Raw genomic sequence first — 139738 nt, 5'->3', positions numbered from 1 at the left:
CGCGTTTGGGGCAGCTGTCACCCTGCTCGTGAGACCTCCCACAATGACGGCAGCTGGATGGCGAGTCGCAGGAGGCAGCCACGTGCCCAAAGCGGCCACACTGCTGGCACTGCAGTGGACGCGGTCTGGACGGCCGCACCCTGAACCGGAGCTTGTAGAGGCTCACATGCTCAGGGGGGACCGGCCCCGCGAACCGGATGGTGATGGTGTCGGCCTCCCTGGTAGCAGCCAGCACTGGGACTCCCGACTCGATGGCCCCCAGCAGGTCCGCGTCTGCGGGGATGCCGTCGGCGCCGTGGACAAAACCAGTGCTCCTGCCTCGCTCGGCAGGCTGCCGGGCAGTCACCGGTATTCCCCGGAGCTCCGTGGTGGCCAGCAGCTCCTCCAAGCACCTCTGGGTGGTGGCGTCGGCGGCCACGATGTTGCGCCTGTGATTGACTCTCACAGCGGCAACACCTGGCCGCGCTGAGAGCACCGCCGCAAGAGAGAGGCGTGGTGCTCCTCTGAAGGTGCCACCCACCACAGATGGGCGGAAGAGGGCCGTGCCAATGACGGCGGGGTCCACCGGGATGGCAGCACTCACTGGTGCCCTTGCGCGGCGGCGATCGGCCTTGGACAGCACCAGCTGGAAGCCCTCAGCTGGTGGTGCATGGGTGGATGGGGCCTCCTGTGCAGCAGCCTTGGCTGTGGGTGTGCCGGAGCCCGCCAGAGTGGGCCTCGGGGCCGGAGGGGCAGCAGGGGGGGAAGCCTGTTTGGGTGCAGAGCTTTTCCCCGCCTTCTTCTGCTTCTTCTTCTTGTTTTTCCCCTCCTGCCTCGGTAGAGTGGGGTGGGGGGGATCCTTTAGGAACCTCGCCGCTGGGTGGGCGAGGCCGTGCTGCGTCGGACCGGCTGGGGCTGTGTCTGCTCGGGGATCGTGCGCGAGCCCCAACGGCACAGACTCGGGCGCGTCACGAGCGTCCGCCGTAGCAGACGACGCAGCAGGGCTCGCGCCAGCCTCGCCGGCAGCCGGAGGAGCGACCGTGTTGATGCGCGCGCCCTCCCTCGGGGAGAGCGCGAAGGAGGCAGCGGACGACTCGCCGGGCGTCCGAGGGGCGGCGCTGGTGCTCGAGGGGATTGGGTGTCGGTGTATTGGGGGAACTACAGAATGGGTTCAGGCCAGGCAGACGCTTAGAAGACAATATGTTTGTACTAACTCAGTGCATAGAGATTTCAGTGGCTCAGAAAAGACCTTTATGGATAGCATTTCTAGATATTAAAGGAGCTTATGACAACGTAGACAGGGAATTGTTGTGGGATATTCTTCAATACGAAGGCATAGATGACGATTTCGTGGAGTTGCTGAGGGAGATATATCGAGACAACCAAGTACAAGTGGCATGGGAAGGCCGAAAAGGAAATGAAATGGTGGGAATTCACCAAGGATTGAAGCAAGGATGCCCTCTGTCACCATTGTTGTTCACGCTTTACGTCAAGGGCATAGAAAGACGACTGGAAAACAGCGAATTAGGTTTTGATTTATCCTACATGCGTAATGGACAAATGGTGCAACAGAAGATCCCTGGACTGATGTACGCAGACGACATTGTGCTACTAGCGGACAATAAAAAAGATTTACAGATACTTGCGAATATCTGTGGGAACGCAGCGACAATCTAGGCCTTAAGTTTAGCACAGAGAAATCAGGGATTATGATCTTTAATGAACACACGAGTAACTTCGTGGTGTCAATTCAACAGCAAGTAATACCCATAGTGAAGCAATATAAGTACCTCGGCGTACACATAAACGAAGGAAAGAATTACTCAAGCAACCACCAAGATAATCTGAAAATAAAGGGGAAGCGGAATGCAGCATTAATGAAACACAGAGCACTGTGGGGCCACAATAAGTATGAGGTGGTGCGTGGAATCTGGAAAGGAGTAATGGTGCCAGCGCTAACATTCGCAAATGCCATTATATGCTTAAAATCGGATATATTGGCGGGTTTGGAAGTTAACCAAAGATCAGTAGGCCGGTTGGCTTTGGGAGCACACGGTAATACGACAAATGAGGCAGTGCATGGAGACATGGGTTGGGCCTCTTTTGAAGTCAGAGAAGCACAAAGCAAAATTAGTTTTGAAGAAAGGCTCAGGAACATGGATGAAAATAAATGGGCGGCTAAAGTGCACAAGTATCTCTACATGAAAAGCGTGGACACAGAATGGAGGAAGAGGTCAAGGAAGTTGGCAACCAAGTACAGGATAATCGAAACTGTAAATAGACAACCTGGGGTCATCAGAAAGAAAGTGAGAGAAATAGAGACCGTGAATTGGATGCAAAGAATGGAAACGAAAAGGACAATGGAGATTTACAAGAATGAGAAGAAAGAAATTAGAAGGGAAAATCTGTACGATAACACAAAGGGCAGTGCCTTGCTATTTGAGGCTCGAGCCGGTTGCCTAAGGACGAAAACATATCGGAACAAATATTCGGAATTAGATGAGACATGTGTATGCTGCAGTAAAGATCCAGAGACCACTCAGCACATCCTAATGGAATGCGACGGGATCCACCCAGCGAGAACCGTAGGTAACGTGCAACTCCCAGAAGCGCTTGGGTTTAAAGTGGAAGGAAACATAAACAGATCAGCCGTAGAGATCAGCAAGAGACGATTAGAGTACTGGTGGAAAAAAAGTAGGGAAAAGATGGATGCGACCTGATCTCTTAAAATCATAGGCAGCGGTACAAGGTAAATTTTTGAAAAAGAAAAATAATCATAGGTATACAAAAATGCAAGATAAAGAACATGTATGGTATACCTGATTAAATCAAGCAGGCTAGGTGACTATTTGTCGCCGCCCCGTTTCAAAGGGGATGCCAATAGATCATCATCATCATCATCATCAGCAGGAGAGCCGGCGCAGGCGGCGGATCGGCGGGGGCACCATCTCTTGCCGCGGGCGGTGACGAGGAGGCGGCTGAGTCCCCCGGGCGCCGGGAGATGGCGTCGCCGTCGTCCCTGCTCTCCGGGCAAGGTGGGGCGGTCGGCGGCGGCAGCTTGCGGCGACCGGTTTGCTCCTCCTCCTCGCTCTCTGCTTCGCGCGTGCGTTTGCGCGAGGAGGAGGAGTCCATGGCCTCCTCGTTGTCCGAAGGGGGCAGCGGGGCGGCGCTGGCCAAGTCTGCAATGGCGGCGACTTGCTCCGCGGGGAGAAGGCTCGCCTGGGGGGAAGGCGCCGCCGGCGCCACGTGTGTCTCGGTGACGGCGGGCGCGGCCGCGGCGGCAGCTGCTTGGGTGGTGGTGGCCTGTTTCTTTATCCACGCGTCCACGATCTCGGCGGCGCGCACCTCTAGTTCGCCTCGCTCACGCGACGCTTGTAGCGCTTGTAGCGTCACGGGCACAAGGGTCGCGAGAGACGCGCTCGCACTTCGACGATGGCCCGCGCGCGGCGGGCGCTCTCCTGGCCGGTGGAAGCCCTCCATGCCGCTCGGCTCTGCAGTCAACACGCGAACCGCGCGGCACAGGGGGCAAACACACTACACGCACGTCGCGCGCACAGCACCGACCACGCGATGCGCGCACGAGGCGGCACAGCCGGGGACGCGGCACAGATGTCGGGTTGGGCACGCCACTCGCGGAGCACAACACTGAAGCAAATCCACTCGTCGCACGATGCAATCCCGCAGGGAACACACGAGGTTGCGCGTTGGGACGCGCAAATCGTGCGCGGCTGCAGGTGACGTCGCCGACGATGGTGAGCCACGCGGCTCGTGCAGCACACGCCGGGGCGAAGTGCAGGCACGACCGCACGGGAGAAGAGCTAGGCGCGACTGGCGAGGCGAGGTCGTCGGAGCGAGACGCAACACAACCTCTCTCTTCGACAGTCAGGGCGAACCGCTCCCACGGCGGAGAACAAACGCGCGTTCTGCGCCGTGCTCCCTTAAGGGCTGCAGAAGTAGGCGTCTCTTTCCTCCTTTACAATCATCATATATGTAGAACAAACGCGCCTTCTTCCGACGAGCGAAAGGCCTTGGGGGGGGGGGGGGGGGGGGGAAGGGAGGCGACGTTTAGCTGCGGCACCAAGTGCCTATTTATATGAGAGGCTCCGGTAACAGTCACCAACGCTGCACGCATTTTGTGCGAACGCGGGCAAAACGGCGACGGCGTCGACAACAGTTCTGCGTGTTGTCGGTGCTGCTGCATGTCCAAGTTTATACAGCTGATAAAGCTACTATCATTACTCCGTATAGCTCTCTACAAATTTGCTGTCGCAATTGATGCTTCGCCTTTCAGGTGAAACTGCAACAACATTTTTCTAACAAAAAACTTCCGGCGCGAAAACCAAAACGCTTGTCTGGAATCAGCTATATATGAGAAATTGTCTCGCAACTGTTGCACCGCTGATTTTTATTACAATTATATGGACACTCAAAAGCAGATTTCTGCCGTCGCCGTCGCCGTCGCCGTGAGGTTCCGTATGACGTCAATGGAGATGAAATCGTCGCCGCGCGCCGAACGCTGTATGTGCGAGTGAAAGAGCGCGAGGGACGCGCGCTTTCACGGGGAGTGAACGCACGGCGGAGAACAAACGCGCGTTCTGCGCTGTGCTCCCTTAAGGGCTGCAGAAGTAGGCGTCTCTTTCCTCCTCTACAATCACCATATATGTAGAGTAAACGTACCTTCTTCCGACGCGCGAAAGGCCGTGGGGGAGGGGGGGAAGGGAAGGGAGGCGACGTTTAGCTGCGGCACCAAGTGCCTATTTATATCAGAGGCTCCTGGGACAGTCACCAACGCCGCACGCATTTTGAGCGAACGCGGGCAAAACGCCGACGGCGTCGACAACAGTTCTGCGTGTTGCCGGTGCTGCTGCATGTCCAAGTTTATACAGCTGATAAAGCTGCTATCATTACTCCGTATCGCTCTCTCTTCAAATTTGCTATCGCAATTGATGCTTCGCCTTTCAGGTGAAACTGCGATAACTTTTTTAGTCAAGGCAATCCAAAGACGCTGTGCTCGTTTTTTTGTTTTCGCGTTTGCGCTTCGGAGTGCGTCTGTTCGAACGCATTTCGTTCCTAGCTGCGTTCCTTGCGACATTTGATGCGGTTTTTTCGTTCATTAGAACTCTGAAGTCTGGCCGCAGCCCAGTAAAATGGCTGAAAGAAGTTGACCATGGCCGCGATGTTGTAGCGATGCCTTATGACTTATTCTTATCATCCACCGCTCACGACCGGTGATCCCGTTGATAACGCGAGCGGACCGTCACTCTGACCACTGATAAAGTGCGCTAAGCGCGAAAAGGCGTTATTACCGGAAAGGCATCGCTACAAAATACCGGCCCATGATTGACAACACAATGCGGAGAGAGCTGCACCATAGCTCACAAAAGAGGCAAGGCAAGCAAGACGACAGGCTGAAAAGCGAAAAATGACTTCGACAATGATTACAAATCTGGTGGCTACTATAGATATGACTTGAACGGTGTTGGTGGCAAAAAATGTGTTTTTCAGGTGTTTTAATTACTTACTTTAAACTCAATTATCTCAAAACCATGGGTTTTATTACATAGGTACCATTATTTTATGTGTCTTCCAGGATAACCAGTTGATTTTATTTCCCTGTCATCTGTATAAGTGTAGGCAACTACTGTGCCAGAAGTGAAAATATGCACCTTACGGTATTTGGGCTACAAATTTTGAAATATGCAAATAAAGTCAGAATTTAGGTACTATATAGTGCGAACAATTTCAACAAAATAGCACTTTCAGTCGGATTGTAATAAGTCTGGTACAGTTAAAGGATCGCGAAATTTAAAAGAAAATCACATATGCATTATGCTGATACCTATTTTAGTTACTGAGAAAACGGTTCCTCAACATGGTCAAAAATGCATGGAAAGTATAGGGCTTACCCTGTGCCCTTAAGGCACGTTTATAGTCCGACGTTATCGGCACGCGGGCGAGCGTCATCACACGCCGGGCGCGTCGGAGCGCATGGGCTGCGCGTCCGGTTACGTTGGCGCGCGCCAGTACTTCGAACCATCGGTCGAACTATAGCCGCTGTTGTTCTCGCCATTGTGACGTAACGTGTGCGCGCGTTCACGCTACGTCGGACTATATTTAGGCCTTTACGGAGCCCTGAAAGGACACATTGCCCCCGTTGCCCGACTAGAGTTGGGCGAAACCACACCTCGGCCGCCGGGGTGGCTCAGTCAGCTAAGGCGTTGCGCTGCTGAGCACGAGCTCGCGGGATCGAATATATATTGGTCGGGCAACGAATATATCGAATATATTGAATATATCGAACAATATATCGAATATATTGCCGCGACAACTTGGCCACATTCAAGTTGCGCGCCCTTCGTATTGGACACTGTGCACGCAGTCCCGTCGTGTTGTTCAGCAACAACAGGCAGCGATCTTCGTGGCACGAGCACCCGGTTGGACCGGGCTCGCATGCGCCGTGCGCACGAGGCAGCACTCGAGAATAAAGAAGACGGTTGGACGCCAGTTTTAGAACGCGACTGCCGGGCATTCTTCACGACCACAGTGACTTTCAGTCGTGGCCCGTGGGCACAGGTTCGCCCTTAATAAATATCGTTGTTTTGTTAACATCGTGCTCGTGTATCGTGTTCCTCAACATCGTTGCATTTCTGGTGGAGGTGCGGGGTATGAGTCGAAGCCGCACGAACGAAAGTCAGCGTAGCCCCGACCACCAGCGAGTCCATCCCGTGGAACTGACACCTGTGCACCAGCGGACCAGCCACCGTCTTCGAGGTGACTCGCCTGAATTCGGCCCTCTTCTCTTCACGCCACGGGAAACTCGGACAACGGACGCGCCACAATGACTGGCCAGGTAACACCGGCACAGCTGGTCGTAAGCCAACCTCGCAAGCCGCCAACATTCCATGGCGACTCGTTCGAAGACGTGGAATACTGGTTGGAACTGTTCGAGAGAGTGGCAAGCTTTAATGAATGGAATGAGAGACAGAAGCTCCGTAACGTATATTTCGCTTTGGAGGACTTCGCAAAAAGATGGTATGAGAACCACGAACCCTCCTTGTCCTCTTGGGAGGAATTTCGACGACAACTGCTGGCAACATACGCCAGCACGGATCGTAAAGAAAAGGCGGAAATTGCACTTCAAGCTAGGAACCAGCTCACAAACGAGAACGTGGCGATGTACATCAAGGACATGTACCGCCTATTCAAGCGTGCTGATCCCACCATGAGTGAAGATGAGAAGCTGCGCCATCTCATGCGGGGGGTAAAGCAAGAACTCTTCGCAGTTCTCGTCCGCAACTCACCGCGCACTGTCGCAGATTTCAGAACCGAAGCAACGACCATCGAATAGACGCTGGAACAGCGGGATCAGCAATACAACCGGGAGGCAAGCTGTGCACCTGCCCATATCTTCTCTGGAGGCATGCCGAACGACCTTGAAGCCCCGCGGGAGCTCATCCGGTCAGTGATCAGGGAAGAGTTCAACAAGATGCAGACACCTCATACTCCAACTGCACTATCTATCGTCGACGTTGTCCGGGACGAATTGAGGCAGGTCATAAGGGATCCAGAGCGTGAGCCACAGCCGATGCGGCGCACCCCGACGAACGCCGACGTACTGAGGCAACCCGCGGTACACAGTAGTGGAGCAGTTGCCACGACCGTTCCCTACCCGCCGACAGTACGCAGTGCACCTCGTCTGCTGGAACCACCGGCTGCCTATCCGCCTCCAGCACGTAGTGCACCTCGTTTTGTGGAACAAAGGCCCCGGAAAAGGGACGTCTGGCGTGACCACGAGCGCAGACCTCTGTGTTTTCACTGGAGAAGCAGGTCACCTGTATAGGTTCTGCCCGTACCGTCAAGCTGGATTAAGAGGTTTTCCCTTAAGTGCACCATGCCCTAGAAACGGTGAACGGCCAGTGGAGATCGAAGAATACTTGTCCACGCGCCAAAGCCCCGTTACTCCTCGCCAACATCAATCACAGTCACCGTCGCCCATGCGCTACCGATCGCCTAGCCCACGCGCGTCTCCAAGATTGTCTAGGCGTCGTTCACCAAGCCCACACCAGGAAAACTGAAGCAAGCCACCTGTGGAGGTGAGGCCGCTGATAACCAGAGTTTTGAAGATCCTCCAACACGGTTCCAGTGCAATGACGCGACAATTCCAGTAAACAGATGCAGGAACGAAACGATTACATCAGATTTGTGGTTGATAATAGACGGATGCCAGCTGAATGCCTTAGTCGACACCGGCGCTGAAAATTCGGTAATAAGCTTCAAGACGGCGAAGAACCTGAAAAAAGTTGTGACGCAGTGGACTGGTCCGCAGATACGTACGGCAGGCGGTCATCTTATTACGCCCCTTGGCCGATGCACCGCAAGACTTACGATAAAAGGCTTTACTTATGTTTCTGACTTTATTGTACTGCCAGAATGTTCACGGGAACTTATATTGGGAATGAATTTTCTACAAGCTAACGGCGCCTTAATTAACCTACGTCGGTCCAGTGTGTCTTTCTCGGCAAAACAAGCTATACCTGTGGAATGATCGGAGGAGCGACGTTTTGCTGCACTGCGCGTCGTTGATGATGATGTAACTGTGCCGCCACGCTGCAGTATAATGGTTATTGTGGAGAATGAAACATTTTGCGACCGCGAAGGCATAGCGGATGGAAACATAGAGCTCTTTTTGAACAAAGATATTTGCGTGGCTCGGGGTCTTGTGCACTTAAGCAATGGCCGTGCAAATGTCGCACTTACGAATTTCGGAAATGAATTCCAACACATCGCACGAGGAACAGCTATTGCCTTTTTCCACGAGTTCTGTGTAGCGACCGAATTATGCAGCCTAACGACAACGTCAACTGCTCTGCCAGGAACCTGCAGTGTCGACAGATCAGTTACTGTCAACCCAAGACTCCCAGAAGCCCAAAAGAAACAGATACATGCCCTGATAAAGGATTTTTCTGACTGCTTTTCTACGTCATCGAAGGTACGGCGCACGTCTGTTGCAAGGCACAGAATCATAACAGAGGACGCCACAAGACCGATATGTCAGCACCCGTATCGAGTTTCACCAAAATAAAGGGAGATCATCAAGAAGCAAGTAGAGGAGATGCTTTCAGATGACGTTATTCAGCCTTCCAGCAGTCCATTGGCGTCTCCCGTAGTGCTCGTTAAGAAAAAAGATAATACACTTCGATTCTGCGTCGAGTACCGTAAATTGAACGGCGTAACTAAGCAGGATGTATACCCCCTTCCGCGTATCGACGATACGTTATATCGGCTCAGATGTGCAAAGTTTTTCTCCTCCCTGGATCTCAAGAGTGGTTATTGGCAAATAGAGGTGGATGAGCGGGACCGTGAAGAGACAGCATTCGTAACCCCTGACGGCCTCTACGAACTTAAAGCGCTCCCATTCGGCCTCTGTTCCGCGCCTGCAACGTTCCAGCGAATGATGGACACTGTGCTCGCAGGATTGAAATGGCAGTCGTGCTTAGTGTATTTGGACGATGTGGTTGTATTTTCCGCAACATTTGACCAACATCTAAAGCGACTGCGACTAGTATTAGAAACTATTCGCGCCGCAGACTTGACAATTGAGCCGGAAAAATGTAAGTTCGGCTTCGATGAACTTCGGTTTCTTGGACACGTCATCAGTGCTGAAGGCGTTCGGCCAGATCCGGAAAAGACAGCAGCCGTTGCTAGGTTCCTGACACCCACAGACAAAAAGTCAATACGGCGTTTTTGGCGTTTATGCGCATACTACAGAAGATTTATGGAAAACTTCTCAAAGATTGCCAAGCCCCTTACAATACTAACAAGAGAAGATGTACCTTTCATGTGGAAAAGCGAACAACAAGACGCCTTTGACGAGTTAAGGAAACGCCTGCAAGCTTCTCCAATCCTTGCCCATTTTGATGAGACAGCCGACACTGAAGTTCATACCGATGCTAGTAACGTCGGCATCGGTGCCATACTACAGGTTTTCCCGCTGAATTTAATCCGAACGCCAGCTATTTTAATCCAAGCGCCAGTCAATTTAATCCACGCGCCACACATTTAATCTACGCGCCAACTAATTTAATCTATGCGCCAAGTATTTTAATCCTCACGCCAGTGAATTTAATCCAAAGTTTAGGTCCACTTGCGGGGTGCATTATAAGTTCAAAATAACGACGAAATGTTATAATTTTGCGCATACCAAACGTAACTGAAGTTGACTTCTTCATACGCTACGAAGCATACTTCAAACCACATGAAAAAGAGTCACGTGACATAACGTAACTTTCTTGAGGCCCTCATGGGTCATTCCCAACCATATTGACATGGATATCAAACGAACGGGCTTCGAAGAAGCTTTGCGATGGTACACACGTAACGAATGTCAAACCAGGTGGGAAAATGGTGTCACGTGACCTCACCTATAATTCGCTGGTCCATGCATGATTTCCAACCATGTTGACATGGATATCAAACGAACGGGCTTCGAAGAAGCTTTGCGATGGTACACACGTAACGAACGTCAAACCAGGTGGGAAAAAGGTGTCACGTGACCTCACGTATAATTCGCTGGTCCATGCGTGATTCCCAACCATGTTGACACGGATATCAAACGAACGGTCTTCGAAGAAGATTTGCGATGGTACACACGTAACGAATGTCAAACCAGGTGGGAAAATGGTGTCACGTGACCTCACCTATAATTCGCTGGTCCATGCATGATTTCCAACCATGTTGACATGGATATCAAACGAACGGGCTTCGAAGAAGCTTTGCGATGGTACACACGTAACGAACGTCAAACCAGGTGGGAAAAAGGTGTCACGTGACCTCACGTATAATTCGCTGGTCCATGCGTGATTCCCAACCATGTTGACATGGATATCAAACGAACGGTCTTCGAAGAAGATTTGCGATGGTACACACGTAACGAATGTCAAACCAGGTGGGAAAAAGGTGTCACGTGACCTCACGTATAATTCGCTGGTCCATGCGTGATTTCCAAATATATTGACATGGATATCAAAAGAACGGGTTTCGAAGAAGCTTCGCGATGGTACACACGTAATGAACGTCAAAACAGGTGGGAAAAAGGTGTCACGTGACCTCACTTAGAATTTTCTGGTCCATGCATGATTTCCAAGTATGTTGACATGGATATCAAACGATCGGTCTTCGAAGAAGCTTTGCGATGGTACACACGTAATGAACGTCAAACCAGGTGGGAAAAAGGTGTCACGTGACCTCACGTATAATTCGCTGGTCCATGCGTGATTCCCAACCATGTTGACATGGATATCAAACGAACGGTCTTCGAAGAAGATTTGCGATGGTACACACGTAACGAATGTCAAACCAGGTGGGAAAAAGGTGTCACGTGACCTCACGTATAATTCGCTGGTCCATGCTTGATTCCCAAGTATGTTGACATGGATATCAAACGAACGGGCTTCGAAGCAGCTTTGCGATGGTACACACGTAACGAACGTCAAACCAGGTGGAAAAATGGTGTCACGTGACCTCACGTATAATTCGCTGGTCCATGCGTGATTCCCAACCATATTGACATGGATATCAAACGAACGGGCTTCGAAGAAGCTTTGCGATGGTACACACGTAACGAACGTCAAACCAGGTGGGGAAAAGGTGTCACGTGACCTCACGTATCTTTCGCTGGTCCATGCGTGATTCCCAACCATATTGACATGGATATCAAACGAACGGGCTTCGAAGAAGCTTTGCGATGGTACACACGTAATGAACGTCAAACCAGGTGGGAAAAAGGTGTCACGTGACCTCACGTATAATTCGCTGGTCCATGCGTGATTCCCAACCATATTGACATGGATATCAAACGAACGGGCTTCGAAGAAGCTTTGCGATGGTACACACGTAACGAACGTCAAACCAGGTGGGAAAATGGTGTCACGTGACCTCACGTATAATTCGCTGGTCCATGCGTGATTCCCAACCATATTGACATGGATATCAAACGAACGGGCTTCGAAGAAGCTTTGCGATGGTACACACGTAACGAACGTCAAACCAGGTGGGAAAAGGTGTCACGTGACCTCACGTATAATTCGCTGGTCCATGCGTGACTTCCAAATATATTGACATGGATATCAAACGAACGAGCTTCGAAGAAGCTTTGCGATGGTACAGACGTAATGAACGTCAAACCAGGTCGGAAAAAGGTGTGACGTGACCTCAGGCATAATTCGCTGGTCCATGCGTGATTCCCAACCATATTGACATGGATATCAAATGAACGGACTTCGAAGAAACTTTGCGATGGTACACACGAAACGAAAGTCAAACCAGGTGGGAAAAAGGTGTCACGTGACCTCACGTATAATTCACTAGTCCATGCGTGATTCCCAACAATATTGACATGGATATCAAACGAACAGGCTTCGAAGAAGCTGTGCGATGGTGCACACGAAATGAACGTCAGACCAGGTGGGAAAAGGTGTCACGTGACCTCGCGTATCTTTCGCTGGTCAATTCGTGATTCCCAACAATATTGACATGGATATCAATCGAACGGGCTTCGAAGAAGCTTTGCGATGGTACACACGAACGAACGTCAAACCAGGTGGCGAAAAGGTGTCACGTGACCTCACGTATCTTTCGCTGGCCCATGCGCGATTCCCAAGCATATTGACATGGATATCAAATGAACGGGCTTCGAAGAAGCTTTGCGATGGTACACACGAAACGAACGTCAAACCAGGTGGGAAAAAGGTGTCACGTAACCTCACGTATCTTTCGCTAGCCCATGCGTGATTCCCAACCATATTGACATGGATATCAAACTAACGGGCTTCGAAGAAGCTCTGCGATGGTATGAACGTCGCATACTTCAAACAGCGTGAGAAAAGTCACTTGACATCACGTAACTTTTGCCAGGCTCTCATGGGTCATTCCCAACCATACTGATATAGACATCAAACGAATGCGCTTCAATAAAGCTCTGCGTTTCTTCCCACGAAAAGTGCGTCAGACTACGTATGAAGCAGTGTCAAATGACCTCAAAATTTTCAACAGACATTGGGTGATTCACGAGCATACTAACAATGCATAATAAACGAACGGGAATGTTTCCCCGTAAAACGATGGAAACCAAAAAGAAAAGCGCGTCACATGACTTCATGTAACTCTGCATCGAGCGTTACGTTTGATGCAGAGTGCTGAACCGATTTATATGGATATCACGGTGCCAGGAATTTACCTTGAAAGGTGATGCGCATTGAACTGAATCGGTAAACCATACCATAACTTTTTTTATTCCTCGCACACACACAGGGAGACTGAAAGACGTGCGAATTCTAGTTTTAGTAGTTGCTATTCACACATTAACTATACTATCAAATTGCTGTGAAGTTCGCGTTAATCGGAATGTTGTGCTGATTGTGTGTAATTACTGCACACTGACTGAACTGGAAAAAGATAGTTTATTTTCTTGCGTATTTTCTTATTTTCTTTGTTTTTGGTCAAATTGTTCCTTATCTGTTATGAAGAAACAAATGTTCAAAATTTATGCTATTATAATGATTGAATGTTTTAACTTCGCTAATTACGAATTTTCGTGGAGATACAAGCCACGTCACACTTTTCGTCTGACGTGGCTAAGGAACTCGCCAATAGAACACTTACGCTATAAAAAATAGTACTTCAAAACTGTGCCCGTTAGCAACTTCAAAAGGGTACTCCCGCCTTGTGAAATGCGTACTTACGGCAATATGTCGTTAAACCCTGCTGCAGTTAAGCAGTTTTATTACTGACCAAAAGACCGCTATAACGCTACAATCGCGTAAATACGCATGTTATAAGAAAACGATGTTAAAACACATTTCCTTGAGATATTTTTATTTATCTATTCATTCAATTCTTTTAGCTATTCATCAAGCTTACGTTTGTGCATTGTATTGAAGCTCGGTAGATGGCAGAGACAACAGCACCTCAGATTTTTGTTCATGACATAGTTCCTTTTAATGTAGGACGATCCTAAAAAGTGTAAAGTGTCATTGCGTTTTTCCTAAATACATCAGCAATAAAGTGTTCTGAAACGCGCTGGATGTGAAACAACGTTTAAGCAGTCAACATTTTGTCTGCGGTAATTGCGCACATTGCTCGGCGGATTGTGAGCGTAGGTGAGTTGGGACTTCTTTAGCGTTTAGCATTCAAAAATAATTTCTTTTTAACGCCAGCCATACAGTATTGGTGTCCTCGCTGAGCTACTTCTATGTGGCCAATGCGAAAGGGCGCGGAAGGTGGTGGCTGCAGCGTGGATTTCAGTTGACAGCGCAAATCCAATAGAACGGATGACAATATGCTCGAATCATGTTGTTGCTGTATTTGTTAGTCAATGGTAAAAAAAAGAAACGTCGTGCGTACAGGCGACAGCAAAATGTCGGTATATATACTCTGTAACTGAACGTTACCCGCAAGCAGTTCAATGAGATGAAAGCAGACGACTGCTTACACGTCAGTTAGTTGCAGACGATAGCTACTGTTTCCACAGTCGCTGCTGCAGAGTACACACGTTTTCACGGTCGTCGGTACGTACGATGTCTCTCGAATTTTTTTTTTCAATGACGAGTGTGTTCGGTGAAAATGTTTTTTTTATTATTTCTTAGTAAGAAAAAAGTTAGTGCCAGCGCGGAAGGTTTAGGAAACTATTGTATAGGAAAATGGTTCAGCAGACGGCCGTTGCGGCTTATGAAAAACAATATTCTCGGCCGCAGTGACGGTTTCTCAGCAAAGTGCTGCAGTAGCTTTTCATCGGCACGTGCTGTCAATGCTCTTGCCGTGAATACCGGCTCATGAACAACGTCCAGAACCTCTGCTCGGTAGCGATGGATGGGGCAAACTCTCGACGGCGTGGCCGACCCCGGAAAGAACAAGGCGAAGAGAAAGTGAAGTACAGGTCAGTCTCTAGAGTAGACAGAGAGAGAATTGTTGACACGTTTAGAAAGGGAGGAAACTTGAAGCAGTTGGGCGCTGACGGACTGTAAATTGCGGACTGTACTTCATATGACGAGCACACCTTTTCCTTTTTGGATGCCGCACTGAACTGTTGCGACATGTGAAGGCCATCTTTAATCGATGAGAAAGATTGCCTCAGTGGGTGCTGCTCTGGTTATAAACAAATTTCCATAATTCAATTAACGTATTTCTTTAAACCGTTTTACAATAAACAGCAATACATTTTCCTGTTTTATTTCAGTTACAGCCGTCCCAGTATAACTGAATTAGTAGAGTCGTGAGCAAGCGCTAACTGGGCACAAGGCTTCCAGGCAGATTAAAAGAGAATAAAGAGTTAGGTTAAATATGGGGTTTTTCGTGCATCACCATGATATAGTTATTAGACATGCCGTAGTGGGATTGCCCATTGCAGCTCCATTGCAGCTACAGATAGGCTATTGTGCGCTCCATTGCAGCTACTGTGCGCTCCATTGCAGCTACAGATAGGGATCACACAAGAAAGCGCGGAGGATCTGCAAGAAGGTTTGGGCCAGACATCGCTAGCACTGTTTGTGATATAGTGGATGAAAATCCGGCATTTACGCTCAATCAAATACTGACAACACTATCTGAAATGTACCAAGGACTTCAAGTGAGCACGTCTACTATTAACCGACTGCTCGATGATCACTGCTACACCCTGAAGCTTGCCACTCCCAGACCAGCTGATCGTAACCGGAGCGACGTGAAGCGTGTGACCGCAGAGACTATGCGCAATGGCTCCAAAATCAAACTTCAAATCTCACCCAAATTTATGTCGATGAGACAAATTTCAATGTCTGGTGTGCCAGAAGCTTCGCCAGGGCAAACCGCGGAACACCAGCTGTTCGAATGGTGCCTAGCACGAAGGGTGCAAACATAAACATTATAGCGTGTATGTCTGCAGATGGATTAATTCTCTGGAAGGCAGTAGATAAAGTTCATTGGCTAGTATTCAATGAATTTCTTGCTGAAGCCTCGAAGCAAGTTCAACAAAATGACCCCACCAGCCACGCCGTATTCATTTTTGACAACTCACCGGCCCACCATCGCGCTGAAAATGCCACCCTCGCAAGCATGACACACTCTGTGAAGAATCTGCCACCCTACAGCCCCTTCTTTAATCCTATTGAAGAGATGTTTTCAAAGTTCAAGTGGCATGTTAAAGCTTTTCTGAGCGAGCGCCACCAAGAATTGCTCACTACTCCATCGGACATGACAAAGAAAGACCACCGACGGGCCATGCTCATCGAGGCAGCCGTACACTCCATGCAGCGAGTACAAAGTGCGGACTGTGCTTCATACGACGAGCACACCTTTTCCTTTTTGGATGCCGCACTGAACTCTTGCGACATGTGAAGGCCATCTTTAATCGATGACAAAGATTGCCTCAGTGAGTGCTGCTCTGGTTATAAACAAATTTCTGTATTCAATTACCGTATTTCTTTAAACCCTTTTACAATAAACAGCAATACATTTTGCTATGTTTCATTTCAGTTACAGCCGTCCCAGTATAACTGAAATAGTAGAGTAGTGAGCGAGCGCTAACTGGGCACATGGCTTCCAGGCAGATTAAAAGAGAATAAAGAGTTAGCTTAAATATGGGGTTTTTCGTGCAGCACCATGATATATTTATTAGACATGCCGTAGTGGGCGATAATGAAATGATTTTGACTACCTGGCGTTTTTCACAGTGGACTTCAATCTAAGTATACGAGCGTTGTCAAATTTCGCCCCTTCGAAATACGGTCGCCGAGAGCGCGGTCAAACCCGCGACTTCGAGCTCAGCAGCGCAAACCCATATTTATTGTGTGCACCGCTGCGAGTCAAAAATCACAAGCAAAGGTGTCTTCTTCTTTCTCAGGCTTTACGTGCCAAAACCAGTTCTGATTATGAGGCACGCCGTAGTGGAGGGCTCCGGATTAATTTTGACCACCTGGGGTTCTTTAACGTGTGCTACAATGCAAGCACACGGGCGTTTTTGCATTTCGCCTCCATTGAAATGCGGCCGCCGCGGCCAGGATTCGATCCCGCTACCTCGTGCTCAGCAGCGCAACGCCTTAGCTGACTGAGCTATCCCGGCGGGTAAGCAAAGGTGTCCTTGCACGCAGAGGTAACGATGAAGGTACAGTGCTCGCCGATTGAAAGGTAATTAACGCTCCGAGGGCATCGCTGCGAACTATTTTTGCACCATCTATGAGCCCTCGGTCCACCGAGCAGAAACATTGTTGTTAGCGATCATAGCCAGAGCCTTTGTGACGAATTTGATACCCCGTGATCACACATTGTTGACTGATGGCGCAAAAAGCGCCAACCGCAATGCGGCGCGATTATGGCGTTTAAGTTGCTGAGCACCGTACAGTCCGTTCTGCCGGAAAGGAAGTATACGATACAGGGTGTCCCAACTACCACGCCCCAAGATTTAAAACTATGCAAATGATACGTAGGTGGAGAGAGCCAAGGTAATCTGGCTTGCCGTCGCTTGGAGATACTCATATTATTTTTGCATTCTGCCTAATTACATAATTAGTATTAATTATTCAACTTGTGAAACATAAAAATTAGTTGAAAAGTTTCAATGAGAAAATTACAGAGCAACATGAAAAACTGCAAATACTGCTTTTTGTTGCTCCATACGTGCTACATAAAAATGTTTTTCACAGCGTGTAAGAAGCTCGCGAATACACTCAAAGTGCCTCGAGCGGCCAGTCACGCCGAAATTTTGCGTGTATTCGGGGGCTTCTTTGATGCTAGGAAGAACACATTTATGCAGCATGTACTGAGCAATAGAAAGATCCTGACTCGGCTACAGAAAAAGCTGAGGCAAGTTTCCACTCGGTCGCGCAAAGCTTAGGCACAGCGAAGCTTACTGGCTGCTACTGATAGGTAAGAACTTTCGTGCTGCTAGGTCTCAACTTGGTTTAACTTAACTACGCATGTAGGAAGGTATTCTCGAGCGATCATTTTCGGAGGTACCTTCCCTTTCGCGACATTTCGCGTGACTAGCATAGGACGCGTAGGCGCCGACGAGCGACAGCGCTCCTGGCATACCCTAAATGCAGGCAGGCTAACCAAGCTTTGTACAGTGCGAACAGCACTGTCGCTTGCCGACGCCGAACGCGTTGGCGACATTTCGCGTGACTAGCGCTGGACGCGTCGACGCCTACGAGCGACAGCGTTCCTGGTATGCCACAAACACAGGCAGGCTAACGAAGATTGGCACAGTGCCACGAACGCTGCTGCTTGCAGCCGCCGAACGCCTTGGAGGCTAGCCGTTCGATATCAATCGACCAGCTTCGCTGTGTCTTGAGCTTTGCGCGGCCTAGTGCAAGCTTTCGCCTTTTTTAGATGCGAAGCATCTTATGCTCGGGGCTATGTCACTCCCTCCCTCCATACCTCCCTCCATCCATTCAACCGCCGTGCGTCCACACTCCTACTCCGCATGCGCATCCTCCTCCCCCTCCTCTCCTTCTCATCTCCTCTCCTCTCGGCATTCCTCCTCTCCTCCCCGATGCTCCTCTCCTCTCCGGATTGCGCAACGAATGGCGAGAAAAAAATTGCAGCAGCACCAACGAGGCAACGCGCAGAGCTGCTGCCGACGCCGCCCGCGTTTCTCCGTGTCCCCGAGTTCGCGCCGAACGCTCACGGTGTCCGTGAATGCAGCAGGCACCTCTGGCGTCGGCTCGGCAGGTTTCGACCAGCCACAGCTTGGCGTCACCGTCACAGCCACAGCTTGACGTCACCGGGGAGATAAAATTTAGAGCCGCCACGACCGCGGCAGAACTCTCGTTGACTCTGTGGCGAGTACATATACCTTGACATGGGACGGGAAACCATCTCCCGCTCAAGCTAACCATCTCCCCACAGCTTCGCATCCACACATGGTTTCCTTTAGCGGGAGCTGGAGTAATTTTTTTTCCTGGTTCAGCGCGCCGCAGAGAGAAGAGAGGCGGGGGTCGGAAAAGCAGAGAGCTGGCGAGGAGGAGACCGTCTCCTCCTTCTTTGGTTTGTCATGGCTACCACGGCTACGCACGACAAATTACGGCTGGCTTAAAAAGCTTCGCTGTTAAAAAATAAATATAACCATCTCTTCCAGTTCAGTCAGTGCGCCCTAATTACGCGCAAATCAGCACAGCATTCCGAGTAACGAGAACTTTACAACAATTCGAATAGCAGCGTTAATGTGTTAAGAGCAACTAACGAAACCAGAATTGGCACATATTTCAGTCTTTCTGTGCGTGGGCGACGAAACAAAAAAAAATAATTATGCCAAGCTTTACCAATTAAGTTCTATGACTACCACCTGCTCTCAAGGTAAATTCCTTTTGCCGTGATATCCATGTAAATCGGTTCAGCAGTCAGTCAAATTCGATGCCGAGTTACGTGAAGTCGCGTCACGCGCTTTTCTTCTCGGTTTCCGTCATTTAACGTGGCAACAGTAAGAGTGTCTGTTCGATTCCCGTTTGTTTATATGTTGTATGTTCCTGAATCTCCCAATGGCTGTTGAAAGTTTTGAGGTCTGGTGGTACTGCTTTATTTGTGGTCTGACGTGCTTTGTGTGGGTGCAAACGCAGAGCTTCCTCGAAGCCTGTTCGTTTGATATCCATGTCAGTATGGTTGGGAATGACCCATGAGAGCGTAACGAATAATACGTGATGTCACGTAACTCTCTTTCACGTTGTTTGAAGTATGGGACGTGTGTACCATCGCAAAGCTTCTTCGAAGCCAGTTCGTTGGATATCCATGTCAATATGGTTTGGAATCACGCATGGACCAGCGAATTATACGTGAGGTCACGTGACACCTTTTACCCACCTGGTTTGACAGTCGTTACGTGTGTACCATCGCAAAGCTTCTTCGAAGCCCGTTCGTTTAGTATCCATGACAATATGGTTGGAAATCACGCATGGACCAGCGAATTATACCTGAGGTCATGTGACACCTTTTTCCCACCTGGTTTGACATTCGTTACGTGTGTACCATCGCAAAGCTTCTTCGAAGCCTGTTCGTTGGATATCCATGTCAATATGGTTGGGAATCACGCATGGGCCAGCCAAAGATACGTGAGGTCACGTGACACTTTTTCCCACCTGGTTTGACGTTCGTTTCGTGTGTACCATCGCAAAGCTTCTTCGAAGCCCGTTCGTTTGATATCCATGTCAATATGGTTGGGAATCACGCATGGACCAGCGAATTATGCGTGAGGTCACGTGACACCTTTTTCCCACCTGGTTTGACGTTCATTACTTGTGTACCATCGCAAAGCTTCTTCGAAGCCCGTTCGTTTGATATCCATGTCAATATGGTTGGGAATCACGCATGGGCCAGCGAAAGATAAGTGAGGTCACGTGACACCTTTTCCGCACCTGGTTTGACGTTCATTACGTGTGTACCATCGCAAAGCTTCTTCGAAGCCCGTTCGTTTGATATCCATGTCAATATGCTTGGGAATCACGCATGGGCGAGCGAAAGATAAGTGAGGTCACGTGACACCTTTTCCGCACCTGGTTTGACGTTCATTACGTGTGTACCATCGCAAAGCTTCTTCGAAGCCCGTTCGTTTGATATCCATGTCAATATGGTTGGGAATCACGCATGGGCCAGCGAATGATACGTGAGGTCATGTGACACCTTTTTCCCACCTGGTTTGACATTCGTTACGTGTGTACCATCGCAAAGCTTCTTCGAAGCCCGTTCGTTTGATATCCATGTCAATATGGTTGGGAATCACGCATGGGCCAGCGAATTATACGTGAGGTCACGTGACACCTTTTTCGCACCTGGTTTGACGTTGGTTACGTGTGCACCATCGCATAGCTTCTTCAATTGCTGTTCGTTTGATATCCATGTCAATATGGTTGGGAATGACCCATGAGGGCCTCAAGAAAGTTAGGTTATGGTACGTGACTCTTTTTCATGTGGTTTGAAGTATGCTTCGTAGCGTATGAAGTCAATTTCAGTTACGTTTGGTCTGCGCAAAATTATAACATTTCGTCGTTATTTTGAACTTCTTATGCACCCCGCAAGTGGACCTACACTTTGGATTAAATTCACTGGCGTAAGGATTAAAATACTTGGCGCGTAGATTAAATTAGTTGGCGCGTACATTAAATGTGTGGCGCGTGGATTAAATTGACTGGCGCTTGGATTAAAATAGCTGGCGTTCGGATTAATTTCACCGGGAAAACCTGTAGTAGTAACTTCGTTAACACCTAATGTAGTTGTGACATCTTTAGCATTATTTGTGTTAGTGCGTGTAACTACTAAATACGGTCTACAGAAAGGCTCTAGCAACTACTTTAATGGCTAGCATATCTGAACTTTTCAGCACATTTTCTGTTGATGTGCCTGTGACCACTGAAGTGAGCCCGCAGCAGTCCTGATAACTTCCGTAGTGGCCTCACCGTGAGTTCTTAAGTTTTCTTGCTAGCCAAAGTGCGTTTGTAAACTTTTTAATTGCACTTTTTTACTGGCCATGTTGCGTCATAACCTCTAATGGGTGAGTTTGTATGATCAAATTACTGAAAAAAAATAAAAATTAAACTATGGGGTTTTATGGGCCCAAACCACGATCTGATTAGGCACGCCATAGCACGCCGATCTGATTAGGCACGACATGGAAATTCCCCACTCCGGAAATTTGGACCACCTGGGGTTCTTCAACGTGCAGCTAAATCAGTACGTGGGTGTTGTCGCATTTCGCCCCCATCGAAATGCGGCCGCCGTGGCCGGGATTCGATCCCACGACCTTGTGCTCTGCAGCCTAACACCATAGCCGCTGAAAAACCACGGCGTGTTCAAATTACTGAGTCCTATTTGTTTGCATTGATGTGATTTACTGAAAACTGCCGAGTACATTTGAAAGTTGATCTTGTTATTTTCCTGCAGCCGTTTTATTGAAATAAATGTTGTTCTTTTAAAGATATTGTCAAATGATTCAGCAGACTGCAGAACTTAGTTCTGTAGCTTTGTTGCTGTTGCAGGCCTGCTGCATTTAATCGCATACTATTAACAAAATAAGCTATGTCTAGCTTGCATGTCCTGACTGATTATAGTCTGTACTATATGTTTTGATTTAATGCATTTTTATCCAGTTCTATATAATGTAATGGTTTACCGTAGCAAGGAATTACTTGCAGAGCGCAGCTAAGCACTGTGCATAAAATTCCCTGCTACGGTAAACTAATATATTAAATAGAACTTCACAAAAATGCATTAAATCAAAACATCTAGTATAAACTATCAGTCAGGACATGCAAGCTATACGTAGCTTACTTTGTTGGTTTGATGATTGATTGATTGTTGGAGTTTTTTGGCGCAAGGGCCAGATGCGGCCAAAGAGCGCCAAGGCGATGATAATGACGTGTCAGTGGTACATGAATGGTGAATTAGAAGGTGTGGATAAAACAGATGTGGCATGGCTGTAAAGAGGCCTAAAATAGTCGCTGTAAAATGCGTAAAATCTATAGGTACTAAGAATATGGCAATGACTAATGAAGTGTGCTATGGATACGAGGGATGCATTGTGAAAGATTGATGATATACTAAGATATGTCAGAGGCTAAACTGAACTATTATCACAGTGGCATCCTCTTGAGAGAGGATGCATTAAGTATTTCTTGGGCTGATAACATGCAAGACAACATCATTCAAAAAAGCGAGGACTGCTTTGGTAGTGAAAAGCGGTTCTTTGCCAAGAAACATAGCAGGATGAAGAGGGATAGAACAGCGGTATGCCAGAGGAAAATGTTTCTTCCTCTCTCTCTCGGCTTCCCTACATTCCAGGAGGACGTGAAGAACGGTGAGCCTCTCGCCACATCTACCACAGGTTGGAGGATCATTACCACTCAATAGAAAATTGTGGGTACCATATGTGTGTTCTATTCTGAGGCGACAGAATAGGACATCAGTTCGCCGTGTTTTTGATGCAGAGGGCCAGAAACCTAACTGTGGCTTAATCAAGTGAAGCTTATTATTTGTTTGCGCATCCCACAAACGTTGCCAGTAGCTTCGCAGTTTCTTCCGCAAGAAAGGTTTCAAATCTGTTACAGGGACAGCAGCGGTAGGATTAATAGCGTGCGATGTTATTGATGTGGCCATTTGATCGGCAAGAACATTACCCTCGATGTCTCTATGCCCAGGCACCCAGCATATTATGATTTGTTGTTTAGATGCATAAACAGAGCAGATCAGTGAGTAGAGGTTCATAATTACAGGGTGTTTATGTTTTTGCGGCATCATTAACGCTTTAACAAGGCTTAAAGAGTCGGTAAATATTACAGCCTTTTGGAGTTTCAATCTATCAATGTGTTTCACCGCCGATAGTACTGCATAGGCCTCTGCCGTAAAGATGCTTGTGTGGGGATAAAGTACATCGGATTCCAAGAAGGACGGACCGACTGCCGCATAGGAAACGCCAGCATGTGACTTTGATGCGTCTGTGTAAAATTCAGGGCAAGAGTATTTTGACTTTAGTTCTAAAAAGTGCATTTGAATGTGTGCATCTGGCGCGTGTTTTGTGACTTCAATAAACGATGTGTCACATTCAACCAGCTGCCACTGCCAAGGCGGTAGCAGCTTCGCTGGAGGCATTAGGCAATGTTCAAGTAGTGCAGCACCCATTTATTCACTGAGCTTTCTCACGCGTAGCGAGAAGGGCTGCTTCGCTGTTGGTCGATTATTAAATAGTGTGGCAGATGTGGTATCGTTTATGGTAAAATAGGTAGGATGTGTACGGTTTGAATTTATTTTAAGGAAATATGTAAAGCTGGCATAAGTCCTCTGAAGGTGGAGCGACCACACGTTCGCTTCCACATAAAGGCTTTGTACGGGGCTTGTCCTGAAGGCCCCAGTCGCGAGGCGGATTCCTAAATGGTGAACAGGGTCCAACATTTTTAAGGCGCTGGGTGCAGCAGACTGGTAAACTATCGCCCCGTAGTCAAGTCGTGAGCCGACAAGGCACCTGTACAAGTTCAAAATGCATTTCCTGTCACTGCCCCATGTTGTACGCGACAGCAGCTTCAATAAGTTCGTTGTTTTCAGGCACTTAGCCTTCAAATATTTGATGTGCGGAACGAATGTGAGTTTTGAGTCCAATATGATGCCTAGAAACTTGTGCTCTTTGCTTACAGGTAATGTGGTACCAGACAGCTCAATAGCAGGGTCTGGTACTATTCCTCTCTTATTAGTGAAAAGGACGCATGTGCTTTTCTGTGGGCTCAACCTAAAACCGTTTTCATCAGCCCATTTAGCCACTTTATTTAAGCCATGCTGGACATGTCGTTCGCAGACAGCAAAGTTGCACGATTTAAAACAATCTGGACATCATCTACATATACAGAGTAGAACATCGTTCGTGGAATAGCCGCGCGTAGAGAATTTATTTTCACAATAAACAGTGTACAGCTAAGCACACCGCCCTGCGGGACACCAGTTTCCTGGGTGAAAGACCTAGACAAGGCCTGGCCCACCCTTACACGAAAGGTACGGTTAGAAAGGTAGCTTTGCAGAGTACTCAACATGTTGCCGCGGACACCCATAGCGGAAAGGTCTCGGATAATACCGAAGCGCCATGTGGTGTCATATGCCTTCTCTAAATCAAGAAATACGGAGAGAAAAAACTGTTTGTGTATAAAGGCATCCCTTATGATTGCCTCGATGCGGACAAGGTGGTCTGTAGTCGACCTACCTTCCCGGAAGCCACATTGGTAAGGATCTAGTATTCCGTTGCTTTCTAGGACACAGATTAGGCGCCGGTTAATCATCTTTTCGAAGAGCTTGCACAGACAGCTTGTCAAAGCAATGGGTCTGTAGCTACTAGGTAAGGACGGGTCCTTGCCCTGTTTAAGTATGAGGATTACTATAGCCTCTTTCCAAGAAGATGGAATGGAACCAGCAGCCCACATGACATTAAAAAGAGAGAGAAGTGTCTTTTGTGTTTCAGGGTGTAGGTGCTTGATCATTTCATACATGATACGGTCAGCACCTGGTGCCGAACCGTTGCAACAAGCAAGAGAAGCTTTAAGTTCAGCTAAACTGAACGGGCTGTTGTAATGTTCATTTCGGGCACATTTCCGATCGAGGGGCTGTCGCTCTGCGCGTTCTTTGAACCTCAGGAATGTTTGTGTATAATGAGATGCACTGGAGACATATTCAAAGTGTTCGCCCAGACAGTTTGCCTGATTCTCCAGGCCATCTCCTTGGGTACTCACTAAGGGCAGCGGGTTCGTCTCACGGCCCTTTAATTTATTCACCCTGTTCCATACTTTTGCCTCGTCTGTGTAGGAATTTATTCCAGAAATGTACCTCTCCCAACTCTCTCTCTTGGCACGTCGACGTGTCCTTCTGCCTTGCGATTTAACCTGTTTGAAATTAATAAGATTTTCGGCAGTAGGAGAATCGCGAAGCAATCCCCAAGCTTTGTTTGATTTTTGCGGGCTTTACGACATTCTTCGTTCCACCAAGGAATGCGGCGCTTCTGAGCCAGTCCACTAGTTGTTTAATACATTTTGTAGCAGCGTCAATAATAAAACCAGTTAGATATGCTACGGCGTCGTCCACGTTAAGAGCAACAATGTCATCACGGCCTAAGTGTGTTAGCTCTCGGAACAGTTCCCAGTTCGCCGAGTCCATATTCCATCGAGGAGGTGGTGACAAGCATCCATCTCGTTTCGTTGAGTTCAACATAATTGGGAAGTGGTCGCTTCCATAGGGGTTCTTGAGGACGGACCACTCCAGGTATGGCATTAGAGTGCTCGACACTATGCTTAAGTCTATGGACGAGTATGTGTTATGTGTAATACTGTAGTACGTAGGTTCTTTCTTGTTCAATACACATTCACCTGAAGAAAACAGAAAATTTTCTATAAGGCGCCCTCGCGCATCGCAACGAGAGTCGCCCCACAGGGGGCTATGAGCGTTAAGGTCACCAGCGACTATGTATGGCGGAGGAAGTTCATCGATGAAGCTCTGAAATTCTGTTCTGGAAAGCTGATGGGAAGGGGGAATGTAGATGGAGCTAATTGTGACTAGTTTACCAAACAACACTGCTCGGACAGCAACTGCCTCAAGGGACGTTCGGAGGCTTAATTGCTGACATGCAACGCCCTTATCGACCATTACGGCCACACCCCCTGACGAGGCGACAGCGTCGTCGCGGTCATTGCGGAAAGTGACATATTGCTTTAAAAAGTTCGTCTGTGTTAATTTTAGGTGTGTTTCTTGTACACACATCACCTTTGGACTGAATTTGCGGAGGAGTTCTTTAACATCGTCAAGGTTACGTAGAAGTCCTCTCACGTTCCATTGTAATACTTGGGTATCCATAATGGAAAAGAAGTTGGTGATGTGTGTACAGAAAGAAAGAAGTTAGTTCACGAGACCTTTCCAGGCCCCGTGATGCGTGGTTTTCCTTTCTTCCCGGTGCGCTCCAGGGAGCTGCACCGTTCTTTGGGCGTCTGAGACGCCGGTGGTCTGCTTGTGTCCATCACCTCGTCTGAGGCGGTGGACAGTGCCCGCTCAGCGGGGATGTTCGCGGGGGTTTCAGGCCGAACTGCACGGGCAGTGGCCCTGGGTCCAGCAGGCCCGCGGGTCTGCTGGCCCTCCTTGGCAGGGGGCGGAACAGCGCTGGCTGCTCCAGCCGGGGGGCTGATGGCGTGACCGCCGTCACACTCCGTGTGACTTGGGCAGCCGCCGAAAGATGTGGCGCTGCCCCCCGGCGCGCCACATCGGAATATGAAGGACTGGATGGTTATGGAGATAGAAACGCCTACGTGCCTCTGGGAAAGATAGGTTCAGTTTGACTTTCAGTTCTATAATTTGTTTCTCTTTTTTCCACGAGGGGCACGATCGCGAGTAGGCGGGGTGATCTCCTTCACAGTTGGCACCAGCGGGTTGCTGAAGTGCAGATGTCAGAAGCGTGTTCATTTGAACCACACTTAGCACAAGTAGCGCGCCCTCGGCAGTTTTGCGACCCATGCCCAAAACGCTGACACTTGAAGCATCGACGCGGATTTGTGATGTATGGCCTGACACGAAGCTTGCAGTAGCCGGTTTCAATTGATTCTGGTAGATTGCTAGTTCCGAAAGTAATGATAATGTGCTTGGTAGGTATTTGCTTGTCATCCTCGCCTTAATGTATCCTCTGCACCTTGACTACGTTCTGGTCTTGCCATCCTTCAAGTAGTTCGCTTTCACTTAGTTCAAGGAGATCGTCCTCCGAGACGACACCGCGCACTGTGTTCATTGACCTGTGGGGGCCCACAGACACGGGGATGTCTCCAAACGCCACAAGTTCGAAAGCTTGTCGTACTGTGCTTTGTCGCGAACTTCTAGAAGAAGATCGCCGCTTCCCATCTTCGTTACTTTATAGCCTGGGCCGATTGCTTCCTTGAGACATTTGGCTACAACAAATGGCGAGATCATTCGGACTGTCCTAGTTTCATGCTGGCTGTGTATGACGTGATACTTCGGGAAAGACTGCTGTGGTTTCAAAAAGAAATTAAAACTTTCATCGGTGCGCCCCCTTTTCAGGGAGCGATCAGGAGTGGGGGAAAAGGATTTGCCATATGAAATTGCTAAATTCGGCGGCGATGGTAGCCACCCACCACCGAGCCCAACAAGGGGACGCTACAAGGATGGAATGCTTGCAGACGCCAGCCATGCATCGCCGCTATAACCTAATATAAAATACCCAAGGTTGGATAGCTACACCAGGTTAACCCTTGCCGCCCAGAAATTCGGAAGTGAGAAGAAGTGACTAGAAGACAGGACAGATGGAAAAGTGAGAGAGAAAGACAAAAGATTGAAGAGGGGGACAGGAAAAGGCGACTGCCGATTTCCTCCAGGTGGGTCAGTCTGGAGGTGCCGTCTATGTGAAGCAGAGGCCGAAGAGGTGTGTTGCCTCTGCCGGGGGGCCTTAAAGGTCCAAACACCCGGCATCGGCTCAACCTCCAGGATCCCCCTTTCCCCAGACACGGCAAAGCCACGCACGGCTACGCGTGGGAGGGTCCAACCCCCGTGTGCTCAGGTACGTGGTGGCGCAACTCACCAAACGCCTGCTTGCGCAGACGCCCCTGCGGGGGACTTTGTTGGTAGTATGTGGGTAAATGCAGCAGGCCTGCTGCACGGCTAGGGCACATTCTGTGGAATATCTGTATTATGTTAGTTTATGATCAATATGAACGTCCTGTGGATGTCCTAAATCACAAACAAATGTCCACAAACGTCCTTTGCATGATCACTAGATCAAGGTGTCCCAGAAGCATCCTACATCGTGACAAAAACGTCTTTGGGACGTACTCAGGATGACGCAATAAGAAATGTCCATTTGTTACGAGGAAAAAAGACGCTTGACAATATATTTACACAATATACACAACGGGCAGAAGACAGGCATACAAGACGAAGCCCGCGCGCACAACTCTCGGCGATCGTGGTATTCTTCAGTCTTGTCATGATTGTTCGCTAATGCAGCGTCTCGTAGCATGACCCCCGGCGGCAAAGGCACTGTCCTGGCGCTTGGTAGGTCTGAGTGATACCGCTTCAGTCGAGCGACGTGAACGATATCAGAGGAGGATCACGGTGTGGAGTATCGAGCGCTTGTATCTTGGAGGTCATGCCTGTCACTTGACGCAAGACGCAATATGGGCCTGAATACGGCGAAATCAGCGTCTCACAAAGACCAAGTCGCCAAGCTGGTTTCAAGAAGCACGAAGTCACCAGGGTTAAAGTGGACATCATGGTGACGAGCGTTAATATGCGTCGTAGCTTTTCCTGGGAAGTGGTCAGACGCAGGCGTGCAATCTCACGTGCCTCTGCAGCTCCAGATATGGCATCACGAGCATATTGTGACGTATCGAGAATGGCTGGGAGGATCGTGTCAAACGGTAGTTGAGGGTCTCGTCCGTGCAAGAGATAAAATGGGAAGAAACCAGCAGAATCATGGCGGGACGTATTGTAGGCGAATGTGACGAACGGCAGAGCGGCACCCCAGTCCCGGTGGTCGGTAGAGACGTACATAGCAAGAATTCTGTGAAAGTTCTATTGAGCTGCCCTGTGAGGGCCGTCCGTCTCAGGATGATACGCCTTTATAAACTTAAGCTTTGTAGCGCAGGTGTGCAAGATGTCCTGGATAACCTGTGAGAGAAAGTAGCAGCCCCGGTTGGTAAGGAGTTGTCGAGGAGCGCCGTGGTGACGTATCACAGCTTCGAGAAGGAAGTCAGCGACGTCAGTTGCACAACTGGTAGGGAGAGCCCGCGTGATCGCGTACCGGGTGGTGTAGTCCGTAGCAGCTGCTATCCCCTTGTTCTCACTAAGCGATAGAGGAATTGGGCCAAGGAGATCAAGACCTAACCGAAGGAATGGCTCAAATGGTATTTCAATGGGCTGAAGACAGCCAGCTGCTAGGGCTGCTGGTTTTTGGCAGTGCTGACAAGATTTTCAGGAGGTGACGTAATGGCAAACAGAACGGTAAATACCACGCCAAAAGAAACGACTCCGACAACGGTCATATGTCTTTGAGACTCCCAGATGACCAGCAGGAGGAACATCATGCAAATGTGCAAGTACAGTCTCACGCATATGCTGGGGAACGACCAGCAGCAGTTAGGGCCACCAGGGTGCATGCTGTAACGGTACATAATGTCACCTTGCAGCAAACATATGCAAAGGAGGGGAACTTGTCAGGTTCGTCATGCTGAGAATGATGTCTCTCAGGTAAGGGTCACGTCGCTGCTCATCGGCGATGTCGCCAAACGCGAGGACGTAAGTTGACTCGTCGGTCAACAACTCAAGCCAAGGAGCGTCTGCTGCGTAAATCCGTCTTGATACCTGAAAAACCCGCACCTCCACCAAAATTTTACGGGGAGAAAAGACGCTTGACAATATGTTTACACCATACAATGGGCAGAAGACGGGCATACAAGATGAAGCCCGTGCGCGCGACTATCGGCGATCGTCGTCTTCTTCAGTCTAGTCATAATCGTTCGCTACTTCAGCGCCTCGTAGCAATATTTAAACATCTCCTGGACGTCCAAATATCTCATAAGGACATCCATGGGACGTTTCTAGGAGCGTCGATTCGCGTGCATGGGACGATCCCATGAACATCCCAAGATGATCCAGAGGATTTTACCTATGTCCTAGGGACGTTCGAATGTCCCGCTTCGGACTTCTGGTCGACACCTGTAGGATGTTCCTAGACCAATGGGTCCATTGTACTCATGTCGCCTTCGCGACGCTGTCATTGTTGTACAATCGTAATCATTAAGGAATCATGATCTCATTGTTATCACGCCATCCTCTTCTTACCACCTTTGTTGTCCTCTCAACGTCATTCCTTCATTTCATTGCCGTCTCTGCATCAACGAATTATGGGCACTGTCATGCCGCCATGCTCATGGGTGACCTTGGCAGAGTGCCATAGCTAAGTGGGGCGATACCGGAGTATGTTGTATATCGCCGAAGCAAGGGAAATCTCACAATGACCGCTACAGATGTTAAATAAAATTGCATTTAGAAATATGGTGTGTCGCTACATTGCCTAAATGCTCATCGCATCACCATCGACAGACATCGTAAAATGAGTTCTGCTTTAAGTTTTAGCTTCACATTTACTGCCACATTAACGGGCACCATTTTCCAGCACAGCTCTCTGACCGCCTGTCAGTCCCTTCTGGATATTGAACAGTGGGCAAAAAAACATGGTGTGCTTTCCAAATCACTGTGGACTTGGAGAAAGTGAAAACGCTTGCGATGTGTCCTCCTTGGCCTGCATCCCTTTGTTGCAGGTCAAGCATGCTCTTGCTAAATCGAATAATTCTTGGCAACGTATCTAAATGTTAAGCAGGTCAATAAAACTAAGACCTTAATACTTAGCTCCTTAAAGAAAGTTCAGGAGTAAACTAACCACTAGTTGCTCTGTCTAAATGCACTCTGACAGTGCAACAAAGAAATGTTTCTGGGTTATCAGAAGCGTAGAATGTGTTGAATATTGTGCTGTTTATAAATATTGCGGCACAGGCAATAACCTATAGGGAGTTAATGAAAGAGCCATATTGATCAAAATTTGAAAATTTTGAAAATTGATTAAGTCCAGTTCACTCTAATTGGCAAATTTACGGGGGGTAGTCTACTTAAAACCCAAACTTAGCGGTCCAGAACTGTGTCCATTCCACTCCAACACGATTCTGGAATCTCGGCCTTTACTTGCATTCTCATTCCATCTGCCAGACTAGTGCCATCATTTCATTCCCATTCTATTCCGGGTGTTTTAGAATGTGGAATCAATTGTGGAACTAACCATGCCTGAAACTTTTTTTTCCAAAATTGCGGTCAAACTAACATAAACAAATGGAATCATTTGCGCCTCTTGCGTTCTATAATACCCACACCACTTAGTTGAAACAATCTTCATCCCTACCAGTACATGGAAAAAAGCTTCTCTAGTTTTTAACAGTTGTATTGATAAGTTCTCCCAATCCTATAAATCTATTGTTTTCATTGCTTGGTTCTGTAATTGCCATGGTGACTACTGATTGTTTGCAACAAATTGCAAATGTTTCCTTAAGAAAAATTTCCCCTAAGCTTTTGCTTTTTCGCAAGCATGAATTATAGAAAGTTTCCTTTTAGACTGTACAGAATTTTTTTACAAACATGCCATGATCAGAGCGAATGTGGGGTACTTCAAAGGAGTGCCTAGGCGAGTAGGACTTTATTTTTATTTTGAGGAAGTCATATTTTATAGCACTCTCATTTAAAAATAAGAATCTTGAAAATATCACCTATCTCGAGATTTTCATCATTGAATTTCAGTGCTCGGTCCTGGAAATATTGACACCGAGCATGCCAACAGCGCAGAAAAGGTGGGGTCGCTATTAGATCAGACGGAAAAACCCAGTGACGAAAAGCGCGAATAAGTTTAAAACCGAAAGTTGCAACCAGTCGTGGCAGATACTGATGCAGCATGTTTTTCCTCGCAAGTATCTGCCACGATGTCGCCCATCACTATTTGCCGCAACATGCCTTTAATTAAACTTTGACAATCTGCCTACCCTCCACTGTCAACCTAATTTTGTATGTTTTGTGCAGCCATAGGCAATGCGAAAAATAGTGTTTAGTATGTGGCGCATCAAAGTGTTTTCCTTTTTCACTGACATTTTGCGACACACAGGTCATTCACTCTATCTTACAAGTGTCTGTAATTAGATATATAATGCCTTTTTATGATACTGCGAGAGTTCATTTTATTTTTTCATTGAAGTACTTGTTTGACCTGTTAAGCACTTTAGTGACGCTGATGGATTGCTTGCTGTTCAGTGCCACTTCTAAACAAAACTTGATTATGTGTATTGTGCTGATTTGTACTTTGAATAATTTCACTGTAAGCTGTAGATCTGTGAGGAAAAACCCTACTTTTTAAGTTATTTTAGTAATCATACATTTTAATAGGCAATTACATATTATAGTGCATTTGTGCACATTGTTTAGAAAAGCTACTAGTAGGGTTACTTTTATGCATATGGTTGAAGAACATATTAAATATGAAAACTGAAGTCAGCAGATCTTATTAACTTTCACACATGCCACGGCCACCGCATTTCGATGGGGGCAAAATGTGAGAACATCCGTGTACTTAGATTTAGGTATACGTAAAATAACCCCAGGTGGTCCAAATTATTCCGGAGTCCCCAACAATGGCTGTGCCTCATAATCAGATTGTTGTTTTACACAAAAAACCCCCTAATTTAGCTTTCATATATTCAAGGCTTCACCAGGAGTTGACAGCGACTGGACGGTACACATGGTCAGCTAGTGCAGCTAGTTTCCCTGCTTGACAGCACTTATTGTACATGGGGAGAATAAAATAATTTCTGGGTTAATGTTTCTTTATCCAGTTACTATAACAACTTTACAAACTGAAATGCAAAGCAAAATACACTGGGCAGATCTTCCTAAAACAAGACAGAAATCAGTATCTATGGTGACTGACGTTTTTACAAAGACCATTTAGCATATTTTTGATGCTTTAATTTTCACTGCAGTTTGATAAGATTTCATTTTTTTGTCTGCATCCTACATTGTTTACCTGGTTGGCCGAGTGTTTTAGTTGCCAGCAGTCAGTGAACCTTATCTATGTTTGCAGAGCAACTGACTTGAGATGGCGAGGGGCACATTTGACCGGTAATGTGGTAATGAGATGCTGACGAATTTCTGAAACTGGCGCATTTGTTATGAGTGACTGTATGTTGGCGAGGTCACTCATAGGTCGACACAAACTCAGAATCCTCTGTGAGATTGAGTTAGCTGCTGAGATGAGGCTGAGCAGGTGCGAGTCGAAGTGTCAGACACGTGTCAATTCTGAGCAGAGCGAGATGAAGTTGGTCCATGTGGGTGAGTCCCAAGTTAGATTGGGCCTCAACAAATTGGAGCCAATGAGAGTCTGAGCCCAAGAGACCTAATGCAAAGTCTAGATGAACCAAAGTGAACGTTACTCGTGGGGCTGGGTCCACAATTCTATTAGTCTTAGCTGTAATGAGCACAAGTCCACGAGTGCATCAGCCTGAGTGAGCCATAAACTAAAGGTATATTTTGTGAGCGAGTCCAAGTTTTGTTCAATTTGGCTACCTATAAGAGCGACCTAGCAGAGAAAAAAGAGAATAGAAAGAGCAGAGGACTATGCGTGAGGAACAAGGCAGTCACGTGAGGAAGAGAGTGGTAGCAGTGGTAGAAGCTGTAACCAGACCTGCTATCTTTAAAGTTTGAAAATTACGTCATTTGAAGCCTAAAATACTAAATTTTGGTTAGAAATACTAAAGACTGCTTTATCACCTAAGGTGTTAACACGATTAGTTCTTTAAAATATTTCACAGCCTTTCTTCAGTAGGGACACTGAACAGGCACTTTTCTCTATACAGTCACAGCTACAAAGATTCGTGTTACAAATGAAAACATTCATTAATTTTATTCATGAAATATTATTGCAACGGTGATTGACATTTTGGTTACTGCTATAATTTATATGCTGCTTTAGTGGTGCGGGTAGCGGTGCTGTGGGTATGAGCCTGAATAATCAAGTGGGCATGAAAAATCCTGTTTTGCAATTCGGCCGGTGACAGTATTTGTATTTCTTGAAATCGATTCTGCAATAAACTGAGCACAAAAAATTTAAAAACTGAATTATTTGTGTCTGTACGAGAATCATAAGCATGCTCTAAAAATTGGATGTTTCATAATGAATCCTAAAGGGACACTAAAAGGAAATACTAAGTCGATGTGGACTGTTTAAATACCTCTCTATAAACTTTATAAGACTTAATTCGTGCAAAAAATACTTTATGAAAAAACTGCATCCGAAGGGTCCAAATACCTTTATGGCAATTCAAATCTCCCGCTATGCAAACTGAGGAGTGGTGACGTTGCCTACACCATTACTGCCCTTTGCTGCCATCAGTGAGTAAAACGGTGCCCGACAGACGGCGGTACGATATGCCGCTGCAGCTGCTTTTGGTCTAGTGGCGTTGACTGTTTAGGCATCCCGCGACATCGCATGGACATTGAATTCCCTGCTACTTGCAGTTTGTGCGAGTTTCGCGAGCCAGCAAAACCAGCTCAGCAGTATGCGATAACGAAACCACTGAAATGCAAAAGGGCGGGCAACACTGAGTCGAGCGAAAACTAAACATTTCGACCGGCCGCGTCAGTGAGATTTTTTTTTTCTAAGAATAAAATTGAACTTGTCAAATAGCGTTGGGTTTAGTCTTATAATACAATACAAAAATGTTTTGATAACAAGTGGCTGCATACTAGTGAGAGAATTTAAATGAGGAGTGCCTTTGTCATCGGGGAAGTACATACTTGAATGTCCCGGGGAGTCTCTAATCGTGTCCTGCATTTACATCAATTTCTCGATTACTAAGGCTCTGTTCGCTATAATATACACGCCTTAGAGATACTTGAGCACTAATCCATTCCTTTAGCTTGACTTAGCATTTCCTTCAGTGTCCCTTTAAATGTTGGCCGATGTGAGTAAGCCAGGAAGTCCGAAATGTTGTCAAGAACACACCTCCAGAGAAGACTGTAAATGAGATCTGTAGGCCTTTTGAAGAAACAGAAATGAACAGTAACAATGTCATGCTTTTCCCGAATATACTTACTTGCCTCACACAAGCCGTCCTCTTTCACTTACCTCTTTTTACAATGTGGGATGAGTTTTTGGCATTTATGCACTTCCTCCGATGCTTTCACATTTTTTCAGATTAAATGCATATATGATCTTTTAGACGTTCCAAAAACATTTTCAATACCTTGATGTTGCAATGCAATCCTTTATTGCTGCGACTGACTCATTCAAGGTTTCTCAAAGTAAAACAAGCTATCTTGAGATGTGTCATAGAAAAAATAAAGAAGGCAAATAAAAAGGTTGCGTATATTCCAATACCCGATGCCACTGTTCTGTGACAATGTTCACTTCATTTCTGCTACCTGGAGTTGAGTGGAGGTCTGGGCACTCCCAGTAAAGGTATCAATGATCCTGTCATGCTACATTGAATGGACAGCACATGAGAAAAGCTTTAAGTGCATTTCGGAAACAACTTGTATGCTGCTGGCCGCTTCCTCAGGGTCCACTGTGGACACAAAGAGGACCGGAAATGTGTGCTTGTTGTGCCTTTGACGAGAAGTCTCAGCGAACAAAACGTACAGGTGCCACAAAGTTTTGAAGTGCCTACGCAAAGCTGTTCTCATTTATTTGAAGAGTAACGTGTAGCATTATCCATGGCCGCTCCTGGAGTAATCTGCAACAAAGTTTTAAAATTTATGTCTCAGACAAGCTGGGCCAAATGGTAAAGAGACAGTACGGAGGGTTCATACTCGTAAAGTATTCCTTTATTTAAGACACTACTTTCGTCAATTTCACAATATGACACTGATCGCTATAAGAAAAAATTAAGGGCAGAAATCCATTTTACCAATTTTGCACTGAAACATCAGTGGCCGTACGTCAGAGCGACGTCATGTATTTCAAGGTATAGTATGTTTCACACTCAAGGGGGGGGGGGTGCATTGGGGCACAGTAAATGTTCTCGCAGCTACCCAAGCTCAGTTTTTGGCTCCTTTACAGCACAATCTAGTCCACACACACCAATTAAGATATAACTAAGCCGGAGCATGCTGTCAAAATTCACGATTTCACAGTGAGATAGTGCAGAAACTTCAAGGGAGGGATGCCACCTGTCTTTCGCTATTGAATTTTTTTTGTGGTTTGTTAAGGCTTTTCTCATGGCATGAGTGGCGTTCGTGATATAATAAAAGCGTAATTTACTACCCCTACAACTTTACTTTATTTCCGCTTCGGTCTCTCTTTAAGGCACACTAAGAAGAAACATCCCATCGGCTTTCATCAGCAAAGACAACTCAAAGCTCTATACTCTCAGAATGTTGTGCCACAGCAATAATTGTCATATAGTCTTGTGCACTATTTGATTTTTTAATGCTGCACATCTGGTAGTACTATCCTGTCAGAAATGCTACGGCACAGTGATATGATGCAAACACGCAACAGACAACCAGACAAATAGATGCAGGTGGCACTCCTGAAATGGTGTGCATTAAAAAAATTAAACCATAATTAATCGCTGCTTTTAGAAGTGCATTTGAACTTCTTGACAAAAAGGTTCGTTACGAGAATAATGACTCAAAAAATATATATGCAATGATTACGAAAATGATGGCCAGGCTCCCTCTGTCAAATTTAGCATGAAAATCTAATGCTGCTGACATCAGCATAATGCCATGAACTTTGCGGAATTTTCGTAAACTTGAGCTGTTGCTATGCTGAAAAGTTCACAAAAAAATCACAGGCAATAGAAAAACTCAGTAGACTTCAGTGATTACTCTGCAGGATTTGTAGTAGTTTGAAAAAAATATACAAATGGTTTTAAAGAACTGAAGCCCTGAAAATGTGTTTTCAGAGCTTAAAGTACCATGATGCCGGACAACTATAAGAGAAAACACTGTTTTTGACAATGAGTAAACATTTCTTTCATTGTACACCGGATGAAAGAATGAACAATTGCTCATTGAGCCTTTTTCAAATAAACCATCCCTAGCCACCACAAACAACATGGCTCCCAACCACAAAGATACTAATCGGATCACAAGAGCTGCACTCCTGGATTGCATCCACTAAGCTTAGCTGAATGAAATTAAAAAATTTTAAGCACTATATGAAACTTGAAGGCTTTCAAGGCCTTGAATATGGGAGTTTCATTTCAGATTCAAGAGTGCTCAAATGTAGCAAAGATCACCACAAATCCTCTTTGCCTCCGAAATCATTTACTGTGAAGGCCTTCTGCTTTCACAGAAACACCACCATCTTGCTTTCTCCTTAAATAATGGCACTACCTTCTCAAGTAACTTTTCTGCATTGTACATGTCGTCTTCACCCAATATCATTATCTTCGTCTTATACATTATAATCCACATTGCCTTAATTGTTTTCAAAATTAACTTGAAAGCGATTATGCAAAAACAGCATTATTCCTGGATGCATGCAGAATTGCATCGAAGCAATTTAATATCCTTGGCGTCAGGTTTCGTAAAAACTGAAACCGAGTCGATCTAGATCAATGTGTTGTCACAGTCAAAGGAAAGCATCTCCGAAGTACATTTTAAATAACAGGCGTTCGAGATGAAAATCCACTATCCAGCATCAGCATGCCAACCTGCTGTGTTACACCTTCATCTGTGTTTATATCACTAAAGGGCACCTCATCAAATTTGGCCACTGCAAGCAAGTGCAGCGAGTAAATTGCAGGCTGAAAGTCTGTCTGGTGAAAAGTCAGTGAGTCAGTCAAGTTAGGTCAGTCGGTCAGTCTGTTTGTATCTAACTGTTTTCCCACCCACCAAGGTCACTGGGTAGTAGAATAAGTAGAGCGTCGGCCTGCTGTGCTACGGTAACAGGGTTCTGAAAGAACCATCGGACCAACTTGGCTCACTGAGTATGTAGCAAATGTACATGCATGGGAATGTGCCACTCTTAACGAACCTCTTTCACGCCAGCACGGGTCACTGTAGATGCGAGACTTGGTTGGTACCACTGTTCGAAGAAACCCTGACACCCAGTTGGAGCACTGGGTAGTGCCACTGGGTAGTGCCACTACCTCGGGTGACCCAGTCACCAACTTGGGTGACTGGGTCACTCAAGTTGGTCACCCAAGGTGGTAGTAGGTGTATGCCGCTTTTCAATGAACATCTTTGACACCAACTTGGGTAATTAGGTGTGTGTCACGGGGAATGTTCCGATGCTGAAATTTCTCCAATGCTGAGTGGAATCAAAGCCAGGTCACAAAGGTTCCTCAAGGACAGCAACTCTATGTACTCACAGGCTGTGCCACAAATGTACTGGGTAGGTGCCGTTGTTCACTGAACGCTTTTCGTGCCAACGCTTTAGCGAGCTGCACATGAATGCACCGAGTACGTGCCACTGAGTAGTGCGTGGCAAGTGAGGGGAAAATTGTCAGCATTTGCAGGTACCAGTGCGCCACACTTCTCATCTCGGCAGTGCTATTAGATGGCCCAACATGTTCAGAAAGAGGAGCCTGGTTGCCGCATGACGCATTTGTCAGCGTTCACACACACCTGTGCGTCATGCATTTTGGATGCCACCCCAGGCTTTGCAGCGGCAATGCTAGATGGTGCCAAGTGGTCTTGGGGAATCGCAAAAGAGGAATCCCACTGCAGTACATATTGACGCGTGTGCTCTAGGGAGACGAGAACGACGATGGGGCATTAACGGACTCCGTCTAGTGGGTCAGTGGGTTTTGGCTGACGACAAAGAAGACGTGTCTCTATTCTGTCTTGCTTGAACAGGTTGTCCACTGTTGAAGAACGTCTCCCTGTCCTCTCTTGGCGTTGTACCGCAACAGTGGTGGAGGTGCTGGGTATATTGACCCGGCCTGATGCTCTGGACTCCTTCTGGGAGTCGTTCATCTAGCCCGGACACATTGTCACCAATTACGACCCCCGTGCATCACTTCAGTCGTCGACTGCTAGGCCTTGCCCCGGAGTTCCCTGCTCTTCAACCACATCTTTCTAGGAGCTCCACACATCTGGCAATGGCCGAAACCAGCCCACCGCAAGCACCCCAACGCAGCCGGTCTCCCAGTCAACAACAGGTAACTGTTCTTAATCCGCTGGTTCCCGATCGCTATCGCAGTGCAGCCTTCGAAGACAATAAAGGCTGGCTTGACGAGTACGAGCGTGTCGCCCAGATTAACCAGTGACTGAGCAGCAAAAGCTCTCCCACGTCTATTTCGCGCTTGACGATAGTGGCCGTACTTGGTACGAGAACCGCGAAGCTAGTCTATTGACATGGCATCACTTTCAGCAGAAATCACCGATACGTTTGCAAGTGCCGACCGACGCAACCGCGCCCAGCAATTGATGGAGCTACGGGTGCAACAACCCAATGAGTCGGTCACAATGTTCGCCGAAGACATGGCCCGTCTCTTTCGTAGAGCCGACTCGAACATGACCGACGATAGCAAGCTACGCTACCTCATGCGCGGTGTAAAAGAGCAGTTGTTTGCTGGGCTTGTGCGGAATCCCCCAGTCACCGTCGCTGATTTTGTCAAAGAGTCTACGGCTATTGAGCGGGCCCTTAATCAACGATGCAGGCAGTACAATCGACTGTCCACCAGCACCGCAATCAATGCCGCCGCATTGACTTCAGAGTATCAGAGCCCCTTGCGTGAATTAATCAGAGATCGTCACAGAATTTCACCGAATCCCGACACCGACACTGGATAGCACCGTCGCGTCAATCGCCGAAGTGGTACGGGACGAAATTAGGCAGGCGTTACCGGCAGCCGATCTTCCCGACCACCAGCATCCCATAAGTTATGCCGACGCTGTCCGATGTACCCCACCCGTTACGACACCCCTGTACAACCAGATCCCGAGAGCCGCTCCTTGGTCGCCGCCGCAAGAGGAGGCATTGAGGCGCGCACGTGTGATGCCGATGCAGTAGTACCGCCAGCCATCATTCGCCGCGCCTTCGACCATGCCACAAAACGACCCTACGAGACGGCCACAATTTCGGAGACCCGACACATGGCGCACCGTCGATAACCGCCCTCTCTGTTTTAACTGCGGGGGTGCTGGCCATATTTCGCGCCATTGCTGGCATCGCGAGACATCATTTTGACCTCTTCGTCCGTGGTCTGATGGTCGACGTGCAGATGGCGACTCCTTGCTAAGCCGCGAGGATGCTGCTTTTCAGGGACCTCCCATAGCACACCCGAATGACAAATCCGTGCCCAGTGATCGGACTGATTTCGGCCGTCGGTCGTGCTCTCCAACTCCTCCACGCCAGAAGCCTGCTGGACGTACTTTTGCTAACCTTCAAGGCCGAAGGTCGCCCAGCCCCCGCCAGGGAAACTGAAGGCGGCGACCTTTGGGGGTAAGGTTGCAGGCCCGCCGCAAGAGAATAAAAAGCCTCCAACTCGCCCGCTGCAAAACGCCGAGAAGCCGATAACCACCGACCCCAAAGAAATTGTGAGTGCCGACCTTGATGTTCTCGTGAATGGGCAGCCAGTGACAATGTTAGTCGACACTGGTGATGAGTTCTCTATAATAAGCCAGGAACTCGCCCTCCGCCTGAGGAAAGTAAAAACGCCATGGACAAGACCTCACATAAGGATGGCAGGCGGCCAATTACTGATGCCTACTGGAAGATGTACTGTAAGAATTCATATTGGAGATTCTTCTTTCGTGGCTGCTTTCATTGTTCTTCCTGCGTGCTGTAAAGATTTGATTATTGGAATGGATTTCCTAAGGGAATATGGCGCCGTAATTACCATTCCAGACCGCATGGTGACGTTTTATAAGAGCCCTGGTTTAGTCCATTGCTTATCTCCGCAACACAATTTTTTTTGTCTAACAGAAGATGACGTCGTAATCCCACCTCGGTCATGTATTCTTGTTTGGGTGGCCTGTGACGTACCATTTCATTGCAAAGGAGTTGCCGACCAAATAACCACTCTGTTGCTCACTCACGGTATCTCGGTCGCACGAGGAATTGTAAATGTCACCGACAGGCGCACGAACCTACTGTTAACAAATTTTAGCACAGAGAGATGGCACCTTCCAAAAGGCACGGCTGTGGCTTATTTTGACGGTGTTGCCGATGTTCGCGGCTGCTGTTCACTGCTCGAAGAAGCTCCTACACAAGTCCCAGCTCCTGTACTTGACGTCAGCACTGTTTTGCCGCAGCACGAACGAGAACAGCTTCTTACGCTTTTGGCCCAGTTTGTCGACTGATTTGCGTCGACTTCAAGAGTTGGTCGGACGCCTCTAACAAAGCACCGAATCATTACAGAAGATACGGCGAGACCAATTCACCAAAATCCTTATTGTGTGGCTCCCAGAGAACGTGAAGCCATACAACAGGTGACAAAAATGCTTGAAGACGACGTGATCCAACCATCAACGAGTCCCTGGGCATCCCCTGTAGTTGTAGTCAAGAAAAAAGACGGCAGTTTGCGTTTCTGTGTGTACTACCGAAAACTAAATCAGGTGACGAATAAAGACGTGTACCCGCTTCCCTGTATCGACGATTCCCTCGACAGGCTTTGACACGCACGTTACTTCTCTTCAATGGACTTAAAGAGTGGATATTGGCAAATTGAGGTAGACCCAAGAGACCACCAAAAACTGCTTTTGTGACGCCAGATGGCCTATACGAATTTAAGGTTATGCCTTTCGGCTTGTGCTCTGCCCCTGCTACGTTCCAACGCCTCATGGATACTGTGCTTTCCGGTCTGAAGTGGAAAACCTGCTTAGTGTACCTCGACGTCATCGTGTTTTCCGCAACGTTTGAAGAACACCTCGAACGGCTTGAAGCAGTTCTGCAGTCCATAAGATCCACCGGCCTCACCCTGAAGCCGGAGAAGTGCCACTTTGGCTTTGCGGAACTACAGTTTCTTGGGCACGTCGTCAGCCACGCCGGTGTCCGCCCGGATCCTGCAAAAATTACCGCTGTCGCACAGTTTCACGTACCATCCGACAAAAAGGCTGTCCGGCGGTTCCTCGGCCTATGCGCCTATTACCGGCAGCTTATTGCAGACATTGCTCGAATTGCGTCGCCGTTAACTTGCCTCATGAGAGACGACACTGCTTTTGTATGGGGCGATGAAGAGCAAGGTGCATTTAACGTCTTGCGGCAACGTCTCCAGACACCTCCAGTGCTTGCCCACTTTGATGAGACCGCTCCTACATTGCTCCACACTGATGTCAGCAATGTTGGCTTGGGAGCTGTTCTTGTGCAGCGGCAGGAGGACACGGAAGGAGTGATTGCCTACGCAAGCAGAACACTCACGCACAGAGGCTAATTATTCCACAACTGAGAAAGAATGCCTCGCCGTGGTATGGGCAGTTATGAAATTTCGCCCATATTTGTACGTCCGCCCTTTGAAACCTCTTAGCGACCACCATTCTCTGTGTTGGTTGACGAACCTTAAAGATTCGTCTGGACGATTGGCACGTTGGAGCCTAAGGTTGCAAGAGTTTGACATGACGGTCATGTACAAGTCGGGGAAGCGACATACGGATGCTGACTGCCTGTCTCGATCGCCGATAGAGTCGGCTTCTCCACTCGAAGAAGATACACAATTTGTTTGTGTTCTGGACACCGCCGCCATCGCTCAACAACAATGGGACGACCCTGAGTTGCTTGCACTCATCAACTACTTACAGAGAAGTTCTGAGAAAGCACCTAAAGTTTTCGCAAGAGGAGTGTCGTCGTTTTGTTTACGGCCCAAAGTCCTTTACAAAAGAAACTTTTCTTCTACCAGGTCCCCCTACCTGCTCGTCATTCCTGCAGCTCTTCGTTCGGAAGTGCTTCAAGCCTGTCACAACGAGGCGACTTCTGGTCAGTTAGGCTACAGGCGAACATTGGGCAGAGTGCGGCAAAGCTACTACTGGCAGAGGCTTACCACGGCCATGAAACATCACGTTCACACTTGTCTTGACTGCCAGAGGCGCAAGTCACCTCCGACGAAACCAGCCGGCCTCCTGCAATCTGTCCAGGTTCCTCAAACACCATTTGATCAAATTGGAGTAGATATCTTGGGCCCACTTCCTACTTCCACTGCAAGAAATCGCTTTGATCTCATCGCAACCGACTATCTCACACGTTACGCCAAAACAAAGGCCATCCAGAAAGGCCGAGGTGGCATGCTTTTTCATGAAAATGTTGTGTTGCGACACAAAGCCCCAAGCGTCGTAATTACCGACAGAGGAACCACATTCACGGCTGCACTTTTAGATCACATCTTGCTGCTAAGTGGAACAGCTCATCGGAAGTCGACCGCCTACCATCCACAAACCAACAGACTGACAGACCGCCTAAACAAAACAATTGAAGACATGGTTTCGATGTACGTGGATGTCGAACATAAAAATTGGGATGACATCCTCCCTTATATCACGTTTGCGTACAACACGGCGAAACAAGAGATGACGTGCATGACTTCATTCACCCTTGTTCACGGCCGCGATGTACGAACGATGTTGGATGCAATGCTTCCACACGAATTTGACGACAATGAAATGGACGCCGATGTGTTTACACAACGCGCCGAAGAGGCTCAGCAGCTCGCGCGCGGATCTGCCAGCAGCAAGACAATGCAGGCCGCTATGATGCTCACCGTAGAACCGTAACCTATGAAGTCGGCGACAGAGTGTGGGTTTGGACACCCATACGGAAACAAGACCTCTCCGAAAAGCTGTTAAGCAGATACTTCGGCCCATATCGAGTATTGCAGCGACTGAGTGATGTCACCTACGAGGCACCGCCCGCACCGTCCTGAACTTGTGCATGTTGCACGCATGAAGTCATATGTGAGCGAATGACTACGCGAGAGACCCTCACTTCCGCAAGTGACATTTCTGGTATAGCATGGGGACAATGCTCTTCTAGGGAGGGACAAATGATGCGTGTGCTCTAGGGAGACGACAACGACGATGGGGGCATTAACGGACTCCGTCTAGGGGGTCAGAGGGTTTTGGCTGACGACGAAGACGTGTCTCTGTTCTCTTTTGCTTGAACAGGTTGTCCACTGTTCTTGAAGAACGTCTCCCTGTCCTCTCTTGATATTGTACCACGACAATATAGCTTATACATAACTTGTTTCGATGGTGACAATACGTTGCGTGACTATATTGATTCAATGCTAACGCATCACTATCGACAGTCATCGTGAGATGGCTTCTGCCGCAATTTTTTAAACTGCACATACCCATGGAAACAAGGCTGATTCTTGGGCTAGTTGGTACAGTTTCCTCATATTGGATAAGCCTATAGCGAAATTCAAAAAAGACAGGGACGTGGCAGAGACACAGGACAGTGCTAACTGTCAACTGACTTTTATTGTAACACAGAGGCAAATATATTGTGAAGTAGGTATTGAAGGATACCAAAAACAAAAGATAAATCACACTCTACGCATGCGCACGACAATACCGTCCAGAAACGCGATTTCCTTGTCAGAAAGATTAACTGACGGTGTACTAACACAGTCTGCTCTATTTTTTCGAATCAGCCGGGCTTCGATTATCTCACGCATGCTGCGGTCCTTGCTCCTGGCGTCCACAATATAAACATGGAGTCAATAAACGTCAGTTGAAAGTTAGTGCTGTCCTGTGTCTCTGTCAAGTCCCTGTCTTTTTTTAATTGCGCTATAGGTTTAGCCATGGGAACAGCCCAGATTTTTATACTGTACATACCAACAGGAATGGCTTTAGACTGCATTATCTCCCCAACTGGCCCACAAAAGAGGCAAGGAACCCCATGTGTAAAAGTTTATGCAACATTTGTAAAACCGTAGACCAAGCCCAAATTCACAAATTTTAGGAGAAACTTAGGAGTTGGCAGGTATGGCATGAAAGTAAGCAGAGCTTGAAAAGGTCCTATACTCCATTACACAAGTACTTTGTAGCACTGCCGAAGGTACAAGGCGTACACAGGCAATATTCTTGCGCACTGGAATATAGTTCCGGACATAACTGGCTGATTATTGGCGGCACTAGAGAGTTGTATTTTTTCTTGCTACATGACACAATACAGCTACGCATGACATGTTAGGACCTCTGCACAAGCACATCGTATACCTGTAATTACTGAGGCAGTTGCCACCGGTAATCGTAACAGCCACCCTAACCATGATTACCTAGCAACATGGCAGCCCCCATACAGCGCCGACCACCTGCTTCAATCCAAATTCGCAGTTGTTACTGGCTCTCCACCCTGTCAGCAAGACAAGTAGCAAAATCCGTCATTGCTAAGTCTCTACTGAAGCTGAGGTCAAAGCATGAGGTATGTTTTGTTGTAATTATTGAGATCGGCTGTTTATTTTCACGCTGCTAGGACTACAGAATGGCACTGAGCCGTAAAACTGGTTTGATTTCTAGTTAGCAGATTGCACCACAGCATTAGCGCTGGTGATGCGTTGATGACGTGGAATGCTAGAAAGGCCTAGTTCTTCCCTGCAACATAATTTACCATCCCGCTTTAGTATTATGGATGACAGTAGCAAGTAGATGCCAAGTACAGTCAACTCTTGTTACAACGGACCCTGATAATCTGACAATAAATGACCATTTTATTCAAAAGTCCATAATAACGCCTCACTTCCGAAACTTTTGCCGTGATGTCTAACAATGTTATTGCAAAGAGTGAGGGATGAACGTCCAAAGTTAAAAAAATCGCAGTTTTGCCCAAAAGGCGCAGCATTGATTCCGATAGCAAATTAGTAGACAACTATACGAAGTAAGGAAAGTAGTTTAATCAGCTGTATAAAGTTGCAAACATTCGCTTACTAACTAAATTGACAAGCATCGCTTTCATGATTCTGCGCCCGCGTGGCTGCACTGTAAGCAGCAGCTGCCGGAGTAGAAGCCCCCTCCCTTGCCTCGCGCGCAAGACAGCACGCTTCCACCCCGCTCTCCTCTTGCGCGAGATTGAGCCGCGATCGTCGGTTGATCTTCGCAAGTTTGTTGTCAGCCTGTGTCGACACGGCAAAAGTATGTTTTATACGCCCGATGTTGAAAAAAATTGCCGCTAATTTCGCCCGCTGTAGCCGATAGTCCGTTCTAGCACGGCCCGTTAAAACAGAACTTCATTGCATAAATAAAATAGGTAGAGCAAACTAAGGTTTACATATGGTCCGTTATATCCGAAAGTGTATGCAGGTCCGTTGTAATGAGCGTAGACTTTAGACGCTGAGCGAACGCTGTGGCAGAGGAGAACATTTATAAGGGCGTTCACCCTTTCTGCATGCTAAGGAGGCTGGAAGTTAACTGCAGGGAAAGCATGCAGGTGAAGCGAAGCCAGCTGTGACATGCATGTAAACGCAGCTTATGGTTACGACATCAAAACATTTTGTATGTCAATCCACCAACCATGGAGCATGTATTGACAGGATAGCAAGCAGACGCTGAGCAGATGACGGGACGTGATTGAGCACAGGTCTAAGGGCATTTGGCCTTCCTATCGACTTAAAATGTGCATAGCTTCCACAGTGCTGCAAGGAACTACTGAGACAGAGTATAGTTGGTATAGCTTCATCACTGAAGTCACTGAAAAGTCGCATGGGTTGAAGAAAGTTGCTGGAAAATATGACGGGGTCAGTCATGCTCTCAGCACCGCAACAGTTCAGGGTCTTTGTGCAAAAGTGAACCAAAGAAAGAGTGGATGATAGGTCTTGTGGTGTTAAACACATACACAAATTCGTTGCTTGTGAATAGAGAGTTGTCTATAAGGTACCACTTTCAAACAATCAAACTTTTGTTTACAAACAAGTCGGCGCTGAAACGAAATGGTCAGGGAGCATAGAGACACTGTCGGCCTAATTAATGCACCGGGCAACTTAGCTGCACATTGCATGATGATGATTTATTGGCATCCCCTTTTAAACGCGGCGGTGACAAATAGTCACCAAGCCTGCTTGGTTTATTCAGGTATACATGTATTTCATTCCAGCATTTTTGTATACGTCTCCATAACATTTATTTTACTCAAGACTTCTCTATCTACCTTGTATCGCTACTTATGCCTGTAACGGATCCAGTTGTATCCAATTCTTCCCTGATTTTGTTCTACCATACTCTAAACGTCTTTTGCTTATCTCGACAGCTCAACGGTTGATAGTTCTTTAAATCCTAATGCTTCTGGAAGGTATATGTTACCTCCAGATCTCACGGGTGAATTCCTTTGCAATCCATTAGGATGTGCTGAGTAGTCTCCGGATTTTCGCTGCATCATACACACGCCTTGTTGCGAATATTTGCTCCGGTATGTATTTGTCCTATGGCAACCAGCTTGAGCTTCAAATAGCAAGGCACTGCCCTTTGTGTTATTATACAGATCTTCCCTTCTAATTTCTTTCTTCCCATTCTTGTATACCTCTGTGGTCTTTTTTTTTGTTTCCATTCTTTGCATCCAGTTATTTGTCTGTTTTTCTCATTTTCTTACTGATGACTCATGGTTGTCTATTTACACTTTAATTACCCTGTACTTGGTTGCCAACTTTCCTCTATACTGTGTCCCCGCCTTTCAGGTACAGATACTTGTGCACTTTAGCCGCCCATTTATTTTGTTCCATGTTCTGGAGTCTTCAAAATTAATTTTGCTCCGCACAAGCTGTGGTTGTGCACCATCTTTTGACAGAATGGAAGTTCTGCTGAGAAGCAAGAAAAAAAGTGACTGATATGGGAAGCATTTACCATGGTTGCAGCTCATGCAGAAGCTTGCATAAGTGAGCCATCGGTGTCACTCTCTCACCACCAAATCAAACTATCATTACTTTTTATGACTCAAGTGACATGCGCGTTAGATCTGTTTTCATCTTCCTTCTGTCTCCTTTTTTGTTATTTGTGTATGCAAACTGCAGCTGCTGATAGCAGCTATGGATATAAATTCTTCTTTCTTTTTGAAAAAAACATGTTGACAGTTTGCACTTCACTTGTTGCATGTTCCTTGGTTTCGACTAACTTGGTGGTTCACCATGCCTGCCACAGCGCAATACAACAATGAAGATATGGCATACTCAGTGATGACCTAGGAATTTAGATTGAGCTCTACCCTCAAAACTGCACTGTACCTGCTTTCTGCGCCTCTGCTCTTCAAAACATAGCTCCCTTTTAAATGAAGCTCGCCTCTCATGAAGTCACGCAAATAAGCAAATGTCATAGGCTGGGAAATTTATACAAATTCTTACGACTTTGACAATGGTGTATCTGCCACTGCATTTTGAGCTTGTCACCAACTGTAGATTGGTCGATTGCACTTCTTAGCAAAAACGTCAGCCTTTCCCCGAGTTGAGGCTTTGTAAAATTGAAAAGTAGATGAGTGGCTACGTTGCCTTTACAATGGTGCACCAGCTCTGTGTTATCACACACTTTGGCAGTATCTGTCTAGGAGTAAATAATTGATTGTCAACAAAGAAAACTATACATTAAATTGGGATGGAAAAGATGACTATATGGTAAGTTTTGGTGACATTTCCAGAACCACAACAGCCTCAAGTACATAAATTTCTCTCAGATCTCTGACGCCAAAAGGAAGTCAGCAGAGCTTCTGTTTAGGTGCAAAATTCAAGCAAGAGGTCACTGACCCTCACCTACTAATAATCTTTCCCTTAAAAGTAAATAGTTCGGAATAAATACTCTTGCAGTCTAAATTATCTTGAGGTTTCTTCTTAATGTTTCTTTTAGAAAAGCTGCTATAACCTCAGGCAACACATTATTCACTAAGTCAACTTGCACGGGAGTGGCCTTGCTGCCTATGTTGTATTTTCATTAGACCAGTCCTCCCTGTAATGCCTCTGAGCAAAAAAAATAGTGTGTTGTAATGTTTTAAATTCACTATGATGTGCAGCCCATCAGGCTGGATGCTTACATTTCAGGGGACAGCAGCACTTGTGCAGATGAGGTTGTGCAAGCATACAGAACAGTAGACGATTGGCCTGTTGAATGATTCTATGTTGAAACCATTTCAATTTATTGGCTTTTATTTCCTTGCAACCATTCACAGACGTCTTCCAATATGTTGCCCACAACAGCAAAAAGCTGGATTCCCCATAATACTCAGCTGCTTCAATTCAAAGCAAAAGCTTTCCTTTCATATTTGAAATGTGAAATATTCTCACACATCCATCAAACCAACGTAACTACATACTATGGCAAACAGTGTGAAAACAGCACTATGATGAAAGCAACAGACGACACGGGCGCCCGTGTCGTCTGTTGCCTTAATTTTAGTGTCGTTTTTGTACTGTTTGCCATAGTGTGTCATTGTACCCACAAGCTCAGCTAGCAACCATTTTGCTAAACGAACTCACCTGGCAGGCCAGCTGCGTTGAAAGCTCAGTCAGCACTCAGCATTTTGGCTCGTTTTGGCTCAGCTGTTTTGGCTCCTTCAAGCAATGAAAACACATTCCATTAAAACAGAAAATGAATTGAAAGAAATGAAGAAAATTAATCAAGCATGTGTGAGCAGTGGCTTTACGTAGTCACGACAGTACAAAGCATCATGGAATGCAGGAATAGATGTACAGGCATTCGGCTCTTACCAAGAGCTTTCCAAGTTTGTAAAGTTCTGTCAAAGCACTGCAAGTGCAACGATCTTGCATGCTCTCCAGGAATGCGTCTTCATGTCTGCATAAAAACTGACGTGAGAAGATCCTACCTCGGAGGCCACTCATTTAGAATAGTGTGATCGTCATATCTCGCGATCAGAAAAGCTGAAATGCATCGCAACAGCAGCGCTCAATGAAGACAGTTTTTCATGTATGTCAAGCTCGGTGGTGTCAATGCGGAACATAAGAAACTGTCAGGCAGCATGCTACAAACCAGCCAAGAATGGGCTAGCAATTTGGCCATGTAGTAGACGTTGCTGTGACATCCAGATAGTTTGCACACAAGCCTTGATGTGTTGTCTCTGAAGATGGCAACGATGAAGCAGCCCCCGGAAGGTGAGTGCTAGTTTCGGTTTCAAGGAACATGCGCGCTCCAAGCGGTTGCTGGACATACTGAGTTATTTCTTTTATTTCTCTTTTTGTGAATTTTTAATCGGGCGAAGCACGGGAAGTGGTTGTCTTCATGCGTCTGTTGAGCTTGCCTTTGCTCACCCTTGCAACTCGCTCAGCGATATCACAAGTCAGATCGCGTTCGGTCACTTGCTTCAGTTGTCGTGTCAAGTATGAAGATGGGAAAGATAAGACAGGATAAGACAGTTTGATCAGGCATGCAAGGAATGGAAGACGCAGGAAACCAGGCCAACAATGTATTAGACGAAGATGGCTAAATCGCGGCATCGCATGTCTTGTGTTACTGTGTGGTGTTCTAACACCGGGATTTCTAGTTCTGCCAATTTTTCAGGTTTCCTAATGACCACAGGTAAGCACAAGTATTTCACTCTATTTTCTGAGCAGGTATTCATTTTCCATGGGTAAACCAGTTATGTGCAAGCCTGAGTGGACTGACATTAGAGCAGTGTTGCTCAACTCATTCGTTATGACGGCAGCCCATGCTCCCGGTGAAATACTTGTAATGAAGGGCTTGAGTGCGTGTTATTGTTGACTCTTTGTCGACATGCACAGCCAAAGTTAAAACAGGAAAAGAAAGACACAGCTGTGATGGTTAATAATTTTCGCATTGGTTTGGATCTTTTGGAATCTATGTTCACTCATTGCGTACAAATTTCCGTTGTGAATAAAAATTGCTTCTGTATATTGACAGTTTCGCACTGCGTGGAGGTCAGTCTTTTTCCAGTACGAAATGTGTGAATAAAATGAAAATATTCTGACTTGTCTTGAGTTTTGGCTGAGAAATCGGCCACCTTTAGTTGATCCACTTCACAACACACGAACAAACTTAACAAATGATGGTGCCAGGAAGTTATTTTCTTTATGTAGCGCCCCCGTATCTGTGGACTAGTTGACCGTAGCCCTAAACTTGACCACAAGTTAGGAATTTCAAAGCGACTAGTTCACAAAATGACGAAATATAACATTTTAAAGCGAATATTGGTAGTTAACAACGGTTTGCTATATTTCTCATTATAATATTCCACATTATAATTGCTTGACGCTCGTGTGTACGAGTGATGCCAGTGATTTTTTTTAAAGGTGAATAGAAAATTGCAAGGTAAACGCGGAAGACAGAGCTTCCAAAACACGGCACACTTCAGTGGGTTCTGCTCCACGATTTGGCCAATGTCGCCGCGCAGCCAGCGCACCTGCAAGAGAGCACGAACAGTCCACTTGCATGCAAATTGGGAAAGGAGTGCTTTCGCGGCAGACCTCCTCCTCCCAGCCGTGCCCTCTCCCTTCAGACCTCATAAGTGATGACATGGAGCGAGTGTCCGAAGGGGGTATAGGGAGTTTCCGGCCCCTGGATGAAGGTCACGCGCTAGTTGCACTGGCACTTAGGCACGAGTGCACTTCACACGGCAAACGGTTGTCAGTGCTTGTTCGAACGGGAGAACTACTGCCTGCTGTTATGTTCCTTATTCCTTGCAGTGGTGCACCGACGGGGGGGGGGGGTGTTTCGGGTGTTTGTAACCCCCCCCCCCCTCCTGAGGCCGAGTTAGCGGCACCACCCCGCACGCGTCCAACCCCACCAGTTCAACGTGTACAGCTGCCGAAATCTGCAACTAGCGTGCGCGAGCGGCGACTTTTCTGTGTGTCGGCCCCATACGACGGAAGCAAGTTGCCCACAGGGCGCGCCCACAAAATGCGCTCCACTGGGCCCGTCGTCTGCAAGGCTGTTCCTTAAGGACGTCACTCCATAATAGTGCACTTCAGACGAACAGGCAGCGTGAGTAGGCAAATGGTTTTGCTCGTGTTTTATGTTCTGAAGATCAGCAAGCGATGGAGGAAATAAAATTGAAAGCTTCGTCACACGCCCCCACTCAAGGTAAGCCGAAGAATATGGATCGTGCTCATTTCTTGCCTGCTGACTCAAACGCATTTTTTTTTCATCTGTAGAAAGGGCCGTTATCTGCACCGTGCGTGCTTTTTAGCTTCAGACATTGAAATGTAATGGCTAAGGGAAGCTGCTAAAAAACTTGGTCTGGCTGACGCATCAATTGCTGATCTCCCGGAACATAAAACACGAGCAAAACCATTTGCCTACTCACGCTGCCTGTTTGAAGTGCGCTAATACGGGATGACAAGAAGGAATAGCCTAGCAGACGATGGGCCCAGCTGAGCGCACTTTGAGCATGTGCTTACTCTCGCCCTGTTTGCAACTTGGCTTCGTCGTATGGCACTGACACACAGAAAAGTCGCCGCTCGCGCACGTTAGTTAAAGATTTGGGCGGCTGTACCTTCAGTGATCTGTCCACATTGTTATTACAATTGAGGAGGAGGCTTGGGGTCGAATTTTCTTGATTGACAAAAACACTCTATCACTGTCTTGTGTTTATGCATTCACTCATAAATTATTTTGAGTAAAATGCTGAAGAAATAAACATCGTCATCATCCTTGGTGTCCTGATTATTATAATTATTAGGCATTGTATTTGCTGTTGGATTCCTCTGGCTAAAGCAAGGAAATTGCATATTATTCAAAGTGCTTGCCCCCCCCCCCCCCGGCAGAGGTCACGGGTGCGCTACTGATTCCTTGTATTTAATAAATCGTTGGTAACCATCAACGGCTGCGCAAACGCAACAAGTCTGGCATTACAAAGCCACTTGCACTGCTTGTATACTAATTTGTCTTGTTTTGTGGGTATGTATGCAAACGTTCTGGCATGCATGACAATCGCAGCGTATAGGAAACAGCGGCGTTTAAGAAGGCCAGAAAATTAACTGTCCCGTTGCTAAAGACATCACACTGACCGAAGTGGTGACGTTGGGCGCTGCGCGGGCGCGTAGCTCCTTGATGAGGCCAGCCAGAGCTTCGGGGTTCACGCCACTCTCGCATAGCTGAACGCACAGCGCCAGCGACCGCGCGTCCAGGCCTGTGTTCAGCAGCTGAGACATTTCCAAAATCACTGCACGGACAGATTTGATGCGCGTTGTTTACCTCCGTTGTACTGGAAAGAAGGCGCACGGCCAGTCAGAGAGAAACCTGTACGAACCATCGAACGTTTCCTTGAGGGCCTTGCGTTTGTCATCGCCACTCGGTGCCGCCATCTTTCACGTTTCGTTGCCAAAGTCCGAGTTGCGTTTTGCATGGAGTTTCGAAATAAATACTATAGTGTACTAGAATAATGATTCTAGTACACTATAATAAATACCGATATAGTAATATGAAACTTTGTGGTCGAAGTAGAGTGTACTTGAATAAACCCGAGCACTCGTCAGAAAAAGGCGCATTGGTGATCATCATCATCGATTGTGACGCGCGTATTTCGCCGTTGTTGAACAGGTCGAGCGGCATACCGTTTCACATGCTGCGACTGGAGCGAAAAAAATTGGTGCGATCGCGCGCGTTGCAATGCGATTTTTTTAGGGCCGTTTCACATGGTGCGATTTCAACAATGCGACTAATGCGACACCCTGGGTTGCTTGCTGCCAGATTTTGTTGCACATGCCGCATATTTCCTTTAATGTAATCAAAAAGACGTGCGCCTTATAATATAATTGACCTCTCTTTATTGTAACCAAGCAATACGTGCGTGTTGTAATTTCGAAACGCTTCAAAGTTTAATTTGTTTTTGAGTGCGCAACAGCGGTTTATGCAGTTCAATACGAGGAGAAATGGCGGACGTAAACAGCTGCTCGCAGGTGGTCGTTCAGCGCTGTGTGCTGTTTGGTGTGTTTTATGCCCGTGTCGTTCTTCCTGCGGTACAACAAATTACAAGAGGACCTATCAACAAGCCCCTATATCTGTTGTCATCACATATGCAGTATTCGGAATTCGGCTGCAGCGAAGTCATTTCAACGCAGAGACCCTCGCGATACCCGTGCTTAACGTCAGCTTCTGAAAAAAGGAAGTGTGTATATTGCTCGTGATTGCGCATAAGCGGTTCCTGCTCCTAGCAATATTTTTGCATCAAACTTAGCAGCAAGCACCAACCCAAAAGCTCACGTCTGCCCCTGAAGGAAGCCGCAAATGATATGTTTGTAATTACTGAACGCGCAATGGAATTTGTGTTGTGAACGTTAAAGTTAGCGCCAGCCTGGTTCGTCCATCTCGGCGCGTGTGCTGTAATTATTCATACAAGTGCTCTCTGAATATTTCTAAAGGCTTAAAAGCCGACACCACATTTTCTTTAGGAGCTGCAGTCACTTGTGTACGTAGTATCATATCATTGACAGACATGGGCGTCGTCTATTTTCTCGTCCTGTTTCTCGCGCCGTTAGTGTGCTGTGAATCTGTATCAAGAAGCTTAAGTCAATATGCTGCAGTACGTAGCGCTGCCGCGTAGCTCCACGGCCAACATTAAAATACCTTGTTAGGAGTACGTTTGTTTGTTTTATAACAAAATCTAACGCTAAAATTTTGTATTCATAGTGGCAAGTATAAAGTAAGAAGGTATCGAAACTATCCGCTAATAGCATACGTTTGCTTCTACCTGCTTGAGCACATTATGTTAAAAGTGAGGCAGAAAACCCCAGATAACCAAAAGCATATGCAACTGGAGCATGCACTATGGTTCCTTTCCTGGAAATGAAAGCCAGCATCCCAGTCTGTTAAGCTAGTCATGTACTTGACCTATATTCGACCAATGTTAGAGCATGCTTCAAACATTTCAAAGCCATTTCAAACTAGATTATTTGACCAAAATAAGAAAGTGCAAGGAAAGCGTCAAGGTACAATCTAATCTGGTATTCCCGAACCGATTGTATTAGCAAAACTTTATGCCTCCCTGAATTGCCTGTGTTAACCCAATGCAGAAAAAACAGGGGAAGCTGATTCCCTGTCTGCTCGTTGAAAAGCTGCTAGAATCACAATAACAGACTGCTTATGTTCTGAGGGAAAGTGCGAGGCACTGACAATATCTCTAAGCTTTTGTATGAGCTTTCACCTTGAACGAGAATGAAATAAAAATATTTACCTTTGCAAGCCTCACAATCCAAACATTCTCAAAATTTTGAGGAGCCACATTAATTTTTGAGATATAGACAATAAAAAGTGTGCCTAAGTACAAATACACACTGAACACACTTGAGTGGTTGAGTGGCCAGCTGCAAATGCAATAGTGTCCATAGCTGCTATCTCGAGGTAACTGCTAGGTTGCACGTGTTTCTCCTATAGCCCATGTACCTGGCAAGCGGAATGGTTATACGTAGTCCCATTGCAGTATTGGCCTGTGCTTTTTCTTTTTTTAATAGGTGGTGGCTAGCTGATTCCGTCTGTTTATGTATTTATCATTTGTGTGCATCTTATGTGCATGTGTTTGTATCGTGTTCTGATTGTTATACGTGCAGTGATGCAAGCATATATTTTTAAAGTATTGCACCACAGTCATTTATTCAACTTTGTGTTGAAATGTACAAAATGTAGCCACCCAGTAATGGCCAGGACAGCGAGCAGGATTAGCAAAAAATATGATGCAGATCCAATGCACTTGCTTGAATCGACATGAGGCGAAGCTTTCACGCAAAGGTCAGTTAAACTCTAGAAAACTAACTGAAGTGTGTACAGTTGTCCTTATTTCACCCAATGCAACACGTACTCATATGCAATGTTTGCTTATTCACCGCACAGGTCACATAATGTAATGTATAGATAGCACGGTGAACTCAAACGTCGGCTCACTAAGACTTCGAACTAACTATGAGTCTGAGTTCGTGTGAGCCTGACTGAGTAGAGTTTTGGTGAATATGAGTCAAAGCAAGCTCAGCAAGTAGATTTTTGGTGAATATGACTCAGTGTAAGCTCGCCTGAGTAGAATTTTGATGAAAATTAGTCAGATCAAGCTCCGCCGAATATAATTTTGGTGAATATGAGTCAGAGCAAGCTCAGATAAGTAGAATTTTGGTGAATATGACTGATGATGATGATGATTGTTGGGGTTTAGTGGCGCAAGGGCCAGGTATGGCCAAAGAGCGCCATGACAGTATTAGTTCGCAGTGAAGTGATGAATTGAGAGAAGTAGATGTGACGTGGCTGTAAAGGGGCCTAAAATAATCGCTGTAAAGTGCGTAAAATCTACATGGAATAAGATAATGGCAATGACTAGTGACGTGTACTATGAAGGTAAAAATGCATTGCTAAACAATGACATGATATACAAGATATATCAGATATAAAAATTGTCAAAAAGCACTACTGCCTAAACAGAGCCCTTGAAAGACAAAGGCCTGGAGGCATGTGCTTATACAAAACTATCACAGCGGCATCCTCTGAAGAGAGGATGCGCTACGAATTTGTTGGGCTTATAACATGCAGGACCACTTCGTTTAAAAAACCGAGGACTGCTTTGGTGTTAAACACCGGTTCTTCACCAATAAACATCATAGGATGAAGAGGGATATTATAGTGGTATGCTACAGGGAAATGTTTCCTTCTCTCTACTTCGGCTTCCCGACACTCCAGGAGGACATGGAGGACGGTCAGCCTCTCACCACATCTACCACAGGTTGGTGGTTCATCTCCTGTCAACAAAAAACTGTGGGTTCCGTACGTGTGTCCTATTCTCAGCCGACTGAATAAGACGTCAGTTCGCCGTGCTTTCGTTACGGGGGGCAAGAAACCTAACTGTGGTTTAATCAAGTGAAGCTTATTACTTGTTTCAGCATCCCACAAGCGTTGCCAGTGGCTTCGCAGTTTCTTTCGCAAGAAAGGTTTCAGATCTGTTACAGGGACAGTAGCTGTAGGGTTAATAGCGTGTGATGTTATTGACGTAGCCATTCGGTCAGCTAGCACATTACCCTCAATGCTTCTATGGCCAGGCACCCAGCATATAATGACATGCTGGTTACATAAATACGCTTGACAGAGGACGGAATAGAGCTCAGTAAGTACAAGATTTTTGTGTTTACCGAGTGACATCAATGCTTTTACGACGCTTAGGGAGTCCGTAAATATAATTGCCTATTGAAGTTTTGATTTCCTTATATGCTTCACAGCCGACAACAGTGCATGGGCCTCAGCCGTAAAAATACTCGTTTCCGGGTTGAGTACACCGGATTCCGAGAAGGATGGGCCAACGGCTGCATAAGACACCCCGGCATGTGACTTGGAAGCGTCAGTGTAAAGCTCTGTACACGAGTACTTGTATTGAAGCTCTAAGAAATGCATTTTAATGTGTGCCTCTGGCGCGTGTTTAGTTACCTCTACAAACGATGTATCGCAATCTATGAGTTGCCACTGCCACGGCGGTAACAGTTTCACTGGAGCCATAGGACGATGATCAAGCAGTGGAACACCCATTTCCTCACTGAGGTTCCTCACACGCAAGGAGAATAGCTTTCTCGCTGCAGGTCGATTATGGAAGAGTGTGGCAGCGGTGACGTCATTTATGGTTGAATAAGAAGGATGTTCATTGTTTGCTTGGACTTTCAGAAAATATGTGAAACTGCTATATGAACGCTGCAGATGGAGTGACCACTGGTTGGACTCTACATAGAGGCTTTGGATCGGACTTGTTCGGAAAGCACCTGTCGCGATGCGGATACCCAGATGGTGAACGGGGTCTAGTATTTTTAATGCAGTTGGCGTTGCAGAATTATAAATTATAGACCCGTAATCAAGCCGTGAGAGGACAAGACTACTATACAAGTTAAGCAAACACTTTCGATCACTGCCCCATGTTGTGCGGGACAGAAGTTTTAGAACATTCATTGTCTTCAGGCATTTTGCCCTCAGATACTTAATATGAGGAATAAATGTAAGCTTGGAATCTAAAATGATTCCTAGAAACTTATGCTCGCTGCTCACAGAGAGCGCATCTCCTTGTATTTGTATACTTGGGACAGGCGTTACGCCTCTCTTGTTTGTAAAGAGAATGCAAGTGCTTTTCTGAGCGTTAACTTTAAAACCATTCTCCTCCGCCCATTTGGACAATCTGTTCATTCCCAGCTGTACCTGTCGTTCGCAGATGGCAATATTACATGACTTAAAGGCTATCTGCACATCGTCGACATAAACTGAATAAAACATTGTGCGTGGGATGACTGTACGCAGGGAATTCATTTTTACAATAAATAGTGTGCAGCTAAGCACACCGCCCTGCGGCACACCAGTTTCTTGTGTGAATGGCCTAGACAAAGCTCTGCCCACCCTTACACGAAATGTGCGGTTAGTGAGGTAACTTTCGATTGTGTTAAGCATATTGCCACGAACACCCATCGCCGAAAGATCTCGGAGAATTCCAAAGCGCCATGTGGTGTCGTAAGCTTTCTCTAGGTCTAGAAATACAGACAGACAGAACTGCTTATGTATGAAAGCATCTCTAATATATGCCTCAATGCGGACAAGGTGGTCTGTTGTAGACATACCTTCTCGGAAACCACACTGGAAGGTGTCCAGAATTTTGTTATTTTCTAGGAAGCATATTAGGCGCCGGTTTATCATTTTTTCGTACAGCTTGCACAGGCAGCTTGTTAGAGCTATTGGCCTGTAGCTGCTGGCCAAGGACGGGTCTTTGCCTTGTTTAAGTATGGGGATGACTATGGCTTCTTTCCATGAAGACAGAATACAGCCAGCCGCCCACATGGCATTAAAAAGAGACAAGAGTGTTTTCAGTGTTTCGGGGTGTAAGTACCTAATCATTTCGTACATGATACGATCCCCACCTGGCGCTGAGTTGTTGCAATAAGCGAGAGATGCTTTAAGCTCAGCTAAAGTAAATGGGGAATTGTAGGCCTCAGTCGATGAGCCTTTTCGATTTAGGGGTCGCCGCTCTTCGCGTTCTTTGATTCTCAGGAATGTTTCGGTATAGTGCCATGCACTTGACACATACTCAAAATGTTCGCCTAGACAATCCGCCTGATCTTCCAGGCTATCACCTTGCGTACTTACTAAGGGTAGGGGATGCGACTCCCGACCTGTTAGTTTATTTACCCGATTCCAGACTTTTCTTTCATCGGTGTACGAATTTATACTGGCGATGTACCTATCCCAACTTTCCCTCTTTGCACGTCGACGTGTTCTCCTACCTTGTGATTTGATCTGTTTGAAATTAATGAGGTTTTCAGCAGTTGGAGAATTGCGAAGCAATCTCCAAGCTTTGTTTTGATTTTTGCGCGCTTTCCGACATTCGTCGTTCCACCATGGGATGCGACGCTTATTAGCTAATCCGCTAGTTTGCTTAATACATTTAGCTGCAGCGCTAACAATGAAACCTGTTAGGTATGCAACAGCGTCTTCTACATTAAAAACAGCAATTTCATCTCCGCCTAAATACGTAAGCTCTCTGAACATTTCCCAGTTGGCCGAGTCCATGTTCCATCGAGGAAGATGTGGCAAGCATGTATCTTGTTTTGTTAAGTTTAGCATAACTGGGAAATGGTCGCTCCCAAAGGGGTTCCTGAGAACAGACCACTCCAGATACGGAATTAGAGTACTCGATACTATACTTAAATCAATGGCTGAGTATGTGTTATGTGTAACGCTGTAATAAGTTGGCTCTTTCTTGTTAAGTATAGATGTACCTGAAGAAAACAGAAAATTTTCTATAAGGCGTCCTCGCGCATCTAAACGAGAGTCGCTCCATAAGGGGCTATGAGCGTTCACATCACCGACAACTATGTATGGCGGAGGAAGTTCATCAATGAAGCTTTGAAACTGTCTTGGAAAGTTTATAACAAGGAGGGACGTAAATAGAACTGATTGTGACTAGCTTACCGAACAGTATTGCTCGGACAGCAACTGCCTCAAGGGAAGTTCGGAGGTTCAATTGCCGACAGGCAACACCTTTATCTGCTATTATAGCGACACCACCCGACGAGGCGGTAGCGTCGTCGCGGTCCTTCCGAAAAATGGCATAGTGCCTTAAAAAGTTTGTGTTGTCTGCTTTGAGATGCGTCTCCTGGACACACAGCACCCTCGGACTATATTTAAGAAGGAGCTCTTTGACATCATCAAGGTTACAAAGGAGACCCCTAACGTTCCATTGTAATATTTGCGTGTTCATAATGAAATATGAGTTTGTGCTGTGTGTTCAGGAAATGCAAATCAGTTCACAGAGCCTTTGTCGGGCCCTGTGATGCGGGATTTTTCTTTTCTGGAGCGATCGCGAGAATCTCGCCGCTCACTAGGCGCTGATGGCGCCGTCTGGCTGGTTGTTGTGTCCATCGCCTCTTGCAGGGCGCTGGACACGCGCTCTTGCAAGCGCTGTGTTGGACGCGGAGGCCTCGTCTCAAGAGACGACACCCTTGAGGCCACCAGCCCGGAGGTCGATGGCCCCTTTTTCTGGCATGGCGGCGCAGCGCTAGCTGCAGCCGCCGAGGGGGCGGATGGCGTCACCGCCGGCTCACTGTGTGCGGGCCGGGCAGCCGCCAGAGGCCGTTGTGGCGCTGCCCCCTGACGCGCCACTTCGGCAAAGCTATTCTTCGGCAGGTAGGAAACCCGCCTTCGTGCTTCTCTGAATGATATGTTCTCTTTGACTTTGATCGTTACGATCTCCTTCTCCTTCTTCCAAGATGGACAGGACCGCGAGTACGCGGCGTGCTCCCCATCACAGTTTACACAGTGTGGCGCGTTCTCACAAGATTCAGACGGATGTTCATCAGCACATTTGGCACAGGTTATTCGGCCTCGGCAGTTCTGAGAACTTTGGCCAAACCTCTGGCATTTGAAGCAGCGGAGGGGATTCGGGATATAGGGCCTGACTCGGATCTTTACATAGCCTGTCTCGATAATCTCGGGAAGCACACTTGAGCCGAATGTTAGGATTAGATGCTTTGTTTGAATCTCTTTACCATCACGTCTCATCTTAATTCGTTTCACATTGATGACATTCTGGTCACTCCATCCCTCCAAAAGTTCAGTCTCAGTAAGCTCCATTAGATCATCATCGGAGATGACACCACGAATGGTGTTCATAGAACGGTGGGGGGTGACACTCACAGGAATGGCCCCGAAAGACACAAGTTTAGGTAGCTTTTCATATTGCATTTTATCGCGGAGTTCAAGAAGTAGATCCCCGCTTGCCAACTTGGAGACTTTGTAACCTGGGCCAAAAGTTTCAATCAGTGATTTCGCAACCACGAAAGGTGAGATGATTCTTGCTGACTTTTCAGTTTTCTCTGAGTGTATCACGTGAAATCGTGGAAAGTTATCTACTTGGTGGCCAAAAAACTTGAAAACTTCTTCGGTGCGCCCTCGTTTATGAGGGCGATCAAGGAGTGGGGGAAATGACGAAAAAGCCATAAAGGTAACACTGATTTCGGCAGCTATGCCAGCCACCCACCACCGAGCCCAACAAGGGGACGCTACGAGACCCGAAGGAGACGCAGACGCCAGCTGTACATAGCCACTATAACCTAATATAATAGACCCAAGGTTGGATAAATTACACCAGGTTAACCCTTGCTGCCTGGAAAATTGGAAGTAAAAGGAAGTGAAAAGAAGACAGGAGAGATGCAAAGAGAGACAGAAAGGCGAAGGTTCGAGAGAGAGAGAGAGAGACAGGAAAAGGCAACTACCGATTTCCCCCGGGTGGGTCAGTCCGGGGGTGTCGTCTACGTGAAGCAGAGGCCAAAGGGGTCTGTTGCCTCCGCCGAGGGGCCTTAAAGGTCCAAACACCCGGCTTCGGCTCAACCCCCAGGATGCCCTTTTCCCCGGACACGGCTAAGCCACGCAAGGTTAAACGTGGGAGGTTCCAACCCCCATGTGCTCGGGTCCGTGGTGTCGCAACACACCAAACGCCTGCTCACGCAGACGCCCCTGCGGGGGTGAATATGACTGAGCAAGCTCGACTCAGTAATGATGGAATATGGTTATACGAGTTTATGCAGTAATACATTAAGTGCAGACTCATTAGCAACATTGATGCCATCTTGATGGGCGACACCTATGCCTCGTGATGAGTCTGCACACTTTATGAGCTGTGGTTATTCAAGACCAACCCACACTTGTAAAGATGCTATCATTCACATGAAGGAATGCAAACGGCTGACTTCACTGCACAATTTTGATCTGCTTTTGTTTAGTGAGTTATCTACTGCTTATAAAAACAAGGAGTTTGCCTGCTTTTTGCATTATTGCATGTGTTTTACAGGAAGTAGAGACAGAGAAGAAAGAAAAGGCAAGGAAGTTTATGGCGAAATAATTTCTTGGAGTACCACAATATGTTACAACGAGCATAAACAAAAGTAATTCGATGCACTGAAGTAAGCGAAATATGCAATCACCTTTTGATGTGAGGGTTACTACAGATGCAGTAAGGATACAAAGTCTGCAACACACTGAAAGTTTATTGGTTTTTGTGCAGGAGAAAAAGGAGAAAAAAACTGTTTAAATATTGCTTCGAAAACAAATTGACAACACTGTTTATTCCCAGTCAAAGCGTTAAAAATGCAGTTGTAGAACATTCATTACGATATATACTTTGCACATTCACTTTGCGAGCTTGATAAGCAGTCGCGTCTCGCAGCGGAAGTAACAGAACCTTGAAATGAGATTGTTCATTGGGGAAAATGCGCACGAAAGCCCAAACCAACCAACTGCAACTAAATGGTCGAGCATATAGCGTCACCTATTGAGCGTAGCATTTGTCCATAGTTGCATATTCTTTAAATTGTTCTGTCCGTAAAAGCATACCATGCTAAAACTGTGGTGTTTTTGTATATCGCGAGTTGTCTCTACAACCAGAAAATTGGGACGACATCTGAAGGCCATGCCTTCCCGTGAGGGACACCTCGTAGTATTTCCCAACTCACAGCGCGTGTGAATAACGGGAAATCACACAAAAGTACGTACTATCAGCACCCGAAGCCAACCTAAAAAGAAGTGTCGCGTGATTAGCAACGTAGTGTGTCAACAAACGCATAGAAATCACAGAACCGAATCTGACCGAGTTTTTATCTGCAATGTTCGCGTCTCGGTGCTTATGTTATGTACCGATTTCGCCATCCAAGGCTCCACTCAATTAGTTTCACTGTTCGAGGCTTGTTGAGCAAATATATAGACAAAAAAGGATCTATAAACGTTGCGTTGAGCGACCGCCGCCATTTTCCAAAACAGACTGCGAAATAGCTCTCGGCGCGATTTCAACGGAAAATCGCAGCGATTGCTGCGACCAACCAGTTGGTCGCAGCCGAAAATCGCAGAATCGGGCCTGGCGACTGTGATTTTCATCACATGCGACGGAAATCGCACTTCCGGTGCGAAAATCGCACCATGTGAAACGACCTTAATGATGAAATTGCCACTTTCGTGTTGTGTTTATACTGTTTCTACTTCGAGAATTCGTCCGTAGTTCAAAAAAAAGCAGACAAGCAGTGTTCGCTCGTTTTTAACGACTCACTTTTGATTGACCTGCTACGCATTTCTTTACACTTCGCTGTCTTTCTGACGAGGTGTGGGGGGAAAGTGGGGATGGTTGAGCTTAGCGCATCTGTATTGGTGCAAATTGTTCCTTCTAGAAGTAATCGCTCGTCGTTTTGGTCTATTTCTTCTTCAGTAGTTCAGTCTAGGAAAGATTCAGGATGGCGGAGAACGGCGTCGCCGAGCACCACGAAGACGAGTTGGAGGAGGAAGACGAAGGAGGCTTCCGTGAGTTCACTGCATGCGATTCGCACTTATTGCCTCTTGTACTTGTATCTATAGTTTTTATATATTTATTGTCTACTGAATCGTCTTAGAATTTATTTGCTTTAGTATATTTACCAAAATAGACATTTGGTAAATTTATTCACTTAGCACATATATAAAATCTGCCCGACTCTTGGCCGATCCTCGTGAGTGGGTATGCGCCAAAGATGATAAGGTCATCATTATAATCGTCATCTTCTCATTTGTGATACAGCGCATAAGAAACACATGTAAATGAAATTATGCACACCTCTACCAGGGGCTACTGTTGCACTGTGCCCCTCTACACAGACAGGGGCATAGAGGAGGTGACGGGTCACCAGATGGGCCTCCCTTGCTACGAACCTGCTTGCGCCCCTGCCTGCCCTCCTGACACCACTGGACAAGTTCACATTCAATATGAGGTCATTCAATTCTCACCGCTACAGGCATAGACGACATCTGCGTCCCACCACCACCGCCAGCAGCATGCACATTTAGCCCAACGGGTCCCGGCCTCATGATACAGAAGATTGAGAACATCCATTTCAAATCGTACGCCGGCACAAGAATTATCGGACCGTTTCACAAGGTGAGCATATGGGCAGTTCGCTGTGGGTTTTTCCCACAGTGAAATGAATGGAAAGAAGTGTCTAACATAAATTTTGTTGCAAATGAATGATAGGTAATTGTTTGATAGTTAATTGATAGTTAATTGAACGATAGTAAATTGTTTTATGTCAATAAAATTCAATTCGATAGTTGGGGCAGCTCATGAATACCTGCCCTGGTTGGTGGCTATGGTGTTGGGCTGCTAAGCGCGAGGTCGTGGGATCTAATCCCGGCCACGGCGGCCGTTTCTATGGGGGCGAAGTGTGAAAACACCTGTTTACTTAGTTTTAGGTGCACGTTAAAAAACCCCAAGTGGTACAAATTTTCTGGAGTCTTGCTCAGCGTGCCTCCTAATTAAATCGTGGTTTTGGCACGTAAAACCCCACAATTTTTAGCTCATGACTGCTCTCATCCGAGTGTCCCCGTGTTTGTGTTACGATTCCAGAAATAATAATTGATTTGCTGTGTTCCAGCTTTGTGTTCAGTACTGAAATTACAAGTTTCATTGTATCTTGATTTCCTTGTAAAGAATTTGACAGCCATTGTGGGGCCCAACGGGAGCGGCAAGTCAAATGTTATCGACTCTATGCTCTTTGTCTTCGGTTACCGGGCACAGAAGATTTGGTCCAAGAAAGTTGGTGCTTATCCACAACAGCACGAACCACACAAATTTGTACAGCTGCACTGTGAACGTTTACTTTCAGAGAATCACTGATACGGTATCTTGCAAGATCTCCTGCCCTGAATGTTGTGCAGTTGTACAGACCAGCAAAAGTGCTAGGGTAGTAGCACTGAAACTATGTGCTTTCTGAAGCACCATAGTTTAGCAAGAGGATGGATCAGTTTTCTTTGGCATATGCTGGGCTTCTGCAGTGTTAGCTACCATCGTCTGTAGCACGAGGGCTCAGGTTGGTTCAGGTGTTGTCAAAGAAACGACTACTTGAGGTGGCACTGGCATGCCCAAAGGCAGCTGCTGTTTATGCCAGGTTGAACATACCAAGCTAAGACAAGCAGTAAAACATGTGCCTTTTGTATGTGTGTGTCTGTAATGTTCCATGCCCTACACAATGAGCTAGCAGCTAAAGTGTTCACCTGCTGCACGAGAGGTCATGGGTTTGATATCTGGCTGGGTTGGTTACATTGCAGTGGGATCAAAAATGCGAAAATATTTATGCACCGAGTTTGATGCATGTCAAAGATCAGCAGGCAGTCAGACATTAAATTGAAAACAATGCATGGCAGTATCCCCCACAGCCAAAGCTTTGAGATATGAAAAAGATAAAACTGAAATATATGGCACTGAACTGTGTCTGTTTAAGGTGAAAGCCTTAGATCTCTATGTTTCAAGGTGGCATTTTGAGGTGGAATGCGCTGGGAAAGAGAAACAGCAGCGCCGGAGGAGGGTTCTGAGAAAGGGTGATGGATCGCAGTTGGAGCGTTGAGGAAAAAGGCAACAACAGTGCAGTAGGAACGTGGAGGGAAAGGGCAACAGCGGTGCTGAAGTGAAGGAGGGAAATGGCGGCGGGGGCGCCTGTAGAATGTTCGGGAAACGGCGGCAGCACGCTAGCGTGCCTTGTATGCATCGCCACATAGGCCCAGAGTTTCATTCCACATTGCTGTGGGTAACGACGCACCAGGCCCTAGTCGCGGGCGGGGAAGACTGCGAAAGTATGCCATGGCAAAAAAGAGTGGAGCAGCTGAAAATACCACTCATCGTAACTGCTGTCTGGAGGAAGCAGCTATGGATGAAGCTAAAGTTCAGCAGCAGATCAGCAGAATGTTCAACAGAAGGTCCAACTAGGCTTTCGCCTTCATATTCTTAGAAAGTTCTGAGCATCCTCCGTAACTTTTTCCCAGCCCATTGCAGAAATAGTGTGAGCTCTAATTGACAAGTTAGAGTTTCGTTTGTTGGTTATTTGTTGCCACGACTGAATGTTTCTGGAACTACTCACGGAAAAGCTATCAGAAACTGAGTTACAGTTCATTTTCTTTTTTCTCTCTCTCCGGGTGCCAGATCACAATAACTACATCGATGTTCCGTCTACTGTTTGAAATATATAGTTATGAAAAGTTGTAATAACCACAATATTGGGCACTCTTGTTTTCGGCACAAAGTGTGGAATATTCTCTAAATTGTGGATAACTGAAACAGCGTTCCAATGATTAGCGAGCAGAGTTGGCATGCGACCACATTTTTATAGTCGGGTACAACTTAAGAAGACAGGAGAGGCCCCGCCCAGATGACCGAAGCGCAGCAGCCGATTTCCTCCGCGACTAAAGAAATAGTTTCGCTGACGCGACTCGCCCCGGCTTGAAGCGCGGGCTGCCATGTTCTCCGTCGGCGGGGACACCGACCGTCCGGCTCATGACGCAAGTCTTTAGTGCGCGCCTATTGGTGGAGGCTCGTATGCATCCGCCTTTCAGGGGGCAAATGCCGCTGCCTTCTAAAGTTCTACCCGACAATAGTTGATAATTACACTGGCACACTTTGTCTAGTAATAACTATACTTACCCTAGTATTATTTTTGTTCCTTTTTGCTGCGGGATGAAAACACCTTCGAGGTGGAAGAAAACTCTGAGTTTGTGGTTGGTAGGACAGCTCACCGTGACAACACATCCTATTACATGGTGAATGGCCGTTGTTGCACCTACAAGGAGGCCACAAGAACTCTACGCTCTTTTGCAATTGATCTTGACCACAATTGATTCCTTATTCTTCAGGTTCTTACCTTTGTGTTATTTTTTCCTCTTGTGTGATCCCTTACATATGCACTGTAAGCTAGCAAGTATCATTAACCCCTAAGGGATGTTGATGTCATCATCTTGTCATGAACAATTGTCATTTTCTAGCTTATGACAAGCCCACCTCTCACAGTACCTCTGGTGGTAGGTTATTGTATCATTGCTTTTATTAAATTAGATTACTCACGATATCTGCAGACATACTTCTGGTAGCTTATTGTGTCAAAAAAATTAGCCATTATGGTAGTTTTTTTTCAAAAAGAAAGGAGCCCTTAAGACAATAAGAAACAGATATGGCAACTTGTATCAAATAGAATAAGCTTTCTGGTGTGATAATATTCAAGGGTTGCATGTTTAGGTGACTTTATTTACATGGTTTGTGTCCTTAAAGTGTGACCGTTGTTGCTATCTAGTGACACAGCAAGGAAGTGCACTTTGATTGCTTTTTCACAGTAGATGACTGCCCAATTTACCTTGCTGATGTTTTTGGGAGGCCTGAAAATGCAACTGTCAATGCTGAACATGTGCTGCTGCTTCATTCTAATTTCAGGGAGAAGTGGAACAGATTGCGCTGATGAAGCCGAAGGCACCGACCGAGCATGACCAAGGAATGCTGTAGTTTCTTGAAGACATCATTGGTAGCTCCGGCTACAAGGAGCCGATCGAGCTGCTGAATCAGCGTGTTGAAAAGCTTTCAGAAGAAAGAACAGAACAGCTATGTGGTGTACATAAAAAGCCCAAGCTTTGACAGGTTTGTCACTGGGTCACCCATTTTTTTTTCTGTATTCTAAGAGTGCTTTCTTGTGGAATGTGCATTAAAATTAAGTACAACACCAAAACTGTAATAATGACAGGATGTCACTGGCATTCAAGATCACTGTAATCCAAACCATTCCACACATCAGCTGCTGCTTGAGGAGCTGTAGCATTGCTTGTGCCCGCTGTGCAATTTGTTAGGGTGCCGCCATATACATGGCATTTAAGACACTGTATGAAATGTCATGGGCAGTACTGAAGATTAGATGTCATGGGCAGTTGCATTCTTCATTTCTGCCTGTGAAAATAAGGCACGCGTTACAAATGAGGGCATGTTAGAATTGAGTATATACGGCACACAGTGTGTTTTATGGGAACTGCTTAGTGTTATATTAATGTTTTCGTGGGGCAGTTATCTGCCATAGGACACTACAGAATCTCGTAGATGAGTGCCTAAAAATAAAGGAAAACAAAACTTGGAATTCAGCAATGTGAATTGTGATCCAAATGGGATATTTTCAGTTTCCTCTACTATGATTGTAAAACTTTGTACGAGATTGTGTTGAGGATTCTAGTCTTTCTGCTATTGCGTGCAACACTGTAAGCATTCATATTTATCGATGCGTGATACAGCCATGGCTCCAATTTGCATGCACAGATGGCTAGCACTGTGGCATCAGTCTTGTTGTTGCTTCCAACACCAAGACTGTGTCGTTTTTTGAAATGGCTCATTTCACTTTCTTTACTTTCATGTGCAACACCAAAACTGCAATACACCCTTGGCAGCTCAACCGTGCCAAGCTTGTGGAAAAAGACATGGAGGAGCTTAAGGGTGCATGTGATGAAGCTGTTGAGTTCTTAAAGTTTGAAAACGACATTGCTGTGGTATATATGCGGATATATGGTATATATGTATGTATGAAGGCGGAATATGAAGTCAGCGCTTATGAAACGGCCCCCCACTCTACGTGCAAGGGGGTTATTAGAAGAGTGAACCTGAACGACAGTCAGAGTGTTATCACGAAAAAGATCGTGCATGAATACAACCCAACGGCGTTGGCAGCACAGCGTATCAAAGCTACGGGCTCGGTTATTGTGCTCTTCGACGGATTGAAGGTGCCCAATTTCATCAAGTATGGGTCAACCCTAGTGAAGTGCTTACAGGAAACAATTTGACGTCTGTTACGCATGTGGAAAAATTGCACACAGATCAGACGTTTGTCCCACACCTGATGTAGTGCAGTGCAGGGGATGCGGTGTGCAAAACCCAGGGGAGGATCATATATGCTCTCCCAAATGCAAGTTCTGCGGTGAAGATCACCCCACAGGTGACAAAGCTTGCAAGCAGCGGTATCAAATACCGTATGTAGTGAGAGTAAGGAGAAGAGAACGCTTGAAAGAGGACACCGAGATGGAATCGGCTCAACCGACAAAGGAGACCCCTCCGGGCGCTGGGAGGCGCTCACGCTCAAGGAGTGGTTCAAGATCAAGACAGCGCTCACGCTCAAGAAGTAGTTCAAGATCAAGGCAGCGTTCAACATCGAGGGGAAGAAACCGTTCGAGGTCTCGGGAGGCGCAGGTGCGCTTCGAGGAGCAGGAGCTGAAGATCAACAAGAAAAAGGAGCCAGGAGCTACCTGGGCAGATAAAGTCAAAGGTACTGTGAAAGCCACAGGTAATGTGGCAATTGCCTCGCAGATACAAAGCAATGATACCAGAGTAGAACAGCTCATCAGAGAGGTTATATCACTAAAGAAAGCAAATGAAGAACTTAAGAAGCACATTCAGGAAATGAACAAAGGGTTAAGGGCAGAAAGCGGTAATGTGGCAGTAGCTAAGCCGGTGAGTAGAAGTAACAGCCAGGAGGAAGAAGGCACACCGGCGCCAAAAAAGAGAGCCGTAGTCCCAGAGGTGGAATCGATGTGCTCGGTTCTGGAGGAGATTAAGAGTGCAATTAAGGACCTAAAGGACACGGTAGACAGAGTTAACCTTAAGGTGGACAAAATATGGAAGTGGAAGTTAACAGCCGAGAAACGGCTGAAAAAATTAGAGGCCCAAGGAGATGATGAGGAATATATGCCCTCGGCAGCAGAAAGCGTTAGAACACTTCCAGGAGCGGTGGGTAGCACAGTCAAGAGAACAGTGACAGGGGGTAGCAAGTCGGGGGGTAACGGCAATAATAATGGATAGCAGAAAAAGACTTAGTGTGTGGCAGTGGAATTGCAGAGGATTTCACCAAAAAAGAGCGTCATTAGCACAGATAATCAAAACAGTTGAAAATAGGCCAAAATTAATAATGCTGCAGGAAACACTAGCGGAGGAGATCGGGCTGTCTGGCTTTAACTCGATCTGCAAAGGCAAAGACCCGGGCAGGGGAATCGCCACCCTAATTGACAAGAAAATTCCTTACATCGAGCATGATTTAAAATTAGGGGCGAACAAAATTGAATATATATTTATAGAAATGATCCTAAAAAGGCACAAAGGTAAAGCGCAAAGCTTGTTCTGCCTCAACATATATAGCAGTCCCATAGAGATGAGACAGAGCTTCAAAGCAATATTTAATAAGGCCATGGGGGTAGCCAAAAATGCGCCCCTCATAATAGGCGGGGACTTCAACGCCCCACACCAATCTTGGAGTTATCACTGGAGTACAAAGAAAGGGGAAGGAATCTGGCATCTTGCCACGGATTTAGGCCTCTCTCTTATCAGAGACCCAGCCTTTCCTACTAGGTGTGGCACTTCCACGTGTAGGGACACTACCCCGGACTTAACCTTCACTTCTAACTTACCCAGGGCATACTGGATCAACTCTGGGACGGATCTGGGGAGCGACCATTACATACTACACATAATGGTGGAAACGACGGGGGTGGAGGTAAATCATTTCACTTATACAGACTGGGATCAATTTAGAAAAATCAGGAAGGACAGAGCGGAAAAAGAAGGAATGGGGCAAATCACACCACCAGAGTGGGTAGCTCAGCTTAGGGAGGACTTGAATGCAGCAACTAAGGCTATACAAACTGAGGAAGAGGTCACACAAATGGACAGTAGATTGGCGCATTTGATCGAAGCTAAGCAATCGATTTTACAAAGATGGAAATCACACCGCTTGAACAGACGACTTAGGAAGCGAATTGCTCAGCTCAATAGGGATATCGAGGAGCACGCCCGATATTTGCAGAAACAACAGTGGAATGAGGTGTGTAACTCTATAGATGGAAGGATAAAACGTGGAGGCAATTGGAATCTCCTCAGGCATCTGCTCAATGAAAAAGGCACTAAATCGAATAGACGTACGGCAGTGGCGAAGCTGGTTCACCAGGAAAGTCAGACTGCAAGCACAGAGAGCATAATGCAGCGATTGGCAGCTAAATACTTGCCTCTCAGGACAGCGGATCAGGAAGTAAGTTACCCCGATTACTTAGGGGCAGAATGCAACTTTATGGATCAGGAATTCAACGAAAGTGAGGTACGCACGGCATTGTATGATTTAAATATTAGGTCAGCATCGGGCCCGGATGGCATCTCTAACAGATTGCTAAAGAATTTGGACGACGACTCCATAAAATATCCGACCACATACATTAATGAATTATGGAAGAATGGGGTCTATCCAGAAGAATGGAGGACGGCCTGTACTATCTTAATACCAAAGCCGGGCAAACAACTCAACTTGGATAACCTCAGGCCAATTTCGTTAACATCATGTCTAGGAAAGACAATGGAGCATGTCATATTGAACAGGTTAACGAAATATGTGGAGGACAATGACATCCTACCGTATAATCTGATTGGTTTCAGACCGGGCTTGTCCACACAAGATGCCATGTTGTTAATCAAACATAAATTGCTTTTAGCCAGTCCAAAGCACACTAGAGCTCTCTTGGGGTTGGATGTCGAAAAAGCTTTTGACAAAATTAAGCATAGAGCAATACTTGAGGTCATTTCTGAACTGGGATTAGGCAGAAAACTATATGAAGTGGTTAAAGCCTTTCTTGGCCATCGCTCAGCACACCTTAGATTCGGGGACATTAAATCAAAGAAGATAGATCTCGGTGACAGAGGTACGCCACAAGGGTCGGTCTTGTCACCTATGCTTTTCAACCTGGCGATGTCAAAAGTGGCAAAGGGATTGAAAGGGATAGAGGGCATTAACTTTACCATTTATGCAGACGATGTGACAATATGGAACGCTGAAGGAAGTATAGGACAGGCGGAAAGCAGACTTCAGGAGAGCATTTATGAGGTAGAGTCCATTTTAGAAGACATGGGACTGAAATGCTCTGCTGAGAAGTCTGAACTCCTAGTACTCAGTAACAGGAAAAGGGGTAGAAAACCGAGGGGATATGTTCCCGAGGAAGAACCCAGGTTAGTACTAACCACGAAGGCAGGCAAAACTATTAAGCAAGTCGAATCCATTAGAGTCTTACGGTTATTCCTGGAGGCAAACGGGGCAAACGGAAAAACAATACAAAACATCACAAGCAAGACTGAGGAGGTAATAAGACTGCTAAGGAGAATCACTAACAGACACAGAGGGTTGGGAGAGGAGAGCGCCATGAGGCTGGTCCATGCTTTCGCCTTGTGTCACTTCTCATATGTAGCAGGAATGCTTAGATGGACGCAGACAGAACTAAAGAAGTTGAACAGATTAATTAAAAGGCTTGTCAAAACAACAGTGGGATTGCCGGTTAGCACACCGGATGATAAATTAATGAAACTAGGGCTCCACAACACAATAGCCGAAATAATTGAAGCTCAGCAAATTGCCCACAGAGAGAGGCTTTCCGAAACAAGGTCAGGTAGAGCAATACTCGAAGAGCTAAGGTGGTATCCAAGCGAATCAGAAAATTCGGAAGACACAGTAGAACTAAAATATAGCGTAAGAGAGATCATCAAGACCACTCCTTTTCCCAGAAATATGCACCCGGTGCACAACCTGGAAAGAAGAAAGGCAAGGGCCAAAGCTCTCCTGCAGGAGATAGAACAGGACAGAGAACATGCGGCTTTTGTAGATGCTGCATGGGTCAGAGGAAAGAAAGCCTTTACGGCAGTAGTAGTAGATGCAGATGGACTCACTCGGGATGCTATTACAATCATGACTAAAGAAGCGACAGTGGCAGAACAAGTAGCGATAGCATTGGCTTTAAGGAATAATAAGTGGACGCGAATTTACAGTGACTCTAAGATGGCTATTAGACATTTTACCAAAGGCTTTGTAACCAAAAGGGCTGCCCAGCTGATCGGTGAGATGGACAGCCAAGGGATCGAAATCCGCTGGTTTCCTGCACACATGGGGTCTGTCGATCCATCTCGGAGGAATTTGAACGAGGTGGCTAACGCAGCTGCACGAGGACTTACTATCCGTGCACTACGCGACCAGGACCCCAATAATATGCTGGAGGAGAACAGGGACCGATTACTTACATATAATGAAGTCACGCAGCATTATTACATGAACAGAAGGGAATTCCCAGTGCCACATGCTAAGCTCAATAGACCTCAAGCGGTGACTCTGAGATTGTTACAGACAAGAACTTACCCTAGTCCAAACTTTATTAACAAGCTATATCCAGAAAGAGAGGTACCAATCAATTGCGAGAAGTGTAATGGCATCATTACTCTGGATCATATGCTTTGGCAATGTCCTGTGGCTTTCACAGACTGCGACAAGGAAAGAGACTGGTGGCGGCGAGTGCTTCACAGTGGAGTGCTTTTAGATCAAGTACAGGCCGTCCAGAAGGCCCACGACACGGCGATAAGGTTAAACCTTAATGTCCCGACGTGGGAGCCGCCTGCGTCATCCTAAGGGTTGATCTTCAGGACCCGAATAAAGTTTATCATACCATACCATTGAAGCGTAGGCAAACACTGCATGATCACATCCTTTTAGACCTGTTAATGCAAGGTATGTGCTGTGCATGCTGTTTTGGTTTCCAGTGAAAACCAACTGTGCTTGTGCATTGAGGAGGCTTTAGCTCAGGAACTCCTATCTAAATACATGGGATTGGAGAATAAGATTTTTTGGGTAGGGTCTTTGGTCATTCCAAACTAACTAGCATTTAAAGTCTTTCCTTGCAATGTCTGTGTAAGTTTCTTGTGTCTGTGTGCATGTAAATGTGTTACCTGTGCTGAGCAACTTTCAGATCTAGAACGTAGTCTCAAGTTCACTTAATTTCCCACCACCACCGGTGGAATGAAAAGACGCAGGAAGCAGAGGCTGACAAACAAGTCAAGGAGGCCCAGGCACAAAAGGCGCAACAAGCTAAGCTCAAGAAGGCCCTCAAGTAAGTATTGTGTACATGAAAATGGGATACAGTTAAACCCGAATATACCAAACCTGGTCTCAACAAATTCTCTACAGTGCGGCCACATAGGTTTGCATGAAATGCAGCTTCCTTGGCTGGTAACTCATGCCCTGCAGTACATCAGCGACTGAGAACTGCAGTTGGTTTCCATACTTGTTTAACCTCCACAGTGTCAATCTGTACAAATGTTATCACCAGGTCTTTTTGAAGTACACTAGTTAATATATCCAACAGCTAGGACACGGTTAGTGTACTGTGTAGACCGCTTATAACGTAAGTCGCTGGAGTCGCGAATATCCACACTATATGCGGTACTGCACTATAACCAAAGCAACAATTTTCAAGGCCAACACATATGCAGAACATGTGCACCGAGCTACCATGCATATGAAACAGTTGAGAAATGAGGCTAGAACGTTTGCATTCAATTTACAGTCGAATCTTGTTAATTCAAACCAAATCACGCGGCGGCGCCTCCGACCAGCATTGCTTCGGCACCACCATAGAGTAAAAGCTTAGGAGGGACCCCTCAATGTCGCGCGCGAACAAAACAAAAAAAAGAAAGAAGAAAAACGTGGTGGAAATTTCACCCTCTCTCAAATGGCAAGGTCGCCGATTCTGCGTTGCGCCGGAATATGCATGTACGTGCCGATGTCTCAGCCACGCTACCGTAGCCACGCGTAGAAAATGGTAGTGAACCCTTCTTTCTCCTTTATGCTTCCTCTGCTTTCTAGTCACGTGTTGACCTTGCACGCTGCGGCTACGGCGCAGAGGGAAGCAGCGGCGCTGTCCCAGGCCGGCCAGCGAAACTGCTCGCGCCGGCAAACACCCGCTTCCCGATAACGGTAGAAAACGAAACTTGGGGGAGCTGCTTGGTGCTTGCCGAAATGCAGTTGAGGGAAGCAGAGGATTACGTGATGTCATGAACAATGGAAACACTAGTGTGGGAGGCCAAAAAATGGGAAAAAAATTTTTTTGAAATATTTTTTGTCATAATCTCTAAGGTCTAAAGAAGCTATTTCTAAAATATTATAGACATATAATACATATTTGTCGAGTTATTGAGTGTCAGTCAGTTTCATGATTGTTTTCGCTCACAAATAGGATGAGAAAGAAGGTTGGCGTGCGACTAGCTTTCTTTCGAAAGCGCTCTCAGATGAGACAGACTGTTGCAAGATCTCTGGCTGCATTGGTGTCACACATCTGATGCAAAGCAAATACAGTGTACACATATGGTTTATGTATTACAAGAGCTGGCTATACAGATTCAAAACGAAGCCGTATGTGGCTTGGGGTGAAGCCCACTCCACTTTGCTACCTCGTATTTTGCCTGTATTGCTGAAAAAGGTTACGCAAAATATTTTCTTTTCTCAATTTGTTTTGCACAAAAATAGAAGCACAGTGCCAGTGTCGTGTTCCTCTTTGTGTCCTTGTCTACCTAGCGCTGTTATTTTTCTCGTTTTGCACATTTATTTACAAAAAAAATCCGAGGATAGCTAAGCATTTATGAGATGTGAATGCGAAAGCAATAATGTGAAATTGAACACTGCTGAGCGGTCCTTAGAGTTATGAACTCCTCGCAAACAAGCGAGCGTGTTGAGATGCTTAGCGCATTTTTGATTTAGCAGTACCAAGATGCAGTTAGAATGCAGGTGAGAGCTTGCACGGACAAGAAACGCATGGATAACACAGGCTTCTGAGAGCATGGGTGATTTGGTGTTGTGGCGTTGCCCTCTGCTCTCACGTAACACCTGGCGCACTTGTGATGGGGGCGTCGCAGCCAATGGTAATTTAGGTGCCGTTTCGCTGCTCCAGACAACAGATGCCGGCTTTTTCACTCAGTGGGTCATTTGACACTTTTGCATGAACATTTTTTTTTCTCAAATGAACATTTATATATTCCATCATTAAGGGCTAAGCCAATGATGATAATAACCATGCTAACAGTGCCAGCAAAGGCTACATTTGGTGAGATGATGACTGGCAAGGAGTGAGCATGGGTCACTTTCTTCAGGGAGTGCAAGAAGAAAGATGCTGAGAAGCAGGAGTATGCTGAACTCGAGCACCGGGACTTGCAGTGCAGGGAGACCATCAAGCACATGAAGCAGAAAGGAAAGGAGCTGGAAAAGAATCTGTGGTCTGTTAAGGAGAAGGTACAGTACACTCTCTGGCTCTTCCATTAACAGCTGTCTTTGGTGCCCTTGCTGCCAATCTTGTCTGCTTTCTTTCCGTGTCTCGAAACTCCTGAGCCCCTTGCCTTGCCAGAGGCCCTGACCATCTTTGCCACACATATAGCAGTGTAAAAAGGGAGTGTATAAAAAGAAAGTGTTTTATTATAGAGAAGTGTAGTACAGCTCTCGGCACGCTATACTATGGTACCAGAGGCTGTAAAACCGTACCTAAGCAGCTCTGGTATTGATCAGCATTCAGTAAAAATAACTCCTGCACTGCACGCTGACCACTCATGACTTTTCCTCCAGCATATTAGTTCCACTGTGTCCTCCTTGAGCGTGACAGTTACGGTGTCTGCAGCGGGAGGACAACTTCTGCTTGCAGAGAGCACCAGTAAACTGAATTTAGAGAGCTTAAAGTTCTTCAGAATGGCTGTGCTGGTTAAGCCGAATCAAATGCTGGCAAAAGCAGATGACACCTCACATTGAGCATAAGTCGCATGAACACGAACAGAAAGCGTCTCGATCACAGTGCTGCCACTTTTTCGGTGACAATCAGGGGCACGTCGTGGCTGTGGTGAGTCCGCAAATTTCACAACTTCTATCTACCCAATGCTGGTGTAGTAAACCAGAACCATGTTCACTCAGTCAATCAATTAATTTTATTGCAATAATAACTGTTGCAGACAATGTTAGTTAATCCAGAAGTTAACCAATACTGCTAGTACTAGATGTTCATGGTCTGTATGTGGCTGCTGAAAATTGAGGTTTATGATGTGTAGCAGCTAAACATTTTACAGATACAGTGGAATCTTGATGATATGATCTTTACGGGAACCGGAAATAAAGCATATCATCCGAAAATCGTATTATCCAACCAAATCGTATCATTGGGAAATGAAAAAAAATGTATCAACCTGGGGAAAAACATAGTTTGCAGAATCATATCAACAAGGTACCTTCCCACCGTAATCCCTGAATTCCTTCCTTTTAATCCATACAGTTGTGCATAATAGATAGCCAACTTTGGCACTGCAGTCAACTCTGGTTACTAAATAAAACTTCGGCACTTCAAAGTTTCGGCTGGTTCATACCGACCTCAAATATTTGTTAGTCTGTTATCTTTTCAATGCCTTCTGGAGCTGCGCGGTTGGAACAAGGCCTTCAGTTGGTTGAAACTTTCTGGCGTCTCTGCGCCGTGCAGCATAGCCAAATATGGCTGATGAAAGGGTATTTGTTCCCATGTTTGATGTACTTACTAGCAAGTCTGTTCAGAAAAGGTGGTGGTGAATTTGCTGCGAGGTGTGTTTGCTGCGAAGAATCACGTGTATGTTTGCAGGCATCTTCTGGTTCAGACATGGCCAAATGTGTGTATATCTGTTTGTATAATAATAATTGCATTGTAGGCCTTATACTATTCCACTTCGGATCATTCAAACAAAATACTGCAGCCCCTTTCTGGTGTTTACTTAAATATTGTTGGATGAACGGAAAGAGGAGGCCGTAGGCCCTGCAACTTTTTCACATTTGCACGGACATTTGAAATGTTCAGGGGCCGGAGAAGGGAAAGGAAGAGATCTCGAAAAAGCACTTGCGGGAGCAGAAGGAAATAGGTAATGTAGGCAGACATAGTGCTACTTTTATCGAAGAATAACAATGTTAGTGTTAATTAAAAACAGCGTTAGTGCCGCTTTTTAAAAATGGTGAAGCACCAACTCGCCTAATTAATTACCTTGTTAAGAGAGAGAGAAGCTTAAAAGGAGAGAGGCTGCATGTTGTAAAGATTACGTCGTTAACTCTACCCAATCGCAATTTTCTTTTGTTGATGATGATGATGATTATTGGGGTTTATTGGCGCAAGGGCCAGATGTGGCCAAAGAGCGCCAATGCTATGGTAATAGGCTGCTATGGGTGGATGAATAATTAATATTAAGACATGGATAAAGGACATGGATTAAGACATGGCTGTATAGAGGCCTAAGATTCGTTGAAATGTCCGCAATTATATATGCATTAAAAGTTGATGATGGTACATGACATGTTATGAAGAAACGGTGTATTAAAAAGAGGTGATATATTAAAAGAGGTAGCACTAGTGCCTCACCAGGGCCCTTAAGCACAAGGACCTGGAGGCATGTGCCATACAGGTCACAACTATCGTAGTAGCAGCCTCCATTGAGAGGACGCGCTACGAATCACGTGGGCTTATAACGCGCAATAAGTCGACATCTTGTAAAAATTGTAACACTGATTTATAGTCAAAAATTGGTTCTTCTCCAAGAAACAAAACCGGATGAAGGGGAATGTGGCATCGGTGTGCTATAGGAAAGTGCTTATTTCGTTCAGCCTCTAGTTCCCGACACTCTACCAAGACATGGAGAACGGTCAGCCTCTCACCACACCTACCACAAAGTGGAGGTTCACTACCAGTGAGCAGGTAAGAATGAGTGCCGTACACATGTCCTATTCGCAGTCGACAAAGCACGACATCAGTTTGTCGCGATTTTGTTACCGAAGGCCAATTTCGTAGGTGCGGCTTGATTGAATGAAGTTTGTTGGAGGTTTCATGGTCCCAGATGGATTGCCAAAAGTTTCTCAGCTTATTGCGGAAGAAAGGCTTCAAGTCTGTGGGAGGGATTGCTACGGTAGAGTTGCAGGTTCTCGTAGATATGGATGTAGCAAGTTCGTCTGCAAGCGTATTGCCCACTATGCCTCTGTGCCCTGGCACCCAACATATTACGATATATTGGTTAGATGCGTACATAGTACACAGAGATGAGTAAAGGTCATTGATTATTGGATTTTTATGTTTCCGTAGAGACACTAAAGCTCTTACTACGCTGAGAGAGTCTGTAAATATGACAGCTTTTTCAAGTTTTAATTGCTTTATGTGTTTTACAGCCGACATTAATGCGTATGCCTCCGCGGAAAAGATACTTGTTTCGGGTTGCAATACATCAGATTCAGAGAAAGATGGACCAATTGCTGCATAAAACACGCCAGCATTGGACTTTGATGCGTCAGTATAAAATTCTGGGCATTGGTATTTTAATTGAAGTTCTCGGAAGTGCATTCTGATGTGTTCCACAGGAGCGTGCTTTGTAACTTCGACAAATGACGTGTCGCATTTTATCATTTGCCACAGCCACGGCGGCAACAGCCTTGCTGGAGCCATGAGTGGGTGCAAATCTAGTGGGACATTCATATCCTCGCTCAACTCCCTCACGTGTAGTGTAAAAGGTTTTCTCATTGAAGGTCGGCTTTGAAATAGCGTGTCAGACGTGAAATCTTTAACAGTTTTATAACACGGGTGTTCAGGATTAGACTGCACTTTGAGGAGATATGTGAAGCTTATATATGTTCTTTGCAGGTGGAGTGACCACTCATTAGACTCTACGTATAAACTCTGTATAGGACTTGTCCTGAAGGCGCCTGTGGCCAGGCGAATGCCTAAATGGTGGACAGGATCTAAAATCTTCAGTGCACTTGGAGCGGCAGTGTGATACACCACAGACCCATAGTCCAGACGTGACCGTATGAGGCTCCTGTATAGGTTCATTAAGCAGCCCCTGTCACTGCCCCATGTCGTGTGCGCAAGAATTTTAAGGATGTTCATTGTTTTCAAACATTTGGCTTTCAAATACTTTATATGCGGAATGAATGTAAGTTTAAAGTCAAGCAAGACACCAAGAAATTTATGCTGTGTGTTCAGAGGTAAGCACTGATCATGGAGCTGGATACTGGGCTCTGGGACAAGGCCCCTCTTCCTTGTAAAGAGGATGCAGGAGCTTTTCTGTGGATTCAGCTTGAAGCCGTTCTGATCTGCCCATGTTGAGACTTTGTTCAATCCAAACTGAACGTGTCGCTCGCAGACTGCGATGTTACACGATTTAAATCCAATCTGGACATCATCAACATATACCGAATAAAACATACTTTGTGGGATAAACGAGCGTAAAGAGGTCATTTTAACAATAAAAAGGGTACAGCTAAGTACACCACCCTGAGGTACCCCGGTTTCCTGTGTAAATGGCCTAGAGAGGGCATTACCAATTCTAACTCGGAAAGTTCGGTGTGAGAGATAGCTTTCAATTACGCTAAGCATGTTGCCACGGATACCCATTCCTGATAAGTCTCTGATAATGCCATAGCGCCATGTGGTGTCATAGGCCTTTTCCATGTCGAGAAAAACTGACAAAAAATATTGTTTATGAGCAAATGAATCGCGTATGTTTGCTTCAATGCGCACAAGATGGTCGGTTATGGACCGGCCTTCTCGAAATCCACACTGGTAGGGATCAAGCATGTTGTTTGATTCTAGGAAATGCATAAGACGGCGATTTATCATTTTTTCAAAAAGCTTACATAAGCAGCTTGTAAGTGCTATCGGACGGTAGCTGGTTACCAGGGATGGGTCTTTTCCCTGTTTCAGAACTGGGACAACGATAGCTTCCTTCCATGTCGCTGGAAGGTGTCCCGCTGCCCAAATGTGATTAAAAAGTGCGAGCAATGTTATCTGTGTGTCCGTGTGTATATTCTTGATCATGTCATACATAATCCTGTCTGCTCCCGGTGCAGAGCTTTTGCATGCGTTCAATGCTGCTTTAAGCTCGGCAATGTTGAATGGACAGTTGTATAATTCGTTTCCTCTGCATTTGCGGTCCAGTGTCTTCCGTTCTTCTATTTCTTTGTGTTTAAGGAATGTATGTGTATAGTGCGCGGAGCTAGATACATACTGAAAATGTGTACCGAGAGCGTCTGCCTGGTCTTCCAACCTGTTTCCTTGATTATTTACCAAAGGCAGCGGATGCGGTTCCTGTCCCTTTAGCCTTCTGAGCGCATTCCACACTTTTGTTTCTTGGGTATATGAATTTATTCCCGACAGGAACCTCTCCCAGCTTGCTCTCCTAGCCTGCCGTCGCGTGCGCCTTCCCTGTGATTTGGATTGTTTGAACTGAAGAAGGTTTTCTGCAGTTGGGTATCGGCGCAGAATGCCCCAGGCTTTGTTTTGCTTTTTCCGAGCTTGCCGGCAGTCCTCGTTCCACCAGGGAACTCGTCTTCCGCATGAACGACCTTTTGTTTGAGGGATGAACTTTTCTGCAGCGTCAATAATAAAAGCGGTAAAATATAATACAGCATGATCTATGCTAAAATTACTTATAAAATCTCGTGATAAGTATGTGGATTCTTTAAAACACTTCCAGTCAGCTGAGGCTAGTTTCCAGCGAGGGTCATGCGGAGGGGAGTCATGTTGTTTCAACAAGTCCAGTGCCACTGGGAAGTGGTCACTTCCAAGTGGATCTTTAAGCACACGCCATTTTAAATCGGGGAAAAGAGAGGCAGAGCCAATTGACAGGTCTATTGATGAGTAAGAATTATGATAAAGATTATAGTATGTTGGCTCCTTCCCATTGAAGAGACACGCACCAGAGTTCAGAAGAAAGTTTTCTATAAGACGACCCCTTGGGTCACATCGGGAATCTCCCCACAACGTGTTGTGAGCGTTAAAATCGCCCACAAGTATGTAGGGTTCAGGAAGCTGATGAACAAGATTGTAAAACGCAGTTTTTCCGAGAGTATAGTGTGGGGGTATGTATAGAGCATACAGTGACCAATTTATTAAAAAGAATTGCCCGAATTGACACTGCCTCAAGGGCCGTCTGAAGGGGTACATGTTGACAAGCTACGGACTTGTCTACAACTATTGCTACACCACCTGACGACGCAAGAGCGTCGTCTCGGTCTTTCCTGAAAATGGCGTATTGCCGGAGAAAGTTGGATTGTGTAGATTTAAGGTGTGTCTCCTGAACACACAGCACCTTAGGATTAAACCTGTGTAGGATTTCTTTAACGTCATCGAGGTTGTGTAGGAGTCCTCTGACGTTCCAATGTATTATTTGTGTATTCATGTTGAAAGTGTTTTGTGTGCTGTGCGTTTAGGAGACTAACTTAACTTACAGAGCCCTTGTCGGGCCCTGTGATGCGGGCTTTTTCTTTTTTGGAGCGATCGCGAGATTCTCGCGGCTCCTTAGGCGCTGACGGCGCCGTCTGGGCGGTTGTTGTGTCCATCGCCTGTTGCGAGGCGCTGGACACGCGCTCTTGCGAGCGGTTCGTTTGACGGTAAGGCCTCGCCTCGAGGGACGAGGCCCTGGAGGCCACCAGCCCAGAGGTCGATGGCCCCTTGTGAGTTGGCGGAGCAGCGCTAGCTGCAGCCCCAGAGGGGGCGGATGGCGTCACTGCCGGCTCACTGTGTGTGAGCCGGACAGCCGCCAGAAGCCGTTGCGACGCTGCCCCCTGACGCGCCACTTCGGCAAAGGTGTTCTTTGGCAGGTATGATACCCGCCTTCGTGCCTCTTTGAACGAAATATTTTCTTTGACCTTGATTGTAACGATTTCTTTTTCCTTCTTCCACGACGGGCAGGACCGCGAGTAGGCGGCATGCTCGCCGTCGCAGTTCACACATTGCAGTTTGTTTTCACAGGATTCGGATGCATGTTCGTGGGCACATTTTGCACAGGTGAGGCGGCCACGACAGTTCTGCGAACTGTGGCCAAATCTTTGATACTTAAAACAACGGAGAGGATTCGGAATGTAGGGCCTGACTTTGATCTTTATGTATCCTGTCTCTATGGTCTCGGGTAGAACACTTGTACCGAATGTGAGAATAAGGTGTTTCGTTTGGATCTCTTTGCCATCTCGTCTCATCTTAATTCGTTTTACATTGATCACATTTTCATCTTTCCAGCCTTCTAGAAGTTCAGCTTCGGTTAGGTCCATGAGGTCATCATCTGAGACGACACCACGAGTGGTGTTCATCGTGCGGTGCGGGGTGACTGTTATCGGTATTTCGCCAAAAGACACTAAGGCATTTAACTTTTCATGTTGTTTTTTGTCGCGGAGTTCCAGCAGGAGATCTCCACTTGCCAACTTTGTAGCCTTGTAGCCTGGTCCTATGGTCTCGGCCAAACATTTCGCAACGAGGAAAGGTGATGCAACTCTTACGCTCTTGTCTGGCTTCTCACTATGAATAACGTGAAAGCGCGGAAAAATTTCTGTTTTTTGGCCAAAAAATTGAAATGCTTCGGTGCGCCCCCGTTTCTGGCGGCGATCAGGAAGTGCGGGAAAGGAACTATCCATGTATGCGGAATTTGTTTCGGCGGTGGCGCCAGCCACCCACCATGGAGCCCAACAAGGGGACGCTGCAGAATCTGTAAAGGACAGGTCCTGCAAACGCCAACTGTACGCCACCACTATAACCAAATATGGAATATCCAAGGTTGGCTACCCACACAAGGTTAACCCTCGCCGCCAGGAATGTTGGAAGTAAATGGAAGAGAAAAGGAGACAGGAAAGATTAAAAGTGAGGGAGAAAGACGAAGATTGAAGAGAAGAACAGGAAAAGGCGACTGCCGATTTCCCCCGGGTGGGTCAGTCCGGGGGTGCCGTCTACGTGAAGCAGAGGCCAAAGGAGTGTGTTGCCTCTGCCGAGGGGCCATAAAGGTCCAAACACCCGGCTTCGGCTCAACTCCCAGGATCCCCTTTTCCCCGGACACGGCTAAGCCACGCACGGCGACACGCGGGAGGGTCCAACCCTCGTGTGCTCGGGTCCGTGGTGTCGCAACACACTAAACGCCTGCTGACGCAGACGCCCCTGCGGGGGTTCTTTTGTTGATGTTGGGTTTGTCTATTCAGAGCAAAGTGAAAATGTGCATAATATCTAAATTATGACATCAAGTAAAACATCAACGGCCTGCCCTTATTTATAGGTTTTTGTGCCCTTACTAATATAGAGTCCGCATTATTATGAACTTTCCTATATAATTCTATCTAGGTGACGCTAGATATTTTTAAAAGAGCACTTTGTGTTGAAGTGGACTTCTGTAAAAGTATTTTGTAAATAACAATTCTTGAATAATGGCAGCACGAATATCAAGGATTAGGAATGTATTGCAGTGCACAAGTACTGATAGCAGCTTGGGACGATAACAACACATTGTGAGTAGCGTGACAATCTACATGATTTATTTGGACGCATATAAGCCGCACCAAGAAATTTCAGACGTGAAGGCAGGGTACTGGTTGTGCTCTGCAATGCAGCTTCACAGCATCGCATTGTCATGAAGTCACACCAGATTTGAACTGGGTGGGAGCACCAGTGAAAACTGAATTGTATGATGGTAAAAGCAAGTTGATTTTGAAGCTCTTCTTTGTATGTGCTAGTAATTTCACAGAGTTGCTTTTATAAAAAATTTCAGAGTTGTTGCATGCAGATACTTTTGTGAGTTATTCCCATGCTTTTTCTGTCTGCCGTCCATGTTAAGTTGCGCCGCCCAGCCATAATCATGAATCCGTACCAATTTGCCCATCTTTCAGTCATTCTGCTACGAGAATTCAGATTGCATGTGAAAGAGATCCTTTGTCAGTTCTACCCCCAGCAGCACCTTGCATGCATCATCGAGGCATTATATTGTTATTGCAATAATAATTATATGAACACTCCAAGCGGATTTCTGCGGTCACTGTGAGGTTCCTTGTAAAGTCCAAGGGCGATAAAATTGTCGCCACACACCGTATGCTGTGTGTACGAGGGACGCACATACAGCACGCGAGGGATGCACGCTTTCACAGAGAGTGAACGCATGGCAGAGAGCAAACTAAATGGCTCCGTCGCGCGAAAGGCCGTGGGAGGATGGAAGCAAGGGAGGGGGGTGCCATTGTGCTCCAGAACAAAGTACACAATAGCGACCCGGCGCAAGGGAATCTGGCGATTCAATCTTGTGCGCGAAAGGAGGGAAGGTGGGAAGGCAGCTCTCTACTAAATAGCTCATCTGCATATGATCCGTCCGTCACTTAAAATCCCTCAATCGCTTTGGCCGTTGGTCCAGCCAAAAGGGTTTTTAAGTAGTGGAAGCGGTCGATGTTCGTTAAACTGGCATTTTCATGGAAGGCATGCTTCAACATGTCCCAGAAGGGCTGCCACTGTTGCACTGTTCCATTGAAGTGAACCAAGGCGAGCTTCGGAAGTCGAAAAGCACTGACAACAAAAGGACTTCGCCGGCAACCAAGATGGAACGGATCAAGGACAAACGAGCGACCCAACGAGCTTTGCACACGCGTCTCTGAAACGAGGGGAAGCCAACTCATGGAATCGAGTCAGTTCAGCGCTCCGGCTCTTCGACTGCTGCATGACAGACTGAAGAACTGCAACGACAAACTATGGGTGCTCAACAAACAGATGGAGGGTTACCTCATGGACGAGCAAGCATCCATCCGAAGACTACATCTCAGTAGCGGATTATGAAGACAACGCGGCAGCAACGTACCTTCTCTGTCACCACATCGAAAAGCTTCAGTCTCAAACGACCGTGGATCGAGGCCTACTGACACCTAATGACACCTCAGATTCAGGTACGATCTCAGGACATCGTGCCCTCGGTGATACCTCAAGACCGGTTGTCGGTGTTTCTCGAATTCCGAAGCTCACCTTGGTTCACTTCAATGGAACAGTGCAATAATGGCAGCCCTTCTGGCACATGTTCAAGCGTGCCATCCACGAAAATTTCAGTTTAACGAACATCGACCGCTTTGACTACTTGAAAACCCTTTTGGCTGGACCAGCGGCTAAATCGATTGAGGGAATTCAAGTGACGGACGCATCATATGCAGATGCCATCGAAATTCTAACCAACCGCTTCGGCAATGTGAGGATCATCGAGCAGAAGTACTTGCAGAATCTTCAAATGCTGAGACCAGTGAGGTTTTCTACTGACGTGACCGCTATGAGGAATCTCTTGGATACCGTACATTAATGTGAGAGGTCTCAAGGATCTTGGACGATCGGAGCTTTCATACGCTGCGATGCTCATCGAGATTCTTACGAAAGTCATCCCCAATGACATTGTGGTTGAACACTACAAGCGAAAGAGCTTACTACAAAAGCCCGACGAGACCCAGTCGTCAGAGACGGTGCTGCGTCAGCTATTGGATTATCTACGACTGGATGTCGAAGCCTGTGAAAAAAGTGGTCATCAGGAGTCCTGCGTTCGCGACACGCACGATAAAAGGCGTGACAGGGAGCCCTGTGCTACGCCTACCGCCTCCGTGTTACACAACGAATCCAGCAAGACGAAAGGTACTTTTTTCTGCCTTTCACCCACACGCATTACGGAAACGTGCACTTGGCCAGAAGGTTCTTCTTCTCATGCAGGCTTAGTGTAGAAACTAAGCCTGCATGAGAAGAAGAACCTTCTGGCCAAGTCGGGCAGATGTTTCAGTGCACAATATCAGGCCACCGCTCGAAAGATTGCCGACGCAACAGCCGTTGCGCTACCTGTAAAGGCAAGCACGCAACAGCTGTTTGTGACCCCAACTACACTAGCACGAAGAAACCGAGTGAACGACAAACCCTGAGCTTGCATGCTGCCACACAGGCACCTAGAAGCAGTTTGTTGGAAAATGACGTATTACTGCAGACGTTCTGAGTATGGGCTCCAAGTGACTGCAATTCTTGCTATATAAGAGGGGTCCTGGACAACGTAAGCCAGAGAACATTTATCAGAGAAGACATATCCAGAAAACTAAGCCTGCCAACACTAAAGAAGGTAGTTGTTGACGTGAAAGCATTCGGTGGTTCGAGTGGAGTGCCAAAAAGCAGCTCAACTTGGTTAAGGGGACTTTGAAGAGCCAATGTGACAGCTCCAAGCATGAAATCTAGGCTTTGGAAGTTTCCTTTATGTGCGATCACTTGCTTGAACCTCCGCAGTCGCAGTCTTTTGTGCAGAAGCTGGCTACTAAAAAGAAGTTTATTGCTGACTTCGTGTCGCTTTCTGGCGTAAAAACAGAAGTCGGCATAAGCTTGCTCATTGGAGCCGACCAAATGTGGAAGCTCGTGCTAAATGATGTTTGGTCGCACGACGAAGTGACGGAACTAGCTGCGATCAACACTAAGCTTGGCTGGACATTTCAAGAACCTGTACCAAGCGATGGTCTCATTTTTAAAGAAGTCCGTGCACATGTTTGTGTCCTTCGCACGAGTTGCGCAGAGACTGACGTGTCTGAAACCTTACAGCACTTCTGGAATCTAGACAGCATAGGCATTTGTGACCCTTCTACCAACGACGAGCACGGAAATGAAGTGGTCCGGCAATTCACAAAGAACATAGCATTCAAGAACGGGAGGTACGAAGTAGCGCTACCGTGGAAACCTATCAACACATACCTAGCAGACAACCAAAGTGTTGCGGTTCAACGCTACATGGTTTATTGTGGCGATTTGGTTGTAGTGAGGAGCTTTTTGAGCAGTACGACAAGAAAGTCAGGCAGTCTGAACAGGATGATCACGCTGAAAGAGTCAACGGAAAAGTTGTGGCAGGGAGTTGTTACTACATGCCGCACCATGCTGTTATCAGGGAATCATCCTCGACGACACGGCTGAGGGTGGTCTTCGATGCCTCGTCACACACACACACATGGAGCATCGTCTCTGAATGCATTATTAGAAAAAGGACCCAAGATCAACAACAACATGGTTAAAATGCTTGTGAATTTCAGACTACACAAGATTAGAATTACTGCAGATGTACAAAAGGCGTTTCTTCAAATCGGCATTCAAGAGCCTGATCGTGACGCCTTGCGGTTTTTATGGTTTGACAGAATGCCAATGTGAAGTGAACACGTACCGAAAATAGTGGAGTATAGGATGGACACGAGTGCCATTTGGAACTACAGCAAGTCCATTCCTCTTAACAATGACGCTCCAGCATCATTTCAAGCACATCGATCCTGCGCTGAGATCATCTGCCATGCAACTTGCTGAGAATTTCTACGTTGACGATCTTGTCACAGAAGTTCCTTCTTGAAAAGAAGCTTTCTGTCTTTATAAAGAAGCAAATCTCGTCCTGAGCAAAGCGGGCATGAAGCTGCAAAAATGGTCCACCAATGATGATGAGCTAAGGCAGTACATCACTGATGGATTTGACTCTGTCTCAGCAATGGCTCCTACGAAAGTTCTTGGTTTGCTATGGGACACAGCAGCTGACGAACTTATTCTAAACAGGAAATCTCTGTTGCAGATTCTCGAAAAAAAGAATGACACCAAGACATGTGTCCTTCAGACGACCGCACGGATTTTCGATCCATTAGGGTGGCTATCACCGTTAGTCGTTTAGATAAAAGTCCTTTTTCAAAGATTGTTGGAGTACGGCACAGGGTTGGAAGAAGTTATGCCTGAGAAACTTAGACACGAATGGAGAACTTGGTCTGATGAGCTGAAATGCTCTCCGGTGTTTTCACTTCCCAGGTGTGAGCTGAAGTTATTATTGAACAAGCCTACAAGCTCCCTGCTTCATGTATTTGCTGATGCCAGTTCTATTGCTTATGGTACCGTAGCCCATCTGAGAATGGAAGATCAATGCGGTAACGTCGATGTTCAGCTTGTATTTTCGAAGGGTAGAGTAGCTTCTATCAGACGGATCACATTACCACCTTTGGAATTGATTGCAGCGGTTCTGGCTTCTAGAGTCCTAAAGTTCTTGCGGAAGGCTTTAGAGTCGAGGCAATGGAAAATAGAAGAGCATCTGTAGATGGACTCAACTGTAGCGCTTTGTTGGATACAAAGCTCGGCAACCAAGTGGAAGCAATTTGTTTATAACAGGGTTAACAAGATGTCAAATAACAGATCCAGACCAGTGGCATCACTGTCCCGGAACACAAAGCCTGGCTGATCTACTGATGCATGGGCTTTCGCTCACAAACCTTCGAAATAGGTAGCTGTGGTGGAAAGAACTTAACTGGCTTCTACGTGCGGCAAATAGTTGGTGAACAAAATCTGACGTTCAAGATTCTGGACCTGAAGACGAACAAGTTGCTTCCGAGTTACAAATGTTCCTGTAATTGGTGAGCGTGATAAGAGAACCAATTTTCAGTGACGAACGTTTTAGTTCTTGGTTACGAATGGCAAGAGTGACAGCATCGGTAAAATGCTTAGCGGACAACTGTCGATCGCCAACGTCGCATACAGAAGGATCACTTACAGCTACTGAAGTTCAAGAAGCTGAGATCATCTGGTTCAAGCAAATGCAGACAGGTACCTATGCCAAAGAGAGAGCCTAACTTGAAGTGGGACAAGACCTCGACAAGACGTCTATAAGTGACCTGCATCCCTTTATCGACGAAAAGAGCGTCATCAGGATTAGAACTCGCCTTCAGAACACCGATGCAACATACAATGAAAAGATGTCTGTGCTGCTGCCATGTAACCACCCGGTCACGCGACTTGTCATTTTGCAAGCGCACAAAACTGTGCTCCATGGCGGTTTTGGTGACACCTTAAATGAACTTCTCACCCGGTTCTGGGTGCCCAGAATGCGACAAGCAGTGAAGCGAGTGCTTCGTAAATGTGTGATTTGTGCTCGTTTCTGACTCAAGGCTGTGAGTCCACCGGCAGCCCCTCCTCCCAATGATCGTGTGTGCAATTCACGCCCTTTTGAGGTTACAGGAGTTGACTTTGCAGGGACAGTTTTTGTGAAAGACTACAGTGGCATTAAAGTGTACATAGTGCTCTTCACGTGTGCAGCAGTTAGAGCAATTCACCTTGAGCATGTGGTTAGACTTACTACAAACGCTTTCCTCGTGGCCTTCAAATGATTTTGTGCAAGACGTGGAACACTGCGAATGGTATACTCAGACAACACTACCACATTTAAAAATGCTGCACATGGGCTAGCTTCCATGCACCAGTTGTTGAGGAAAGCGGAGGTCAGCTAGTATTGCTCTACCCACGGCATAACTTGGAAATTTATTGCAGAGAGAGCTCCTTGGTGGGGTGGTTTTTGGGAGCGGTTAATTAGGATTGTGAAGATGTACCTTCTCAAGTCATTGGGAAGGGCGTCTGTTGACCTACAGCAACTGAGCACTTTGCTGACTGAAATAGAAGCCGTTGGGGATTCCAGACCTATAACTTTCATTTACTCTTCTCCAGAAGAGCCAGACATTCTAACCCCGTCTCATTTTTTGTTAGGCAACCGTCTCCTGTCTAATTTTAAAGCATCGGAGGAACGGGGAGAAAGAAATGGTGAGCTGCTCAGTTTGTGGGTCCACAAGCTGCTAATAATGGAACAACTATGGAAGCGATAGCTTCATGAATATCTACTGACACTTCGAAGCGTTCACTTGAGGAAAGCATCAAAAGAGTATAGAATCAGTAAAGGGGATGTTGTGATTACTCACAAAGACAAAGCTCTCAGAATGTTCTGGAAGACTGGTGTAGTGAGTGACTGCATCCAAAGTAAAGATTGCAACGTCCGTGCATGTAAAGTTAAAATACCCAGTGGCTAACAGATGATCCAACCTGTGCAGAAATTGTACCCTTTAGAACTCGCCACCTCAGACGCTGTAGTATGTTAAATATTAGAGGAAGACGAGGACAACGGCAACTAGCGTGCTGAGAGCAAGCGGCTTGCTCGTGATCTGGCGCTTGTGGACTGATTTGAATGGCCAGTATGGACGCATTGTTACTGTCCTTCAGGCAATAAACTCCCCCTTTCCCGCCCCTCTACTGCAAAGACTCCTTTGTTTTACAAGCTCTCTACTAATTTGCAATTGCAATTGATGCTTCGCCTTTCGGGCAAAACTGTGACTTTTTTTGCAGTATTTGTATGTCACTAAAGTGAGGATACTTGCACTGTCATATTGCATTGTATGAGCACCTTGCTGTTTTGTCAAGACCTCTCATCTTGAATTTTTGTGTGCTTTAGGTTCAAGACTTGAAGAAGCAGCCAGAAAAGCTACAGAAGGACTTTGAAAAACTGCAAACCAAAAAGAGAAGCTCGAAAAGGAAAAGGTTGAAGTGGTGGCCAAGCTTGCCGAGGTGAGCTTCAGCTACTGTAACACTGTTGTAGGGCCCACACGTATTGCCATTCAGAACTAAATTCAAAGCTTGTTATAATAGTCATGTCCGACATGAAAACACCTTCGTTTCATCTGATATTGATTCTATAAGTAAAACTTGCGATCAGGTTTATGTGAAAAAAATTCAAGCATGGTGTCTCCAACTGGTCTGCAGAGGTTCTCATGTCATTTGCATGGCCATCATCAATCAATTCGCATGGCCATCAGTCGGTGTGGGGCACATGAACGATGCTCACAAATTCATTTTGCACCATGGTTTTCCAAACACACTTAGCACCATCACACTGATTGCAACAATACAGCCAGTGTGATCCCACATGATCGGCATGTTGGCTTGCCAGTTGTAGGCCAGCAAAGTCAAGCTGCTGATGAAGATATGCACACATGCCCAGAATGTGCTGTTTCAAGTTCCTTTAGCTGAGTATATGACATTTTTGCTACCAGAACACATTAATCTGCAAACAGACAAATAGTATTTACTTTTGTGCAACCAATATTCTCTTGAATCTTGCATTTTAGGTTTCACAATAGCTGCTGAATACTCCTTAAAATAAAACATAACAAACCAAATTTTACATTTACTTCTTCATATCCTATTATTCTGTATGTCCATGTTTGTTGGGTATAGGTTTTACTGTAAATTGTTCAAATGCTTGCATGAGGTGTGTTTGAAATGAATTCCTTTATGTACTAGGTTTTCATATTACACAGCAGTAGTTTGCACTTTTTTATCTTGAAGTTCACAGTTGAAAATAGGTATCCTTGTAGCTAGGACTTTGTATGTGAATGTTGCAGTAGTTTACAATCGCAATTTTGCTGTAGGTCAGGGAATCCCTCAAGACACAGACCGATGAACTTCAAGAGCAGAAGGCAGTCCACGAGCAAGAACTTCTTGGCCTTCGAAAGGGAGTGAGCGAAAAGAAGTCACAGGTAAGGGCTTGACAGTGGAAATAGTACTCTGCTTGGGACAGAAACCTTGTCCTAGGATCGCCAGATCTTGGGCTAGGCGCTCTTCGAGATTTAATTTATGACTAATTTACTAGAAGGTAATTGAAAGTGCATCACCATTTTTTCACTATCAAAGAGTCTATGCATCTCAACCTGCATGCATCTCAATGCCCCTGTGTGACGCTTCACAAGTTACAGCGTATAGTAGTTAAAATCTCCGGCGGGGCCTAGTAGAGTTCTGACACAGGTTTGTGAAGTTATAAAACATCACGCATGCTGGTCGCACGAAAAAGGATGACGCTTCACAAGTATGAAGGTTCAGGAACACTTATAAGTTAATATATAACTTGATACTAAAGCTGGTCTCAAAATGTCGAACCTGGTGCCATCTTTATTGTAATATCATGACACACCAAAACTTGCTGACGTTTCGTAGCAATAAGGCTAGGTGTTATGATGCTGCTCCTAAAAAATATTTAATAGTGCTGTATGCATTTCTTCTGGCTGCGCTCTGTGTGGCAGCCACAGTGATTGCAGGAGCAAAGCGAGTCAGCATAGGATGCGTCCACCTCCAGGTACCATGACAAAAACTGAGTTGTATAAGCAACTACTATTAATAAATTACTTGAGATGCTCTTGACGCTTGCCAGTACTTTTTCTGGAGTTTTAGATGCTTTGGACCTCTATTTAAAGCAAAAATTGACAAGTCAAAAATGCACTTTTATGATGGTCATATTTAGATGTCAATTGTTGCTTTTACCACAAGTCTGCATGCATACAAACTTGGTTGAACAGTTCCTAAACAAACGTTTGGAAGTCAGCATCCATGTACGTCATTTGTGTTATTTTATGCCTTGTCTATTTGTGCTGCACAAAATGTTTTCAAGAAACTTGACGTTTATTTGTCATATGTGAGGTCCTACTTTGTGTCCTCTAACATATCCTCTTGCAGCACTACATGCTTGTGGTCCTTTCTCTGTCCTGTGTTGTAGCACCATTAGTGTTCTTTGCTCTAATCGTTGCAGAACTGTCCTTGTTACATTACTCCCTTCCCCCCCCCCCGCCACTGTAGTATGAGATCGCCAAATCAGAGCTGGACCTCAGTGTCAGCACGTACCAGCGAGAGAGGTCAAGGTTGGAGGAAATCGAGCTCAACCTTGTCAAAGTGAACAACTCGCTAACCGACAAGTCTAAGTAAGCTTGCACGAACACCCGTTTTGTGCACTTAATTTGCTACTCCTTAGTGTTGAAAGTGCAAGTTTGCCTTGTGCAAGGGACACTGAAGAAAATTAAACGTCAGCTGTATTATTAGTAAAGTATCCTTCTGCAATACCATTAAAGCGACTTTTACAGTAACAAGGAGCTTGGTATTAGGGAGGTAGCATTATTGGTAAATTGTACGGGTGTGCAAATAGTGATTTTTGAGACCGAATCAAAAAATGGACAGCTGTTTGCACAATTAATATAAAACAGTGTTCACATTCTAGTATTCTTAAAATTAGCAAGTTTGTGTCATTACATCGAATGTTATGAAGCGTTTATGAAAAACACGAGTGGAGGATTACGAGGTTTCTTTGCATGTACAGGACTATTCAGAAAGTGCGAATGATCACTGTATAGCCTGTACAGTATAGCTACCTAAGCAACATAGCCTGCTCCACTACGCAAGTTCTCATGTTTTATTTATGTCTATACTATGCCCATGGGAGTGAAAATTTACCGTAATTTTGCTTGAATGTTATGTTTAATTGGGCAGAGTTGACATTTCTAAATATTCTAAAAGCAGTGATTCCACTCGTGCGCCAACTGCGCCAAAGTACGCCAGATGGGATTTACTGCGCCATCCTGATACAATCGACGAAAATTGCGCCTAACTGCGCCAATCAGCCACGGATTTGAGTCTATCGCTGACAATTGCACAGGGCAAGCCTTAGTTGCAAACTTAGTTGCTAACAGGAGACGAAACAGCACTAGCGCGTGCGTCCCAACTAAGCCACAGTGCCACGCATGGTGCCGACGCGGCGTCTGCCTTGCAAGGCGGCTCGACAGCAAAGTGCGGTTTCTGCTGAGGCTCGTGGCTTCAAGGTCCAAAGTGTGCCATTCACGAACATGCGCAGTGAGGTAAAAGTGTGCCATTCACGAGGACGAACATGCGCAGTGAGGTGTCGTTAGGCGCGGATTCCAGCCGATCAATGAGCGATTGCAAAGAAGCATCACGGCGTTGTTCGTCACCAATCTGGAGAAACTGAGACAGACATAACGCAGGGGTTCGGTTCGATGTCTGGCCCCTCTGGTTGGTCATCAGGGTAGCGGGACAAGCAGTCCGCGTCCAGATGGAGGCGGCCAGACTTGTAGATAACTGAGTAAGAGTACTCCTGAAGGTGCAGCGCCAAATGACCAAGTCGTCCAGTAGGGTCCTTCAGTGAAGAAAGCCAACAGAGAGCGTGATGATCGGTGACAACATGGAAAGGGCGGCCATACAAGTAAGGACGGAATTTCGAAACCGCCGAGACAAGGGCAAGACATTCCCGATCCGTAATAGAGTACAGTAAAACCTCGATAATTCGAACTCAGTTAATTCGAAATTTCAGTTAATTCGAAGAATTTGAGCGGTCCCGTCATTCTCAATGCAAATTCTACCGGATAATTTGAATGGCCCGCGCGGCTCTACTCGGATAATTCGAAGTTTCCGGCTAGTGGCAACGTGCGGCGGTTAAATTAGGGCGCTCCGTACAGTCGCCAACCGATTTTCCGAGCTCGTGGGGACGGAAAAATAGTCCGGAAAACTCGTTCGGCCGAAAAAAAAAGTTATTAGTGCGGCTTAAAAAAATCTCCAATAATACCCTGCCTCATACTACGTTTGGAGGGGATCGACTTGCTTGGATTTGCGCAGCAATGACGTCGTCTCCATGTACAGTCGACACGAACGTCACCGCGTTGGCGATCTCCGCCAACGGAGTTCGCCATGGAGATCCAAGAAACGAGCTTCGCACCGCTTAGCTCTCGCGAAGGTACAGGAAGTAGCGCCGATCACTGAGACATGGGTCTCCGAGACACCTGCTCAGTTTACACGCCACGTTCAAAATAGCAACCGAAACTTGAGAGAAAACAAAACGACTCACTGAATTAACAAGCGTGGTGTCAGCGCGCACGAACGAGCGCGGCGCAGCGAGCGAAGGTTAGTGCGGTCTATCGCTTCAACGGAAACTGAGCGGCGAGAGCACAGCGCATACTAAAGGTCAGAGCCGTTTGGAGATCGCTTTCAAGATACGGTGCGCGCGAGAAACCGCTCCGGCGCTAATTACGCAGTTAGAAGAGTAGAAGTCGCCCAGGAAGTCGCGTTTACGCTCCGCCGTGCGTTCGCTCTCCATGAAAGCGCGCGTCCCCCGCGCGCTGTCACTCGCACATACGGCGGGCGCGCGGCGATGATTTTATCGCCCTTGGACTTTGTATGGAACCTCAGGGCGGCGACGCCGACGGCGAAAATCCGCTTGAAGCGTCCATATAATTGCTGTCGCAATAAAAAAAGATCCCACAATAAATGGTTATAACGATAGTACTGAGGGCATATACTAAGAAAAAAGAAAAAGAGCAGTACTCTGGAGCGTTTTGTCAGCCAAGGAAAAGCGGGCATGGCCTCCGAGACTGGAGAATTGCGCGAGCTCTGTATTGATAGCGCGCGTTCCAATCTTGGAGGCTATACAACGAGCCACTGGAATCCAAGCCAGTGCAAAATCCAACATGGCGGCCTCCAAGATTGGGTAGCGCGGCTCGGAAAGAGCGATTTAGTCCCCAAAATCGAACTTTGGGGTCTCAATTCGTCGGAAAAATTGGGTGCGAAAATGCATGAACTCAATGGGAACCCTGACGGTGCATTTTTTAAGTCCGGAATATCCAGCAAGTCCAAATTTTTGGAGTCAAGCACCACCACGCCCGCTTTCGCGGCAGTTATCGATTCCGTGAACATCGTCCGCAACTTTGTTGAGTGCAGTGCGGGTGATATTTGTATGCTACGTTTTTTGAGCCAGCTGGAGAGCATGGCACTAGGAGCGGCGAACCAGTGCGCCAAGTAATCCCGCATCGGTGATTACATTGAGTAATTTTTCTCGGACATGGAAAATAAAGGTGATTTCTTTTTGTGGCAAGTTCTTGCTTGTTTTCTTTTTTTTATTATTCATTTCGGTTAATTCGAAAATCCGCTTAATTCGAAGAATTTTCGCGGTCCGGTGACCTTCGAATTATCGAGGTTTTACTGTAATTGCGTTCAGATTTCGATAAGAGACGACTTGCGTACGCAATAACACGGTCAACGCCTCATTGGTTTTGAGCTAAAACTGCACCGATGTCGTGAACACTAGCATCTGTACGCACTTCCGTGGGAGCAGCTGGGTCAAAATGGGCAAGAATAGGTGGAGTCGTTAGGGCGGCGATGAGCTCAGAGAAGGCGTCAGCTTGTAGAGGACCCCAACAAAACCGGACGTCTTGTTTGAGAAGGTCAGTGAGTGGACGTGCGAGCGCCGCAAAGTTTTTCACAAAATGGCGAAAGTAGGGGCAAAGCCCCACAAAATAGAGTAATTGCATTCAGATTTCGATAAGAGACGACTTGCGTACGCAATAACACGGTAAACGCCTCGTTGGTTTTGGGCTAAAACTGCACCGATGCCGTGACCACTAGCATCTGTGTGCACTTCCGTGGGAGGAGCTGGGTCAAAATGGGCAAGAATAGGTGGAGTCGTTAGGGTGGCGATGAGCTCAGAGAAGGCGTCAGCTTGTAGAGGCCCCCAACAAAATGGGACGTCTTGTTTGAGAAGGTCAGTGAGTGGACGTGCGAGCGCCGCAAAGTTTTTCACAAAACAGCGAAAGTAGGAGCTAAGCCCCACGAAACTACGAACGTCATGGACAGACCGTGGAACGGGGAAGTTCGTGACAGCGCGTACCTTCGCTGGGTCCGGTCGGACACTGGAAGCGTCAACGAGGGGACCCAGGACAGTAATTTGACAAAGAGCGAAGTGGCACTTCGAGGAATTTAGCTGGAGGCCAGCTCGTCGGAAGATTGCTAGAATGGTCGAAAGGCGCTCCAGGTGTGTTGCGAAAGTGGGGGAGAAAATTATCACGTCGTCCAGGTAACATAAACACGTCGACCATTTAAATCCTTGAAGCAGTGTGTCCATCATTCTCTCAAACGTGACTGGTGCGTTGCAGAGACCAAAAGGCATGACCTTAAATTGGTAAAGGCCGCCAGGGGTCACGAAGGCAGTCTTCTGGCGATCCAGGTCATCTACAGCGATTTGCCAGTAGCCAGATCGAAGGTCCAGGGATGAAAAGAAGGTGGCACCGTGGAGGCAGTCGAGGGCGTCGTCAATACGTGGAAGAAGGTACACGTCCTTCTTGGTGATTTTGTTGAGGTGCCGATAGTCAATGCAGAAATGCCAGGAACCGTCCTTCTTCTTTACTAATATGACGGGAGAAGCCCAAGGACTAGATGATGGTTCGATGATGTCCTTCGCAAGCATTTTAGCCACTTCTTTTTGAATAACTTCGTGCTCTGATGCGGACACACGGTAAGGTCGACGGCGAATGGGAAAAGAGTCGTCAGTGTTGATTCGGTGGGCGACAATCTTAGTCTGGCCCAGGGGTCGATCACGAATGTTGAAAATGTCGCTGTATGAGGCCAAAACCCGGCAAAGAGCGTCGTCCTGGTCAGGCGAAAGGTCTGATCCAATCATGTTGCGAAAAATGCTGTCAACGGAACTTGGTGACGGGGAAACTGCAGCTTCCTCAGGTGCAGTTATGGCAACAACCTCGACGTCATGGTCTGTTATAGCGGTGAGGTGGGCAAGCGACATCTTGTGGGGCAACACTTAGGGGGTCAGACCAAAGTTTAGTAGTGGGAGGAACACACAGTTATCAGCTAATGTGGCCATGGCATGTGGCACAGTAACATTGCGTGTCAGGCGGACGTTTGTAATCAGAGAGACGACATAGTGGCCGTCAGGAACGGGAGGGGTCGATGACAAACACGTACGTGCCGGCTCGCGGCGGTAGGCGAACAAAATCGGTGGGGCTTAAGCGGCTGACGGGTGTTTCGCAGGCATCTGATACAAGAGAAAGATCGAGGCAGAGCATTTCTGAAGAACAATTAATTAAGGCCGAGTGTGCCGAAAGAAAGTCAAGGCCAGGGATAAGGTAATGGGGGCAGTGAGCAAGGACGGCAAAAAGGACAACAGTGTGACGACCGGCAATGCTAACACGGGCGGTGCACATTCCGATCACTTGAACAGCACCACCATCTGCAACACGTATTGTCTGTGTCGTAGACGGCGTCATAATCTTCTGCAGGCGGCGGCATAAAGGGGCGCTCATAATAGACAAGTGTGCGCCAGTGTCGATGAGGGCGGTCACAGGAACATTGTCGACTTTGTCTTCTAGGAGGCTATGGTGAGTGGGGAGCGTCAGTAGAGGATTTTCAGGGGACGATGGCATTGCAGCTTCACCTTCATAAGCTGCACTATCTAGTTTTCCTGCGGCGATCGTCCAGAGAAGGACGGCAAGGAAAAGCGGCGAGGCTGCGGAGAGCGGGATTGGCGGCATTGAGGCGACGGGGAGTGGGAGAAGCGGCGAACAGGAGCAGTGGCGTCAGAGGGAAGAAGTTCGTGGGAGGACGACGAGTGGCCGGCCTGATGACAGGAAAAGCAGATCGGCCGATCGTTGGGCGTTCTCCATTCCGCAGGATTGCGGAAGGAAACGGGAGAGGTGTAAGAGCGTCAAGCGGGTCCAGAGGAATAAGGCTGAGCGTCAGGACAAGTCAGTGGGCACGCTGATGGAAGGCCAAGATTGGCAAACTCCTGCCTGACGACAGCTTGAATGAGGGACACCGATGGCTACGATGGGTCACTGGTATGGGTTGTAAACATGAGGGGTTGAATAGGTGCAGGACAGGCTGCTTCAATCTCGCGACGAACAATGCGAGTAATGTGATCACAGGTGGGCAGCAGGCGAACGGCATCACACAATGAAGTTGCAGCCGTATTGGGCAGCCGGGTGAATCTCTGGGTAATACGGCGGCTCTTCGCTTGTTCAAACCGCCAGCATTCTTTGATAATTGTGTCAACGGTATCAACGTTGGTCTATATGAGCAGGTTAAAAGCATCGTCGGCGATACCTTTGAGCACATGAGAAACCCTCTCGGACTCAGGCATCTGCTCGTCAACCTGGCGAAAAAGAGGGATAACGTCCTGAATGTACGAGACGTATGACTCGGAGGATGTCCGTGCACTAGTCGCAAGTTCATTCCGCGCAGAAAGCTGCCGACCAGTGCTGTCACCGAAAAGGTCGTGAATCTTCTGTTTAAAAGAGTCCCAGCTGGTAATGTCCGCCTCGTGCGTCTCGAACCACACCTGCGGTGGGCCATTGAGGTAAAAAAGCACGTTGGCGAGCATAAGGGTCGGGTCCCACCTGTAGCCGGCGCTGATCCGTTCGTAAAGGTTGAGCCATTTGTCGACGTCAACCCCATCCTGGCCATAAAACACGCCAGGATCACGAGCAGGAAGCGGAACGATGTAGGTCCGAGCCACGGGAGGGGCAGGGGGTGAAGACGATGTGCCTCCATGGACTAACATGTTCGCAAGCGTGATGAGGCGGCCGTTGCGGAGCTCCGTGATCGAAACAGGGAACTACCCAGCACCTCCACCAAAAAGATGTTACGTAAAACGACACAAGGCGGGACTATTGACACTGTATTTACAGTATGAGAGACACAGTAGTCAAGATGGTAGACAGCCACCAGCACCAGAGAGCCGTCTTCTTCGTCATCTGCCCCAGGCTGAATGTCTCTCTCGTATCATTCTATATATATATATATATATATATGCTGGCTTTTTTTGTAAGAATGGACTTTTCCTGACAAAATTTCGTCTTCCTCACAGGGTGGAGTACAAAATTCTGCGCATCGGTGCTGAATGAAGTGGATGGCAACAGTGATGTGATCGGCTGTTGGTGTAGGCCAGGTGTAAAGGACACGGATGCTTTTTGCATCATTTGCAGTATGACAATTTCCTGTGCACAGCATAGCACTGCTGCTGTTGAATGCCATGCAGGCATGAAAAAGCATCTGGAGGCAGCGGCAAAGCTGAAAGACTCAAGTGGTGTGCTACTAGTGCCCAAGAGTGTGCAAGCCACGATAGATTTTTCACAGGGGATGCCTCATGCCACATTGCAATGTCAAGTGCGTGAGGCTGAGGCCGTATTTGCAATGTCTGCTGTTTCAAAAGGCCATTTCCTATAGCTGGGGCGACGCTTTCTTATGTCATATCCGATGGTCTGGGGCCTTACTTCTAATCAAAGCTTGTGACTGAGTTATGTCAGCCAAGTGTTTTTTTCTCCCTTATGATTGACAAAACTCCAAAGCCGGAGCACCACATCCAGCAGTTCGATTTGCTGTGAGATATTTCTCTGAGAGTTGGCAGCAGGTAGTTGTTAAACACTTGAATTCTTTTAACCTTGGCCGGGCCACTGGAGATATAATAGTGGAGTACATAGAGGATGCCCTCGCTCTGCTTCTAAGACAAGGCCTACTTTGTTTCTTTAGTGATGGCCCTAATGTCATGAAGAATGTGAAATCAAGGCTCAAACAAAACATCAACCCACATCTGGTCGACGTTGGGGAGTGCACTCTGCACAAAGTGCACAACGCATGTTCAAAGTGGCTGGATGCGTTTTGCGGCGATGTGGAACCACTTGTGAGAGATGTTTACTACCATTTCAAGCATTCCTCTGTGCGTGCTGAGGGCCTAAAAGAACAGCAAGAGTTCTTGGGCATAAAGCCTCATGTTTTTCTTCGACATCTATCAAACCGCTGGCTGACATTACAAGACTCACTAGCCCGCATGCAAGAACAGTTCACTGCCTTGCAGTCTTTCTTTTTGGAGATGAGCACTGTTGCGCGGCAACCAGATGCCCAGACTCGGCACAGCAAACTTGCTGCAGCTTTTAGAAAGAAGACCCTTTACGCAAAAGTGTTGTTTTTAAGAAATGCTGCTGAGCTTTTCACTGGGTTTCAGCACTTGTTCCAAAGGCAGGAGCCACTTGTGCACATCCTTCATAATGAGAGTCTGCCACTGGTGCGACAAGTCTTGAGTCGTGTCTTATGCAATTAAATGTTTTGTGGCAAGAGTTCTGAAGAAATGACGAAACTAAATTTGGATGATGGAGCCCTGTGGAAGGCATGGCCGGAAAGCTGCTTGGATACTGAGAAAGCAATGGATGGCTGGGACCCTGCAGAAAAAATATGTTTCGCCTTGGAGCTCCCACATTCTACCTCGCTTGTGTGAAGGCACTGCTTCGAAAGCTGCCTCTCACAAACAAAGTAATTATGCATGCAAGCTTTCTGGTCCTAAAATATGAGAATGTTGAACAGGAGGTGCAGTCTTTGCAGTATATTGCAGGGCAATTGCAGCCTCAGGTCATAGGTGACGATCAGGTGTCATCAGTGATTGGTGAATGGTACATGCTTAAGTGTGATGCTGACAGAGGTGCCTCGCACTTTGAAGGGAAGGTCGATCATTACTGGGCAAGAATATTTTACCTGAAGACAATAACAGGTGCCCCGAGATACCCTTTGCTCTCTAATCTGATAAAGGCGTTTCTCTCTCTACCCCATGGAAACGCTGACTTAGAACAGGTCTTCAGTGAGCAAAAGCATCTTGTCGATGGCCGGAGCTTGCTGAGCATTTCTAGCATTCATGGAATGCGCATGTGAAAAGTTATCTTCAGCGCTATGATGGTGACGCGCTCAAGGTGCCTCTCAACCCTGACCTTCTGAAGAGTGTAAAGCAATCTCGTGCAAAGTATGCACAGCGGATGAGTGCTGAAGGCACAAACAAGCAGAAGGCAGCAGAAGAGCCTGCCTCGAAGCAGCCTTCTCATGAAGCTGAAAAAAAGCATTAGAGGACCAAGTGGCAGCCAGCAAGGCATTGCTTGCTAGTGCAGAAGAAATAATCAACTTGGGTGTCAAGCAAAAAGACATCAACAAAGTAGCAAGTGGCCATGTGCTCCTAACAAAAGGAAATGCAAGTCTTGAGCAGGCACTTAAAAAGCTTGATGAGCACTCAAAAGGAAATGTCGAAGACAAAGCATTGATATCATGTCAATCACATCAAGCTGCTAGTTAGCTTCTAGTCATATTGTATTCTAGTCATATAGTAGTTGTATTTGTGTTCAGTGTAGCTATAGATGCTGCTCAGGTACAAGAGCTATTTTGTATAGTTACTTTGGGGATGGTAATGTGATAGGCTGGTGGGTGCTCAAGTGATACTCATAGATAACAGCATCTTGGAGTAAAAAATAAAAATATTGTTTCCAGTTTATATGTCATTCTTTGTTTTGTCTTTTTTTGCTTGGTCCTGTAGATACTTTCATTTGGACGAACATTGGTGCAAATTCAGCATGCACCACGTCTTGCAGGTTTCTGCAGAATTCATTGGTCACTTTCAGGACGTCCGCTGAAGCTAAAGCATGATTGCACTGACGTCATTTGCATATCTTTGTTTTCTATTGCAAAAGTAAACATTATTTGTGAAACTGCTCCGAATTTTGGATTTAGTGCTCCAAAACTGATTTTTTCCCATAACCTGCTCCAAATTTACATTTTCCTGCTCCAAAAATTGCTCCAAATCCTATTTTGGCTGTTGCACCCCTGCACCATATATAGTTTAGTTAAATAGCTACATATACTTCAGCATAATGAACTTCAATTTAATGAAATTGTTAATATAAGTATGTATTTAACTTATTTTATGGTCAGTAGAACACCATGTATTTTGAACCTCAATATAATGAAGTGTCTTCCTACGCGATTTCAACATAACGAAATTTCGCTGCTGCCACAAAATAATACCAAGGCAATAAATGGAAACTGCCACAGATGCAGATGGTCAAATAGTTGAATTACATGCATTTGCTTGCGAATGCACGTCTGCAATCGCATGCTGCATAACAGAGCGGCTGCCAAAGTGGAGCAGTGCCTTCACCAGTAGTGGCAAACTGAACTGGTGGTGTCCTCCAAAATCCCGTCGCACGCGCTGCCTCATTTCAGAGGTCATAACTGTCCAGTGCAGTGTTGGCACGGTGTATCGTGGAGTGCGACAACACCCGATGTGGTGTTCTTGTTGTTGCTAATTATCCCTGCCTCGCGTAGCGAGAACAGTGATGAACATTAGTAGCGGTACTAAACACAGGACCCTCTCAAAAATATGTAAATATACTTTAATATAAACATACTTCACATAATAAAAAAGAAGAAGCTGTTCGTCTCATTGTGAACATGCTACGTAACAGCCACACAAAACTACTCTTTCAAGAATTGAAACTGCTTTCGCTTCCTGATTTTTATGACATTACGGTGATTACCTTAGCGATGTCAGGTGGACATATGTCAAAATAAATTTGGCCTTTCTTTAAGAGCAAAAGCATGCAATAGTCGTTTGTGCCAGAAGTGAAATGTTCCTCAGAGAATAATGAACTGTGGTGGCGAAATGCTGCATTACCTTCTACCTCAGAATCTTAACAGTGTTACAGAGCTGTTGTATACTGAGTGTTACAGGGCACTCCGCAACCATACCCCAAGATTCGTTGAAAAATTCACTGTGGTGTTGTTCTTGGCTTTCTCTGTATGTTAGCTTGAACCAAGTACAGCAAAAGAACAGCAAGAACTATTCTCATCATGGCACTGTCAGGACCACTGCTCACACACTCTGAATATAGTGAAGTCAGCATGTTGTTAGATACAGATGAAATTATGCACCAACACATGTTCACACTTTGTTTTGTCTGTGTCTCCTATGCGTCTTTTCACCAGTTGTGACTTGGTGCTTCTGCTAATTACAGCAGAACCTCATTGATACCTATTTCAAGGGACTGCAGGGAAACGTGACAGTGAGGAAAACATTAAATTGCCACAGTAACATCAGAAACAGCTCTGAATTTACTTCCAGTACAGTTAAGACGTCTCGGCACTCGTACTGTAGCCAGAGACAGCATGTGTATAATTAAGGGACACATACTACGTGACACACGCTGTGACAGTGGCATCTATCTTCTCTTAATTATTTTGCGTGTGCTTCACAGTGTAACACCTGTATCGCGGCGAAGCTGACTTTAGGAAACAGGCATAAAACGCTAGCTGACACTCGCTTATTGGAGCTGACAATCTCGTACTTCCGGCATTTGGGGGCAGGGTCATAGGTGGGGCTTGACAGGCTTATAGCAAATATACGTTTATTGTTTTCGTAGCAACCTGCGAAAGCGAATTTGCCTCTGCACCGCTAAATTTACATGATTACCGTGTTCAAATGCAATGCAAGATGCAGCAGTGTTATGGAATGTTGACGTATAAAATGGGAACATAATACATAGAAGCCAATGAGCTTTAGTTCGGGACTGCGCAAACGTGAATAACAGCTGGGAAAATGCAGCAGTGACGAAGGTATCAAAGCGGTTCTACTGTATGTGCGTGTGCATCATCCCCGAGTGCCATTTATAGTTGCACACTTTACCATGATCTGCTGACAACTTGTCTCACTTGGTATAATAGCCCACAGCGCCAATTACTCGCCCTTCTTGCAGGAAGAACTGAAGACCCTGAAGCAAACACTTGCTGATGTGCAGGCAAGAATCGACAGCGGAAAATCTGCCGATAATGCACTGAGTTCAAAGCCGATGGAGCTCAAGAACCAGCTGGAGCAGAGCGAGGCTGCCCTTCAAGACCGCCAAGCCAAAGTGACACGCTGGACGAGAGAGATGAGCTGCTAATCTCTTCAGACCGCATTTTGTTTTAAAACAAAGCTGTCGTTGCCCACCCCCAGGAGTTTGGCACATTGCCTCACCTGACGAGCTCAGTGGGGGGTTATTTCGCTGCTCTGCTAGCTGACAATGAAGAGCTTTACACCTGAAAAATAAGCCCACGCAGCCGTGCCATCGGTCATTTGCAGCCATATTTGCTGAACTACAATGCTAAGGCTTTAGTGGGACAAAAAGGGCTGTAGTTTAGAGGCCATATTTAGGTAAGTTTTTCTTGTGGCATCTCAAGGTTTAGCTGCCATGGATATGGTGGCACAGTGCCTCATTTGTCTGTAAGCATCTCTAAGGTTCACCGGCATAGCTGATGATAGTTGCAAGAAACATTCGTTGCTAAAATCCGCTGCGCAAGGCAGGAGGAAAGACCGCTCTGCATCACTTGTCACGTTGCACCACAGTTACCGTATTTTTGCACGTATAACCCGCCCCTGCATATAATCCGCACCCTCACTTTCAGCCCACTGAAAAAAATATATATCCTCGCGTATTGCCCGCACATTTGATGCCGGAAAGGCTGCACCAAAGTGTGGTGAAACAAATTCTTGGGGCAACAAAACGACCTACAGTCGCGGTGCGCAGCTTGTAGGCTTTCTTGCTTCTTTCTCCACTGCCGCACGCAGGACTCATCAACATCATACCGTCTTCCCGTTTCGTGGTTTCCAACTTCCTCGGCGATGGTGACAATATTCAGCTTTTGATGTGGGGGTAAACAAGTGCCGCCGAACGGTGCTCATAACAACTGAATAGATTGGTCCCACCTTTGTATGTCCACCAAGCGAGCAGTCAAACGAAAATGACAACAAAAAATGAGGGCAAAGATCATCAAAGCACTTCTCCAACTTCCCGCGCGGCGTCGCCACCTACCATTCTTGTATAACCGCAGAATACAACTATTAATATACAGCAAAAGGTAGAAATTAAAAAAACTTTTTACATTGAAATAACTTAAACACCTAGACAGTTGACTAGAGTGTGGTGGCAAAAGCCACCGCCCCATTTCAAAGAGAATTCCACTCACAACCATCATCAGAATCGTCGTGTAGAGCGGAGTTTTTTAGTTTTGGCGTTCAAGCTGTTCACTCTTGAATAACGCTTTTTTCTTGCGGAAAACTCCATCTGACTGGTCAGCCCAATATTTTTTCTCAGGTTGCTATATTATTGGGCTGTGTGCACAAAATGAGCAGTATTAGCGAGATAAAGAGAGGTTTATTCACTATCTGCGGTAGGGGCTTCATGGCACAACGCTAGGCTTGTGCGAATATTCGAGCGCTTCGAATATTTGAACGATTATTACAGTATTCTAATTCGCTTCGACCCGAATTTAAAATTTCCTATATTTCGAAGTATTCGGGGTGAACGAATATCAAAACTGCGTGCAAGTACTATCAGGAGTTTTGGTTTTGTTAGGCAAGCCGCAGTGCCATTGACATCAGGCCTACATATTGACTACATGTGAAGCCAAGACAAGCTAAGCCACATTCAGAGTGTTGTCGTAGCCATGTTACACGTGCACATTCGTCAAGGCTCCCATTTCATTGTTTGGTTACCGTGTGGCACGCGTGCAGTGAGCAGCTATTGATCGCACTCCACGCTTGAACTTCAGTGTGCATCAGTTGCTTCAGTCAAGTGAGATGGTCAATGCGTCCACGAGTGCCAACCCGATATGGAATTTTTTTGTAAAGGTCCCGCCTGGCCAAGAAGCTCAGTGTCTGAAGTGCCACTCCATTCTGAAGACGCCAACGAGGACTACGACGACTCTGGCAACGCATTTAAAGAGGCACCCAGATGTCTTCGTGACATACGGAAAGGAACATTGTGCGCAGAAAAGCGTGAAGTCTACTGCTAAGCCTGACGTGCAACAGCCTTCAGTTGCTGACCGGTTCAAGCCGAAGCTGAAACATACGGCGCCAAAAGCACAGCAAATGACAAAGGCCATTGCCGGATATATAGGGCGTGGGATCCATTCTTACAGTGTTGTTCAGGAGCTGGGCTTTGTGGCCGTTATGAACGCTGCTATGCCTGAGTACGTTGTGTCGTCGTGGGCAACGTTTTCCCGAGCAATAATTCCGGAACTCTACGCTTCGAAGAAGCAAAACTCGATAAACAGCCTTCAGGCGGTGATTGACGGTGGAGTCGAGGCCATTTCAATAACAACGGACAGTTGGACATTGCGTGCTAATGAAAGCTACTTCTCAGTAACATGCCACGTCATGGACAGCTCACTTCAACTTCATGTGCACGCACTGGCATTTACAGAAATGGCAGACGCTCACAGAGCCGGAAACTTGGTGCTGTTTCTAAAAAGCGTGATGGAGGAGTAGGCACTTCCCGATCTAGGTACTGTGCCAGTGTACAGTTGTTACAGATAATGGAAGAAATTTCACTGCAACAATGACACAGTCGCCTTGGATAGGCATAAAATGTTTCGGGCACACGCTGCAGTTGTGCGTGAGTGATGTCAAGCGGGATGTACCTGGATTTCCAACCTTGCACGAAGGCCAGGGCTATCGTTGGCCGCAATAAGAAAAGCTCAAACGCTCGGGCGTGCCTTATGGAAGTACAAATGAAAATGCAGCTGAATGCACTGGAAGTGGTGCAAGATGTTCCGACGCGTTGGAATAGCGAGCATCAGATGATGACTAGGCTGCTCAAGCTTCGCAAACCGATCACCGTGAAGCTTTGGAGTGTGATGCTGTTGATAATCTCACTGCAGCTGAATGGAAGCGGATGACTGCTGCTGTGAAGGTACTCGATCCACTTGCTGAAGCCACAACAGAGCTATCTGGGGACAAATATCCCACGTTGTCCCAAGTAATTCCATCGCTGGAGTGCACTGGCATTGTATTTGCTCGGCACGCACCTCAATCATATGAGTCATCGGCAATTGCTTAGTCTCGCACGCAGCATCAAGGCAAGGTTTCCTGGTGTCAAGACATCTGAGGATACAGCCCTAGCGATGTTGCTAGATCCAAGATTTAAGGGTGCCTGCTATACGGAAAGGGCAGAGAAGTGGGCCTGCGCTATTCTTACCAAAGCAGCAGAGGGAACAGTGCAAGTTGTCTGCTTCGAATCATCAAGTGAGAGTGATACAGGTTCAGATAGCTCCCAAGATGCTTCTGTGTGGGGGCGGCCTTTGCTAGCTTTGTATCTATGAAAACTGGTCCTTCCATCAAAGATGATGTTCAGAACTACCTGAGAGCTCCCCTCTTTCCTCGCTGTGAGGACCCACTCGATGGCGGAAAAGCAAAGGCAGCCACCTTCACCCGTCCCTTGTAAGGGTAGCCCGCAGGTACCTTTTAGTGCCAGCAACCCAGACAACAACCCAGACAACAAATTTTCGACAGGGGGTGCCATCGTAACCTGCAGAAGGGAGCACTCTTTCCCAGCATGTGAGCAACTTGTTTTTCTGCATGAGAATTTTGACTTTCATTTTATTAACTGTAGAAGAGAACACCTTTTAGTTGCATGTAGAGCTGTGATATTTTTGTATTGAAACCTGTTATCAAATGATCTTTTTTTCTGGGTGTTGTAGTAGTAGAACTAGTAGAAGGTGGCACCTTCTTCACAGCATGTGGAGCTGCTAGTCTATATGCCATATTTTTTACGTACAATATATACCAAATGATTTTCTGTGATGTTTTATGCATGTGTATGTGTTGTAGGTTGTTATCTGTGTAGAAGAGTGCATCTTCTACAACTAGTCTATATACAAAATTTTTTTTACTGGTAAAGATGTGTTATCACAGGATTCTCTGTGATGCCTTGGTATGTTGCAACCTCAAAAATAAAGAATTTTTATATAAAACAAGTTTGAACTGCTCAGTTTTGTTCTTCGGACACCTGACAAACTATTTGAATTCGCTTTGAAAGTATTCGACCCCAAGGACTATTCTCTTCGAATTCACTTCGAACCAAAATATTACTATTCGCACAAGCCTACACAACGCACATTGCCATAAAGCTGTACTAAAGAAAAAACCTCGCATATAATCCACACCTCTACTACTGCACCACTGAAAGTTTTGCATTTTCGGGGCGGGTTATGCGTGCGAAAATATGGTATTTATCCCGCAGTCTGTGGGATCTGCAGGAATTTCTTTCTGTATCGCTGTTGACTTTGCACATGGAAAAAGAAAACTGAGGAGAGCCTCTGACATCTGTCTTTGCAAAGCCTCCCCAGACTGGCACATCGAACCTGTGTAGCAGCACGAACCCTTTCTCATCTCATAGCCAAGTGTGCCGCCTCCGGGATTTGCACCACGCCACTGAGGTCATGTCAGAAAAACCAGTTAGCATCCTTGCAATCATTGCTATTTGCCCCATAAATGAAGACGGTGAAGCCTAAAGTGATACCGTGACTTCTGCCACACTCCTCGCAATACATACTGCTTTTTCCTTCCTCTATGGCTGTTACTTTGAAACATAATGCTGTGTGCATTTCAGGCTGCACGAATCTCTCACTGTCTTGTGTTAATTCATAATCTGTGCTACTGGAAAAAAAGTGTTCACTGTTCAGCTATGGGGATCCACTTGTGCTGGTTGTGAAAGCTTAAGTGCTGTTTTACTGCTGGTTTGCGTGGTGTCATTCCACTTATAGCCTTGTGGGAACAGAAGACTCAGAACAAGCAAACATTTATTCGGCGGACAACTAAGCTGATGCGGCCATGATGCCGAGCCTTTTCTTCTTTGGATGCGAAGCACACTGTCCACTACATGGCTCCCCCCTAGTGATGAAAGGCATTGCCGTCGAGTGTTTTATCTGTTTGAGATGGTGTTGCCAGCGTCCATGTGAACTGGCTTCAAACGGTCTATAGATATCGTCTCTTCGCGTCCGTTAACAAGGAGAGTGACGTACTTAGGATCGTGCTGAGGACTTTAAAGGACGGTCGTAAGGTGCTTGTAGTGGAGTGCAAGTGGGATCGTGACGGATGAAGACATGGCTGGTATGAAGTAATGATGGGCTCATATAAACGGTCTTGCAATCCTGACGAAGTGGTAGTGGTATGACAGTAGCCATACTGACAGTAGTTGCAGGTGGTTGGTGTAAGAGTGTAGCTCAGCTGATGTCGGTTCTGAGGCAAAGAACTCACCGGGTACGCGAAGTGTCGTGCCAAAAAGCAGCTCTGCGGATGAACACTGCGTGTCTTCTTTCACCGCGGTGCGAAGACCTAGTAGAACCAGAGGCAGGCGCTCTGTCCATGGAATTGTGGAGTCCTGCACATGCAGTGATGCCTTCAGTTGACGGTGGAAGCGTTCCACCATGCCGTTGGAACTGGGGTGGTAAGCCATAGTTCGTATGTGTGTTGCTCCTAGAAGGGGAGAGAGCCCGAAAGAGGGACAATTCGAATTGTCTCCCTCGGTCTGTCGTTATGGTGTGTCGCATGCCATAACTAGCGATACAGGTGTGCAAAAGAGCCTGTGCCACAGATTCTGCAGCAATGTTGCTTAGCGGCGTTGCTTCCGGCCAGCGGGTAAATCTCTCGATACAAGTGAGTATGTAATGTTGGTTTGCGGACGGTGGTAGCGGACCCGCAATGTCGATGTGAACATGGCCAAAACGAATGTCTGGTGGTGGAAAATGACCTGGAGCGCTCATGGTGTGTCTGTTGACCTTGGCACGCTGGCATTGGATACACGACTGCGCCCAGCAACGGACATCGACATTCATACGGGGCCAAAGGTAGCGGGAGGTGACAAGACGTTGCGTAGTTCGCACTCCTGGGTGCGATAAAGAGTTTAGAGCATCGAAGGCCTGTCGTCGGAATTCTTGTGGGACATACGGTCATGGCCAACCTGTAGACACGTCGCAAATGACGGTATAGGCGCAGCCAGGTAGCAAGATCTCTTCGAAGCGCAGGGAGTTTTTCGCAGTTCGGAGTGTTGGAAGTTCGGGGTCTGTGCACTGAGCAGTACCTAGGCGCATGAAGTCGATGCCGGAACGAGCGACTTGAGTTGCGTTCATGTAAATCCGCGACAGGGCATCAGCAACGGGATTGTTGGTACCACTGATATATCGAATGTCGGTAGTGAACTTGGCAATATAGGCAAGCTGGCGAAATTCACGTGGTGTGTGTGAGGAACTGTTGGAAGTAATAGCATAAATCAGTGGCTTGTGGTTGGTGAGAATAAAGAACCGGCGACCTTCGAGGTTATGACGGAAGTGGCGGACTGCGAGGTAGATTGCCAGGAGTTCGCGGCCGAAAGTGCTGTAGCGAGTTTCTTGCACTGTCAGCTTCCTCAAGAAGAAATGCATGGGCTGCCAAGCATTGTCAACCAGCTGTTGAAGAACAGCGTCAACAGCTATGTCGGACGCGTCCACCATATTGGAAATTGGCGCATTAGGCTTCGGGTGCGCTAGAAGAGTGGCGGAAGCAGAGCATTTTTGTCAGTGGTAAAAACACTTTCGGCAGCATGCGTCCATAGTAGAGGCGTGATGCTTGAGGTTTTTTAAAGAACAGACTGCGTAGCGGCTGCAAGATGGATGCACAACGAGGAATGAAACGGCGGTAGTAATTGATGAGGCTCAGAAATTGCCGCAATTTTTTTGTGGTCGGCGGTTGCGGGTAATCTTTAATGACTTGAACGCGGAGTGAGACGGGCTGGATGCCACGTTGATCAACTCGATGCCCGAGGAAATTGAGGGAATCGACGCCAAACTCGCTCTTCTAGACGTTGATAACGAGGCCATATTTACGGAGACATTCGAAGACCTTACACAGGTCCGATTCATGTTTCGCAGCAGATCGTCTGAAAACGAGAATGTCGTCTAAATAGACGAAACAAGTCAGCCCACGTAGCACTTGGTCAATGAACCGCTGAAATGTTTGAGCAGCAGTTCAGTGACCGAAGGGCATGTGGACGTATTCAAACATGCCAAATGGTGTGATGATTGCGGCTTTATAAATGTCAAAGGCTCTACAGGAATCTGATGGTAAGCTTTCACCAGATCCACTTTGCTGAATATGCAGCAACCGTGAAGCGAAGCGGTGAAGTCGTGAATGTGAGGAATAGGATACCAGTTGGGAATCGTCACTTTGTTTATTGCCCGGTAATCTCCACATGGCCTCCAATCACCTGTCTTCTTTGGAACCATGTGTAAAGCGGACGCCCAAGGGCTAGCAGAAGGCCGAACGATACCCAACTCGAGCATGTGATCGAATTCCTGTTTTGCAATTTTTAGGCGGTCAGGTGCTAAGCGGCGGGGTCAGGCATATATATACTGGTGGTCCTTTCATGACAATGTGGTGCATGACCTTGTGCAGGATCGGGCGATCAGGTGAGGGGGGTTGAAATAACTGGAAATTCTTTTAGGATGGTGTACCAAGGTGTCGATACCTGGGTGTGTGCTTGTAGGACACGCAAGGGCGGTGCAGTTGTGGTGATGCCTTGTACCGACAGGTTTTTCATGGAGTCCCACAGGCGGCATAGGCGTAGGTCGACAACCAAGTTGAACTTCCACAAAAAACGACACTGATGATGGGGCCGCGGATGTCACCGACGGTGAATAGCCATTGAAAGGGACGCTGCAGTCTGAGATGAAGAGTCAATGATTTCTGGTCATACATTCTAATATTAGAACCATCGACCGCAGTGAGAAAGGACGTGTCGTGGCGATGTTGTCTTCGGTCGTCAAAGGTAGGCGGAAGCACACAAATTTCTGCGCCACTGTCTACAACGTAGCGAAGTTTCGTTATGCGGTCGGTGACAGAGAAAAGACGGGACGTAGGGCCGGTAGCACTTGCTCTCATCATTGACTGGCCGGACCGTTTCCCGAAAAGTTACACGGTGGACGGCACTGGTGTGCACGAGTGCCATATCGGGTGTGGTACCAACAAATAGCACCATTGAAATAGCGGGAGTTGCTTGGTTGGGCGTGTGATGATGTGGACTGGTCTCTACCCGCAGAGAAACGCAAGGTAGCCAGCTCAGTTGTTAGTTGATGCACTTGCGAAGCAAGCTGTGTGTTTGAGGCGCTGAGTTCGTCAAAGCGCTCCTCTAACTGTAACAGACTCGAGATTGGCGCCTGACAAGGGTCGATGGCAGGTACGAAACGATGGGAAGTATCCATGATCTGGTCTGCCGTTGTTGCTAAGTCTTCAATGGACATTGCCGTAGGTGAGGCACATAAAATCATCCGTTCCTGATTCGGTAGACGCTGAAGGAAGAGCTGGCAGACGATTTTTGAGTCCGTTGAAGATGGATTGCCTCCGAGTAGCAGGGTGCGGTAGGAGGACGCCAGTTAATGTTTGTGCTCGGTGTGCGGGGCCGAGAGATGAAATGCGCGGGCTTTCCGTGCTTGTGACTCGGCGTGTGGGGCCGAAAAGCGCGGGAGGTGAGCGTCGCTGGTGGCCGTGGTCGATGCGCGTTGCCGGGAGGAGAGACCATCTGGAACGACGGGGCAGCCAGGCTGACCAGAACGGGCAGTGCCAGCGAGATGGAGCGGACCGAATGCCGGCCCACGTCCCGGAATCCCGGTCCTGCACTGCGAACCGGGCGCCGCCCCGGCTTCTACCATCGTCGCGGGTCCTGCTGAGCTGGGCACTCGTCCCCGCTCGCACGACCGCTGCCGTGCTGCGGCTCGGGCCACGTCCCAGAGCCCTGGTCCGGTTCTCCAAACCGGGCGGCGCCCGGCTTCTGCCACCATCGTGGCTCTTGCTGAGCTGGGCCTCGTCCCGGCTCGCACGACCGCTGCCGTGCTGCCAGGCTCGGGCTACGTCCCAGAGCCCTGGTCCTGTTCTTCGAACCGGGCGTCGTCCCGGCTTTCACTCCACGCTGTGCTGGGCTTCGCCCCGGCCCTCATCCCACCGCTACGGTGCCGAGCTCGGGCTACAACCCAGAGCTAACGCTCCGGAACCGGGCTACGTCCTGGTGCCACCCTGAGCTTCAACCGCTGCCCGTATACCCACCGCCGTCAGTGCCAAGTCCGCCGAGCCGTCGCCACGAGGCCGGACTCTGTTTAGAATTGTGAGTGCTCGTGCGTGACACTTATCCAGCTTACCTGTATAGTTCGTGTTCCCGTATTCGTCCCATGTGCCGTTCGTGTCATAAATACGTCTCTTTGTGTCTCTGGTTGCTTTCTTGTGCGTCTGGCTGACCTGCGCCCACAACATAATCATCACAATTTTGGCGAGCCTGCCAGGATCGGCTTCAACATCTTGCCGACAGCTAGACGCACGGGAGGAAAACCAAGGATATTGAGAGACTGTACGCGATCGGCAAAGACATGGGCTTAGCTGGCGCCGCTCTTCGCGAGTGGATTGACGCGCAACGCGTGACAGAAAGGGAACTTCGCGCCCAAGTTCGTGAAGATCAGCACGTGAACTTTGAGCTAGAAGAAAAATGGCTACAAGCCGAGGAACGCGCTTTACTGCTGAAGCTCAAGCTTCAAGAACAGACAACCAGTTTGAACGTGTGAGATAGTGTACTACCGGTGAGCAACCTCAAACTAATTGAGGAAGAAAGGATACGCGTCGAGGCTGTTCGATTAGCGGAACTTGCTGCAGCTAAGCAATATTACGAAGACAGGAAGCAGCTCCAAGAGAAAAAACTCAAGATGCTGCGAGAAGAGCTGCATGCATTGAAAATGAAAGAGAGTGAGGCTGAGACCAAGATGGAGAGTAGGTGCGTTTTCATAGCAGAACTGCACGACATGAGAAAGATGCCAGAAGAAGTTGGCAGATTCGATAGCGCCCGTGACGGCGTAGAGAAGCTCACCACAGAGGAGCCCTTGATGCAGAGGGAAGAGGTGAAGAGGATGGCTGACATCCCAATAGAGGATTGCGTAAACAAGGAGCAGAGCACAGCAGAGAAAGAGGTAGCTTCACCTCAGAACAACAGTGAGTCTGGCATCGAAAATGATACCAGGGATCGCGAGGCAACAGACAGAATGATACATTTAGATTCCAAGAAACAGAGCAATGAGAAAGCCAGCAGATACCCGACGCGTCCCAGACGTAAGGCAACGTGTAAGGGCAGGAAGAACTTGCACAGAATGCGTAAGGGCAGGAGGAAGATTCAAAGGCGAAAGGAAAACGTCATAAAACGCAGGTACATGACAAGATGCAGGCGTCCAAGAAAAAGTTAAAGCCACAGTTCTACCCAAGCCATTCCAAGCCGTACAATCAATCTGTAGTCGTAGGAAAGAGAAGGAAACAGGCTGGAAATAGGCAAGCATGGGAGTTCCGAAAAAGGCGGAAAATAGTGCATATGCAACAGGTAGAATAAAAAGGAATAATATTTTGGAATGCCCTCGGACAACTGAATGGTCAGTTTTCACAAATGTGTGCAGAGAAAAAGTTTATTCATGTAAAGTGTTTGGAACATTGAGTTAACATTGGAACAGTGGAGTGCTGTGCATTACGTGGTATAAAGTGAAATTACGGGACCATAAGAAAGAACTCACTGACGAACGGACGAACTCCGCACTCTGTGTTTCGTGTTACTCATATTTAGTCGACGCGTCCTACCTCACCATCGCGTCTTTCTTGAACAGGGGGGAAGTGTGGTAGGAGGGCGACAATTTAATGTTTCTGATTGGTGTGCGGAACCGATATTTGAAATGCGCGGGCTTTCCCGTGCTTGTGCTCGGCGTGCGGGGCCGAAAAGCGCGGGAGTGAGCGTCGCTGGTGCGCGTGGTCGGTGCGCGTGCCGGGAGAGACCATCTGGAACGACGGGGCAGCCAGGCTGACAGAACGGGCAGTGCAGCGAGATGGAGCGGACCGAATGACGGCCCACGTCCCGGCATCCCGGTCCTGCACTGCGAACCGGGCGCCGCCCGGCTTCTACCATCGTCTCGGGTCCTGCTGAGCTGGGCCTCGTCCCCGCTCGCACGACCGCTGCCGTGCTGCCGGGCTCGGGCCACGTCCCAGAGCCCTGGTCCGGTTCTCCAAACCGGGCGTCGCCCCGGCTTCTGCCACCGTCGTGGGTCTTGCTTGAGCTGGGCCTCGTCCCGGCTCGCACGACCGCTGCCGTGCTGCCAGGCTCGGGCTACGTCCCAGAGCCCTGGTCCTGTTCTTCGAACCGGGCGTCGTCCTGGCTTTCACTCCACTGCTGTGCTGGGCTTCGCCCCGGCCCTCATCCCACCGCTACGGTGCCGAGCTCGGGCTACAACCCAGAGCTAACGCTCCGGAACCGGGCTACGTCCTGGTGCACCCTGAGCTTCAACCGCCGCCCGTATACCCACCGCCGTCAGTGCCAAGTCCGCCGAGCCGTCGCCACGAGGCCGGACTCCTGCTTAGAATTGTGAGTGCTCGTGCGTGACACTTATCCAGCTTACCTGTTAGTTCGTGTTCCCGTATTCGTCCCATGTGCCGCTGTGTCATAAATACGTCTCTTTGTGTCTCTGGTTGCTTCTTGTGCGTCTGCTGACCTGCGCCCACACGGGTCATGCGGCGAAGCAGCTCGGTCGGCTTTCGGTCGCCAAGTTCCTCCGATGATAGAAGCTGTTGAATGCATCGCGAGTCGAAGTCGGTCGTGCATCGTAGTAACTCCCGTTTCAGGATGTCGTAGGGGTTGTCGGGTGGGGGAGTGAGTAAAACGTCGCAGATCAAAGCTGAGGTGGTCGGGCTAAGCACACTCACGACATAGTCGTACTTGGCCGTCTGCGATGCGATGCGGTGATGGCAGAACTGCCCTTCGATGTAGAGAAACGAGAGCTCACTATCTGCGGGCCAGAACTCGGGAAGCTTGAGTGTGGTGATGGAAGGTGTGGCATTGTCTTGGGAGTTCGATTCCATGGCATCGAAGAGAAGCGGCGGGACGAATAGTTGCGATGCGGGAAGCGTCTGAGGTCACCAACTTGTGGGAACAGAAGGCTCGGAACAAGCAAACATTCATTCGGCGGGCAACTAAGCTGATGTTGTTGTTGTTGCCTCAAAACATGGCTCGTACCCACAGGGGGGATTGGCCACATTAGATTGTTTGAAATGTGCGTCTAACAATACACAAATGGGGAAAGGCAAGCATTTAACACAAAGCAATAGTCAACCCCATGCCAACAGAAATTTTGAGAGGGCACATTCATAAATTTAGGGGAAAAAATCAAGTGAAGCGTCCCATGGTTGGCACCCTAGCAGTGAAGTCTTCCTGACGATTCAATAAACTTGTGGATAGCAGAGATCATTGACTCATGGCTTGTGCCTAATTGACACGCACCAAAGGACAAAATGTTTGGTGTAGTAAGCGCTAAACCCAACTTATTTGTAGGAAATATGAGGAACCTTCTGCGCGGAGGGAGGAGAAGCGGCAGCAAGAAAGAAAGAAATGGTCCATAGTTTCTGGTTCATTACAAAAAGAACACAGGTTAGTTATGGACAAACCAGATCTATGAAGGTAAACATTTAGGCGGGGAACTCTCAACAAAAGCTTGATAATGTCACCTCACATTGTCGTGAAAGGCATTTGTTCGTGTTCCACCGGAAATTTAGATGTTGCAAATCCTCTGCGGAAAGGGGATGATTTAGTACAATTTAGAAATAAAAAGTGTTTAAATCTAGCACCTGTTATAAAAGCGAAATCAGGAAGGATATTTAAGACGGGACCATTTAGTGAAAATGATGCGAGCGAGTCAGTTGATTCGTTTAAAGGAATTCCACTATGACCGGGGACCATACAAAGCAGACTTCAGACAAATTGTCTGGAGCAAGAGTCGAAAATATGCTCAGTAGGTGTGACTGATTTGTAGAAGTTAAATGAAAACAAACCGACAGCGCATCGGTAACAATTATTACTTTCGATGTTGGGGACCCAATTTTCTAATGGCTAGAATGATGGCCAGAAATTCTGCAAGAAATATTGGGGTGTAATCTGCTAGAAGGAGAGCAAAAGACCAGTCAAGTTGATTTGAAAAGATGCCAACTCCGGCCTTCTCTGCATTTGTGTAGCGTCCATAGAAATAACCAAGTGAGACTGAAATAGACTAAGATGATCTTGAAGGAGACCTTCAAGTATGCGTGGCAGAAGAAGATTTGTGTGTTTTGGAAAAATATCAAAAATCAAGTTCACCTTTAACGAATCAGTTTTTGGAGAAATCAGGCACGGTAGGTGAACATGAAGTTTTGATAACAGCGTCTGAACAAAAACTACTTGAGGTGTCGATAACGGCGCCAATGTGTTGAGAAAAACAAATCGGGATAATTGATGAAACGGATTGAAACTGGAAAGGGATGCATCATAAAGCTTTAGAACAGTCACGACAGTAAGTTGCTTAAACCTGGACTCAAGCAGGAAAATTCCAGCCTCCACATAAAGCACATCATTAGCCACAAAACGTGGCAACCCAAGACAAAGACGTAGCGCTTGCCTTTCTAGCAGTATTAAAGGTCTTAGCTTGTATGCTGCACATCCTGAAGAAGAACACAGCCGAATTTGAGAATAGGGCGGGCGTAGAGCTTGTAAATCATCAGCAATGTAGCCGTATGCATACCCGTCTTTTTAATACTAAAATGGCGCAATAATCCCATTGCACGTTTCCTTTCCTAGCATTTGTTTCGATTTGTTGCTGCCAGTTTAGTGTATGATCATAGGTTATCCCCAAGTACTTCACAGCTATTTCGATAATGAAGAGAACTGAAAACGGGATTTGATAATGTGAAATACAAGTAACGTGCATTTCTTAACGTTAAGGGAAAATGCAGCCCGTCCAGCCAGATCTTGAGTGCAGACAAATAAGATTTTAAATTTGGTGCAACGTATTGATATCCGTGATGAGGAGAAAAATGCAAGTCATCAGCATAGAGATAGAGCTACACATCCTGATGAATTGGGACAGAAGATAACAAATATTAAACAAAAGCGGGAGAGAACTGAACCCTGTGGTACGCCTCATCTGTTTATACGTACCGATGTCCCCATCCTCGAAACAAAAGAATTTTCCATCAGAAAGCAACTCTTCTATCCAGGCCACTATATAGTCTGGAACAGCACAGCTCACTAATCTAGAAATTAAAATTCCATGCTTGACACTGTCATATGCTTTTGTGATATCTAAAGTTACTAAAGCTGATACGTTTCCTGATAATCCTGCGAGTCGAATGCGGCTTTCTAAATCAACGTGAGCTGACCATATTGAACAATGAGCCCTAAATCCTATTTGTCTCAAGCACAGAATACCCGAAGAAGTGAATTTATTGAGCCGGACATGGATAACTTTTTCTATTAATTTCACTAGGTTCGATGTAGGGAAATGGGCCGAATGTTGTCCAAGACATCCGAGGTTTTGATTTTTAAGTAAAAGTACAACTTTTCAATTTTCCAGTAGTACGGGATCCCGTATATTGAAGGGAACTGTTAACTATATTCAGTAGCTCAATAAGGAAAGAGTTAAATAATAATTTACTCATAGCTGTTGTGATATGGTCAGGTCCAGGAGCCGATTGATGAGTAGTTTAAATGACATCGAATATTTCCGTCATGGTGACTTCTACAAACTCGTATGTCGAACTATGAAGTCTCCTGGTCTAGGACACAGCGAAGAAAACGAGCTTCAAGACCTTTCACGATATCATCTAGTGAATCTGCCACTTCTTTGGGGGATAGTGCATCGGAATATGACCATACAGACTGTTGGAAAGATTTTTGCTTCGTAGAAACCTAAAAAGTGCAGATCTTCTTTCTGGTTTTGATAAAGATGAATGCAGTCCGTTTTTTGTTTATTTTTAGCTTTTGCCGCAGTTATTTTAAATACAGCTGCATAGAATTTATAGTCAAGCCAATTTTTCGGTGAATGATTATGTTTGAGACTTTTCCATGCTGCTTTTCTGCTCCTATAAGCTCGTGTACATGCTTCATTCCACCAAGCTGAGTTTGACGGTGAGCTCCCAGACCTCACCGTAAACTCAGCGGACTGAATCAAAGAATGTAAAAGCGATACCACCGAGTCCACCTCCGCTGTTCATCACTGGGGTTAACGATGATACCCCTGACTTGTGATACCCCTGACTATAGCTGACTTGTAAGTTTTATGATTAATGAGCCGATTTTGCCGCACAATAGCAACCTGGTGTGAAAGCATAATTTCAAATGTCATGGGTAAATGATCGCTACTTGTTCCATTATCAAAGGTGTCCCACAATGAAATAGCCATCTGAGCGGAAGAGAAAGTCAGGTCTAATGCAGATGAGAATCGTCCACGTAGAAAAGTAATTTGACCTGAATTGTGACATTGAAAATTGTTACCATTGATCCGATTCCACAGCCTCTTTCCAAAAACACCCGTTTTCATTCCCCAAGATGTATGATGGGAAATAAAGCCTCCCGCAAGGAGCATTGCATTTGAACAATTTCGGCACAACGAGTCCAGGTGATCAGTGCACTTGACTCCATTCGGGAAGTACACATTAGCCACTGTAAATGCAGCGCAACCAGGCAGTAAAAATTCTAATCCTAAAATTTCACAGTCTGAACATACATGTTCAAAAGATAGTTGCCTTGTGGTACATTTTTGATGAAGCTAACACTAGTAGCCCACCGCCTCTACCTGGGCGATCTAAACGAAATGTTCGAAAATTATTAATAGTAAATCGTTGATGTGATGAAAGCCATGATTCTTGAAGTAAAATAATATCTGGAATTAGATTATGAACTAGATAAAATAGGTCAACGTAATCGGAGGAAATAGAGCGGCAATTCCATTGAAGGACTCTTACTGATGCTATTGTGATCCTAGTATGGATGATTCCACGGCACAACGCAACGCATCCTGCTCGTGGTGTTCAATGTTTTTTTTCCTTTTTTCGCCTTTGATTTAGGAGAATCAGTGGGAGACAGTGGGGAACTCTTACGTCTATTGCTGATGGTTCCAAGCCTCATGTGTCCAAAGGAGGTGCTGGGCACCGCAGTCAGTGATCGCGGAGAACTCACGGAGATATCATACTCAACCTCTGCCTGTCTGTCCAAGTTTGTTTCTTTTGAATATTGAGCAGAACTAGTAATTGAATTGGGGGCAGTAACAGTAGAGTGCAATTGAAGGAGGCTGTTGAATTTAGCACTCAGCATCTCGGTAATACCTTCGGCAAACGTGTTGAAAAGTCACTCCATCACTATTGGTATTGCCTTGTCAATAGCTGCGGCTACGGCCGCCGAAACTGTGGCTTCTAGGAATGTGGACTGACGGGATGCAGCAGCTGCGTACCCAACATCACGCTATTTAATTTCTGCTATTGCTTCCGCACGAGAACAGTGGCGTTTCTTTGCAATCTCAAGCACTGAATCTCCGCCCTCGTGCAGGACAGTTCATATCCGTAGCAATATGTGCTCCATCGCACAAGCAGCACCTTGGCTCATCTACACCACAGGCTCATGCGGAATGAGAGCTGCCACAGCTGCAGCATCTCACAGAAGATCTGCAAGCATTCACACTATGTCCATATCTCCAGCAGTTTCAGCACTGCAGGGGTCTAGGAGTCAACGTCTCCACACGGAATAAATATGGCCATGCCTTCACCTCGGACGGGCGCGTTAAGCCGGCGAACGACACAATAACGCTCTCAGTAGGAACGTGGTTATCACCCACTGATCTATTACATCTGTAGAAAGAAACAGCGCCAGCCGGAGAGAGCATCTTAAGGAAGGCCTCAGGTGATATTAGTGGGGACCCACGAACAGTGCCCTTCACGCATGCAAGATGAGGTGGGACGAAAACACGAACCGCGATGTTAGCGAACGTCGTGCAGTTAAGTAAGTCATTGAGGCATTGAACGTTAGACGACGTACACAGAATGCCAGTCTTGCCAAACCGCCTCACCTCCGAGATGTCAATGAAATGTTCCATTACAGCACGCAGCTTGGAAGCTTTCCGATTCGGTCAATCGAATGAATCCACCATCTGTGGGAACGAGCGCCACGGGCAAGGTATTCACTTCGTTCCGAAGGAAACTCTCCAGAGGCACCGACTCAGTGGGATGGCTAGCCGACCAGGGCGAGCCCTGGCCGGGACCAGAGACCGGCATTCACGGTCCCTGGAAAGGAAAGGAAAGAAAAAGAAACAACCTTTAGAAGGAACAAAGTACTACAGTCAGTTGAAATGTGACCAATCCCTCTCAGGCACGACAGCGATTGGAAGGTAGAGGTAGAGGAAAATGATGTCGAGCGCCTTTCTTCTTCGGACGCAAAGCACACTGTCCACTACAGCCTAATAAGGGTGTGCTTGTGTTCTTTCGTTTTACAATTCAAGAAGCTTAGGTGCCATACAATTGATGGTGAGCCAGAAGTTATGTTACCTGAGCTGGAAGACAAGGACTTAGAAGACCTGAATGAGGAAGCGCTAACGATGAAGTCCACCATGCTCAAGCAGAACCAGTCTGCATGAACCCAAACACGGCTGTGATACAGGAGTATCCTCGAAAGGCAAGCCTATTTCAAATACTCTTGTATTTTATTGTAGGTGGAACCTTTGAAGCTGAATCAGGACTGCTAATTTAGCTAGTTCGAATGTTGGATTAATGGTTACGAAAATTCAGCGCAAACACAAGAAACAAAGAAGGACAAAGAAAAAAGAAAAAGGACATGGAGCAGCGCCTCCGCTCTCGTGTCGTGAATTTTTCCGTTTTCTTCTCGTGTTTGTGCTGAATTTTGTAACTTTGAAGCTAAGCCATGAAAGTTTTTCATGGTGTACTTACTACCTGTTCAATATCTTAATGGTCGAGGTGTGTGGATTTCGAAAATTTCTTATGCGATTCGAATGGTTCAGGTTTTTTTTATTCGCATTCAGTTTGACAGTTCACTATTCGAAATTGTCGAATAATTGTTTGTTCTTAATATAAGAATAACAGTATTTATTGGAACATTTGGTACTGTTACAATATGAACTATTTCAAGTTATCCTGCAAGAAATGGTGGTTGTTGTTCAGAAGGCCAGGTTCTCGAGTGAGCACATGGAACAAATAACTTCTGAAGTATATATTGCAATCATTCCATGAGAATGCCTCGCTTTTAGAAAGCTTACAAATCTTTTGCCTCTATTAGGGCAAGGCAAATAATTTTCCAATCTCACCGTGTTTGCAACCCTTTAAATAATTTGCAGTGCTGTAACTTTAACACTAAGCTCCTCCTTCAGGAACACACGCTCTATGTGCATCTGGGAGGCGCTGTTGCCTTGTTCCACAATGCAGTCTAATGGTGCACCAGATAACTTAAAAAAGTAATTTGTCATTTACAAGGCTTCTCAGTTGACCAGACGGCAGTTGTGAATGGCATCACATGCATATCTCAATCAGTCAATAGTTATTGTTTCTAACACAATACAACATTATGTTTACACAGGCAGGGCATCAGAACCTTTTCAAGGTTGTGGCAGGGGTCCGTTAACACATGGGGCTATCAAGGAACTGCAAGACAATATAATAAATACAAATATTACAGTAAATTTTGTGAATAACAGAATAAAATAACAAATGCGTGCTACAAATTTATTTTGATAACATAGGAGTTATTAGTGCGATAGCTTACTACTCCTGGTACAAGCCAAGAAAATGCCTGGACCTTCAAGCTCGGCCAAGGTCAAACTGGGACTGAGCCTGTCACTACCAACGGCTGCTGCGTATGTCGCATGGGTGCCTATATCTTCAAAGTGACCTGCGATGTGTACAAAGTGCACTGAGTGGTGGTAGTTTTGAACCCCTGTCGTTTCGTCGCTTAGTTCACATTGAAGCGAGATGCAGCATGAAAGTCAATTCGCTCGTTGCTGCTGCCATGCCGAGCAGTTTCTTTGTCCTTTCCCAAAGCATGCCAACTAGTGCTATCGCTCGACGAACTTGATTTAACTGCGTTCAACCACGGGAATTTTTTTGTAAGTGAAATATGTGAAAGTGAACGAGCTGCTTATACAAGTAAAATGATGTGGTGTAGCATTCTAAATTTGTTATTGCAACGTAAGAAAATGAAAGTACTAATCCATAGTTAGTCCTTATGGATGATACGTATAGTGAAAGTGAAAAAGTGCATCTAATGATGTAAATACTCATTTTTTAACCAAATGGATGCAAAAAAAGATGCATACAAGAAAATGTGGTGGTAGTTGTGACATCTTTTCATCCTTTCGTGTCAGCGCCATACACTAAAGGGGTACTTGTTTTGGGCTTGCTTTGGCCTTACTCTTTGAGCCTACTCTTTGGGCTTACTCTTTGGGTCTGAAGATTGAAACAGCAAAGTCAGTGTGGTCTAAAAACAATGCATTGTCCAGAGAAGAGCCTGGCTGCAGTGCACGCCTCATCCATGATCGCTACTGGCATTTCAGAATAGTGTTTGCCTGAGCTCTTGGTGGCACATCGCACAAATGGTTTCCAGCAGAACGTATGGACACGGACAGAAAGAGGCGACGACACACACTGGACTAGGAACTGAATGTTTATTCTTGGTTTCCCACACCTTTTATAGCACAAGGCAGCCAATGCTTTTTCCTTTTGTGATGCTGGTTATCCGTCTTTCATAGCGAATGTCGTCTTTGCGCAAGTAGTTTTTTTTTCTGTTAGTAGTATCGATGGTGTACTGATGCATGATTTCCCGCTTCTGTCAATGGCCATGCCTTCTAAAATTTCACGCGTCAGCTTGTCTTTACTTTTTTCTAAAACCTGTATGTCGTAAAGTACGGTGCAATGGTGCTGGCGATGATGAAAAGCGAGATGCTCAGCGGAGATTCCCTTAAGATGATGCATGCTCTCTTGTCCTGTCATTGAACACCTGCCTGTTTGTCCTATATAACTTCGGCCACATGATAAAGGTATATCATATATCACCCCTGTCTTGCAGGTAGTGTACTTCTTCTGGTGGTTGATTGTGCACCGCTTATTTTTCTGGTCATTGTTGACTCGCGCACACATTGATGACTCGCGCACACATTGATGACTGCGCGCATGATGACTGCACACATTTGCGCAAAACTACTTACGTAAAGACGACATTTCGCTCTGAAAGATGGATAACCGGCATGACAAAAGTAAAAAGCATTGGCTTTGTGTTATAAAAGGTGCGGGAAACCAAGAATAAACATTCAGTTGCTAGTCCAGCGTGTGTCGTCGTCCCTTTCTGTTCGTGTCCATACGTTCTGCTGGAAACCATTTCTGGGGCGCTACTGGCATACTTGGATAGTCATCATAGATGAGTTCAAATTTTTAATGCGTGTGACCGCCTAGCTTGTTGTGTCCGTGAGATTTTCACTAACTTTAAGGTTCACAGGTTGGCAGGTATGCTGTTGCGAGTTTTCATTGGCTCGGAGTTAAAGCTAGCACATGGTGCACCTACTGCGCAATTTTTACAGCAAGAGGCCTACAAACAGAGGGTCATGAGCTGGAAGCAGTAACGGAGAAATTGGCTGAGCAGCGACGTCATCACGACAACCTGCGCAAGGAGCGTCTGAACGAGTTCATGGGGGGGCACAGCACCGATACTGAAATGGAACACTCACCCGTACTGTTGTTCCAGGTGTTCCTCTTGCTTGGTGCGGCTACGAATTTCTTGAGGACGGAGCCGTGCTGCACAACTGCCGACAGGCCCGACGATTTCCCACCGATGTTGCTTTTGGATGACCGCAATAACTTCACTGGCCATTTGGATCATCGACACATGACACCGATATCAGCAAACTGGGCGCGCCATATAAGCCACTCTTCGGTGATCTTCTGCCGGGGCACACCACCGATACTGCGATGGAACACACCCGTACTGTTGTTCCAGGTGTTCCTCTTGCTTGGCGCGGCTACGAATTTCTTGAGGACGGAGCCGTGCTGCACAACTGCCGACAGGTCCGACGATTTCCCACCGATGCTGCTTTTGGATGACTGCATAACTTCACCTGGCCACTTGGATCATCGACACGTGACACCGATATCAGCAAATGGGTGCGCCATATAAGCCACTCTTCGGTGATCTTCCACCGGGGCACAGCACCGATACTGCGATGGAACACTCACCCGTACTTTGTTCCAGGTTGGTATTTAGACCATTCTTACTGCTATGTCAGGAGCGAGAATCGCTTCCTAATTGTGGTGTTGTGCCCAGTAAATGGAGACTTGTATTGACTAATTGTAGACAGAGTGTCGCAGCGTTTTTTGTGATATACTTTTGCTGCTCTCCGGAGATATTGAATCAAATCCCGGTCCTGATACAGAAAGAAGTCAGGTGGTTTTATTTGGGCATTGAATGAATTACAAATATGTGTATACAGAACGAGGTCCCATAGGCGTAGACTGAATCGGGACCTCCTACAGTAGTTAATGTAGAAAAATTATTAAAGCAGCAAACAGCAGTAGCGAAAACAAAAATAGTATGGATCGCAGACAAAACATAGAATTTAAGAAAGAAAAAAAAAGAACAGCAGAAAAAAAACAAGAGCAATAATTAGACAGGATAGAAACAAAAGGTAATTCCACATCTAAGCAGTTGTCGAATGGTTACAGGGTGAAAAGTAGTGAAAATAAAAACAAAAAACAAAAAGAAGTTGCATCTATTTTCAACAATGTAAAACAACCCCTGATCAGATGTTTCATCGATAAAAGGTTGTGAACAGCTTGGTATGATAGGGAGCGGGACAACAAAAGGAAGTAAAAAGAGTAACCACAATTACGCAGAATATGACATGGATGTGAGGAAAGTTTTCAGTTTTTTTGAATTTGCCAATTGATTGTGAGGTTTTGATTGCCGGTGGTATGGTATTCCAGAGACGTATTCCAGTGAAATAGGCCATTTGTTTGCCGTAGTTGGTATGAACTGAAGGTAAAATGAAATTCTGATTACGTGCAAACCTAGTCAAGTTAGTATTCGCTAGGCTGGATTCAGGGATGATGAACAGAGGAAGCTGATCGTTAATTTGCTTGAACAACAATATACCTAGCTTGTATTTGAAAGTGTTATCGACCGTTAGGATGTTGTTGGCATGTAGGAGTGCTTTCGCGTTACTGCGATAAGGACTGCGTGTAAGTATTCTAATGGATTGATTTTGTATAATTTGAAGGGAGACAAGGTGGCTGCTGTAGGTATTGCCCCAAGATGTGATACAGTAATTATATGGGAATGAATAAAAGCGTAGTATAATGAAAGTAATGTGGGCTGGGCAATTATACCACGGGATTGAATTAAAACATGTATGCCGTATGCCATTTTTTTTCGCAGGTAAGCAACATGCGAGTGAAATTTCAAGTGACGATCTAGTTTAATTCCCAAAAAAGTACCCTCTTCTCTCCTTCAATTGCAAATTGATCTAGAAATACTGGCGGGACATAATTATGTACACGTTGGTGAGAGTGAAACACAACGAACTTCGTTTTAGTAGGATTAATTTGCAATTTATTATGGAAGCACCAAGCTGCCAAGCTTGTCAGGTCATTGTTTAGTTTATACGTAAAAGATTGGAGGCATTTATCAGTGTTGACAATTGTTGTGTCATCTGCATATAGCAAGCATTCGGAAGTAGTAAGATAAGTTGGCAGATTGTTTATATAAATTATGAAAAGAAGTGGGCCGAGAATAGAACCTTGGGGTACTCCTACATTAGTTACTTTAGGTCTAGATTTACAACCTAACAGACTAACAACCTGACTTCTGTTGAGTAATTCTTTATTAATGAAAGTGCGGGACCAGTTATGCTTATTGTGTCAAGCTTCATAAAAAGAATGTGGTGGTTGATAGTGTCGAATGCTTTGGTGAAATCTATAAATACAGAACCTGCGTAGTGGCCCCCATCGATTGCTTTCTTCAGTTTTGGTTAAAGATAACAAAGCGAGGTCAGTGGAATATGCTTCACGAAAACCAAATTGGGAATGTGATAGAACCTGAAATTTATTCAGGTATTTCGTAATGCGAATTTCAAGTAATTTTTCAAATATTTTACTGAAAAAAGGTAGTATGCAAATGGGTCGATAGTTGACTATTAGCGTGCGGTCGCTTTTTTAAGAACGGGAACAATTTTACCACTTCTCAGTTCTACAGGGAAGATGCCAGATTTGAAAGCTAGGTTGATAATGGTTGAGAGAATATCAGAAACAGCAAGCGCATCATTTTTATGTGGGTGGGTGAATACCATCAAGACCAGCACTTGTGGTTTTCAGGTTTCGAATGACATCATGAACTTTATGAGATGTGGTCGGAAATAAAGAAAGATTGTGGCAGACGAGAAAGGGGAAGATGATAGTCAGCACTGGGGAGGACATCAGTGGGAAAAAAGTAATTACTGAAGGCCTCAGCAATCTCTAACGGGCTGTCATAGGTATCATTGTTGTACTTAATAATAGTTATACTAGACTGCCTTTCATTCCTGTTCAGGAATGAGTTAACGATATCCCATTTTTTTCTTAAAATTTGAGCCAGCATCTTCAATTATTCGTTCATAATAAATTCTTTTTGCATTTTTCAGTCGTAATGTTAGAGCGTTACAAAATTTTTTGTATCGTGCCAGTAGCTTTAAATTAAAAGGCTTCCGTTATGTTTTTCTGTAAAGGTTCTCTCTGGCTCTCAGCTCTTTCAATAATTTTTCAGTGATCCAGGGTTGTGAGGACTAGCGTATACTTTTTAACATTTACGAATCTGCGTATGACATTGAATGTGAAACATCAAAATGGATGAAAACTCCGAAAAGGCAGTTAGCGGATCATCAAAGGGTATTGCTGAGGACCAATCCGTGCGCATAACAGTATCAATGAATGATTCCTTGTCTAAAACATGCCTGGTGAAGGATTTACAGGTTGGAGTAGCGTTACAGTTGAAGCGCAAAAAAATCGGGTAATGATCAGTGATGTCGACATTAAGAACCCCTGCATCCGGTGCTGGTGATAGATTAGACAGTGCATGATCAATTAGGGTGCTTCCACCATTATGCAGCGAGTGGGAAGGGTGATTAAACATTCGTATCCAAAACTTTGAAAAACACTGGAGTAATTCAAAGAATTAGGGGAAGAGAGGTCAAGCAAATTTATGTTGAAATCACCCATAATCACTACATTTGTGTGATCAAGAGTTAATGTATGTAATACTTTGGATGGCTTCGCAGAAATTAATGACCGACGAGGATGGGGATCGATAAATGCATCCTATGAAGCTCTTGTTGTCTAGATTAAGAAAATCATGGTTGAATTGTACCCAGACACTTTCGCAGTCAGTTACATTTAACTCACTGTCATGCCGTCGTTTATAGTGGTGTTAGAATTGATATAAATGGCTACACCTCCATGATTGCTACTCGCTCTATGCGAGTATTCAGACTTGTATGAAGGGAGACAAAACAAATTCTTGTCGTCGTCGCATAGCCAGGTTTCAGAGATACTGATAAGTGAAAAAGGATTGTCAAGAGCGGAGAGAAGATGCTGTATGTCGTCAAAATGTTTACGGATGCTTCTTGCATTAATATGAATAGCAGAGTGGGAGACAGGCGAAAGAAAGCTGTTGAGTTGGTCTGTTGAGAAGTAGGTAGCCATAAGTGGATGGAATTAATTGCAACAGAGGGAGAATTACAATTGAAAGTGATATGCTAGCAGATTTTGGATAGGTCAGCTTTGCAAGTGATGCGAAACACCTTGCTCTCCTAGTCCGTCTGGCTTTGATTTGACAGTTGTCTGTCCATAAGAACTTCCAGTTGTTCGCCTTTTTTAGAGAGAGTGCCTGAGAAAAGAGTGCCTTGTTTTCAGGTGTGAGGTGATCGTTAAAGTAGACAGGACTATTGGTGGCTCCAGACAAACCGATGTCTTCTAGGCACAGTTTAGCCTTCCGCGCCTTGCTCACGAATTCGTTCTTTTTCGATCGGGAGCAGAAGCGAGCAAGCAGATTCTTTGCGCCACCTTTCACGGTCGCAACACGGTGAACAATGTCAAGATCAGAGGGTGCCAGTTTGCAAGCAATCATATCACCTATAGTCTGCATAATTGCTGCGCAGTCCTCCCCTTCCGTTACCGGGATTCCCTGATCTCGATGTTGTTTATCCGTGAATATTGCTCCATGTGCGCCACTTTATGAGATAGCGCCGCATTTTCAGCTTTTAACGCCTTGTTCTCCGCAATCAGAGAGGCGTTATCCTGTCGCAAGCTTTCAACGAGATCATTCATGTGCTCAGCGCTAGCTACCAGCTCATTCATTTAAATGTTTTTGATCTCAGAGAAGTTCACACCATATAGCTGTGCTTTGACGATGAACTTGTTAAAGATAGTGTCAACCAAATCATCAGGACACTCGTTGAGTCTGGCTTCAAGCTCTAGAACTTTTTTGTTCACCTCAGCAACAGTAGGCATTGTGCAGAATTCAGCTAAGCGGTACATATGCGCAACACGATCAGTGGCAGCAACGGCAGTGCAACAAAGATGCAAGGAGAGCCGGTCAATTGCACTAACCTGCGCAGTAAAGAAACGTGCGTAAGGCCAGAAACGATGCGCTGTTGCACTGCCGTCACTGCCAAATGTGCCCAGCCGTCGGTCGTGGTGTCTTTATATGGTGGTGCTAGCCGAAGTGAAGCCGTCTAGCAGAGCACCAGAGCAACTATCCCCTCAGTGCGAAGACAGATGGATGACCGCAGCTCCACACATGTCGTTGATGACAGTACAGCAGGCTTGCTCCCTCGATAAGGCGGCTGGCGTCCACGGGTCCTTGTCGATGCGTCGAAAGACGAATAACTGCCCAGTAAAGAAACGTGCGTAAGGCCAGGAACGATGCGCTGTTGCACTGCCATCACTGCCAAATGTCGAGCAACGGTCCTAGCAACCGTTCAAAGAATTGAGTCAGGCCAAGACGACATTCGGAAAGAACTTCATGCCTTAAAAAACTGGCAAGCGTCTGTGGACGTAGAGCTAAGGCAGTTGGCAGCCCAACTTCGTGCACTCGAGGTCGACACCGAAACAATAAAAAACAGCTAGCCAATCTAATCTTCATCTGTAAGGTCACCGGAGTCCGTTCTTTGCTTGACTGACAAACTTAAAACTATCGAATCGCGCTGTGATGACGCCGAGAATCGACTCCGGCGCACAAATCTGTTTTTTTCGGTATACCAGATTTGCTTGATGAAAACTGGTCGTCGGCGGAAAAAAAGTGATAGAATTTTGCTCACAGAACCTTGGCATAAGTATTGAACCATCGCAAATCGAACGCTCGCATCGCCTTGGAAAGTACAACGCTGGCAAGTGCAGGCCAATTATCACTAAATTCACACTTTTCAAGGACGAGCAGTGTATCTTAGAAAATGGGTTCAAGCTTAAAGGTAGCAAATTTGGAGTACGCGAGGATTTTTCCCTGCAGACACGAGTTGCTAGAAAAAATTTGCGTGACTTCGTGAAATCTAAAGGCATGCCATACAAACTGAACGTTGATAAGCTGCGAATTGATAATAACACATACTTGTACAATGCCATGTAATGCGCAGTTGTTCCATCTACGCGATAGCTAGGAGGGAAGCAGACGGCAAATATTACCGGTCATTCGCAACCACAGCGCCTGAAGGATGAGCCGCTACGTTTATCTCTTGCGTATACTAACATACGTAGCATTCTATCAAAACACGTTGAACTAAAATCGCATCTTGAAAACTGCGAGTGTGATATACTAGCTCTGACAGAAACTTGGCTTTATTTGGGTATTTTGGATCAAGAGATTTTGCAGACACTAACGATTACGTTGTCTATCGCAAAGATCGCGAAGGTAAAAAAGGAGGTGGTGTTTTAATTGCCGTTAAAAGTCGCATTACATCATTTGTTGTAGATATTCCCAGCCCACTGGAGATCCTATGGGTCTGCATCACGTCATCATTTACCAATTCATTAATTGGCGTCTGTTACAGACCACCGGACAGTTCTCCTTTCATTTCCGATTTGCGCACCATTCTAGATGCTATTTCAGAGAAGTATCCTAAATCCAATATATTCTTAGCGGGTGATTTTAACTACCCTGATATTAACTGGCCCCCTTCAATTTCCACCTCTCGCACCTCGAATGAATTCATTAAACTCACCCTTGATTTTTCTTTAGTACAGTTAGTCGACAAACCTACCCGAGGAACTAACACCCTCGATCTCATTCTCGTGTCAAATCCCCAGGTTACTAGTGCCGTTTACTGTAATTGATGGTTTCAGTGACCACAAAATCTTGAACCTAACTATTATCATCCCATCATATTCACGAGCCGTAACTCCTAAGCACATCTTCAATTATAAGAAAGCTGACTGCACTGCCATTAACACTGGTCTCGAAACGTTCTGCGATGCATACATACCGTTTTTTTTTCCTCAAGTACACTCGGCGAAAACTGGACAACTTTCAAGCACAAGCTATTGGCACTAGTGCATGCTCATATACCGCTAATCTCATTCCGACTTAACGTATCAAAGCCATGGTATCACAGATCTCTGCGAACTCTACAAATAAAAAGAAACGCTTTTTCAAGACAGCTAAGCGACTAAACACTCCTGCCTTTTGGTCTAAACAAAAATCCTGCGAAACCGCATATTGTCGCGCCGTTTGTAAAGCTAAGAACAAGTTCTTTTCTCATGATTTACAGTCCCTGATGACCAACAATCCCAAAAAATTCTGGCGTGCTATTTCCCCCGACCTCCTCTCCGACTAACGTAGCACTACAAGATGGAAACGGAAATTTGATTGAAGAAGAAAAATGTGCCGATGTCTTAAACAAATATTTCTCATCCGTATTCACAGAAGAAGACTGCTCAAATATTCCTACCATTACTGACGTCACTTACAGGTATATGAACCGCATTCAATTAACAGTTGAAGGAATCACATCCGTAATAAAAAACTTAAAGTATCCACAAGCTCTGGTATTGACGGAATCAACACTAAGATTCTCAAACAATAATTCCTTGCAGTTTAATCCTTTACCATATCTTTAATCAATCATTATCCACTGGTACACTTCCACATGATTGGAAAATTGGCAAGGTGATACCCATCTTCAAATCTGGAAATAAAAGTGATGTAAATAACTACCGCCCCATATCCCTCACTAGCATTCCTTGCAAAATACTAGAACACATAATTGCATCTAATATTGCCCAGCATTTAGAAAATAACCATTACTTTTTTCCCCAACAGCACGGTTTTAGGAAAGGTTTGTCTTGTGAAACCCTGCTACTAGAATTCACTCATGATCTATTTTCTAATATGGATGGTAACACACAGACAGAATGCATATATGTCGATTTTTCTAAGGCATTGATCGTGTAGCACATTGTCGTCTAATTACTAAACTGTCTTCCCTTAATCTTGATTCTCTAACTATATCTTGGCTCCGGAATTTTTATCATCACGCAAGCAGTTTACATGGGTTAATAACACCTCATCTCCATTTTCTGACGTTACTTCTGGTGTTCCTCAGGGCAGCGTCCTGGGTCCTTTATTATTTCTTATCTACATTAATGACCTTCCATCTCATATATCATCAAACATCCGTTTGTTTGCCGATGATTGCATAATATACCGTGAAATTAAAACTCGGGCAGATCATTTGTACTACAACAGGATCTTGACATAATTTCATTCTGGTGCTTGAAGTGGCAGATGACGGTTAACGCTGAGAAATGCAAACTAATGACGTTCAGCCGAAAACAGTCAAACTCGACTTACACATACTCTCTTAACAATAAACCCTTATTGGCAACGGACCACTACAAGAACCTTGGCATTAACTTCACTTCTAAACTATCCTGGGCAAACACATTGAAAAATTACCTCTACAGCATCGCGCACACTCGGATACCTGAAACGTAATCTTCACGGCGCCATCTATAACACGAAAACTAGCATATCACATTTGTTCGTCCACAACTCGAATATGCATCCTCTATCTGGTCACCTCATAAATCATATCTAATCGACTTGCTAGAATCTGTGCAAAACTGCGCTGCACGTTTCATTACCCGTGACTATAACCGCTACTCCAGTGTGACTAACATGAAGGCTTCGTTTCATTACCGTCCCTGGAATTACGCAGAAAGATAGCCATTCTATGTTTATTCCATAAAGTAATCTACAGCGCGCACGCAAATGCTTTGCCACTATCAAAACCTCATCGCATATCTCGCAGGCTTCGTAATCAGCATAGTTTTGTTCGTCTTTTTGGCCGCACTCAAGCCTTTAACGCATCTGTGCTAGCACGTGCCATTATTCAATGGAATGACCTCCCTTATGATGTGTGTATTCATGATCACGCGGCATTAGAAATAAAATACTACCCATGTATGACTGTGTTTGTTAACGATTTGATATCTTGCAATCATGTTTATACATATAATGACAGCATGTTGGCCCGTTCAAATATGTATAATACATAAGTGTCTTATTATTAGTGTTACACCTATGTTATCTCTCACATTTTTTCATTGTTTAACACTTGGTTTTTGAATCCCTTTTTGTTTTGTGTTCTTGTAAAAATTTATTGTATAGTCCCCTCACATAATACTCCTATGTGGAGCCTGTGAGGTATTTGTAATAAATAAATAAAAGGGATTTGGCATCATCAGCAGCAAGCTGAAGGAGACGTACCAGATGCTCACTCTGTGAGGTGACGCAGAGCTTGAGCTGGTCGACTCGCTCGACCCATTCACCGAAGGCATAGTCTTCAGGTGGGTGTCTGCTGTGTTGTTTCTCTGAGTGGTCTTCACAAAAGAGCTCTCTTTCTGCCTATAGTTTCGAGTGACTGCTTATTGAAACATTGCGATTTCACACAGTTTGCAAACCAGTTATTGCAATAGCTGGTGCAGTGTTATGTATGTATGATGAGATTTCAAGTGGTTTGGGCCGTAGAGTTTCTTACTAAAATTACAAGCGGACATCTGGCACTGTGATCGTTCAGCTATCTTTGAAATGGACATTTGTGAAATTCCGGTTAGAACTAGGTAGTTTCCAGTGATCCACGGCAGCAAGTCTACACAATACAGTAAAACGCCGCTGTTTCGTTCCCGGGTGCTACGTTTTCTCGGCTCTTACATTGTTTTCGGCCAGTCCCGCCATAGCCCCCATGAGGCCCAATGCATTGGGAACCCGGCTGTTGCGTCGCAACTGTGGGACCATTCCCGCATAATGTGTTGCGAACTGCCGCTCAGCGCCAGCCCAAGCGGCCATGTTGACTTTTCATGTCGCTTGGCTTGGTAGCTTGACGATGGGATTGGCTGCCCAAAGTGCCGGGGCAACATCTATGACGTATTTTCAGTTTCCACTAGCAAAAGCATGGCCTTAGAGATCCCTATTTGCTATCTCAAGATGGTGTCTATGACGCGTTGGGGCCCTAAAATTTTTGGGGCCATAGCTGTACCGTATAAAGTCCAAGGGCGATAACGCCGTCGCCGCGCGCCCTATGCTTTATGTGCGAATGAAGGCGTGTGAGGGTCAGTCAACGATTGCAGTTCAATCCCGCACGCACGAAGCAGGAAGGCGGGGCGGAAGCGTGCTTCTTCTGTCGCCCGCGGGCACGGGGGGAAGAAAGGGGAGAGGGGTTACTCCGTACCGTATCTTGAAAGCGATCTGCGATGTGGAAAAAGTGTGCGCCTGCACGGCATTGTACTTTGGCATCAACTGCGTACTGCGCCGCCGCACACGACTGGCGCGGGCCGTATCTTGAACGCGATCTGCGTTGAGGGCAGAATCTAGGCTGTGTAGGTGCGTCGGCAGTTCGTAGCTCTTTGCGTGCCGTGTGTTCTCGGCACTCAGTTTGCATTGAAGCGATAGACAGCACGAAGGTCACTTCCCTCGCTGCTGCTGCGGCGCTTCCTCACACCAGCGTTTTGATATCGAGTGTCCGCGCTCATCAAGTGTGATGTGTCATGTTTGCCTGTGCGTGCTGACAACATGCTTGTTAATATAGTTAATAAGCGAATGTTTCTAAGTTTATAGGGGCGATAAAACTACTATTCTTACTTTATATACATATATCTGTCTACTAATTAGTTATCGCAATCGATGCTTCGACTTTCGGGTGAAGCTGTGACTTTTTTTTAAGCGTAAGAATGCAAATAAAATTGTGTGCAGCTCAACACTACTCTCATTTCTCAATTGTTCCCTTTCCCGGCTCTTAGTTTTTTTTGGTCCCGTGAAAAACGTATCAGCGGGGTCCTACTGTTTACCAACTGCTACAATTGCTTGAACTACGATTTCTCACATTAGTTTCACTTTTGCCTTGCTTAGTGTCCAGATATTCCTCATGCAGCATTGAATTTCCCACAGGAGTCATTAGACCAGAAAATGTGTAATATTCCCTGTAACTGCAGTTGCAGTTAAAAGGGGGGCGGGGGTTAATGTTCGCCTTCACTACATTGTTATAACAAAATCATTTCCAACAGTGGGCGGCCCCCAAGAAGTCTTGGAAGAACATATCCAGCTTGTCGGGAGGTGAGAAAAAACTGAGCTCTCTGGCACTTGTATTTGCTCTGCATTACAAGCCAACGCCTTTCTATGTGATGGACGAGATTGACGATGCGCTGGACATCAGGAACGTGTCGATCGTCGGGTACTATATCAAGGTATGTCTTGCACTGCCTCTTGCATGCTCATCTAACTAGAATTCTTAATTTTCTCTGTCTTGTGGTATGTAGGCTGGGTTGGCCAGATTAAAGGCATACTTATAGTGAAACATTGTAAACATGTGCCTTTGTCATTATGTAGCTCGGTATTTGCAAAGAGTGTAGGTGTGATAAGGGTTAGTCTAATATAATCGGTTAAAGTGAACAAATAAATGAGACTTAGAACTTATGTGCAAGCACAAGGGCTTCGTGCATGGTCGCACTACAATCTACTTGCGGAATGAAAAAAATGTGTGTCTCCTTTGGCTATCGTCACCATTGCTTGTCATAGTTGCAGTAAATTCATGCCGCACGTGTACGCTGTCATGATTTAAGACCCTTTTTGACTGCTTTATCATGAGACTAAACTTGAGAACCTGTTGTGCAACAAAGCGCACTTTCTAAACGGCATTGAAGTTCAGCTTCAAGTTTACTTGACGAGTAGATTTGCAAACTTCGCCGATGCAATTGACAAAAGTGTTGATCTTAAAAACTCGCTACGATGGTCCTTGCATTCAAAACTACTGAAGCTGAAGCGCCATTGAAAAGTGCAGTTAGAGCAAAAGTCTAGATCATGGTATTGACAAAAAAATTTCTTCTAGCACTGCAGTGCAGCATGGAATTGTCTGAATGTATTACATTGGTCGAACAAGTATACGTACACTGTAAACTTGATTACGGTCTGCATGCTTAGGACTTTGAATAAAAGATTTTTTCGTGGCTTTTGTGGTCTCAGACTTCTGCGCGCATATGTAGCTTTTATCAAGCAGGCAAATTGAAAATTAAGCACTGTTTGACTCATATCCATGTGCTGTAGGCAGATATTTTATTAGTAATGAATAACAAGCCAAGTTCAAGTACTGATACATTTGACTGGTCTTTAAGCGCTATCGTGGTGAGGTCAAAGATTTTCAAAAAATTACTGGAGCGAAGATTATGTGCCAAAGGTGAAGCCAGTCCACTGCCGTTTTACCGTAGGCACAAAGAACTGTCAATGTGTTGCGGAGAATATAGAAGCGCGTTCATCCTACATCGTGCGGGTTCAAGATTTTGTATTGTGGATTCTGTTCAACGTGCATCTTTGTGTCGCTAGTCTTAGAATAAAACTTGAATCACAGGAAATTTTATGGGAGATGATATCAGTAATTCGCCAAAGGTAATATTTTAGCCAGAAACAAGAACCTTTTCATATATATTCATTAAAAAACCCAACTTCAACTGTGAATGGGCTACAGCTGCCGCAGCTCTTTTACAGAGGTTATGTAGAGGTCAGCTTTACTTCTGCTGGTAAGAAGCTGTGGAGACTGCCACTCCAGCAATCTTTTCTTAAAACCTCTTTGAGTGTGGTTTACATTTGGCTCTTCAAAATTGAGCACTTGGGATGCATTCGCCTGGTTCATTAAAGTGCTGCGCTTCAGTTTGGAGCACTGTGAAGTGTTCACAGCTTCAGACTGCGAGTGTGACTGAGATCTGACAGAATTTAGATCACGTGGCTCCTTTAATTACTCTGGAAGCAGCTGAACACATGGCTCGTGCAAGCTTTTTCTGGTTTGAATGTCGAGAAGCCTTTGTGATGCTACAAACTAAATCGGAGCATGGTAGGAACCAGTTAAATTACGTATACCGTAAGTAACCTCCTTGGAATCTTGTGTAGTGAAATACTGCATGGCTTGCCCAGGCGTTTCACTGTGTTTTGTCTCCTTGCATTTCAGGAGCCAAACGAGAAGTGCACAGTTCATCATCATATCATTGAGGAAACAACATGTTCGAACTGTCTGATCGCCTGATTGGCATTATAAGGTGCACAACTGCACCAACTCATGCACCATCAACCCGCGGCGCCTTGTAGAGGTTAAAGCGGAACCTGAAGAGCAACAACCACCTGAAGAACAACAGCAACCTGAGAGCCACAGCCAAAAGTTGTGTTTACTGACGTTAGTGCATGAAGTGATTCATATAATTGTATATGTAATTTTTAACTTGTTTTAGTCATCTTCAAGCTCATTGAACTCTCTACAATCACTATGAGCACTTTGTCATTGGAGAATTTTACTTTGTATTCCATGATCAGTGGTTGTTATATCCACTTAAAGCATTTTTAATTCTGCAAGCATGAGCAAACGTGTACAAACGCGATTTAATAAAGGAAACGCTTCTTATGTATAATACAGTTGCATGTGCAATCAACAATGCATAGGCAGTGTCCATGCACGACATCATTAGACAACGACAATGATTTCTTGGCTGCTTGCAGTGTCTGGTCGCACATATAATTCTCTTGTTATGCAAATACTTCGGGTGTATCTGGGTTCGCTTGTGCCAATAACAACATAAATGCTGAACTTCTTATTCAGCAGAAAAAAACTGCTTTTGCAATGAATTTCAGCTCCTGAATAAGGTATCCACTTCTCTGACCACCCATTGTGTGTTGACCACAGTATGTAAAAATGGTGGCTTGTGAGATTGGGTTACATCATGCGTTGTGCAGACTGCAGCGTGCCAGTACGTCAGAGGTCATTCAAAACTCTTGTAGTACTTAAATTATGGCACTATATAAAGTTGGAAAACAGCTGGTGAAAGTCAAAAATTTGTGCATTGCTTTCTGACACGTTGTACTACCTGAGCACTCCAAATAACAACTGGCAGCCACATATGTTTTACTCAGATTTGATTTGCTATTTTTTCATTTTATCTGCCAAGGAGTTGCATAGTATGACAGTGTCAAAAGCCATGGTGCGATTTGTAGTACATCACCTAGTTCTCTTTCAGGGAAGGCAGTAGCATTTGGGTAAATTATGCATCTCCAAATTGTGAGACAGATATGTGTTACAATAATGGGGTCTGTGGCAACACATGAGTCTTGAGTCATTGACTATAGCTGTGCCATGTAATGGTGTGGGCCTAAAGGTAGATAAGTACAGAGCAGTTTGTTGGGATGGTAGGTGCCACTTGGGACTTTAATTTACCACTTTTGAAATGGATGATCGAGATGCCCTTCGTAATTTGTCACTTTTGGATGCCTAGTTGCACAGCATGCTGCTCTAAGGTTGCATATCATAGAAGGCCATGTTTATGTGCATTTCGTTCTAGAAAATTGCACCATAGAAGAAACATGTATGCAAAAAGACAATAACACAAACACACACGTCATGTACCATGGCTTTCCATGTCGCATGTTTTTCTGTGGCATTATGTTCCAGAATGAACCCATTCAAAGTGGTGACAGACCACCACGATCTATGTTGGTTTGCGAACATACGCGACCTTCGGACGACTGGCACGGTGGAG

At 46.2% G+C, this 139738-nt stretch overlaps 2 long non-coding RNA genes and 1 pseudogene across 2 annotated transcripts; 2 read left to right on the top strand and 1 right to left on the bottom strand.

The window, feature by feature from the left end:
- Window positions 1-10665: 10665 nt before the first annotated feature.
- LOC125942411 (uncharacterized) lies at window positions 10666-12615 on the bottom strand. Its single transcript, XR_007465080.1, has 3 exons — window positions 12601-12615; window positions 11500-11775; window positions 10666-10809 (listed from the first exon to the last, which is right to left on the bottom strand). It is a non-coding gene; the product is annotated as an uncharacterized LOC125942411 (long non-coding RNA).
- On the top strand, window positions 11504-12791 carry LOC125942414 (uncharacterized). Its single transcript, XR_007465084.1, has 3 exons — window positions 11504-11614; window positions 11753-12028; window positions 12716-12791. It is a non-coding gene; the product is annotated as an uncharacterized LOC125942414 (long non-coding RNA).
- Window positions 12792-63596: 50805 nt separating this feature from the next.
- Window positions 63597-138237, top strand: LOC119445373 (structural maintenance of chromosomes protein 4-like; annotated as a pseudogene).
- The last annotated feature ends 1501 nt before the right edge of the window (window positions 138238-139738 follow it).

The sequence above is a fragment of the Dermacentor silvarum genome, chromosome 1 (genome assembly GCF_013339745.2).
Source record: "Dermacentor silvarum isolate Dsil-2018 chromosome 1, BIME_Dsil_1.4, whole genome shotgun sequence".
NCBI classification, from domain to species: Eukaryota; Metazoa; Arthropoda; class Arachnida; order Ixodida; family Ixodidae; genus Dermacentor; species Dermacentor silvarum.
This window is presented reverse-complemented; position numbering and strand designations above follow the sequence as displayed.